Genomic DNA, 144179 nt, shown 5'->3' on the forward strand with positions numbered 1-144179 from the left:
TGCTTTACCTTTCACACACACTCATACCTCTGCTTCACCTGTAGGAGATGTGTTGATGAAGCTTGCATGTAAGTTCAGTGAGGAAGCTCTGTACTCACACATCTGGTCCCCTTGTGTTTGGTGGCTAATCTAAGATTTATATAATTTCCCCTTTCCCATGCTAGTGACTAGCCTCGAGGGCCGATGTCCTGCAGGTTTTAGATCTCACCTTGGATCAACACACCTGAATCACATGATTAGTTCGTTACCAGGCCTCTGGAGAACTTCAGGACATGTTGAGGAGCTAATTTAGCCATTTAAATCAGCTGTGTTGGTTCAAGGACACATCTAAAACCTGCAGGGACACCGGCCCTCAAGGCCTGGAGTTGCCCACCCCCTGGGCTAGTCCAATCATCTTTATGCCGGCTTTCTTCAGTTAACCTAAATTGCTCTCTGATGCATCCATCAGAATATGAATATGTGTGAATGTTAGTAAGTACTTAAAAATCACTTAAAGCACTTAACTGATTGGATCAGTTAAGTGCTTTAAGTTCTCTGGGAGAATAGAAAAGCACTATAAAAGAATCAGTCCATTTAGTTGGTGCTCCCTTCCTTGGCCTAAGAAAAAGCATGGGATTAGTATGAATTATATTTATCTGGCAGTTTCCAATTTGGTTAAAAGCCTTCAGGTATCAGGCTGTTCTCCTTTGTCACCACTTCCCAGTTAATGAGGCGAGCCTGAACCATCCCTTAGATAGGCTGTCATTGATTTGGGCTTTCTCATGCCCTGAGCATTTTTTTTTACTTCACTTACTTCTTCTCACTTTCCATGCATTTACACACTACTACTGCATATCACTCCTGATCTTCATTCATCTTTCTCTGTATTCGTCTCACTTTTCTCCCATTTGTTGTTCCTGCACAGCAAATTCAAAAGTGTTAAATGTTTTGGTGTTAATAGTCTTCTTGCAAAAGTAGAGTTAATTTTACTCTAAGCAGAGTCACATTCTTTTAATGTAACTCTGAGGTGTAAAGTGATAGTAGTTAAAATCAAGTGTTAAAAATGAGTGTTTCTCTGTCAAATCTGGAGGTGTTACAATGGAAACATTAACTCTTGACCTCTTAACTCTGAACTCCTAGAGGGGCTATGACACCAACAGAGTAAATTCACAGACTCCGCCCCCAGCACCATAGGCTCCAATCGAAGCTGAAGTGAAGCCGTTTCAGAACATTTTGCTCTACATATTTGAGTTGTTTGCCATGCTTGGTAAGTCATTTTTTTCAAAGATTGTTTCAATTATTATTATTAGCTTTTACTTCTGTGGCTCTTTGGAGTTGAGACAAAGCTGTGTGAAAGGCATTAGCCATGCTGCTCGGCGATAGCATAATATTCTGTTTTAGCTAGCTGAAAGGTATTGTTTGCAGCCTTGAAAAAAAGCTTGCATGTGAATTTTCAGTCAAACTTTTGGTCAAATACACCTAAAACAATGTCTAGAATGTGAAATGTTGGTATAATGGTTCTACTTGAAGCCTGAAAATGATCTCCTATAAAACAAAACGAGCAAACAGCAGTAGCAGGCGTACTGACTGGATTCGACGTTAGCATAGATCCCTCCAGAGTTTTGTGCACACGGTTTAGGTAAAAATTAAAAAGGTTGAGGTTTTACATTTAGTTCAGTATTACCTGTTGCCTGTGTTCTTGTCTTTTGGGAAAATACTTTACACAAGTAATGGCTCAAAGAGGATTCCTTTTTTTTTTCTGTGCTGCAATTGTTTACTGGATTATTTGTGCCATTAATTAGTGTCAACTAAGTTGTTTTCAATCTCCACATAGGATATGCTTGTGAAGATGGAATATGGGGGAGAGCAGAAGTGCGTTGAAGTTCCACAAAGGGATGAATAAAGGACATGCATATTGTATTGAAGAAATAAGAGATGAGAATGCTGTTATTTGCATTTACCAGCTCACCTATGTCAGACCTTTTGATAAACAAAATTCTAATGAAAGTGAGAACATGTACACTGTTACATCTTTCAGAAAATGTTTTGAAATTGTGCTGCACAGTTCAGAATAAATGTTTTTCAAAAACCATTGCATCTTTTTAGTAAATGTTTATTTCCAAAAGAAATTTCTAGAAGTTCAGAACAGTAAAATTCCCGCTTTTTAGAATGAATTAGAAGATAACTCTTACGCAGTTAAACTAAAATACTCTTTGAGAGTTAATATATAAACTCTTAACACCAAGTGTTAAATTATCAACTCCAGACAGATTTGGTGTTTAACACTAAATCAGAGTTAACGTACCAACTCTCCAACAAGAGTTAAATTAACACTCTCTGGTGTGGACCCATATAGACACTTTAATAGTGTTGAAATCAAATCCGACAGTGTTAATTTGGACGTGCTGGATTTGCTGTGTGGTCTCTCCACTTTTGTCTCTTCTTTTTTCTCACCCTTTAACCATTCAAGGCAGATGTCTGCCCTTCCTTTAGCTTCTTTCTGTTGGAGATGTCTTGCTGTTCATAGTATAGTGCTTTGTCTTAAGAACTTTAAAAAAGAAGGGGACGTCTGCCGGAGCTCACAGTGAGCATTCACTGTGAGTAACAGGGTAAAGATGGCGCCAATGTGTATGGCTTGCCGTCTGTTCCTCCACGTTTCTGTTTTAATGTTTTTATTTTGTTATGATGTCGACTCCCTGCTGGTCTATGATCGCCAAGTTTTACTTGATCTCCAACTATCTCCCAATACGCCGGTGTGTAGACTGGGAAATGCACACAAAATACTGCCTCCACTCCTGTCGTTGCTTCCTACTCACCTGCTCCGTGTACCTGTGCCGTCTCCGCGGAAGCGGGGCCGCCGTCGCGGCAAAAGGAGTGGGAGATTGGTGAAACTGAAGGCCTGTCTGGCGTTTGGTTGTGCTGTGCCTGGCGTTGCCTGTCGCGCCCCTTTTCCCTGGCATCTTCGTAGGCCATCCTATGCGTGTCTGGTGCCGCTCGCTGGCTCTGGGCTGTTCCCGCCCGGCCGCTCCCTGCCTCCCTGTCCACGGCGGCGCGGAGTGAGTATGCAAAACCTGCGTTACGTTGCGCGAGCTTCAAAGTCTAGTGACTATTCAACTCCGGCCAAATTTGGCCTGGTAAACGCCAGATCGGTATCAAATAAGACTTTTATCCTTAAGGAATATTTTTTGTCACACTACTTGGACTTTCTCTGCTTAACTGAGACGTGGATAACTGCTGGTGATTCCAGCGCCTTTGCAGAACTTTTGCCTTCGGACTGCTGCTATTTTAATGTCCCACGCAGATCTGGTCGAGGTGGAGGAGTAGCTACTATCTTCAGAGATTGCTACAAGTGCAAGCAGGTTTCATTGGAATTTTATTTTTCCAGTTTTGAACTGTTACTGTTTGAAATAGCCTGTTCTCCCCCTGTACTGTGCACAATGATATACAGGGCCCCAAAATACAGTAAAGACTTTATAAAGGAATTTGCTGCATTTCTAACTGAAGTCACGATAAAATATGACTCCTTTCTTATTGTTGGGGATTTTAATATTCATGTGTGCTGTCCAGATAAGCCCATGGTTAAAGACTTTTTGAATCTTACTGATTCTTTTAATTTAGTTCGATGTGTGTCTGCACCCACGCAACAGTGTGGCCACACTCTCGATCTGGTTTTAGCCCACTTATTGCCTGTTTTTAATCTGAAAGTCTCCAATCCTGTTTTCTCTGATCATATGCCGGTTCTGTTTGACATCTCTTTATCTAGAAATGAATTCAGAGGGCTTGTCCCTGCAAAGACATCTCGTTTGTTAAATTCTTCCACGGCAGCACGGTTCTCCACCTACTATAATCAGTTCTCCATTCCTGAGACACTCCAATACGTAGAGGAACTCAGTTTTTGGTTTCATACCACTTGTCAGACTGTCTTGGATATTGTTGCCCCTCTAAAAATTAAGCATCCTAAGACAAAGCTTGAACCCTGGTTGAACGATGAAACCCGTGCTGCGAGGCGTGAATGTCGTAGGGCTGAGCGGAGATGGAAAAAAGATAACTTACAGGTCTCTTTACAAAGTTTAAGAGAGTGCTGGGCCTTATATCAGCTTACAATAAAAGAAGCAAAGCAGAAACACTTTGCAAACATTATTATGGTGAATTATCAGAAACCACACATATTGTTTAAGTCAATTGAGACTATTTTAAGCCCTCCCTCTGCTCTTAGTTTTGAGCCTTCACTTGAAATGTGTGAAAGGTTTCTGCACTTCTTTATAAACAAGGTAGCCTCGGCTAGGGCGCAGATTATTTTGCCCACATTTGACCCCTCTGATCTTCCAATTTGCTCAGCTGTCTTTCAACAGTTTGAGTCGGTTACTCTTGCTCAGCTACAGGAGGTGGTGGATCATTTAAAGCCTTTAGGCTCACCATATGATCCTATCCCTCCCCTTTTTCTGAAAGAAGTTTTTTCTACCATATGTCCAACTATTTTAACCATTTTAAATAGCAGCCTTACTTCAGGTGTGGTTCCAAAGAATTTCAAAGATGCAATTGTGCAACCACTTCTTAAGAAACCTGGGCTAGATACAAACGCTGTTGAGAACTTTAGACCAATATCTAAGCTGCCCTTTTTATCTAAAGTCTTGGAAAAAATTGTACATGACCAATTGATCTCATACTTGAATGCACAAGATGTTCAGGAAATTTTTCAATCTGGTTTTAAAGCAATGCATAGCACTGAATCAGCACTTTTAAGAATTTTTAATGATATATTTTTATCATGTGATTCTGGTGAAAGTGTCATTCTTATTTTACTCGATTTAACTGCTGCATTTGACACTGTAAACCATGAAATTTTAATCTCACGTTTGGAGCAGTGTGTCGGTATAACAGGTGTGGCTCTGAAATGGTTCAGGTCTTACTTAACAAACCGAACCTTTTCAGTTCGCTTAGGAAACTGTGAGTCCTCCTGTGCTCCGTTGTCTCATGGAGTACCACAGGGTTCCATTCTGGGCCCTATCCTGTTTTCACTTTATTTACTTCCATTGGGCTCAATTTTTAGAAAACACAGACTCTCGTTTCACTGTTATGCAGATGACTGCCAGATTTATGTTCCTCTTAAAAAGAAAGATGGGTCGTCTGTAAATCGTTTACAAACATGTCTGGAGGACGTCAAGTCGTGGTTGGCGCTAAACTTTCTTTGTTTTAATGATTCTAAAACTGAAGTAATGGTGTTCAGACTTGCCTCCACTGCTGTTCCGTGTGTTGATTTGCAATCCCTGAAATCATTCTGTAAACCAGAGATTGTTAATCTGGGTTTTAAAATGGATCCTGAGCTTAAGCTTGAAAGCCAGATCGGGTTGGTTGTAAGGTCTAGTTTCTTTCATCTGAGGCAACTGGCCAAAATTAAGCACTTTCTTACGAGACAGCAATTTGAAACAGTAATCCACGCTTTTGTAACCGTTCGGCTGGATTACTGTAATTCTCTTTATTTTGGGGTGAGTCGATCTTCTGTTTTTCGACTGCAGTTAGTCCAGAATGCTACTGCACACCTTTTAACTGGCACTCATAGATACGAGCATATCACCCCAGTTTTATATTCACTTCATTGGCTGTCCGTGCATTTTAGGATCCATTTTAAGCTGCTTTTATTTGTTTTTAAATGTTTGTCCAATGCTGCCCCTGTGTACCTCTCTGAGCTTCTTCATCCATACATACCTTCCCGGTCCCTCGGGTCGGCAGACCAGCTCCTCCTGAGCGTGCCCAGGACTAATCGTAAGCTCAGAGGGGATCGGGCGTTTGCTTTGGCAGCACCAAAATTGTGGAATGAGTTGCCTTTACATGTTAGACAGGCACCTTCCTTATCTGTTTTTAAATCACGTCTTAAAACCTCCACCCTCCTTTTTGAACATGGACGTTATTTGGAGTTGTGGTTGCTCGTTTTCCTTTTGTTTGCTTTGTTCATTTGTCTCTTTTAATTCTATTTTTTTTTTTATACTTTTTCAACATGTTCAAAATAAAGATTCAATCAATCAATCAATCAAAACATATTTATTTACCTTGGCTTTTAGCACAGCAGGACTTGTTGATGTCTCTTAATACGTTTATTATTAATTATATTATTTTTAATTTTAATATATTTTATATGTAATTTAAACTGTTTCCTCTCTGTTTTATATTTGTAGCACTTTGGTCAACATTGTTGGATGTAAAGTGCATTATAAATAAAGATGCTATGCTATGCTATGCCTTGTGGATGAGAGGTGAAACGTCATTACAAACTTAAAGTCCAGCTCTTAAGATTGTTATGACCTTTATAATTGAGAACCTGAACAGATCTAATGCTACATATTTAAATTTGTATTGCACCAAGCATGCCTGTTTACATGCACTAGGCTATTTGCATCAAGGTGCAAGAGTTTTCTGTTATATTAGGGGTTTATTTAAAATCAATCTAAAGGTAAAACATCAAAGAAATTAAAATTAAAACTTGGTGAACAAAGGCAGAACAGAATCTCAGCAGTGACAGGATTTAGGACAGGACCCTCCGGAGTCTGGACACTGGTGGTGGTGAACATGAAGACTGAACCTTGAATATAGCTCTGGCTGAGTTGGAGATGGGGAGGAGGTGGGATGCATAAAGAAGAGTCTTTGTGATGGCATGCCACACATGGTAAGCTCCACACCTCACCACCTGTTGATTCACTTTAGTTTAATTTACAGTCACTACTTTAAAATATTCTATTTATTGTTCAATATCGTTTCTTTATTAAATGTATTCATTTTTCCATCACACCTTCCAATGTTTATATGGCGTGCACACATATTAACCTTGCAAGGTCAAAGTTCTGTTTTATATTAATACATCTTTCTTTGTTTGAGTTACCTGGGGGTAGTGATGGGACGTTCTGTATCGAGGCTTCGAAGCTTGTGTCGAGTAATGGAGGGGGCGTTTCCGCGAAGCGCGTATCGAGGCTTGCTTCATTTATGGGAGGAGCTGAAAATGATGACGTCCAAAGCCTCGCTGCCCGGCTGTACCACGTGACTGGTTCATGAAGTGGTTCGAACTTTGCCGCGAGATATGACAGCGATATAAACCCCTCAGACTTCATTCAAAAATGTGGGTGTTTGATGGAGAGTTGCGGTTAGTGAGAGTTTGGAGACCGTTTGGAGGTTTATGAGAGTGAGGAAAGTCAGGAGAGAATGGAGCCAGCTAAGAAGAGGAGGATGTCCTCCCCTGTGTGGGAACATTTTGATCTTATTCCTCCCAACAAGGTATGTAAATTTCTACAGAAGATGTATTTTCATGATACTGATGGTGCAATACAATTTATGTTGAGCTGTCTTGACTTTTGTACAAGGTGAAGTGTTTGCTATGTGCCAGGGAGCTGGGATATAACAGCAACACCTCATCCATGCTTAGGCACTACAGAGCTTTGCATGAGAATAAGGGGGACACCGATCGTGGAGCAAGACCAGGTGAGCCATCAAATGCAATGATAATATAGGATGCAGTAATGTTACTAAATGATATAACAATATTATACAGCTGTTATAAGTTACGTGTGTGATATTTATATTTGTGCTTTATCTTTATTGTCTTTCCTCAGGAGAACAATCTCAAATAGATGAAGACCTGGTCAGCATGGTGATTGAGGACTCCCAGCCATTTAGCATTGTGGAGGACAAAGGATTCAAAAGATTTGTTAAATCATTAAATCCTAGCTATGTTCTCCCCACTAAAAAGGACGTAAAAGCAGTGAAAATTTAGTTTTTACAGAATAAAATGTGAACAGGCAGGACTGAGGCTCAAAGCCTCAGTGTGTAGCTGTCCATACCTCAACGTTACAAAAGCACAACTACTGTCCACACCCCAACCACACCTCACCTCACAGTAAATGATCATTTCCATTTCAAGCATTTCCAAATAATCATTTCCCATACTGCCACTATAAATATACACAGTATACTGCCATCAATACAATATAGATGTTTTACACACTCCTTTTGTTGTTGACATTTACAGGCTGTGTGCAAAATGCCACACTCTTCAAATTCATGCCAGCTATTATTTTTACGTCCAGTAGGTGTCCTGCTAGAGCAAATGAAGCTTCATGAAGCTTCGCGTTGGGGTGAACCAATTGGATGAAAAGCTTCAGTGCTTCATGGGGCTTCATCTGCCCATCACTACCTGGGGGTTGGTGTCTCCTCCTGTCTGGCAAAAGGTGTGGCAAAGGGCTGGGAGACCTGAAGTACTACTGACAGCCTAATTGGATTGCACCACATGCTTCATTGCCTGGGGGGTGTTTCATGTTTGTTTAAATGTTTTGGATTAGTTGGTTATATGGCAGCCATCTTGTTTTCCCCCGTGTGTGTCATTTGGTTTAGCTAAACCAGTATTTAAGTCCCCCTGTGTGTCATTTCAGGAGGTCAGTTTACCATATGTTTGTTTGAGGTTTTGTTAATTATTATCTTGAGTTTAGTCTATTGAGTTGACCTCTTTTATTGGTCTGCCTGTTTAAGTTTGGCTTTGTTAAATATATTTTCATATTTTTGGGTCAATAAAACCCTTTTTTTGAATTAAAACCACCTGTGTCCTTTATGCTTTACTGCTTGGTCCCTGACAGTCTTAAAGGAAGAATGATGGAAAGCACAGATTTAAACCATGCAAAGTGAAGGCTAATTGGTTCAAAGAAGGCAGGCGAGAAGATGATTGGACTACAGTAATGATGTCAGTATTGAGAATGAGAATGTGGGAAAGCAGTGGTCATGAAAAGAACAGAAAAGGAGAACTGTCTAGTGAGTGGAGCTTCTGGACCAGAACATAGGAGGAGCTCTGCTTCTTAAAGACTACTTTGTGCTTCTGTTCAGCTCACTACAGCAATCTGTGAGGCTCATCTACCCGTCTGCTCCTACTCCCACCTGTGACCACAGACACTGACAACTTCAACATCTTCTGGGAACACACACAATTATTTTAAGATAAAAGTGTAAATCAACTGATTTTATTTTGAAATTCGGAGTTTCTTGAAGCTGTTTCCACAGTTTAAACTGGCATCATGCAGTTTTTCTTCTCACCAGCAGAGGGCCACAAATCGCCATCAATGAAGTTCAAGGAGATGTTAGCGACATCAGAGCTGTGCTGAACATTTGGGGGGGTCAAGATCTCTAAATAAATAAACAAATATAAATAAATCTGGGTAAATTCCCAGATGCTTAAGCATGCAACTATTTTGTTGCTAATGCCTGAAATGAGTAAAGAAAGTCAAAAGCCTATTTATGCAAGATAATTCATAATTTTATTGTGGGGGCTATATTGGTTGGGTCTGATTATTGGGGGGTACGTATTGTTCTTATCAATATGGAAGTTCATGTCTCTTTAATTGGATCAGTTTTCAAAAGCAGCTGTGTTTGATAGAAACATGAGAAATGCTTAATGTCTTTAATATTTTATACATTGAGTACTGTTGGAGTATGGAGCATGGAGCATCCAAACAGCCTGTCTGTTCTCAGAATTTGACAACAAATTAAAGAAAAAACCATTCAAATGTGCTCTTAATATGAAAATCTGTTCCCATTGAGAGCTTCTTTCCTGTCCTGCTTAAGTGAAACAGTAAGAGCATGTGGTGAGGTTGGAAAAATCGGTGTGGAAAAATGACAGTCTCAGATGTGTTTACACTGTGAGGTCTGAGCTCAACACTTCCTGTTTGTTAAACCCGATTTAAATACATTCGGCTCAGTTATCAATAGGAACATTTATAGAATCAGTCACCTGTCAACGCTGCTTCCTGGAGTCCCTTTCTTTCATTTTTCCATGGTTTCCCTCAGTAACCAGACTCTCCCTGCCTCCCCAAACCCCAACTGAGGTCGGACTTTAAAGTCGTCATGAGACAGCTAAAGGTTTAGTCCATGAGCACTGTCACCATGGAAACGTCACTTCTGAACACACATAAAGCTGACTGATCGTTCATCAGCTTTTGTTTTCTAGCGTCTCTTCCGGCGGTGCATGTTTGATTCCTCCACAATAAAAGCCCCCTCCCTGTCACACTGCGGCGTGTCGTGATGCGTTCACTGTTAGGGAACGGCCCACCTGCGGCTCACCTGCCAGCCCGTCTCGTGTGTACATCAGGGTCCGGGAGTTAGCAGCGCCTTCTCCTCCTCGGGAGCTCCGATAAGATGGCGGATTAACGAGCTGACGTTTATTTCACCGACGCTGCTGTGACGGTTAGTCCCTGCGGAGGGGTGCGGGATCAGATGCGGGATATTTACGGTTTTCCGGCTGAGGTTTTCCGGTGGTGACGCCGGCAGACGGCTAACTTCAGCTCTCTGCTGCGGCATCTCGGCCGAAGCCGCTCCGCACGTCCTCTGACCGCAAAACCGCAGGGGCAGGATCCCGGTTTTGACACAAACCCGGGTTTATCAGGGGTTTTATTGGTTCCAACTGTCAGGTTAGTGCACCGAGGACTAAAGGGGCCCTTTGTGGATAATTCGGGCGCAGGTACACCTCTGAGTGATGCGAACTGCGGGACTCTGATCCCGGAGAGTCTAACTGCAGAATCACATTACAATCGCCTTTTTTCTTTGAAGATAGCCCGGTTTATTTTGGATAATCTCATTCTAAACTTGAAGTGGGTAGGTTCAGGACTGACGGGGGCCTTTGTGGATAATTTGGCTCCAGGTAAAATCCTCCTGGGCTATGGAGACATGAGATACGGGCCGGACCAGGAACCCGACCGGAGAGAAGCGGAGCCTGCAGCGGAGCCTAGCATCAAGAAAACCAGTTTTTAGTCTCCATCCGGCTTATTCAGGATTTTTTATTTTTATTTTGAGCCGCATGTCCCGGACCACGGGGGGTCTCTGAGGATCATCCGGAACCATGGGGACTCAGGGACCGGGCCGGAAGAGGATCCCAAACCGGGAGAAACTGACCGGAGAAGACGATGCACTGAACCAGATCGCCCGGGAGGTGAGGATGTTTATTAATAGACCCGCTGGTGTCGATTTGATCGATCAGGGGGAGAAATTGACATCAGAGAAACGTTTCTGTGAATCACAGCTGGTCCCAGCTGTTTAGGGCCCAGGGCCGCACACTGCTTAGGGGCCCCTCTGGACCCCGGCCAAGACTTTATTTCACAGCAGAAGATCAGAAGCATTAAATTATTACAGTAAAATATCAATATATCTGAGTAACGTCTAAAAAATTAACATTTTAAAATGTGTTTACATAAAAATAATAGGAACAAATCATGAAATTTTTACTCAATTTGAAAGTGAAATGATAAAATTACAGTATAATTTGTGTTCCAATAGTTTGATACTTCAGAGTATTGTACAGTTTTACTTTCAGTATGTCACAGATCTGTAGATCTTTGGTTCCTCATATTTTCCATCTGACTGTGACATCAGTGGATGGTGTATGGAGTCTAAATCGAGATTAAATCAGGAGATCTGCTGCAGGTCACGTTTGGTGTCACATCTGAGCGGTTTGTAGTAAAGACCTGATGATTGTGATGATGATGATAATTGGGAGGAAAAAATGTGAGAACAAAAGTGTGTCGCCCTGGGTGCTCAAGCTGGAAACTCAGACTGATGTTGCAGATTGACTGCTTTCTAACTCTGAGCCCTGACTATAATCTGTTTTTAGTAAACTGTCTGTTTCAGGTGATAGAACTTGGTATCAGACACTTTTAGTACTTGACCTGGGTTTATAGTGACCAGAGGTGATCTGGAAATAACAGACTGCATATCACCAATTGGCTGCACAGTAACGTCACTTGATGAGTTACGAGAGCACCTCCTTAACAAAAATCAAAACTGCCATTTTTGAAACAAAGGACTTCACTGGAAGTTATTTGATGTAACAACTCCACACACGTTAGGTACTACTCGACTATAATGGAGCAACGCCTATGGTATAGTTCAGGGGTATCAAATGTAAGGCCTGGGGACCAGAATTGGCCCAGCAAGGACTCTAATCTGGCCAGTTTGATGGATTTGGAAGATGTGAAGGACAAAATGTTGGATCGGTAACTGTATTTTTTTTTTTTTTTTTTTTTTTTTTTGTGCTGTCAGAGTTAATCTTGTTAAAATGACGTTGGACGGCGGTAACACATTAACTAGCTAACCGCGCTAACGTGTTGATAATGTGCAGCCCCACATATAGGGTGATCCACGATAACTCACTAACGGAGATTTGCCGCGTTAACGTTAACGTCATTTTCACGAGATTAACACTGACAGCACTAGGTTTTTTTTTTTATGATAAATTTGAAGTGTGGCAGCTTCAGCTGTAATTGAAAAGCTACATAGTCTCGTCCATGTGCATTAGTTTGTTTCGTTATGTTAGTAATTCTGTTAATATTCCCTGTGTATGTACTGCCAACTTTAAAACGCAGTGCAGGGTGTGTAGTTACAAATGTAACACATTTTTGGTTTTAGAAAAGAGAAGATGAATGGAAATGAAGACAACTAAAAACTGTGTGCCACTGATCACCATCATGATTGGTGATCTCACTAGTCTGTTGCAGCACTTGGGTCCCATCACATTACAGGAAAACAGCATCTCTGCATATCTGCAGTACAAACCAGTTTAACTATGAGGGCAAGAACTCGTAAGTCATGATGCAGGCGAGATGCTGATTTGCTCTCGTTGCCCGGTTCTGGTCAGAAGCTTTCGTGGATGTGGAGTAAACATCCTTTCATCCAACCCAACACTTATCAGATTCAATGAAAACTCCCAGCATGTGTCACACCTCACTGTGGAGCTTGTTTTTGTTGTTGTTGCGGTTGCTCGGTGATGTTGCTGTTGCTCGGTTGTGGTTCTTCTCTCAGCGGGTGGTGGCGCTAGCTGTGGAGCCTCACCCTGAAACTGGTTTGGCCACATTCAGTGAGCCTGAAGCACGTACACACACACACAGCCTTTAAGCTGTGTGGGTGTGTGTGTTTCTAATCAGCAGTGTGGACACTGTTAAATCAGGCTTTTTTTTTTCACTGGAGTCTGGTGTGACACAAATACCAACGTTTTCCCTCCCACTGACCTACTGGGAGAACAAACACACACTCTGTACGTGTGTGTATATGTGCAACCTCTCTTAATCCCCTGCTGAAGCACAAACATTAATCTGCATTTCAGCAGTCACAACATGACGAGCCCACTCATCTTCATCACCAGCAGACTCATCATCACTGCAGTGTAAAGACAAGGACTCTTGTACATGTTTAAATATACCATCAAATTCATGTTTGATAAAGTAAAATGTTTTTAAAACCAGTAAAAGTATAATATTCAGGAGTTTATAAGTACAAAATAAACTGGTGGTACTTTTTATTATTTAAACACTAAACTAGTATTTTTATCATTTAAAAAAAAAAAAAAGATTAATTCAAATTGTGAAAAATCTTTCCAAAAAATTAGGTACTTTTATGCTTACAATAATGAATGTATAATATAATAAAGTAATTGCATTAAAATATAAATATTTTGTAGGCTGTAGCCGCGTTTGTAGGCTGATTACGTTACAGTGACACGTCAAAGGCTGTCCAAACTCGAAGACTTCTCCAAATGCATCCGACAAATGCATCCTTAATTTCCCCAGATTTGAAGGCTGGGTTGGGCGTAGGGCTGCCATGATTAGTCGACTAGTCACGATTATGTCGACTATCAAAATCATCGACTAATTTAGTCTTCGACGCATCATTTGAAGCTTTGTAAGATCCCAAAAGACACAGGAATAAGTAAGTAGCAGGATTTAAGAGTGTAATAACGGACTGAAACAGAAGATGGCAGCACTGCGTGTATAAGGATGCCAGCTGCCGCTAAACCCCAAAGAAGAAGAAGCAGTGTCGGGTATCGTAGCTGTGTCCAAATTCAAGAATCGCATCCTCCTGTTCCCGCATTTTTAGGCCGATTACGTTACAGCGACACGACGAAGACTGTCCAAATTTGAAGACTCCGACAAATGCAGCCGACAAATGTGTCCTTCATTTCCCCAGATTTGAAGGATGGGTTGCTTCGTGGCCCAACCTATCCCAGAATTCATAGCGCAGCTCTGCTCAGTTTCCAACAATGGCGGCAGCTAGTTAGTTTTAATATTACTCTAAAATGTTATTGTTTGGCTTTTTTCAGTATTTTATTTGTTCCTAAGTAAATCGGTTTGGCTGAGATTAAAGTTATAGTTGTTACACAACTGAATAAACATCAAGCAGACAACTGATTATCAGAAGTGTGAGAAGCTCCAGAACATACTCCAGTGTCCTGTTATATTTTAGATAGCAAAGAGCAGACGGCTGGGTTTACTAAACTCCACCAAGACAATCTGCAAATTTCATTAAAAGTTTAATAAACTATCATCTTATCTTTATTTTTGGTTAGCACATACCTTAAACACTTCAAGCTGTAAGCTAATGATAGTTATATAAGAGCAGATGCATGCTGGTGCAATAAGCTGTATGTTTTACGTCCAATGGATGCATGATCTGATTAGTCGACTAATCGCAAAAATAATCGGTGACTAGTCGACTATCAAAATAATCGTTTGTGGCAGGCCTAGAGTTGAGTGTTCTCAGGTATCTCTCAGGTGTGTGCTGACAGTTAGATGGAGGGAGTGTCTCAGGTATGAAGAGAGGTGGATGGACCACATTCCTTCTGCAGTGACAGAACACACAGCTTAAATGTTGACAGGTGTTTGCACACTCGGGTGTACTGTCCTTTTAAGTGGTGTCCTGGAAACAGCAGCTTTTCTTCTCTGGTAATTTAAAGTCATTTCTGATGTTGTCACAAGTCCGGACACCTTTTCTTTTTAGACATGCCTGAGCTGAGGCATGTGTTATCAGGTGATTTGTGGCAGCCAATCACATGACACCTATAGATTGATTCAGTAATTAAGACGATGTCTCCTGTGGAGTAATTGATCAGCTGGTGTCTGACTGTGATCACCTGTACTTTATAATAACGCTGTTGTTGTGCTGATAAATCTTTTTGAATGAACCTGAGAGACACACTGATGCCCCCTGCTGGACTCACCTGAGACTCACCTGAAGAATCAGACCTCAAACATTTACATCAGTTTCACATAAATATATTTACTGTTTAACATTTTCACAGTATTTTAGGTTATTTTTGCAAGTAAGATGTTGTTTTTAATTTTATTTTTTTCAGATAAAATATTTTTAGGTTACAAACTTTTTTTTAAACTTGTATTTACATAATTATTTAATGCTTAAAATAAAAATGAAAGATTGTAAATAAGAAGTGTTTAAAAAAAAAGAACAGAAAATGTTTCAAAATAAGCAACAAACTGTTTATTAAAATGTAATTTTCAGGACATTTTTATTTTATTTTTATTTGTTTTGGTGTGAATTTTTTTTTTTTTTTTTTTTTTTTAAATTTTAAGCTTTAATGTCATTACTTTTTAGCAGCTTTAGTTTTACATTTAGAATTTAATTTAATAAAAGCAGGAAGTGGTTCAGGTTTATGGTCTCTAACAGTGACTGATGACATCACTGAGTGTATTGATTAAAGCTGAGAGGAATTTGATCGAGTTATTGATCAATGACGAACAGACAGCTGAATGAGGCTTTTATTTATTTATTTTATTTTAACTTACATTCTTATTAAAGTTACATAACATTCATGTTTTATTATCAATCACAGTTTTGGGTTTTGTTTTGTTTTTTTTTTTGGTGTTTATTATAATTTTTTTTTATTGCTGACTCATAGCATTTGAAACCTGTGACCCGGTAATTGGTTATTGATCACAAAATTTTGGCTGATGTATTGCTCTCCATGTGTGTTCAGGCGGAGGCACGGCTGGCAGCTAAGCGGGCCGCGAGAGCCGAGGCCCGAGAAATCCGCATGAAGGAGCTGGAGCGACAGAAAGAGGTTAGCAGGCTTTTATTTTTTAAGAAACAATGATTATAATTGTGGTGATCAATTACTGATCAGAAAGAGAAGAGCTCACAATTTCACATGGAAACAGTTTATTTTACAAGCTTGTGAAAACAGTTTGATGGAAGGAGGAAAAACTGACTTCTTCAGGTATGTTTTAAAACCACGTAAATAAGAACAGTTAAAAAAAAAAAATTGAAAATGTAAAAAGCAGGTCATCTTCTCTTTGTTGATTCATTCATTCTAATGACCTTTGACCTCAGTAAACACTGTTCCTGTTCTCAAGTCTTATCTTATAAAATTTCAGGCTGTGCAGCAGGGCTGCATGCCGTAAAAAAAAACTCAGTTTACTAAAGAGTAAGAATAAACAAAGACAGGAAGTCATCAAATTGTGTTTATGTGAGGTCAAAGGCCAGTCTGACTGAGCCTTTAGTCACCGCTCGGTCTGAAGTGTGGAGGTAACCCGGCCTTGTCCTGCTGTGGTGAGTCTCAGAACAACTTTATTAACAATAAATTATTACAGTGTGTCTGTTTACTGATTGTTTGTTTTCATCAGCTCTTCTGATTTTGCTTCTTATACCAAAGATATAAAAAATAAGAAAGGGCTTTGAATGACGGGTCATTGATCAGTGAGTGACTGATGAATGAGATTCAGAAAAGAGCTGAGCGTCATCAGCCTCTGACAAAGTAAAAAAAACTGCTTTTGCTGTGAAAGTCGGACAAGAAGTTAAATAGTTACATTTCTATAAATGTGTAGTTACTTTGAAATTGTTGGAGACACAGACTCTGGGTTTAAAGTCTCAGCCGTTATCCCCCACTGAGCTGCAGTCTGTTTGTGTCCTCTGTCTTCATTATCCTGGACGCCCCTTTGACCTTTGACCTCTGGCTTCTCTGACCTGTTTTTTCTCTCCTCTCGTTCTTCCTTTAGCTGTTTCACAGTCATAAGGTATGAATAAGTCCTCCATTCAGCCTTAACTCATTCTTTCTTTTAGTTTTATCTTTTTGGGGGAACCAGCTGGGTAGGGCTTTGCACTAACTCCACCCAGCTGGTGTCCCCAGAAGGACAAAGCAAACAGATTTCATATTTTGTCTTTGAATAGTTGAAACTTTGTCCTTTCCCCCATTTGATCTTCTCCTCTTCCACCTCTTCGTCCTCCTCTACAGAAGTATTACGGTGTGGATAATAAGTGGGGTCACATTGAGCAGTGGATGGTAGGACTCTGTGCGAGTGTCAGGCTGACACATGAAAGCTCCAGTGGAGATAAAGGGCCGTTTCATCATATTACCTGTGCAACAGCTCATAGTCAATCATATGACTCTAAAACAAGACTTGAGTTATAATAAAACACGGTCTAATAAAAAATACCTGTCGTGTAAGTACATAATAATTACATTTAGATAACAGTGTAGCATATTACATGAGCTGTATATGCAAAATGCAATCAATGCAATGCATCATTAGAAATGAAACAACATATTAAATGTGTATCCACAAATAAAACAGAAATTAATTTAAATAGGCGTTGTATTAGAAGTCATTAAAAAATAGAAAGTAAAAAGTATCCGATTTTAGAGTTTTATAATTATAATCAATATTTTAAACAATGTAACAGAACCTGTTTTCTGTGTAACATAAAATAAACCAGCCCTTTGAAGCCTCCCATGTGACTCTGGGCTGTACACCTTAACATGAGTTACATTTAAGAGTGTCACAGTTTGAAATAAAATACTAATAATGTAATTTGTTTGATATAAATATAAAAGAAAGGAAAAATAAAATTGTATTGAAAATGCCGTAATTTTATATTAAATGTTGAGTTCATATTACAGGACAGAGATCATGACAATAATTCATCAAATATTGAATTTAATTTTGTTAACACAGTGTGATTCAGCAAAAAGTTGAATAAAAGTTTAAACTTTAATGCGATTTAATGGAACGTGATGTAAGTAAAAGCAACACTAAGGTGTCTTTTATATCACGTAACACAGCATATTAAAATGTAATGAATATAAAAAAGAATAAAACAGTATTACCTTAATGTAAGCTACATGTACATGAGCACAGTTTAACGTTATGTTAAAAGTCAAATAAAACTGAGCCTGAATCCAGATGTTTGAGTGAAACCAGCTGATTTTTTTTGTCTCAATCCTAAAGCCTGACCCCATTTACCCAGCTCTTTTTTTTTTTTTTTTTTTTTAAGTGCGTAACAGCAGGAGTTTTCATGTGTCAGCAGGATGCCACTGTCTGTTGTTGTTGTTGTTGTCTGTTCTGCACGTGCTCAGACAGGCTCAGATTAATGGCCTGTTTAATCCTGTCTGATAGATTATCAGTTATCATCCTCCCAGTAACCGTTCCTGCTCGCACGTCTCTGCAGCTGCTGCTGTTTCACACCTGCGTCTGATTTCTGTTTAATTCTAATTAATATTAACTTTTATATTTGTGTCAATTTGCATTTATTTTTAAATTAATAGAGCATTACTTTTAACTGCTTTTTGTGTATCTTCATTTTTTATTCTTGTATTTATACTTTTACACTGTGTTCGACTTATCCCCTAAGCAGACCTCTTTTATTACTTTTATTTTCTTTCTTTTTTTAAAATAAGAACTACAAAATTTTTGTAGTATTTTGACAGGCTATGGTCTGTCATTTCTCCCCCCATGCTTCTTGTCTGCATGCAGCAGCCTTCATGTGTTTGTGCTTTATTAGACCATGCCAATGATGCAATAACCTGCTGTTTAACGTGTTCAGAGGACACCTGCCGCCTTCTTCTTTGGTTTCAATCTTTTAACCTGCTTTCTACTTCGTGGCCTTTCAGGAGGATAGTGAGCGGTATTCTCGCCACTCTCGGAGGCACGCGTCGGTCTGTATCTCTTTCCTGTTTTTCTGTTTCTTTATTTCTTTAACAAATTAAAAATCATGTGTGTTACCTGTCCACGCTGACTATCACACCTCCAGTTACGACTTGTGTGGAAAGGTGTATTTGGGACACTATGACATCATTGTAGGCATGGTTAGTTTCCACTAACTCACCAGGAGGTCTGAGTGTTTGGTCCCCTAAAATCTAAACACAAAGCAACATCCTAAGGCTGGATCAACTTCTAAAGAACATTAGATCATCCAATAAGCTCTGGATAGTTTACACTCAGGTCTAACTCAGGTCTAGTAAAGCTTTTTTTTTAAGTTTTTATTTATATAGCACCAAACCACAGCAGCAGTCACCTCACGACGCTTTATGCTGTAAGGTAAAGCCTGTGCAATGACAGAATCAATGACGTGAAGAACTGTGCTGTCTGTTGATGCTCTGCTTGTTTAATTGCAGATCTCTGACGATGAGGAGAGGATGTCAGTTGGGAGTCGAGGCAGCCTCAGGGTGAGTTCACATCTCAGCATTTTAACCACAGAAGAAGAGTTTACTACATAAAAACCTAGTTTTTATGGACACTGCTCAGGTTCTGCTAATGGACTGCGGCTCGTTAAGCTGCTGTATGAAGCATTTTGGTGGTAAATGACAGAGGTTGAACGTGAAGACTAGATATGAGCAGCTCGTTCAGAGCTGCAGAGCTTCATGCTGATTACTGCAGGTTATGTACAGACGGGGACGCTGCTGCGGCAGCTGTAAGCAGGAAAGAGACAGGAGGCCGATTAATAATCAATAACATCAAGAGGTTGAGTCACATCATGAGCTTGCTCATTGTGAGGTCACTTCTTGTGAAAATAAAGAGTCTGGTCGTCTCTACCTGTCTGCAGCCTTCAGCGTTTTTCTATGATGCTCCTCGCTGCCACGGCTATAGGGTCTGACTCTCTGACATCACTTCCTGTGGTTGTGTGTAGCTCAGTAGAAGATCAAACTGAGTAGCAGTGAAGTTAGAGCAATGATCAAACTCATTATTGACCCACATGCTGATTTCATCCTGATTAATCAAAACATTTAAGTTCCATTGATCATTAATGAGTTTGATCAGTTTTCTAAAGATTTATTTTTACATCTTGATAAAGTGATAAACAACTGATGACACCAACTCTTTTCTTTCTTCTTTCCTTCCCTCTCTACCTCCTTCCTGTGTCACCTTCACATTTAATTTTTGATCCTCTTTTTCTCTCATCTCCTTTCTTCCTTCCTTCCTTCAATCCTAATTTTTCTCCCTCCGTCCTTTTTTTCTCCTTTCTCTTATTTCCCTTTCACCTGCATTCATTCCTTTTCACCCTTCCTCTTTTCCTACATCCTCTGTACCCTCCTCCTCCTATGTCCAGCCTTCGGACTACAGCGGGTTTCTGGGTTCGGGTTCTCGGGCCTCTTCCAGGGCCAGTTCAGCTCGGGCAAGCCCAGTGGTGAGCTCTCATCTCTGGATGTCTCAGTCTGACTCTGTGGCCCCCCCTGCTGGCTGCTCGCAGCCTCACTCATTGAAGTTTACAGTAAAACTCAATCAGTCATATCAATAATCAGTGTTTCTGTGTTCAGGTGGAAGAGAGGACAGACAGAGAGTTCCCAGATAAAGTGAGCCCACTCTTGATTTTATTTTATCTTTTTAAAAACATCATATGTTTTTTAAACTTGTGTAAAATTTATGTTTAATATTTATTTTTTAAAAACTAAAATACTGTAATTTTACCAAGTAAATACATTTTTTGTTATTGATTTATTTTAAATGATCTGATATAAATTTGGTAATCATTTTTGTGTCAGGGCTCTAGGACGGCCTCGACGCTCTCAGCAGCCACTCTGGCCTCGCTGGGTGGAGCCTCATCTCGCAGAGGAAGCTGTGACACGTCATTCTCCGTAGAAACCGAAGCGTCCATTAGAGAGATGAAGGTCACGTTTAAAAAAACCATGAGACAGTTTCTTTAGTGTTTGAAACAAATTGAATTCAAGATTTAAATAAATGTGTCTCAAGCACTCACCAGTTTTAGTGCTCATGTTGAATAATAAATTAATGAATAATAAATAATAAATAAATAAATGTACAAAGTTTGTTTCAAGGGCTTTACTGTGATAAATATGAAAAAAATAAAAACCTATTTTGTGACTGTAGGACTCTCTGGCGGAGACTGAGGAGAAGTACCGTAAAGCGATGGTTTCTAACGCTCAACTGCACAACGAGAAGTCGACTCTGATGTATCAGGTGGAGACGCTGAGGGAGGAGCTCAACGAAATGGAGGAGCTGCTGTGGGAGACGCGGCGCCGCTGCGACGATGCACACAAGGTCACATATTTGTATACATTTATATTTGCAACCATATTTGATATGAATAGAGTCAAAGAAAAAGAAAGTCCACGTATCATCATTATATATCATCACTGTGTCTCATTTATTTGACAAAAACTGAACCCAAATATAGAACCACAAGTGTCTCAGTCGGACTGAGGTCTGGACGTTTGTGGCACCTAACGTTTCTAACGGAGATTTGCTGCCGTGCTTTGGATCATCATGCTGTTACCCAGTTTCAGCTGTGACACTAACGGCCTCAGATTTAACTCGAAAACTTTCAGTTCACTTTCTTGTCAAAAGAAGGGAAAGTTGTTCAGTGCAGCAGCTTATATGATTTTGATTACAGCAGTGAAAAACATAAACATGCAATAAATACAAAAAAAAAATTATTACAAAAAAAAAATTAAATATACCTAAAATTTCATCTGTGAAGGTTCTCAGTCATCCAGGTCATTGTAGTTATGGATCTTCGAAAGAAAAACGTCTGGGCTTCTTTAAGTTTCTTGAAGACGTTTTTTTTTTTTTTTTTTTTTTTTTTCTTTGAGAGCTTTAACCTTAAATGTAAAGGCTGAAATTCTGCTTACAGGCTGTGATATATTCAGCTTTCTGAAGCACCAACACCTCTGAGATTACAGCGTTCTCAGAGTATCCTACTTCCTTGTTTCATAGCGTTCTGTAACCCAGGACTGTTCTGCAACCCAGGACTGTTCTGCACATTTCACAACATGTGATCAGTAAAAAAGATTCAATAAAAAAACATTATCTTTTCTCTGAGACTTGCACGGTGTGATCTCGGGGTGAGTTTGCTGGGACGTCCTCTCCTGCCTTGAATGTTTTCCACTTGTGAATAATCTTTCTCACCGTAGAATGATGGACCTCAGATTGTTTGAAATGACCTCATAACCTTTCCCAGATTGACAGGAAGCAGCAGTTGCTTCTCTAATATCATTGATTATGTCTTCCTTACCTTCATGTTAACACACCTGAAACTTCAGAACTGCTCAAAATGCACCTTGGTGTTACCGACCCTCATAGTTCCTTTGGAAGCAGTGAGGCTGGAGTTTGTTCTTCATGAACAGTTAAATAATGTGAAATAAAGACACGGCATAATATTAGATGTGTATTACGTTTGGTACATAAAGCCTAAGCAATTTAAAGAGGGTCTTCTTTTTTTTTTACCATGTCTGTAATTATCTTAACTGCAGATTTGAGGATCTTTTTCTTTTCTCGTCTACTGTTGTTGTTTATCAGTGTGTGTTTGTGTGTGTTTTCAGGAGTGGGAGCGTGAGCGTCATGCTCACAGCTTACTGCAGTTTCACTTCAAAGACATGAAAGAAACTCTGAGAAAGACTGAGGAGCTGCTCACGGTTGGTTAACATGCACACTATGTTACTTTTAATTACAGCGAAGACATGTAGCAGAAACAGTTGAGCACACGAAGTCCAAAAAGCTCAAACTAAAGCAAAAAACAGAGATAAATATGACACCAAACGAACAAATCGCTGTTTGTAATTCATTTGACATCTTTGTAACAGTATATAAGGAAACTATCTGATAACTTTGTACACCAGTGAATTCATACACTGCATAAAATAAATATATATATATATATATATATATATATATATATATATATATATATATATATATATATATATATATATATAATTTTTTTTTTTTTTTTTTTTTTTTTTTTTTTTATTTTAGGGGTGCAACGATACACAAAATTCACGGTTCGGTTCGGTTCGATACTTTGGTGTCACGGTTCGATATTTTTTCGATACAAAAAAATGTTCATGCCTTTTTAATTTGTCATTTATTAAAATCATAAATATATATTTTAACTCAAAAGTACAGTTTTTAAATTTAACCCTAACCCTTGTGCGTGTTTTTTATTTTGACAGCGAATGCGCACCTGCGGACCACTTATGTGCAGCCCTGGTTATTTAGCTCGTCATATTGCAGCCACAGAAATTATTTTGTCCATGAAACCATAAAGCTGCACTTTCTTTTTGCCTTATAGTCTGATTTGTCATAACTTCTCCGTTTTGTGGTAAGCTTTTCTTTGGCTGTCACTTCTTCACCCTGACCTGTCTTATTTGGCTCAGCAGAACTAAAATATATATCTGTCTGTGAAGGTTCTCAGTCATCCAGGTCATCGTAGTCAAATATAAATCCTGCTGCTTTTACACGCGCACTCACATAAGCTCAGCGATTCTCTGCGCGATCAACCTCTCACATGTTTAAGCTGCGGGAGATTTCACTTGTCATGTTTGCATAGTAAGCTAACAATTAATAAGACGATGTCAGAGGAATTGGTGCGCAAATTATCATCACTCACAGATCAGTGCTGTCGCTCTCTATACACAGTTCGCGCGATTGCAAAGTGAAAGCAAAAAAACAAGCGCAAATTCAAACGCGATTTCAATATGTCACATATTGACAGTGGCTCACCGATGCCAATGACATAATTACCCAGCTACATTTCCGAAAGAATGCAAAAGCATTGACATATATTTTTCCTTCCTACAATAGCCCAACGGGCAGGGCAGAGATAGATTTTGGTACCCCGACTGAAAAAAATTGCTAGCCCCAGGACGTTGGGCTAGCGATATTGCGAGCCCTGTATCTGATTGAGGAATCACTCATCTTTGGAAAAGAGTTTATTACAGAGAAATGTCTCTTTCCAAAATAAAAGCTATACTATCCGCTTCTTCTGGGCTATATTCTCAGCAGCATATTAAACAGCTGTCTAAATGACTCGGCTAAAGTTAGTAGCATGCTTGTTGTTTTTGTCTTTGCACTAGGATGATGTCGGCGTAAATGTGCAGTCATATTCGTTGTGTTCCCACTAGTGCTTTCAGGTTAATCTCGTTGAAATGACCTTAACGCCACAACACGGCAAATCTCCGTTAACGAGCTACCGCCGATCGCCCGTGCATGGGGCTAGACGGCCAACACGTTAACGAGCTAACTGCGCTAACACACTAGTTCCCACCCATGTAATTGAGCATTGCATGGCACATCCAACATACTGTTTTACTTTAGTCCATGACTCGCTTACCTTCAGGGTCATACGTCACATGAAAACCAAAATAATTCCAAACGCCAGATCTGAATGAGGGTGGGGGAGGTCCATGTTGTAAGGAGAGCTTAACTTCTGCCTCGCTAGCTTGCCCTGCGCTCTTCCTTCTGACGATGCTGTCTGTGTTGAGCGCTCAGTGAATCTGCGTTCGACTACTCCGCCTAGGCTGCACTGTCGACCGTAGGTGGAGTAGTCGAACGCAGATTCACTGAGCGCTCAACACAGACAGCATCGTCAGAAGGAAAGTTGATAAAATAAATTACAAATTTTGTATTGTTCGATACATATGCGTACCGAACCGAAAGCACTGTATCGAACGGTTCAATATCGATACGAATATCGTTGCACCCCTAATCTATCTATCTATCTATCTCTCTATCTCTCTCTCTATCTCTCTATCTCTCTATCTCTCTCTCTATCTCTCTCTCTCTATCTCTCTCTCTCTCTCTCTCTCTCTCTCTCGTGTGTATATGTGTATATATATATACATACGCACATACGCCTGCTCATTAGAAAACTCGTATGACGGTTTGTGTTGACGGTTGACTGGGCCGTCTAGGTGCTTGTCTGGGCTGTGTGGCCGTCCTATTCCTCCTCTTTTTCTTTCTTTCCTTCCGCCTTCTTCTGCTCTTTACTCATTTTTACTGCTTTCTGCTGCCCTCGTCTGGGTCTATGGTGAACAGGAAGTGGCTGACCTGCGTTTGAAGAGCAGCAGTTACTGTCAGGAAGTTTCTGACCTGCAGGAGGCGCTGCAGTGGAAAGACAAAAAAATCGGGGTATGGTTTCATTCAGTGCTTTACGATTTTCAAACTTAAGTCTGAAGCTTCACTTCTTCTTTCTTAGGGTTTTACTTTTCTTTCCTTCACTAACTCTTTTCTTTCTTCCTTACTTGCTTACTTCTTTCCTCTCCTCCCCGCTCGTTGTCGCTCAGGCGTTGGAACGGCACAGAGAAATCTCGGACATTGTTTGCATTGAGCGTGACCGGCTCAGAGACGAGGTGGTTCGACTGCGAGATTTACTAAAGGTATCAAACTCTGAAGAGCAGCAGGAAGAGCTCAGAGTTGAGAATACATCTGATTTCATCAGTTTAGCATTTTAAAACTGAGCATTAGTTCCATAAACTAACATATAAAAACCTTCTTTTAAAAAAACAATCTGAAAAACCTTTGAGTTTCATTTCACCTAAAATCTCATGCATTGCACTTACAAAAGATTAATTGTTAAATTTTGTTCTTATTGTAATGAACCTTGTGTCAATTAAAAAAAAAATAAAAAATTAGGTATCTAAATCTGTTAAAGACTTGTTAATCTGATAAACCTTTATAAATTTGCCCTTTTTTGTCAAGTTACAGCTTTATTATACAAATTAACTTTTTAGATCCCTCATGTTTTATATTTTTATTACTGTTATTTCTCTGTTCTGTGGTAAATAAATGGGACATATAGAGTTCCAATGAACTAATGAAACTTTTAATTTTCAGTGGGGGTTTTTTTCTGCAAAATTGCTTCTTTACTCCTTTAAAACTAATTTTTAATTGATAAAATTGTTTAATGTTTCAATTTTTTTTTTTATCTAAATAAATGCAAATGAATACATATATTTACATGAAAGTGAAAAGCTTTGATGCCATGGTCCATTTTAGCATAAATTATATTGTTAAAATGAAACCTATTCTATCATACTTTTATAACTAACATTTCAACTTTATTGATATTAAGGTCAAATTATTTAATTTTATATAAAGTTTATAACTTTCTTAACATTTCAATTTGTGCCTCTAAATGTGAAAGTTTATTTTGAAACATGTTTTGCTAAATTACAGATTATTCTCTGCACTTTAACCACTTAAATTTATACTTGCAAAAAAGTTTCTTTTAGGGTTTTTTGTTTGTTTGTTTGTTTGTTTGCTTTTCTTGGAGGGAAAGTCGGCGCTCATTCCTTTTGAAACTGTGTCAGTATCTACACTCTTTTCTACATTTATCAGAATCTTTAAACTAACTTTTTGAAAAATTTAACTAATTTAGAATTTATTCTCTAAAACTTTCATTATTTTCTTTATTAAAATTACGGTATTCCTTTTAAAGCATTTAAAAAAGGGGTTTATGTTATTAGAATATTTATTTTAGTTTGCTGTGTTTTTAAATTTTATAGCAAGTTTCTAAATCTTACGCAAATACATCGTGACATCTGTTAACTGTCACAGGACAGTTAATGTGAAGCTGTTTAAGATTTTTAAAATTGAACTGTAGGCTTTCTGACTAAATACAAGAACCAACGTTCACACACAGAGGGCGACTGGTATTGATTATGTTGTTGACTGATTACTGATTTTATGAATTTCTGCTGGACAGAAAAACGGGGTAACCATCTCTCCTGACATTACCACCAATGGGGATGCGGAACTCGGTGGGAACGAGGACGATATAAGTGCAGAATCTGCCTCTCGACTGGCTCAGGAGTCTCCTCAAGGTGGCAGAGAGAACATGCTTGGTAAGACCCAAATAAACCTTTCATAAGAATATATAAGTGTTTGGGTGGGGGGTGGGGGTTTGTTTATTTTTTTTTTGACTTTTTTATTCCTTTAATTATTTATACATTTATTATAAATATTAATTATTTTATTGTTTTTAATCTTTTATCTTTTTTGACGTATGTCCAACTTATATTTTATGATTATGTAAGTGTACATGTAGAAGAATAGGTGCTAACTTTACAGTAGTTAATGTGAATGCAAATAAAGCATTAACTTATCAACATCATATTATAGTTTTAATACCACAACATTTATGTTTAATGTTAACATTTTGAAATTATAATTGTCAGAATTGCTACAATGTTTTAAAAGGTGTAATTCAGTGTGTTCAGTTTTTTAAAATCAAGAGTACATATTTTTATTTAGGATATTAGATTGTAAATTACAATTCTGACTTTAAAAAAATTGTTATATTTTAAGTCATTATTATTAGTTACACAAGTTTGTAGCAGGAATATGACATATGGAATTTTGAGATATGTTAGCATAAAACTGGAGTAGTTTATTTTCACTTGGCATTGGTAATTTTATTTTTGTAATGTTTCATCTCCTTTTACTTTACTGAACCATTTTCTTTTTTTGTTTGTTTTTGTTTCCCTTTTTTTAATATCGCATGATGTGCATGTCTGAATGAGTCTCTAACAAACACATGCTTGCGTAATCTTTCTTTAATTTTGATAAAAATCTCAAATGATTTCAATCGCTTCAGCATCGTATCTGGATTTTTAAAATCAGCTCTTCGAGTTCGTGCTACAGAAGATTAATTCAAGAATTGACGTTTAATCCCTCTGATCGCCTTCTTCCTTCATCACCACAAGCCAGTTAATTCTCTTCTAGACAGTTAATTTATGTTTTACTTCTCTAAGAGTCAGCTGTGTTTGGTCCTCCAATGTTTCTTCCTGGTCTTTCAGGAAAAACTAAAGAGTGGGAGACAAAAGAAGGCAACAGACCACCTGAGAACAACAAGAAAAACTACCTCTGGAAAGTTCTTAAACGGTCAAAGTCATTGAATGACATTTCCACCATCAGCAAAAGCAAGTTGATCAAACAGCCTATAGAAAGACAAAACACAGCTGACAAACATCTAGGAGGAAACGAGGCTGCAAGAACCAAGCAACCAAGACCCAAGAGAATCAAGAAAATCCAGAGCAGGCAACATGGACGTCTTCTACATAGAAAGAAAGGAGCCAAACTACGTATGAATAAAGAAAGGCCAGGGGCTGCTTGTAAGATATATGAACCAAAAATGGCAACCAAACCTAAAAATAAATTTGGGCTGGTTTCAACGGCACCAGCAAACCAGGATCCAACAGAAGAGACACACTCCTTTAGTGAACAGATCAGCAAAACTCAGGAAAATTCAGAAAAATGCCCTGAGGTTGTTTCACCTGTTCTCAAATCAAAACTTTTTCATCATCCTACTGAACATGTCATTCAGGATAGCAAAGTGGTACTGCTTAGTGTATCAAGTCACAATTGTGATGTTTCTGGTAGTGTGGAAAAGGTTCAGGTGGACAAAGACACATTTCATGAAACAGCTCAATCACCCGAAGAACTTAAAGACCAGAGGATTCATGAACCAGCTAGACATAGTTCCTCCAAATGTGCAGAACGTAACATTCAAACATCAACATCATTTGCCCCACTGGACATCTGTGCTGGTTTGGAAAAGATGACTCAAAATATCCACCAAGGATTTGCTGGAAATCAAGTTTTTGTAGTTGAAATCTCGCAAATCTTCTCAGAAATCCTGGGATCTCTTCAAAAGTGGACTTCAGATGTGGAAAATATATTAAAGAACAAGCCTAGTCAGCATAACAAAGAGCAAACTGGCCACATGATGGATCCTACACTTAATAAACATGTGGAAAAATGTCTGACCAGACCTTTAGGCCTACTGAGAGACCATTCAGCTTCAAGGATGTTGGAAGTAGCCTCCACAAGTAAACTGTATGCAGATAATCTGGATCGTCCTATGAATGCTGACCAAAAGGCACAAAGGATCATGTCTAAAACCCATGAAATGGAAGTGGTAGAATTGTTTGGAGGAAATCCTGCTGATATAGATGAAACAACTGTAACAAGTTGCTCAGAGCCTTTTGTTTTTATCGACTCCTACTTCACTAAACCTGAAGAGGCCACAGCAAAGGTGTCTGGGTCAAATCTGGGTTCGTCAACAAGTTCAAAGAGATTCAAGAGTCAAAGCTGTCATGTAGTAGCTGCCAAAAATTCAAAGGAGTTGGTCGGAGAAACTGACAGTTGTGAGGAGATCAACGAGGATGGCCAGCAGATGGAAATGGAGGCTCTTGCTGAAGTTGGAAGCATGAAATGCCACAGAAGACAGAGAGAGTCATGTTCAGACTGCAGGAAAAATAAAAAATCTGAGTGCAGCATTTCCTAAAATCACAAGAATGAAGGAAATAATGATTTGGTAGTCACGGTGTTGGAGCTTTAGATTCTAAATTATTAGACTTTGAAATATCAATGAAGCATCAGTACTGTTATCAGTACTTAAGTATTTGAACTGATCAAATAAATAAAGTGAATATTTAAACCATTCACCTATAAATATGTTCTTTACTGACATGTTTTAATAAGCTGACTGCTTGGAAATTGTTTTCTTGACAGTTAATTGCAACACTGTACAAGGGTAAGCAGCTGTAAACTTTAACTGCCATGAATTTGGCATCAAAACAATTACATGAAATCAATAGTTTATTTCTGTTTAAATGGGTTGATGGTATTTTTTAAAAAAAAATTTTTCAGATTAATAAAATGCACTTGTTTGAAAAGAATATTTGTCTGTATTTTACATTTGAAATTTTCTATCATGAATAAATGTAAAGTTTTATTAAGTAATTTTTGGCTTGAGGAAGCAGAAAGGCTTCAAATTGGTGCCCAGTACACTTAAAGAACTTAAAGAACTGATAACTTCAGAGTCAGAGTTTTAGATTAGCTTTTCAAGGATCTACATCGGGTCCTTTTATATTTTCTATCATGTTTCAGCTGCTCAGACACAACACATGCAAAGTGTGTTTGAAAAACCACAACTAGTCAAAGGACTTTACTTAATGGAGCTTTTAACTTCCATTTACAGGATTTATTATTATTCTCACATAATGCGTCACTCATAATGTTCTCGGGAAGGATTGGCACAGATCTTTTCCAACACAATTAAAGGGGCACTCTGCTCACAATCAATAAAGCTATAATGAAAGGCAGATGTGCCGAATCAGTGTTTGATGTTTAATTCAAGGTTAAACCATAAGAGAATTCAGGCTAGAATAATATGACTGTTTCCTGGACTAATTTTTTTCTGCTGTTTCAGAGTTTCGGCTGAAAAAACTTTTTGAAGAAAGAGAGAGTTTACAGGATCAGGTGAGTTGCCTGTATTATAAAGTTGGAAAGCACCTCCACTGCAGATTTGTTTAATCCGATGTTAGCCAAGTATATGAAATGTGCTTCTGAATGTGTGAACAGGTGAGGCTACTGCAGTCTCAGCTGGATCAGAGACAGAAGATCATCACAGAAGGAGTTCAGAATACAGAAAACGATGGTCTGGAGAACGGGATGGACTCTCATCTGCTAGAACTGCAGAGTGAGTCTTCATCATTTTCATCCTTTTTAATCTTTCATCCTGTTTAATCTTCCTCATCTACCCCTTGCCATTCTTCAGTTTCATGTTTTCTGTTTAGTTTTGTCGTTGTTGTAGTATTCACAAAATGTACATTGGATTTGTGAAATTTCTGTGGATTCGTTGTCAGTAAAATTACATAATAATTAAAATGATCATTAAGTTTCTTTGTTCGTTTGATTTTCTTTTTCTGTAGGAGATGCCAACAGACAAATCAGTGACCTTAAATTCAAATTAGTGAAATCTGAACAGGAAGTCACCACGCTTGAACAAAATGTAAGTACTGACATGCTTAAGTGTTTCCTTCCCAAATGGGTTCAATCTCAGAAATATTCAAACAAGATAAATCTTTGGAGCACCTTTATCATAGGTGCACTGCATGGACAGAAGTGTTTGACCACACCAACTGTAAATCCCTGTTTATCTAGGTCTCTCAGTTCCACTGAAGGAAAATGTTCATGCTTCGGCTTACTGTCACATTTTGGAAAATTCTCTACTTCCAGCTTTGCGTGAACCGTTTTGGGGAAGGTCCTTTTCTCTTGTGCCACTGTGCACAAAGTGAGGTACATAAAAGCTAGAATGAATGAGTTTGCTGTGGAAGAAATTAACCGCCCTGCACACAGCCCTAATATCTGCTCCATCACATACCTTTGATATGAAGTAAAATGGAGACTGCAAATGTCAAAACATCATTGTCTGACCATAAGCCTTCCCAGAAGAGCAGGAGCTGTTATAGCTGCGATGAGGGGATCAGTCAATATGTGTGGGATGTCATAAAAGCTCCTGTAGGTCTTTCTTGTAGCTTGGCCAGGAAACACAACAAAACTTTCAATCTGTTTAGTTGTACTCACTCCCTCCCTAAAAGTCCACTTTCATCTGACTTCATCAAGAAGTTTGAAACTTTATCTGCCTTAAATAAGACGGTTCATGTTGCTGTTGATGTCCTCAGGTAATCCGTCTGGAGGGTCAGGTGAGTCGCTATAAAGGGGCGTCGGAGAATGCAGAGAAGATCGAAGATGAGCTAAAGGTAGAGAAACGAAAGCTGCAGAGAGAGGTGAGAGCACCACCTTCTGTCTGGGAGTTGACTTTCCTTGCTTTGTGTTTTCTGGTTTCTTGGGCATGTATTCTGTCTTCACTGTTTTCTATGTGAGCACTAAGGAACATTTATTGTTTCTATGTCTCTCGCAGCTCCGCTCAGCTCTGGATCGGATTGATGAGCTGGAGGTCAGTAACAGCCACCTCTCCAAGCGCCTGGAGAAGATGAAGGCCAACCGTAATGCCCTGCTAGCCCAGCAGTGATTGCTCTTCCCATCTTCATCTCCAGAGACAATCAGACCTGAACAGAATGTCTTTGCGAGTGCTTGATTTTACTCTAAATAAGCACCAGATATGTGGTGTTTGCTGAGGCAGTGAAAACAAACCAAAACCCGAATCTGAGAAAATGAAATGTGATCTTTAATGTAGCTCTGTGAACACATGCCATCCATAGTCATGGCAGGATTTACCACATCGGACTTCAGACTGTAGCATTGTCCATCCATCAAGCCTCAGAGGACAAAAAAACAGAGCAGATCGAGCCAGGAGACACAAAAACCTCCACTGCATTAAAGCAATGTATTCTAGTTCAACATCCACGTATTTTAGTTCCAGAGGTTAGAGCAAAGATCATCATGTTGGCTCAACACTCCTTACGCCCCAGCAGAAGCTAAGAAATTCTGGTTCCACTCAGTATGTCTTTACTGGAGCCATTTGTAGAAGCTTCATAGTACATCCATGGTTATCTTGCTTAAACAATCCCATATCGAGCATTATCTGTGGACATGGAAGTCCATATCCAGGCCATCTTGTAGAAGCTTTACAGTCTTTCATCAAATAGTTTACACATGATAGGTGATGAAAAAGGAGTGATCACTTTTCAATGCTTGTGGACAGTTTAGTCAGTGACTGGAAGTGATTTATTTAGTCACCAGCCTCACTGTGCTTTTATCAATCCCTAAAGGCTGAGCAATGCTACCTGTACTCAGTATTTTATTGTTTTTCCTTTTCTTTTTAGGAAAGCCTCAACCTTAAGCAGCCTCAAATGGATATACATGAATAGTTGTGGCTTTTGAAAAATGTTCTTGTTCATGTTAGTGAGGTCTGTTGGAACAAAACCAAACCAAATATATTTATGCGGCATGACTGCAGCACATCTTCTCACAATATATAGGTTGCCTTGAACAAAATATGTTTCAGTAGTCCATATATTATAGGGTAAAGTTTTCATGAGCATTTTTAAACAGGAGCTGAAGCAGGAAAGTGCCTATGAAATCGCCCCAAATTCAGTGTTTTATCATCATATCCAACCTCTCCCCTGATTTTGTATTTATTTAGCTATTATCCAATATCTAAAGGTCACATTACAGAATGTGCAGACTTAAAAACAAAACTAAGCAAACAGAATGTGACCATTTATCTGTGTTTTTACCCTCTGACACTCCTAATGCACATTAAAAACCATCAGAGCTGCAGTCGTGGTGTCCCAGTGTGGGTAAACATCGACCACCTGGCCCTCCAGGTGTGTTAAAACAAACTCTGCATCTGCCTCATCAGCATCCATCTGTGTGCAGTGTGGCACTACCTCTTCTCCAATACTTGGGGGCGCAGTTTCCCTCAGAGACTGGACAGGAACCTAACCCAGATAGCAGTGCCCAGCCCCACCCAGTATATTTTATTGATGGAACCAGGCAACAGAAGGAGGTGTGGCCACAGTGGAGGAGGTCATCTTGTGTCTCTGTGTTGGATTTTGGGACTTTTCTTGGCACATGGGATGTTAAATCACCAGCTTGTAAATGTAATGAATGAATGAATGAAGAGTTTGAATTGCTGTTTTGATCCAGTGAGAGGGATTTTCTACGGCAGCACCTATGTTTGTCTCTCTGGGTGTTGAAGGATGTTTGGATCAAACTCTTCAAGTGTTAATCTGATAATCAATAATCTCTGATGTTTTTGTGAATGTACGGGTCGCTGCCTGCTGAGCAGAAATCATCAATACAAGCTGATCCTGATCATTCAGTGTGCAATATTTTATCTCATGTTTGGGGAAACTTTCATCTATTTTATTGTATCGGCTGTCCTATTGATTAGGATGCGGGGTGTCAATATATCAGTCAGTGGGGTTTTATTGATTTTATTGATCAGTGTGATGGAGTATTCAATTAAACTCATGCAATATCTCATTGTGTTTGTGGTTTCTGTGAATGAACAAGCCTTCTCAGTTAAAATCCACCATCCACTTGCCTGTAGTACTAAACTGGATTGGCTTGAGGGACGTGACCTTCTGCTGTTTGTCATCTCACTGTAAGGTGACTCATAACACTAATGGACAGGCTGCTGACTGGACTTCTTTGCCGGCGCAGGTGGCCTCCGGACCGGTTTTGTCGACGCCGCTGCCCTCCCCACGGCTGGCCTCCGGACCTGTTCCGTCTCTGTTGTCTGCCTCCGGGTCGGCCACCTGAACTATCTCAGTGGACTCTGTTTTGGGTATGCTTCGATAAAATTCAGTTAAAATGACAAACAGTCTAATTGGAACAGTTGCATGTTATGGACTTGCGCATCAGAAGCACATGAGCAATCATGTTTACATTCTTATTTCTAAAGCTGCGTCCACGAAAAGTGATTTGGTCATTGCACATCACTTTGCTGCTGACAACTGGTTACTTGCAGACATGACAGGTGACTCTCTAAAATATTTACCAGAGCCATTGAATGGAGAGTCGCACCATGTAAATGGACTTGTTCTTATATAGCGCTTTTCTACTCTGTTTGAGCACTCAAAGCGCTTTATACAACTAATTCATTCACACCAGCACCTCTTCTAAGCTCTTAAGTGCTTAGTATCTAACATTCATACACATTCACACTCCGATGATTAGTATCTTGCCCAAGGATACTTGGCATGCAGACTGGAGCAGCCTGGGATACACTGAAAAAAATAATCAGTGGGATAAACATAAAAAAAATTATTGTAATCGGTTGCACGCAATTAAGTTATGTTTTGTCAACCTTATTTTTTTCATGTTATAACTGCACACAAATTTTTTGTAACATGAACATGATTTTTTCATGTTTGTATCCTTTTCATTCATGTCAAATATTTATAGACGCTACTTGTTTATCAGACATTAACTGGTTATGTAAAATGTAAAGAGTTCTTTTATGTTAATTGTATTTGACTACCATGTGTTAGATTGACAAGATCATTTTATGCTACACACACACACACAGATTATGTACTGTATATTTTGCTTTCAATCAAACCAACAAGCAAAACATTTTTTAACAATGACCTGTATTTTTCAAAACAGTATACAATTGGAAGTTGTAACAGCAGTTCAGATTATACATGAGTCATCTGAATGCATCTCTTCCAAAATGTACCAAACACAAACAACTGCTGGATCCTGAATTCAACATTCTAGGGCCTATGAAAATGTTAACGCTGAATTTTCTAGGAATACTGGCCCAAAGGTAAAAGGTGAGAATTCCTCAGGTATTTTTTTTTTTTAAATGTAAGAGCCTTAAGGCAATATGGCAACAGGAATGCAAATATTAAAATGTGACGAAAATAACATTTTCAAACACAAAACCAAGAGCCCTAAAATATGATTTGTTTTGGCTTCCTTCTATAAATGGTAAATGGCCTGTATTTGTATAGCGCTTTTCTAGTCCCTAAGGACCCCAAAGCACTTTACACAACCTGTCATCCACCCATTCACACACACATTCACACACTGGTGATGGCAAGCTACAATGTAGCCACAGCCACCCTGGGGCGCACTGACAGAGGCGAGGCTGCCGGACACTGGCGCCACCGGGCCCTCTGACCACCACCAGTAGGCAACGGGTGAAGTGTCTTGCCCAAGGACACAACGACCAAGACTGTCCAAGCCGGGGCTCGAACCAGCAACCTTCCGATTACAAGGCGAACTCCCAACTCTTGAGCCACGATCGCCCCCCTGATGTAAAACATCACAATAACTTATACTAACAAACAAAACAAAACAGTGATTGGACATCACAACATAACCAAAATTACTGTAACCATGTCCAATGAACTTAAAAATTGTATGCCTTCTAAACAGCTGCTTCAATTATTTCAGGCTTTTGACCTGAGAGCAGTTACCAGCTTCAAAATGACTTTGGTGACGGCAATGATGCAACGATCATTTTACAATTGAATGGGACTGAGTTGGCAATTACATGCAATGTCAGTGGCAATACACCTTGATTGAAAATTTTTGTGCAGAAGCAGAAAGTGTGGCACACTCAGCCTCAATGTGATGAGAAGGCAAGGCAAGGCAAGGCAGATTTATTTGTATAGCACAATTCAACAACAAGGTGATTCAAAGTGCTTTACAGAGACATTAGAAACAAAAACAAATAAAAAGCATGATTTAAAATTGATTAAAACAAGCAAACAAACAAACTAACTAAACACACACATTTCACACCTGTTCGCGCGATCTGAACCCTTATCGTAAGGGGAGCTACCAGTCCTTCTGTGGACGAGCTACTTTCTATTTTAAATTCCCTGAATTTAAAGTACTCTCTAGACCCAGTCTAGACCCAGTTGGGGAGCTACCCAGAGCTCTAATCCCACACCTGTTCGCGCGATCTGAACCCTTATCGTAAGGGGAGCTACCAGTCCTTCTGTGGACGAGCTACTTTCTATTTTAAATTCCCTGAATTTAAAATACTCTCTAGACCCAGTCTAGACCCAGCTGGGGTCTAGAGAAATACAAACAAACCAAAAAAAAAAAACCAAGAAAAAACACTAGAGTACAAACTATTCCTCAAAAGAGTATGGATTGAAAAATGAACATTGAATGCTATAGTAATGATGGCCCCAAAGTTAAAAGTGAAAGTTGCTCCTACCAGTAAAAACCTATAAAATTGTGAGAAAAATCAGTTTCACTATATACTGTAATTTTGCCAGTGTTGGCAAAAAAGAATCAATGGAACATATTCAGAGAGGTAGACATATAGTTTCCATGTCATAACTGTTCACTCGTACAGTCTGTTCTTAAGAACCAGGGCCTTCTTTGAAAGGCTGTTCCCTTCGAGCTCCATAACCAGTTTCTGGAATACCTCGAAGGTATACATCAGTTCTGGTGGGTAGGTCAGGTTCAAAGTGTACATTAATCCAAATAGCATAGCAGCTGCTAGGGCACAGTTATCTAAATCCTGCAAGACTCTCTGGCCTTCAAGGACTATCCCAATGTCCTCAGGGCTGTCACTGGCATCTCTTGACTTTATGATGTAGATTCCCATGGTTGTTTCCTCAATAGATTGTTGGATAACTCCTTCATCTGTGGCCTGGAAAATACACATTCCCAAAATTAAATTCAACAGAACACTGGTCATTGCAAAGAAGCAGAATACTGTCAGAGAATGAAGAGGTGTTCAACTATGAACACCTCTTCATTCTCTGAAGAGGTGTTCAGAGAACACCTCTTCATTCTCTGAAGAGGTGTTCAGAGAACACCTCTTCATTCTCTGAAGAGGTGTTCAGAGAACACGTGGTCCTAATGCATGTAGAAGGGAAAAAAAAGAAAAACACCTAAACATAATATCTTCTCTAACCCATATAGACAATTCTCTGTATCTCTTTCTCCCTTGGCTAAGGTGACGTTCAACCCATTTATTAGTAGATAACTACATTTTGCCATAGTTTAGAAAGGACGCTGAATAAAGCAGTATTTTTACAAAGTGACTGACACAAAACAAGCTTGTCGATTTAGTCTGGTTTTTGGTTATTATGTTAATTTTGTCAAAAGCAATAACTGTAGAGATACTAGCATCTGAACTGTACTAAACTATGATCCAAAACAAAGACATTAGCTGGATCCAAGTATTTCATAATTTTTTTTTTTTATAAACACTTCCAGGCCATACAGTATTTTGTCTAATAAATAAGGTGGTCCCAATATTTATTAAATATCCATCCATCATCCATCCATTCGCTTGGGCTTATCTTTTTCAGGGTCGCGGGGGGTGCTGGAGCCAATCCCAGCTGTCATAGGGCGAGAGGCGGGGTACACCCTGGACAGGTCGCCAGTCTGTCGCAGGGCTAACACACAAGGACAGACAACCATTCATACTCACATTCACACCTAGTGGCAATTTGGATTATCCAATTAACCTATCCCCACAAACTACATGTCTTTGGATGGTGGGAGGACATATTTATTAAATATGTCCATTAAAAAGTGAAATTGTGGCATGTCAGCATGTAGATAAAACAAGATGTCATAGCTAAATATAGTCTAATCATTTTCAGATATGTCTATTCATTTTAGAATTAAAAAAGACATACAAACTAGGGGCCACCAGTGGTATCCCACAGTCACCAGCAGATACACCTGTGGCACAATTTTGAAAATCTTAGATCATTTTCAAAATCCGAGAGGTCAAGGTCACTGAGATTCAAAATCTTTTTAGTAGCTGCACCAATGGGATGAATTTGACAGTCCTACATGACTTTGTTGTTCAGTTGTCCATGCGTCATTGTGGCAATAAAAGCCTTTTTCAGCCAAGGGGTAAGAGATTTTAGATTTTTAAGTTTTGGGAGGGGGGGGTTTAGTTCATGAAGCAACCACATTTATTTTCAATAAAATGACCTTCTATAATAACACTTACCACATGTTCTGTCATTAAATTGCTGGGGTCTTCGTTGAGGTACACGCAGAGCCCCTTGATAATACATTCACGCACAAGATCAACATCATCCTGGCAAAGGGTGACAAGCAGCATTTTGTTAAAATTATTATTTTCTCTAAACTGTAGACACAAATTAAAATTCTTTCTTACCTGGGCCATGGGTTCCAGAATATTCTGCAGTCTTCTTCCTATCTGTCCTCCTCGCTTTTTGAACACCTTTATAAATTTGTCAGATAGCACATCTATCTGCGAGAGAAATCGGGACTGCAGTGGCATGGTAGTAATTAGAGCTGGGCGATAGAACGATAACGATATGTATCGCGATATAACTTTTACTCGATAGAGAAATTAAGCTATCGCGATAGACCTCGCCGCTCTTGTCCTCTTAAAAAAAAAAAAAAAAAAAAAAAAAAAAAAAGGTCAGCCAATCCAAATTAAGTAGCGCAGAGCCAAACCAATCACAGCCGCAGCGTCACGTCGCGTGACTTGTTAAGTACAGCACAAGTGCCAAGCCGCACGTGTGTTTGTTTGGGAAGCAGCCAGCGGGTAATGGAGCCAGCGCATAATGGAGGAAATGAGTGTGCCGACTAGAAAAATCAACCGAGCGTGACCGAAGAGAAAACAGATGATGGTTCCAATGCCGGAGAGATTGTCGAACGGAAGAGCCATAGAAGTTCCGTAGTGTGAAGGTATTTCGGCTATTTCAAGTCTGACAAAAAACAGAGTAGCGTGCACTGTAAATTGTACCGAAAGCAAGTCTGGAAATACAATAAACTGGTGCATGCGTCACACTGTGCGCCACGTTATTGTTTCGGTGAAATGAATTTCTACAATACTGTTACTGTTAATTCTATTCTCTGCAGTGTTTAAATGCTTACATATACACACAGTTACTGTCCCTCCACACATACGCTTCTATGCCCCAGCTTTGTTTACTTTTTCCCACCGAGGCTTCTAGACTTCTGATTGGCCAACATTTCTGCACGGTTAGGAATCTAGCGCCACCTGCTGCTTTGGCATGTTCATAGCAGCGTTTTCCTTCATTTCTGCCTTTATGTGTGGACGGGATTATTTTTTTAAAACAAAAACGGAAAATCTCCGTTTTCAAAAATACCCGTGTACGTGTGGACGTAGCCTCAGTCTCTGACTGGAAGCGCTAATTCGTCATTCGGCTTTTGTCAGACTAAAGTAACCGTTAAAACTGTTTGAAAAGCTAAGCTATACAACAAGGAGAGATTGAGAATTTCCTTTTAGTTCTCAGTTTATTTGATATTGACAAAAGTTAGTCAGTTTTGTCTGTTCTTCTGTAAAACAAATTAAGATTTATTTTTAGAATTAATATTTTGTTTCTAAGTGGAATTGACAATTTAGTCTGTTTCGTTTGTTCTATTTTGAAACTTAAACGCTTTAGCGGCTGCCTTTTGTGTAGTTTGCAATATTTGCCTTTATTTATCTGAAAAAGTCTCATGTTCCTCAAGTACATTTACCCTGTTGAACTTATTATGGGAAATAAATATTTAAATACAAACAAGCTGCTGATTATTTCACATTTTACTTGTGAGCAACGGCACATTTAAATCTTACAAATATAGTTATTTGGCTTATATCGTGATAGATATCGTTATCGCCTGAAATGAAAAAAACATATCGTGATATGAAAAAATCTCATATCGCCCAGCTCTAGTGGTAATGCACTTAAACTCTGCATTTATCTAAAAAGAGAAGTTGACACATAAAAATAACAGTCACAAACTCAAATGTAACAAGCTCACATTTACAAAAAGTTATATTTTTTCTCATATTACTAATTTTCAGCTATGCATCCCACTCACTTTTGTGGTGAAATGGACTGATTTTTATTTCGACAGACTTCCAGAGGAAAAAAGTTACACAACTGCTCGAGTTAGAAGTGGCTTATAACCACTGATTGTATATAAAAAGAGAATGATGTCACCACTTGTTAATTTCTATTTTGAAGTCTTAAGCTGTGCGTTTCCACAGTTGCCCTTCCAGCTTTCTTTTTAAATAGCACGTCATTAGCACAGTGTAGATCTGCCTATGGAACCAAGAGACACTGTACCCTCATTAGTTAATCAAAAATCGTTAGCCAATGAGCATACACTAGTCCACTGTCCTTTTCCATATTAATGGGTACAATGAACACCCTGTCATAATGAATATGAAACTAGCAACTTAGACCACAAACACTCAGGAACCATAAACCATGTTTACTGAGGTCAAAGATAAAGTCAGTAGACCTAGAAACCATTTCTATCTTTTATATACAGTGTATGCTTCAGGTGCTACAATCAATAACAAAAAATCTTTACAGTTCAAAATGATTTCTGACAGTTTCCACAAACCTGGCAGACAACGTAAATGTTGTCAATGTTCTATTACAGGATACCATTAAAACACAATGATCTTCACAAAAGAATTCACAAATTACATACCTCGCTCACTTCAAAGAGTGCTGGCCATCTTGCCTGGAAGTCGCTGATCATGGGTGTGTCACAAACTACTTCATGTCTCCTATATGCAAATGTTTTCTCCATTTTCATTCTCACCACCTCCCGGTTGTTTGTCTTCTTCACATCTAAAAGAAGCTCCACTCTCACAGTCTCAAGGCTATCTTCAGATTCTCCAACCGGATAGGGGGGACAATAGTTTACTTCAGACCGCCGTGGTCTTTTAATGGCAAAAGCAGCACTTGATTTGCCCCCTGGTTTCTGTGTCACAGAGTTCACAACCACCTCAGGGCATCCTAACTTTCTTAAATGAGTGATAAGCACCAAATGTCTGTAAAGAAAAAGTCAATATATTTCAAATAATTATATTGTCACAATGACCCAGAAAATACAATAAACTTACAATTTCTCTGGCACTAATGACTACTGCAGGCCCTTCATACCTGTCTTTTTTGTAAAACATTTTTACTAACACCAGTTAACTAAAAGCACACAAGTTTGTTGGAAAAGATGTTAACACGCATAATACTATCCTGCAGCTTAAGCTAGCATTATCGTCAGTTAATTTGAGGAATAATTCTTATTTTCCATTATGTTGCTCAACAGCAGTATATACGAAAAACTACCTCGGTAAAAATTCACACATCTGATAGATTTTATCTTCATTTAGTTTTAAGTTTAATTTACCTCGACAAAGTAGAGCTCTGCGCCAAACGTACACCTCCCACGAAGAGAAGAAATGGCGGACACCACGGTCAATCTTCCCTCGCAGAACACACCCTATAGGGGCGGGGTTTCAACAGAAAACATAACTATTTTCGATTATTAAGTGTGCCTATGCGAAGGCACACTTATTACTATTGCTCGGATTTATTAAGTGTGCCTATGCGAAGGCACACTTATTACTATTGCTCGGATTTATTATTATTATTATTCTTTTTCCGCCTGAAATTTTGGACCGTAACTCATCCCACAGTTTTGACACAAGCTTCATATATGTTATATCATTTTGTGCGGCTGGATCAGGAATGAGTTGCTATGCCTTTTGGTGTTTATTACTTCTATAGTTTTTTAAATATGAATATTTTAATGCAAGTTTTTGCCCATTGGAATGAATGGGAACGAACGAAAGTGAAACTTAACTTACTTTGTGGTGTGTTTGCTCACTCACTTAATTTGTGGTGTGTTGGCTCACTCTAGTGGTATGTCCCCGTATTTGGATTACCATAATGACGACAATATCAACGGCGCGCACAGCGTCGGTGCTTTCAGGAACCATTGGAATTCTTAAGGTTGCACGAAGCATTGAATAGTTACGGTAACGGCAAGGGTGTATGCTTGGTGGAAAACTGCATATCCCACAATTCAAAGCACGCCTCTACCAGTCAAACAATGGCGGCTGCCACTTGGTTTAATATATTCCTCTTATTTGTGTTTCTAGGTCACAAAGTAAACTTTTAAGATATTTTCAGGTGAGAATGTGGGTGTGTAAACGTCAAATATCTGCTCGTTTTGTCAAAACATCCCATATTGGCAACAGATTTTTCACGATGTTGCGCCGCTTCACTCAAAAGCACCCAGGCTTGGCTTTCAGTGAGGCGTCTCTAACTCCTTTCATCCCCGATAGCTCCGCAAACAGTCTTTGTCTTAGCTGGACTTATTTTTCGTTTATATGGGCCGATGATGCTGGTCGATGAGGAAAAACTAACTGAGTTGTTTGGTGGTGGCTAACGCGGAGCTAGCTAGCCACCGGTATGTGTCTCTTTCCCCTCATATGTGGGGAAAGAAACATGCGAGGCGGCCGCCGATCGACCGGTTTTCAGGTGAGAATGTAGGTGTGTAAACGTCAAATATCTGCTCGTTTTGTCAAAACATCCCATATTAGCAACAGATTTCTCACGATGTTGCTGCTAGCCGGCTAGCTAGTTCGGCCGGCCGGCTAGCCGGCTAGCTAGCGCCGCTTCGCTCAAAAGCACCCAGGCTTGGCTTTCAGTGAGGCGTCTCTAACTCCTTTCACCCCCGATCGCTCCGCAAACAGTCTTTGTATTAGCTGGACTTATTTTTCGTTTATATGGGCCGATGATGCTGGTCGATGTGGAAAAAATAACTGAGTTGTTCATATACCGGTGGCTAGCTAGCTCCGCGTTAGCCACCGGTATATGTCTCTTCCCCTCGTATGCGGGGAAAGAAACACCGATCGACCGGTGGTGGCTAACGCGGAGCTCAATCGTGGATAAGGGAAACCCAATGCAGGAGAAGCAGGCGGCTGGTGAACTGAATTTCAGGTAAGACGTTATTAACTGCACTCTATTTGGGTCAGATATAAACCGAGTTTAGGTGTAGTTTATTTTCGTTGTGCTGACAGTTACAATAACTGTACTGCGTGCTAGCTAGCACCACGGAGTTTCTATACAGCTGTGCGCGCTAAGTTACTGATGTTGAACTTTATGACAGCCTCCCCTATTTTCAGGCGATAATGTAGGGGTGTAAACTTCAAATATCTGCTCGTTTTATCAAGAAGTCCCATATTTTATCAAGAAGTCCCATATCTCTCACGATGTTACTGCTAGCGCCGCATGGCAGCTAGTCGGCTAGCTGGCTAGGGCGGCTTGGCTGACACCCAGGCCGGGCTGACTGATACCCAGGCCGGCTCACGCTCTCGTTTCACCGCCGCATGGCAGCTAGCCGGCTAGCTGGCTAGCGCGGCTTGGCTGCCACCCAGGTCGGGCTGGCTGACACCCAGGCTGGGCTGGCTGACACCCAGGCCCGCTCACGCTCTCGTGTCACCCCTAGTCTTTCGTGATGACTCTTGGTTGACTGCTGGACTTATTTTTCATTTATATGGGCTGGTGATTCGGTATGAGTGTCCGGTGAACTGAATGTCAGGTAAGACGTTATGTATATTTAAGGTAGTGACTGGAATAAGTCACAAGGTGTCGCTGTTGAGCTGCATATATGTTGTAAATTTTAGCAATTTTGACCATTTGTCCTCTGCAGGACACCGTAGTTCAGATTTCTCGTTCGCGTGGGCGCCATCTTGGTTCAGTGTTTACTGTGATGTGCAAAGGTAAGCACTGTCAGTGGCGAACTGCATTGGTTTTGTTTAAAAATAAGTGTTCCACTGTGTAAAATAGCGGTTTGTCATTTAAGCCGAGCAAATATTTTGTTTATTGAGAGGTTCATGTATTGTCTGATGAGAGTATGAGACAAAGATATACTTTTCTTTCTTACTCTCATATAAAATATTTAGCTTTTATTAAATAGTTATCTGAATCTTACAACCAAAGTTTGTATAATAATACACAAGATTGGCTGTAGACCATTGTTAATCATTCAGAACACTGTGTAAAAATAACAAAAAACAAAAAGTGAATGAAAAGTGCATAAATATTTATTTTACGTGTTTGATGTGTGTGGCAGGGCGTGGTCTGCAGTGCCGCTGCAGGGGAGGTGGACCCACCTCAGCGGCATCTGCAATCACGCCTCTCAGGTGTAAAGTCTGTGCTCTCTCTGCTTTTTTTTTTTTTTTTTTTTTTTTTGTGTGTATGTGTCGGGCTATGAGATGAAAAGCTGCAGCCGGCTGTGTGGGTACAGCAACTATGTGTGAAAAGTGGTCCATAACGTAATGCTTCAAAGTGTGTTCATGCAAACATTGTCGGGTCTGCTTATGAACCTCTGCGCACAGCGTCTACAAATTGGGGCTGTACGAAGTCACCTCATCTTTACACAAAACTGTAAGCTGTCATCTGTGAGGCGCGAGCGGTGTTTGGTTTTACCATAGTTCATGGTGGAGAATGGCTGCTCCGGTGAGTTTTGCTCTCTGTAGCCGTTTGAATGGCAAACTATACTGATTAGCGGCGGCATAGGCACACTTAAAATTTCTTCAGAAATTTTCGCTTTCTAGTTATTATTATTAAGTGTGCCTATGCGAAGGCACACTTATTACTATTGCTCGGATTTATTATTATTATTATTCTTTTTCCGCCTGAAATTTTGGACCTTAACTCGCCCCACAGTTTTGAGACAAGGTTCACATATGATATATCATTGTGTGCGGCTGGAGCTGGAATGAGTTGCTATGACTTTTGGTGTTTATTACTTCTATAGTTTTTTAAATATGAATATTTTAATGCAAGTTTTTGCCCATTCAAATGAATGGGAACGAACGAAAGTGAAACTTTACTTACTTTGTGGTGTGTTTGCTCACTCACTTAATTTGTGGTGTGTTGGCTCACTCTAGTGGTATGTCCCCGTATTTGGATTACCATAATGACAACAATACGAACGGCGCGCACAGCGTTGGTGCTTTCAGGAACCATTGGAATTCTTAAGGTTGCACGAAGCATTGAATAGTTACGGTAACGGCAATGGTGTACGCTTGGTGGAAAACTGCATATCCCACAATTCAAAGCACGCCTCTACCAGTCAAACAATGGCGGCTGCCACTTGGTTTAATATATTCCTCTTATTTGTGTTTCTAGGTCACAAAGTAAACTTTTAAGATATTTTCAGGTGAGAATGTAGGTGTGTAAACGTCAAATATCTGCTTGTTTTGTCAAAACATCCCATATTAGCAACAGATTTCTCACGATGTTGCTGCTAGCCGGCTAGCTAGCTCGGCTAGCTAGCGCCGCTTCGCTCAAAAGCACCCAGGCTTGGCTTTCAGTGAGGCGTCTCTAACTCCTTTCACCCCCGATCGCTCCGCAAACAGTCTTTGTCTTAGCTGGACTTATTTTTCGTTTATATGGGCCGATGATGCTGGTCGATGTGGAAAAAATAACTGAGTTGTTCATATACCGGTGGCTAGCTAGCTCCGCGTTAGCCACCGGTATATGTCTCTTCCCCTCGTATGCGGGGAAAGAAACACCGTTCGACCGGTGGTGGCTAACGCGGAGCTCAATCGTGGATAAGGGAAACCCAATGCAGGAGAAGCAGGCGGCTGGTGAACTGAATTTCAGGTAAGACGTTATTAACTGCACTCTATTTGGGTCAGATATAAACCGAGTTTAGGTGTAGTTTATTTTCGTTGTGCTGACAGTTACAATAACTGTACTGCGTGCTAGCTAGCACGACGGAGTTTCTATACAGCTGTGCGCGCTAAGTTATTGATGTTGAACTTTATGACAGCCTCCCCTATTTTCAGGCGAGAATGTAGGGGTGTAAACTTCAAATATCTGCTCGTTTTATCAAGAAGTCCCATATTTTATCAAGAAGTCCCATATCTCTCACGATGTTACTGCTAGCGCCGCATGGCAGCTAGCTGGCTAGGGCGGCTTGGCTGACACCTAGGCCGGGCTGACTGATACCCAGGCCGGCTCACGCTCACGTTTCACCGCCGCATGGCAGCTAGCCGGCTAGCTGGCTAGCGCGGCTTGGCTGCCACCCAGGTCGGGCTGGCTGACACCCAGGCTGGGCTGGCTGACACCCAGGCCCGCTCACGCTGTCGTGTAAAAATAACAAAAAACAAAAAGTGAATGAAAAGTGCATAAATATTTATTTTACGTGTTTGATGTGTGTGGCAGGGCGTGGTCTGCAGTGCCGCTGCAGGGGAGGTGGACCCACCTCAGCGGCATCTGCAATCACGCCTCTCGGGTGTAAAGTCTGTGCTCTCTCTGCTTTTTTTTTTTTTTTTTGTGTATGTGTCGGGCTGTGAGATGAAAAGCTACAGCCGGCTGTGTGGGTACAGCAACTATGTGTGAAAAGTGGTCCATAACGTAATGCTTCAAAGTGTGTTCATGCAAACATTGTCGGGTCTGCTTATGAACTTCTGCGCACAGCGTCTACAAATTGGGGCTGTACGAAGTCACCTCATCTTTACACAAAACTGTAAGCTGTCATCTGTGAGGCGCGAGCGGTGTTTGGTTTTACCATAGTTCATGGTGGAGAATGGCTGCTCTGAGTTTTGCTCTCTGTAGCCGTTTGAATGGCAAACTATATTGATTAGCGGCGGCATAGGCACACTTAAAATTTCTTCAGAAATTTTCGCTTTCTAGTTATTATTATTCTTTTTCCGCCTGAAATTTTGGACCGTAACTCATCCCACAGTTTTGACACAAGCTTCATATATGTTATATCATTTTGTGCGGCTGGATCAGGAATGAGTTGCTATGCCTTTTGGTGTTTATTACTTCTATAGTTTTTTAAATATGAATATTTTAATGCAAGTTTTTGCCCATTGGAATGAATGGGAACGAACGAAAGTGAAACTTAACTTACTTTGTGGTGTGTTTGCTCACTCACTTAATTTGTGGTGTGTTGGCTCACTCTAGTGGTATGTCCCCGTATTTGGATTACCATAATGACGACAATATCAACGGCGCGCACAGCGTCGGTGCTTTCAGGAACCATTGGAATTCTTAAGGTTGCACGAAGCATTGAATAGTTACGGTAACGGCAAGGGTGTATGCTTGGTGGAAAACTGCATATCCCACAATTCAAAGCACGCCTCTACCAGTCAAACAATGGCGGCTGCCACTTGGTTTAATATATTCCTCTTATTTGTGTTTCTAGGTCACAAAGTAAACTTTTAAGATATTTTCAGGTGAGAATGTGGGTGTGTAAACGTCAAATATCTGCTCGTTTTGTCAAAACATCCCATATTGGCAACAGATTTTTCACGATGTTGCGCCGCTTCACTCAAAAGCACCCAGGCTTGGCTTTCAGTGAGGCGTCTCTAACTCCTTTCATCCCCGATAGCTCCGCAAACAGTCTTTGTCTTAGCTGGACTTATTTTTCGTTTATATGGGCCGATGATGCTGGTCGATGAGGAAAAACTAACTGAGTTGTTTGGTGGTGGCTAACGCGGAGCTAGCTAGCCACCGGTATGTGTCTCTTTCCCCTCATATGTGGGGAAAGAAACATGCGAGGCGGCCGCCGATCGACCGGTTTTCAGGTGAGAATGTAGGTGTGTAAACGTCAAATATCTGCTCGTTTTGTCAAAACATCCCATATTAGCAACAGATTTCTCACGATGTTGCTGCTAGCCGGCTAGCTAGTTCGGCCGGCCGGCTAGCCGGCTAGCTAGCTCGGCTAGCTAGCGCCGCTTCGCTCAAAAGCACCCAGGCTTGGCTTTCAGTGAGGCGTCTCTAACTCCTTTCACCCCCGATCGCTCCGCAAACAGTCTTTGTATTAGCTGGACTTATTTTTCGTTTATATGGGCCGATGATGCTGGTCGATGTGGAAAAAATAACTGAGTTGTTCATATACCGGTGGCTAGCTAGCTCCGCGTTAGCCACCGGTATATGTCTCTTCCCCTCGTATGCGGGGAAAGAAACACCGATCGACCGGTGGTGGCTAACGCGGAGCTCAATCGTGGATAAGGGAAACCCAATGCAGGAGAAGCAGGCGGCTGGTGAACTGAATTTCAGGTAAGACGTTATTAACTGCACTCTATTTGGGTCAGATATAAACCGAGTTTAGGTGTAGTTTATTTTCGTTGTGCTGACAGTTACAATAACTGTACTGCGTGCTAGCTAGCACGACGGAGTTTCTATACAGCTGTGCGCGCTAAGTTACTGATTTTGAACTTTATGACAGCCTCCCCTATTTTCAGGCGAGAATATAGGGGTGTAAACTTCAAATATCTGCTCGTTTTATCAAGAAGTCCCATATTTTATCAAGAAGTCCCATATCTCTCACGATGTTACTGCTAGCGCCGCATGGCAGCTAGCTGGCTAGGGCGGCTTGGCTGACACCTAGGCCGGGCTGACTGATACCCAGGCCGGCTCACGCTCTCGTTTCACCGCCGCATGGCGGCTAGCTGGCTAGCGCGGCTTGGCTGACACCCAGGCTGGGCTGGCTGACACCCAGGCTGGGCTGGCTGACACCCAGGCCCGCTCACGCTGTCGTGTCACCCCTAGTCTTTCGTGATGACTCTTGGTTGGCTGCTGGACTTATTTTTCATTTATATGGGCTGGTGATTCAGTATGAGTGTCCGGTGAACTGAATGTCAGGTAAGACGTTATGTATATGTAAGGTAGTGACTGGAATAAGTCACAAGGTGTCGCTGTTGAGCTGCATATATGTTGTAAATTTTAGCAATTTTGACCATTTGTCCTCTGCAGGACACCGTAGTTCAGATTTCTCGTTCGCGTGGGCGCCATCTTGGTTCAGTGTTTACTGTGATGTGCAAAGGTAAGCACTGTCAGTGGCGAACTGCATTGGTTTTGTTTAAAAATAAGTGTTCCACTGTGTAAAATAGCGGTTTGTCATTTAAGCTGAGCAAATATTTTGTTTATTGAGAGGTTCATGTATTGTCTGATGAGAGTATGAGACAAAGATATACTTTTCTTTCTTACTCTCATATAAAATATTTATCTTTTATTAAATAGTTATCTGAATCTTACAACCAAAGTTTGTATAATAATACACAAGATTGGCTGTAGACCATTGTTAATCATTCAGAACACTGTGTAAAAATAACAAAAAACAAAAAGTGAATGAAAAGTGCATAAATATTTATTTTACGTGTTTGATGTGTGTGGCAGGGCGTGGTCTGCAGTGCCGCTGCAGGGGAGGTGGACCCACCTCAGCGGCATCTGCAATCACGCCTCTCAGGTGTAAAGTCTGTGCTCTCTCTGCTTTTGTTTTTTTTTTTTTTTTTTTTTTTTGTGTATGTGTCGGGCTATGAGATGAAAAGCTACAGCCGGCTGTGTGGGTACAGCAACTATGTGTGAAAAGTGGTCCATAACGTAATGCTTCAAAGTGTGTTCATGCAAACATTGTCGGGTCTGCTTATGAACCTCTGCGCACAGCGTCTACAAATTGGGGCTGTACGAAGTCACCTCATCTTTACACAAAACTGTAAGCTGTCATCTGTGAGGCGCGAGCGGTGTTTGGTTTTACCATAGTTCATGGTGGAGAATGGCTGCTCCGGTGAGTTTTGCTCTCTGTAGCCGTTTGAATGGCAAACTATACTGATTAGCGGCGGCATAGGCACACTTAAAATTTCTTCAGAAATTTTCGCTTTCTAGTTTTAATTGACTTATTTTAAAAGACTGAACAGTCTTTTAAAAACAAGTGAAAAGTGTGAGACTGAATTATGTTTAGATCAAAAATATAAATGATTCATGTCGAATATGTGAAGCGCATATTTGCAAATTTAACAACCTCACAATAGCATGAAGTTTACTTTAGCTTGAAGCTAGAGGTTGCCATTTTATTTAATTTTATTTTCTGGGCTTACAAACAGGACACGCAACATTTAGATAACTGTTACACTGAATCTTAAGTCTGTATTGAGTGTTCTCGCTGCTGGCTGCAGAAGCTACATCATCCTATCAGCATGTTAATAGCGGCTGTGGCTATGTGCTGGTAATGTCACCGCTGACAGACTATCAACAGAGCAGCCATATTAATAATAATAAAAACAGATTTTAGAAGAATAAATTGAACTAAAGCTACAGAAAAGCAAACATCCCATAAATATGACCTTACATGAGCACAAATTTACTTTATTTTGTGGCAGAAGACAGTCGTATCCCTGCCCTATTAGCTTGTTTAATGGTTAAGCCACTGCATTTAACACCACTTAGTACAGACACTGATGCAACTTTGTAATACTCAGTAAATTTAGGCTGAAAAAAAAAATAAACAATCTTATTTCCCATTATATTTGATTATTACTAATTTATTTATCACATAATTTCGTTTAACATTAGCTAACTGGAGCCTTACGTTGGCCTTTCATGGTTTTTGATAAACTACAGAGCCCCTCTGATGACATGGTCCAAAAAATAAATAAATTGTGGCCACAAAATGCTACTTCGAGGGCACGAAATAGGTATAACGTGCCCACGAAATACTTATTTGTGGCCACGAAATACTATTTCGAGGGCACGAATTGGGTATAACGTGGCAACGAATTACGCATTTATGGCCACGAAATAGATAACGTGCGCACATCTTATTGATAGAATTCCTGGACAGCTGCGTAGAGACACAAGCATAAAAGTAGGCTAAACCTATACACCATGGACAGAGACAGTCTGATTGAGTTTTATTTTAGGCTGGGAATGAGCTACAAATGCATTTTGAAAAGCCTGGCAATGCAAGGAACCATCATTATGGAGAGACATTTAAACCGGATATTGAGAGCCAAGTCGCTTTACAGACGTAAGTACGACCTGGACGCCAGGATAGATTTTATTGTGAACCAACTGCAAGGGCCTGGGAAGGATCACGGTTATCGGTGGATGTTTACAAAGTGCAAACAACACGGCATTGCGATCAGGAAAAAAGACGTCAGGATCCTCATCTCTTTACTGGACCCAGTAGGTTCCCAGGTTCGCCAGACCAGACGTCTCAGAAGGAGGCAATATTTTGCTCAGGGACCTAACTTTGTGTGGCACATAGACTCTTATGACAAACTAAAGCCATATGGGATATGTATTAATGGATGCATCGACGGTTTCTCACGCAACATCATTTGGCTGCGGGCCGCTCACACTAACAGTGACCCAAAGGTTATCGGAGTGTCACGATTTGAGGAGGCAGACCGTGCGGTGGTGTGTGTGGTGGACCCAGGTGCGAACACACGAGAGTAGACTGGAGTAACCTTAACTGAAAGCGAGCCTTTATTGTGGCTGGTGACAAGGAGTGCAGACAAAGCAGAAACGCAGTGACAAACTAAACTATGACTAAACTGGGAAAGTAAAACTAGGAAAAACTATGAAGACTCAGGAAACCATAACTATGAATACTAAGACTGGCTGTGACAACATGGAGGGTGGGACCACAGACAACGCGACACAGACTACATGAAACACAGAGACTAAATACACGTGAGGGATGATCAGGGGAAGTGGCCACACATGGGAACACAGCTGACACACATGAACTTGACGACAGGACAGGAGGAGTGAAACTGAATACACTGACAGTAAATACAGGCTTTCAAAGTAAAACAGGAAACATGGAGATTAGACATGACACATGAACCGGGGAGACGTAGTACAGGGGAGATGATATAACTGACAGCATGAACTTGACAATACAAGACACACAGACATAAACACACGAAGGGCAAGGGAGACTTAATACAAGGGTAATATATACAACTGGCTGGACTACCTAGTGAAACTAAACAAACAATAAACGATAATCATCAAAAATAGGTTAAACACAAAACACTGGGTCGCACGACCCAGGACCATGACATCGGAGGTTACTTTGTGGAAGCAGTGGAGAGTCGTGGGGGTTTCCCCAGGCTCGTACAAACTGACATGGGCACTGAGAACGTGTTGGTCAGAGACCTCCAGCGTTATTTATGGAGAAATGACGGGGATGATAGAGCAGGAGACAGAAGCTACGTCACAGGAGCAAGTACCGCAAACCAGAGAATTGAGAGCTGGTGGGGAGTGATGAGAAAAGAAGGAGTCGAGTCATGGATCACGCTTCTAGGAGAACTGAAGGACGAAGGATTCTTCTTTGGGGATTTCATTGACAAAGCTCTGTCACAGTTCTGCTTCATGCCAATCATTCAGGTAAATGGCCCATATTATGATAACCAGTGGTGGTAATTAATTACATTAAATTACGCTGTTTTAGCAGTAAGGGTAACAAAATAATCTTTTACATAGTTAAAACGACGTTACCTTTACCGAACGGTAAATGCAATGTATTCCTAACGTTGTTGAAGTAGGTCAACTGCGCTCTGTATGTGCGTAATGGCGGCTGAAGCATCGGCCCAGCCAAAGTTTTTAAATCAGGGAACATTTTGCCAATTGAACTGATCAGAAGCCAGCACGACTTAAATGTTGTTTTTTTCTGATCGGAGGACATTATCCTTGTCTGCGCTCATTCTGCATCAGCAGTTATGCTGCAGCTACCGATCTGTCACTGCCAGTCTGTCAAAAGCAGTCAGGCTTCACGCATCAGTAACTCTTCAGCGCTCTATCATTGGTACGTTCAGGTCTGAGATGATATTGGATCCCCTCATGGGATTGAAAAATATTGATTTTGACACCTGTATTATGCGCATAAAGTTGAAAAGCTTTGCACATCCGCACCAAGATTAGTATTAGTATTAGTATAAAGCCCAGATCCCACAACTCAGTGGTTTGCCTGGTGTGGTTCTTTCTTTTCTTTTTTTGCCATCACTCCCTCTTCCTTTGGTTTTCATTAAACTGCATCCAAACATTGCTGCTTTTCAATTCATTTAAGGATGCACCACACTTATTTTCGACCATTTTAAAAATGCCTTGTATTACAGCTCTGACCTAATTCTTGTTTCTTCATCAGGAGGTATTGAATGACATCCGGAGTGTTTGGAATGCTCACCGTATAAGGCCCTCAAAGAATAACAACGTGCCCTGTGGGATACCTGATGTCATGTACATGGCCCCTCACCTTTGGGGTGCAGAAGACTGTCTTGTTCCACTAACAGAAGATTTGACCTTGTGTAAAAATAGCTGCACTTTTATTAGTTCAGTCCCATGTGATGTGCAAGTGTTTGATTTGTGCACAATAATAATGGAGAAATCAAGCTTGGAATTCCCATCTACCATGTCCCAGGCCCTTGATTTATATTTTCATCTCAGGGATACAGTTCGTTCACAGTTATTTGAGGCTACTTAAATGGACACAAACATACAAATGTAGTACATTTTGTACTTCAGTACGTATTCCTACAGCTTAATGTACTTATTATTAAGTAATTATTTTTCTCCAGTGTGTAGTTATCTTGTCTTTGTATCAAAATTATCAGAAAAGACTGTATAACATAATTTTCATTTTATCCATGTCAGTAAATTAACTCATCATGAAGTGTTGCTTGCTCTTGGTAGCTACAAAGCGTGGAGTATTAAACTAAAATATGATACAGGTTAGAAAAAAAAAATCCTTTTGGGATTGAGTTAAACTTACCACACTGTTAAAGCATCAAAAGTTGTTCATAATAGTTTTTGGTAGCAAAAATGTGTTCATTTCTAACAAAAACAAGAGCACCTTGGATAAGGCAAGGCAAGGCAAGGCAAATTTATTTGTATAGCACAATTCAACAACAAGGTGATTCAAAGTGCTTTACAGAGACATTAGAAACAAAAACAAATAAAAAGCATGATTTAAAATTGATTAAAACAAGCAAACAAACAAACTAACTAAACACACACATTTCACTCCTGTTCGCGCGATCTGAACCCTTATCGTAAGGGGAGCTACCAGTCCTTCTGTGGACGAGCTACTTTCTATTTTAAATTCCCTGAATTTAAAATACTCTCTAGACCCAGTCTAGACCCAGTTGGGGAGCTACCCAGAGCTCTAATCCCACACCTGTTCGCGAGGATAACAACCACATAGACTGGCAATATATCTAATGTTGTGATCAATTAGACAAGAAGACCAAGTAGGCTAAAGTGTAGAATCATAGTTGTGTCACCAATGCTCCAAATGTTTCTTGAGCCTATAATTTTGTTATAGTGGAATAGATTAAAGCAATCCCATGTTTGATAAAGAACGGCTTCTTTTCTTAAAAATCACAGCACGTGTATGACATTATAGAGTGAGTAGTTAAATAACTTTCAGCGGTGTCATTAGACATGTTCATGTTTAAAGATGTATAGAATGTAACAGAGAGGACAATGTTTTGTACAAATGAGAATGGTTTACTGGTGTCTTTCAAAGTACACCATACTCAAAAACAGGTTGTATTTTGCATATAATAACAGGATAAAATAACAGTTATTTCTAAAATGTTATACAAACCTCTTTACAATGTAACCAATCTCTGTAATTGACAACTTTTCTTCTAAACCCATTAGGAACATAAAGGTTCACATTCTTGTTTCTATTAAGATTTCTGCAAACATCTGAAATACTTTAATATAGAACATGCTTAATCAGTTGGAATATGGCATTTGTAATGGTGTTGTACTTATGTTTGTATATACAGTAGACAGCACTCAGCAATCTTCCAGTTTGTAGAACTGTTACTGTATGCTATATTGGAAATATTTGTTACTCTTCCTGTAGTAAAAAAGTATTAGAATGTTAAAATTAGTAATTTATTTTGGCACTAGCCAAAAACACAGTAACAATGTGTGCAGCAGGAACAGATGCTCTTCTATGTTTAGTGTACGGATTCCTACCAGGTGAAGCACTGAAAATGTTATTTAAATATGTATATGTATTTTCAACTGGTGTTGTTTTGTGGTCTCATTCCCCAAGCAATTTGTTGCCTTATTTTGTCCCCAACACTCACTGCTGCTTCTGCAAAGTCAGAGTGCTAAATGCTGTCTACTACAGGTAACTCCACTTCAAAAAACCTGAACATTCCCTTTAGCTTACTATTTTAATTGGGGGGAGAAACTAAGAAAGCACTTACTGACCAGATGAAAAAAAAGGCTGCACATGAAAAAGGCACAATGGCCTACACTGTTAAGAGAACTTAACCACCCAGTCTATTGAACATTCACATTCATTCCTTCATGTTACTGTTAACTACACCCGTGTTTCTATGAACTGTTAGGGTGGAAAACCTAAAACGTGTAGGGCAGAGTGCCTTGAGGACCAAGGTTGGGTAACACTGACCTACACTACATCCATCACCCACATAGAGCTTGCGAGAATGCTGTTAAATTCACTGCGAAAGTCTGGATAGCTGTGATAACCAAGGGGCAGCTTTAGTACACATCCACATGTGTGGGATTGTGGTCTGCGGAGGAAATCTGTAGTTTCTATGAACTCAATTAGTATGGCTTTATCCAACAGATTGGATCCTGTACATAACTGCAGGAAAAGCTGAATATAATTGAAATCAATTTCTCCAATGTACCTTTTCAGGTAACGAGAAACTGTTGACTGGGCAGCTGTCATCTCCTCTGGAAAGATTAGAAGCTCCTTCACTGTTTTTACAGTTGTTGTTTTTTCTGCAATGAAATGATGCAGTCCTTCTGGTGGGAGTAAACCAGCTACAGAACCCACAACGGGACGCCAGCACTTGATAACAAACATTGGGGCCTGAATAAGTACTTTGTGTCCTATCTGTGCCAAAACAGGGAGCAGTGTGTCCTTGGTAGGAACCTGCTTGCACTCATATGCATCAAGTACTTCCAGCAATTCATCTGTATCCACTGAATTGAAGTCATCCAAAGCCTTCAGGAGAACAGATCACTCTTCTTGTGAGACATACAAAAGAAAGGACTCTTTTAAACTACTGGTTGTCGAGCCATACAATATCTCCTCCAGAAAGGGTATTGCAAGCTTCACTGGGAAGTAACCAGCTTGTTTCCACCCTACAACAAACACTCTAGCTATAGCCTGCCATTCTTCACACTGAAAGTCATGGCGGATGAATGGGACTTTCACCTCAACTCCCAATGTGCAGCTGTCATAGAAATCCATCCAAAATTCTGTCAGGCAGTCCCGCAAAACACCACTTCCTTCCCCCTGTTCAAGCTCTCCATTTGGTAGCAACATTTTGATATTGACCTCAGATGAAATAATGTTTGAGTCCTTAAAGGCACTGATCAAATCAGTAAGACAATGACCTCTTCTAACAGTTAGCATTACGGGACAAGATCGTGATTCAGGGGGTGCTTGGTCAGGAATATTGGCTCTCCTGTCAGCCCCGGTGAGAGAGACAATGTGTGATGAGGTGGATCAGACTCTTTTTCTGTAAACAGTGTTTCAGGGTTTAGTTCAACCACACTAATATCCACCCTGTTATCCCCACTAATAATAACAACTGCATCAGAATCTTCACTTTCACCTACATTTGGCAGACCATCCCATGGTAATGTGTCATTCAGTTCCAAATATCCACTTATGGAAGCTCCATCATTAATTACAAAGTGGTTTGATGGTTCTGAATTTATGTTTTCCACCAACAGATCATCAGCGGCCTGATTAGGTTCATTGTCAGTGAGATCTACCAGAGGGCTGGGTTATTGCGTGATCGGCCTCTATGTCTTGAGGCTGCTGTTGTGTTTTCTTTCTGGTACACAGATAAAGTCGCAGAATTTTGACCTTACTTTGCTTATACAACTCATCAACTGTACTGGAAGCATCCACATGCATCTGTGAGCTCTCGATATGAGTTGAATAGTGTGAAAGACTTTTTTTTTTTTTTTGAGGTGCCATTGGGGAAAAACAGATTTTCAGCCATAAGTTTGATATTTGACACTGTTTCATTTTTATCTACAGATAAATGCCTTGTTCCACCACCACTTACAGACTTCACCTGTTTGAACCCACCCTTCTCCTCATCAAAATCCATCCAGCCAACCTCAGTTCGTCGCACTGTTCGTTTTGCATTTGTATTTTCTGCCCACTGAGACAATTTCTTTTTAGGAGGCATTCCCTCAGCTCCTGTCAGTCTTTGTCGTAGCCTTGAGAGTATAGATTCTTTCCTGGATGGTGACGTCCGTGACAGTGTTGCTTGTCTGCAGAAGGCCACAGTGGAGACTCTATCATCAACTTTGGGGATGTACTTTGCCAGGTCACTGTCTGTCATTAAGGGAATGACAGTTTCATCAATCTGAAAAATATAAATAACAAATTAATAAAATTGTCAATATTAAAAAAAACAATGAATACATACAGCTGCATATTTTAGAGTTGTTTTTTGCTATCTACTTTTGATAACAGATACTTTTGGTAATGTGGTACACATTTGTCCAACATAAGATGAACAAAAATTACTTTTTAAATTACTCTTTAAACATATCATGTCATTAATTAATGTCATTGATTAACCAACATATGAAATTCAATAATTTTTTTTAGAATGTGCATAGTTCAATTTTTTTTCAATTCAATTTTATTTATATAGCGCCAAATCACAACAAAAGTCGCCTCAAGGCGCTTCATAGATACAGAGAAAAACCCAACAATCATATGACCCCCTATGAGCAAGCACTTTGGCAACAGTAGGAAGGAAAAACTCCCTTTTAACAGGAAGAAACCTCCGGCAGAACCAGGCTCAGGGAGGGGCGGCCATCTGCTGCGACCGGTTGGGGTGAGAGAAGGAAGACAGGATAAAAGACATGCTGTGGAAGAGAGACAGAGGTTAATAACAGATATGATTCAATGCAGAGAGGTCTATTAATACACTGAACAAAAATATAAACGCAACACTTTTGTTTTTGCTCCCATTTTTCATGAGCTGAACTTAAAGATCTGAAACATTTTCTACAAACACAAAGGACCCATTACTATCAAATACCGTTCACAAATCTGTCTAAATCTGTGTTAGTGAGAACTTCAGGTTTGCCGAGATAATCCGTCCCACCTCACAGGTGTGGCATGTCGAGGTGCTGATTAGACAGCATGAACATTGCACAGGTGTGCCTTAGACTGCCCACAATAAAAGGCCACTCTGAAATATGCAGTTTGATCACACAGCACAATGCTACAGATGCCGCAGCTTTTGAGGGAGCATGCAATTGGCATGCTGACTGCAGGAATGTCTACCAGAACAGCTGTTGTGAAATGAATGTTCATTTCTCTGCCATAAGCCATCTTCAAAGGCGTTTAAGAGAATTTGGCTGTACATCCAACCAGCCTCACAATTGCAGACCACATGTAACCACACCAGCCCAGGACCTCCACATCCAGCATGTTCACCTCCAGGATGGTCGACCAGGTGGAGGCCAGCCACCCAGACAGCTGCAGCAACAATCGGTTTGCATAAAAGAATTTTTGCAAAAACTGTCAGAAACCGAGTCAGGGAAGCTCATCTGCATGCTTGTGGTCCTCATCGGGGTCTAGACCTGACTGCAGTTCATCACTTTAACCAACTTGAGGGGACAAATGCTCACATTCAATGGCATCTGGCACGTTGGAGAGGTGTTCTGTTGACAGATGTTTTTACTGTTCAGGGCAGATGGCAGACAGCTTGTGTTGCATCATGTGGATGAGCAGTTTGCTGACGTCAATGTTGTGGACTGAGTGGCCCATGGTGGCAGTGGGGTTATGGACAATGAACACGAGTGCATTTTATTGTTGAGATCCTGAGGACCATGGTTGTGCCATTTATTCATGACCATAACCTCCTGTTACAGCATGATAATGCACGGCCTCATATTGCAAGGATCTGTACACAATTCCTTGGAAGCTGAAAACATCCCAGTTCTTGCATGGCCAGCATACTCACCAGACATGTCACCCATTGAGCATGTTTGGGACGCTTGGCTCGGCGTATATGACAGCGTGTTCCACTTCCTGCCAATATTCAGCAACTTTGCACAAGTATTGAAGAGGAGTGGACCAACATTCCACTGCCCACAATCAACAACCTGATCAACTCTATGTCCATTGCACACCATTTGCCTCACCTTCTGAGGCAAATGGTGGCCACACCAGATACTGACTGGTTTTGCGGCATCTGTAGCATTGTGCTGTGTGATCAAACTGCATATTTCAGAGTGGCCTTTTATTGTGGGCAGTCTAAGGCACACCTGTGCAATGTTCATGCTGTCTAATCAGCACCTCGACATGCCACACCTGTGAGGTGGGACGGATTATAAGATAAGATAAGATAAGATAGAACTTTATTAATCCCTCGGGTGGGTTCCTCTGGGAAATTCGACTTCCAAAAAAAGCACAGCAACGACCAAAGTTACAGTTACAGAACTGTTATATATATATATATATATACACACACACACACACACACACACACACATATATAAATACAGAGACAAATATAAATAAAATATACAAAGGGGATAAATAGAATAAATAGGAATAAAAAATAAAAATACAAGTGAATTGCACATTTCAAGTATTGAGTCTATTGCACTGTTGACTATTTACAAAAAGTATTGCACAAGGTATTGTACAGTGAGGTGCAGAGGCACTACAGCTTAGTTGTTCCCCCCTCCTTTGTCCTCCTGTTTCCCCTCCCTCTCCCCTCCAGAGAGGAGTTAAACAGTCTGATGGCGTGTGGGACAAAGGAGTTTTTAAGTCTGTTAGTTCTTGTCTTGGGGAGAAGCAACCTGTCACTGAACAGACTCTTCTGGTTGTTTATGGCCGTGTGCAGAGGATGCCCAGCATTGTCCATAATGTCCATCAGTTTCTTTAATGTCCTTTTCTCTGCCACTGTCACCAGAGTGTCCAGCTTCATGCCGACCACAGAGCCAGCCTTCCTGATCAGTTTCTCCAGCCTGCATCTCTCGGCAAACCTGAAGTTCTCACTAACACAGATTTAGACAGATTTGTGAACAGTATTTGATAGTAATGGGTCCTTTGTGTTTGTAGAAAATGTTTCAGATCTTTAAGTTCAGCTCATGAAAAATGGGAGCAAAAACAAAAGTGTTGCGTTTATATTTTTGTTCAGTGTACATAGTGAGTGAGAAAGGTGACTGGAAAGGAAAAACTCAATGCATCATGGGAATCCCCCGGCAGCCTATGTCTATTGCAGCATAACTAAGGGAGGATTCAGGGTCACCTGGTCCAGCCCTAACTATATGCTTTAGCAAAAAAGAAAGTTTTAAGCCTAATCTTAAAAGTAGAGATAGTGTCTGTCTCCCAAATCCAAACTGGAAGCTGGTTCCACAGAAGAGGGGCCTGAAAACTGAAGGCTCTCCCTCCCATTCTACTTTTAAATACTCTAGGAACAACAAGTAGGCCTGCAGAGCGAGAGCGAAGTGCTCTAATAGGGTGATATGGTACTACAAGGTCATTAAGACAAGATGGGGCCTGATTATTTAAGACCTTGTATGTGAGGAGCAAGATTTTGAATTCAACTCTGGATTTAACAGGAAGCCAATGAAGGGAAGCCAAAACAGGAGAAATATGCTCTCTCTTTCTAGTCCCTGTCAGTACTCTTGCTGCAGCATTTTGGATTAGCTGAAGGCTTTTCAGGGAGTTTTTTGGACATACAGTAGTCCAGCCTGGAAGTAATAAATGCATGAACTAGTTTTTCAGCGTCACTCTGAGACAGGATATTTCTAATTTTAGAGATGTTGCGCAAATGGAAGAACGAAGTCTTACATATTTGTTTAATATGTGCGTTGAAGGACATATCCTGGTCAAAAATGACTCCAACGTTCCTCACAGCGTTACTGGAGGCCAAGGTAATGCCATCCAGAGTAAGAATCTGGTTAGAGACCATATTTCTAAGATTTTCAGGGCCGAGTACAACAACCTCAGTTTGATCTGAATTAAGAAGCAGAAAGTTAGCGGCCATCCAGGTCTTTATGTCTTTAAGACATTCCTGCAGTTTAACTAATTGGTGTGTGTTATCTGGCTTCATGGACAGATAGAGCTGGGTGTCATCTAGGGCTGGGTATCGTCACTGATTTCTAGAATCGATTCAATTCCGATTCACAAAGTCCCGAATCGATTCGATCCACGATTCGATTTAATTTGATTTAAATCTGGGAAATTTTGACAGTCAGAAATATTATAATTCAGATCAGTACATTTACATATTTTTGTATCAATAAAAAGGAAGCTGACACACGCAAGACTTTATCACAGGTGTGAGCGTCACAGCAGATGCCTTTGTGTCAAAGTAGCTGAAGATAAAGCACAGAAAAACATGAAGGTGATTTTCCTGGCCTGGGATTTTATAAAAATATTCTGCAGTACATCAAAAACGAAAGAAAACCATTAATCGACATATGAACATTACCTCTGAAGTTACAGCGGTTTTATTAGAGACACGGTTAAGTGTTTTGCATTTTGAATAATTTTAAAAAGTTTAAATTTGTTCAGTATTAAACAGCAGAAATGAGGTTTTCTTTTCGGAAAATGTAAAAGGGAAAAAAACAGCGGCTGACAGCACTGTAAACAACAGTAGACTGGTGCGTAACAAGCAAGCGAATAATGAAGAAAGGGAAATTGTTCTTGAAGTACAGAGAGAGAGAGAGAGGGAGGGAGGGAGAGAGAGAGAGAGAGAGAGCTGTGCATCGCGGTGGAAGCAAAACAGTAAAAGAGTGAATTCATGACGATGTTTATGTGAAGCGTTTGGATCTTCTTTTGCTGCTGGTTCGGTCAATATTGTTTGGAGAGAGATCAAACTAACAGCTTTAGAATCGGCTCATAAAGGGCGTGAACACAAAGCGCGATTCAAAGAATCAGCGCGCTGTCGGCTTTCAGCCCCGACCGTGAGAAAGGCGACATCTAACTGATTCTGATCCGCGGGTCCGCGCTGTGTGTTTAAGTCTATGTGCAGAATCCGTGTACCTGCTCTCATTTACTGTCTTAACTGTTTGGTGGTTCTTGAAATTTTGTGAGATGTCACCAGAGATTCTGGCATTTCGGGCAAAATAAATTTATATTAAAAAAATTGATTCAGGATTTTAATGAATCGAGTTTACGTTATCCAAGCCAGAATCGATTTTAATCGATGAATCGATTATAAAAACCCACCCCTAGTGTCATCTGCATAGCAGTGAAAATGTATGCTATGTCTTCTAATGATGCTGCCTAAGGGAAGCATGTATAATGTAAACAGAATTGGTCCTAGCACTGAACCCTGTGGAACTCCATAATTAACCTCAGTGTGTGAAGAGGACTCTCCATTTACATGCACAAATTGGAGTCTATTAGATAGATATGATACAAACCACTGCAGCACAGTACCTGTAATACCTACAGCATGTTCTAATCGCTCTAATAGGATATTATGGTCGACAGTATCAAATGCTGCACTAAGGTCTAGCAGGACAAGCACAGAGATGAGTCCACTGTCAGAGGCCATAAGAAGATCATTTGTAACCTTCACTAAAGCTGTTTCTGTGCTGTGCTGAGCTCTGAAACCTGACTGAAACTCTTCAAATAAACCATTCCTCTGCAGATGATCTGTTAGCTGTTTGACAACTACTCTTTCAAGGATTTTTGATATGAAAGGAAGGTTGGAGATTGGCCTATAATTAGCTAAGACTGCTGGGTCTAGAGATGGCTTTTTGAGTAAAGGTTTAACTACAGCTAGCTTGAAGGCCTGTGGTACATAGCCGATCATTAGAGATAGGTTGATCATACTTAAGATCGAAGAATTAATTAATGGCAGGACTTCTTTGAGCAGTTTTGTAGGAATGGGGTCTAAAAGACACGTTGATGGTTTGGAGGAAGTAATTATTGAAGTTAACTCAGAAAGATCAATTAGAGAAAAAGAGTCTAACTTAACATCAATGGTACTAAGAGTAGCTGCAGATAATATTACATCTGTGGGATGATAACTAGTAATTTTTTCTCTAATGATAAAAATTTTATTTGTGAAGAAGTTCATGAAGTCATTACTAGTTAACGTTAAAGGGATTGTTGGCTCAAAAGAGCTCTGACTTTTTGTCAGCCTGGCTACAGTGCTGAAGAGAAACCTGGGGTTGTTCTTATTTACTTCAATCAGTGATGAATAGTAAGATGTTCTGGCTTTGCGGAGGGCTTTCTTATAAAGCAGCAAACTATTTCTCCAGGCTAAATGATGATCCTCTAGATTTGTGACACGCCATTTCCTCTCCAGATTACGAGTCATCTGCTTTAGGGTACGTGTTTGAGAATTATACCACGGAGTCAGGTACTTCTGATTAGAGACCTTAGTTTTCACTGGAGCTACAGTATCCAGAGTCGTACGTAGTGAGGAGGTGAAATTATTAACAAGATAATCGACCTCTGTTGGGGTAGCGTTCAGATAGCTGCTCTGCTCTGTGTTGGTACAGGGCATTGAAGATGATAACAGTGGGTGGATTATATTCTTAAACTTAGTTACAGTGCTTTCAGAAAGACATCTACTTTGATAAAGTCTACTCTCCACCGCTGTGTAATCAATTATTGTAAATGTAAATGTTATCAGGAAATGATCAGATAGGAGAGGGTTTTCAGGAAACACTGTTAAATGTTCAGTTTCTATGCCATATGTTAAAACAAGATCTAGAGTGTGATTAAAGTGGTGGGTGGGTTCTTTTACATTTTGAGAGAAACCAATTGAGTCTAATAACAGATTAAATGCCATGTTGAGGCTGTCATTTTTAGCATCTACATGGATGTTAAAATCACCCACAATAATTATTTTATCTGAGCTCAGAACTAAATTAGATATAAAGTCTGAGAAATCAGACAGAAACTCTGTGTAAGGCCCAGGTGGACGATAGATGATAACAAGTAAGACTGGTTTCTGAGTTTCACAGCTGGGGTGGACAATGTTAAGCATCAGGCTTTCAAATGAATTAAAAGTCTGTCTTGGTCTTTCATTAATTATTAGGCTGGTGTGAAAAATTGCTGCCACACCGCCCCCTCGGCCTGTGCTTCGAGATTTCTGGTAGTTAGAATGACTCGGGGGTGTTGATTCATTTAAACTAACATAATCATCCTGCTGCATCGTTTCTGGGACACCACTCAGACAGCCAGCAATTTAAGGAGAACATGTGGCTAAACATGTCACTCCTGGTCTGATTGGGGAGGGGACCAGAGAAAACTACAGAGTCCGACATTCTTTTGGCAAAGTTGCACACCGATTCAATATTGATTTTAGTGACCTCCGATTGGCGTAACCGGGTGTCATTACTGCCGACGTGAATTATGATTTTACTGAATTTACGTTTACCCTTAGCCAGCAGTTTTAAATTTCCTTCATTGTCGCCTGCTCTGGCTCCTGGAAGACAATTGACTATGGTTGCCGGTGTCTCTAGCTTCACATGTCTGAGAACAGAATCACCAATTAACAGAGTTTGACCCCCGGCGGGTGTGTCGCCGAGTGGGGAAAAACAGTTAGACACATGAACGGGTTGGTGGTGTACCTGGGGCTTCTGTTTAGGACTATGCTTCCTCCTCACCGTCACCCAGCCGCCCTCTTTCCCCAGCTGCTTGGGATCTGCCGGGGAACAGCTAGCGGGGCCTACGCTATCTTCTACTGCACCAGCTACAGGGGCCTGGCTAGCTATGGGTGAATGAAGGGTGCGAAGCCGAGTCTCCAATTCAGTAATCCTGGCCTCCAGCGCTGCAAATATGCTACATTTGTTACAGATATCATTATTGCTAAAGGAGGCCGAGGAGTAACTAAACATCTGACACAATGAGCAAGAAAGTGCAGGAGGGACAGGTGAAGTAGCCATGGTGCTAACGAGTCGGCTACGAGCTAGGCTAAGCTAGCGAAACAGTACAGAGACAGTGAGTGAATACTTTGGCTATAAATTAGGTAGTGAGTACAGAGAAAGTGTGCTTCGGATGAAGCACGTGAAGATTATACTATGAAAAAGAATGTATTTAAAAGTTGTTAATTAAATTGCTAAGCAAATAAGCTACTCAGAAACACCACTGTGTTTGAGCAGGAACAGGAAGTGATACTCTACCGCAGAGCGAGCGAACAACAAGTGACAGCGCCACCAAGAGTCAGTTGTTAGCCAGATAGTAAATTGTGGATTGCGGCTCTCCGTTCAAAAACAAACACGCAGACACACGCACGCACACACCAACAGCTTCAGTGGCTTACATTCTCATCTTCAAGTTTCTTGATCACATCTTCTTCAACTTTACGCTCTGTTAAAAATTCTCGCAGCCGAGTATCCATAGCTGACCTCTAAACCACATGAAAATGAAATTAGTATTTTTACATTCAGTTATAAATTTTATGTAGCAGATTTTTACATGATAGCCTACCTATAAAATCACTTTATATATGGCAAATCAGAATTTGATAATGATTGTTTTATTACTTAGATATTATCTATGGTAATGAGGAATGGAGCGATTGTCTACTTGGAGTTTAAGTAGTTCAGTATGAGCAATGACAACCTGCATCAATACAAAATCATTCCGATCACTGTATGCTTTATTAGTTCCCTTGGCAATGTGATACCCGCAGTGAGCTACTGTAACGGCAAGACTTCATCCGGTGATGCGTTGAAAGCTACGGCTCATTTAGCATGCATTACCTTAACAAGTGTGACTCACATGATGCTACTTTCAAAGGAGATGTTCAGCGAAAAAAAGAGGCAATTTTAAGATGCTTTCTATCTAAAACTGTTATTATTGTCCAGACCAGATTAGTTGCACCAGCTAGTATGGTGATGTGGCCAGGGTAAAAGAGAGACAACTTCGTGACACAAAGAACTAAGGTTTTATGTTGAACATACCTTGTTTATTAGTAGCCTTCAGCCTTGCTCTACTTTGAAAGTGTGCTGCGGGGCTGCCGCACGTCCTACAGTTAAAAATGTAGGATTCTTTCACTCCTCTTTCAAACCATCTGTCCTCTCTGTCCAAAATGTGAACATTGGCATCCTCGAAAGAGTGTCCTTTATCATTAAGATGCAGATGGACAGCTGAGTCTTGTCCTGTGGAGGTGGCTCTTCTATGTTGTGCCATGCGCTTGTGAAGTGTCTGTTTGGTCTCTCCAATGTAGAGGTCTGGGCATTCCTCGCTGCACTGTACTGGCTGCACTGGCTTCTTTAAGAGGAGTGAAAGGAGCCATCTATGTCCACTGTGAGCGACCATCTTTGAACAGAGGCGGTGGTTTACGACACCAACTCTCTGCCATCTATAATCCAGTTTTGAGATCCCTTCCCAGACGCCTTAACGCCCACTCACATCCTGGGCCATCTGATCTCAGGAATTCGCATGATAAGGTGGGGCCAGGTTTCATAATGAACTCACCCGAAACTCTGGCTGATTGGGACCCACACCCAGTTTCACACCTTGGCTCAGGCGATTAGAGGATCATCAGGGGGTCCTTTTGTCCATCTGTGGGGGGATACTCCCACTAGGTTTATATCTGGGACTCTCCACCATTTGATCTTAGAACTGAAGAAGCTTCTCGGATGAGAGGTGAAACGTCTTCAAGTAACTTAAAGAAGTCCAGACGCTTTTCTTTCCAATCTCCTTTGACTACGATGACCTGGATGACTGAGAACCTTCACAGACAACCAGCCTATTGCATTTTTTTCAGTGTAGAACCACCGACCTTCTGGTTAGTGGCTGACCTGCTCTGCCACCTGAGCTACAGCCACCCCATTCACGCCAATGGACATTTCTTTTTCTTTCTTTTTTTTTTTATAGAGATGGGGGATGACATAGCCTGGCAATACTTCCAGGAAGTTAGCAGCAGACTCTAGCCATGAAGGTATAGCAGCACAAAAGTATGAGATGCACTTTTAAATGGAAAGTTTTTAAAGAACTATATGTTATCAACACAGAGAAATCAGAATGAGATTCTGATTCTCTAAATAGATTATAGAGTTATTCACCCATCAGTAGAATTTTGACATGCTAAAAGAAAACATAATCTTAACCAGGAACAACAATATAAATTACTTTATATTTCTTATTTCATGTAACATTATGAAATCAGAAGAAAATATATGTTTTACTGGACTGAGTGAAATATTATGAACATTATGAAGTTGTCTGCTCTGCGTAAACGTATTTATCCAGTGATATATATGACCTGCTGTGTTATAGGATGTAGGATTATAACGGCACAAAAATTAAAGATAAAGCTTCTACTTATGTAAAACATGGCTATAAATAAATATTCAAGCATAGCTGATAAGTTTCATTAACAGTTTTGAGTCTTTGTGCCATGCTGACAGTTAACATCTGTGTTACATCACAGCTCAGCTGATGGCAGAGGACTCAAAGTGAGACTAAAAACATAGGGTCAATTTAAAATTAGACACCATCTTTGAATATATAATCACCCAAGATTAAATGGGGAACTATACTAAATACTTTTTATGCTTTATTTAGCTGTGTTAACAAAACTAATCCTGTTTCTTTATTACACACACTGATAGGAACCAATGACAGACTTTATATAACATCAATTAATTGATTTAAGAAGGCTAATAAAAACATAAAAATCAGTTTAATGTCTCAATACATTTACCTGTCTAGTTTAAGATGACTTTTGGTCTGAATTATTGTCATATTATTGTTTGACAACTTAAGGAAGAAGAATTGACAACACTGTTCCTTGAATATTTTACTTATATTTACACAAAAGATTATGCTACATGCACTGAGGTAAAAACTATTGCAGATCAATACATTTATTAACTAGTAATGACTAAAAAACACAGCTCTGTCTCCCTATGCTCACATATTCCAGATGTCCTTGATGTCTACATAAACCACATGACTATCCCGCTTTCTGGTGTTTACTACTCTAAACACAGCGTTTTAATCTGCCATTGAATTCATGTTTGAATTTAATTATAACCCCACTGTACTGCTGAGTTCAGCCACTTTCAGTAATCTGAAAGACAGAGTGTTTTCCTTCGTAAGGACCACATTATATTATTATTGTATTACTCTCTTTTAGTTTTAACATAATTTTATCTGTAATTTTTTTTTAAAAATGTGGACCATTTATTTATTTGCAGATGGTGGCCTGTGTATTTCTTTCATAGCGGAGGATTTGTGGGCTGAGAGTGTTAATCTGAGGCCTGTGCATCCTATTAATAAACAACCACCGGATTTGTTTCCAGCTCAGACTGTTTCTGGCATAGAGACAGTCTGAGCCTGCACAAACCACCTGTTCAGACTCATCTGAACATTTTATAGCAGCTGGAGAGTTTTCATAGAGGGATAAGTCTAATTGTCCTATAAAGTTCAATTGTTTAAAGGATTTTGGAGACGTTCAACTTATAGATGCGTGCTTGTTTAAATGTCCACCAAATAACCTGCCGGATTCAGCTCGAGGAGCCCACAAACAATGGAACTGGTTCACTATTACTCAAACTTTTAATTGTTGTTGTTTCAACACTATAAGGTTAATCTTGTGGTTTTACTTGGAGCATGATTATGGACACACTGTGACCAAGTTGGAGTCCACTTCCATGGCAAAATGGATCCAAAACAGATAAGGATCACAGAAAACAAATTTTTAAAAAACCCCAAAACTGACATCCTGTAGTTCATCTTCTCACCAGCAGAGGGTGATAAAACATCTGAAGACTTGGTGATATCAGAACTGTACATATTGATCTGATCAGTATGGAAGTTAATGCTTCTTTGACTGGATCAGTTTTTAAAGGAGCTATTTTTATAGTACAACAGAAACATGAGAGATGCTGAATGTCTTTAATGATTTATACACTGAGTAATGGTGGATGTCCACTTATTCAGTCATGGAGCATCCAAACAGCCTGTCTGTTCTCAGGATTTGACAACAAATTAAAGCAAAAAACATTAAAATGTGCTCTTAATATGAAAATCTGCTTCTGTTGAGAGCTTCCTTCCTGTCCTGCTTCCATCACAGTTTCCAAAAATGAGTGGAACAGTAAAAGCAGTAAAAGGTTGGAAAAATCACATTAAGAGAAATCAAACATTTGGATTCATTTTAAAAAGCTCAGACTTGTTGAAAATACAGAGGAGCTGGTTGTGAACTGAGCTTCAAAGAAACACAACATACTGGTTGTGGTGGAGGTGTGGTTCCTGGCTCAACTGCAGGGGAGGAGTGGTGCAGTGAGCTGAACAGGGCGGTGCCGCGGAGGCAGGTGAGAACACAGCGTGTGGCATTTGGACTGATGACGGTCTTTTCCCTTCTTAGTGAGGCAGGAGACGAGAGAAGAGAGATAAAAAAAAAAAAGCTGGCCAGAGTGTGTGGTAAATAAACTTGATATGTGTGAGCACAACCATTGTGTGTGGGGAGTCCATTCAACACTGTGATACTCACTGTGAAGCTTTAAGGGGAAAAAATACAGGGAAAAAAACACGTGGATCCTGGAATAATCGTAGCTTCCATCGTTAAAAGACTGAAGAAGAAGTTTGCAAGGAATCATTTAGAACAGTTTAAAACATCAACTGATTGAACCCATGAATCTGAAAATGTGTTCCTGAGTGAGAGAGACAGACATGTACAGACTGAACTATCTGTTCAACAGTCAGAGTGTTTCTCTAACAGGAGGACACTCTTTACATTCAACTCAGCACAAAGACACTGAGGAACCACGGTAGTAGGAAAATCCCAACAAATCATCCATGAGCCCTGCGCCAAACCCAGGATAAAGAGTTTCAGTGAATGTGGTGTTGAAGGTGTGGAGGTGGATCAGAGTGTCAGAGGAGACTCTGTAAAAGGACAGAGTGCCAGCAGGACAGTCCACATACACTGCTACTCTGTTAGAGGGGGAGGAAGAGGAGGAGGAGGAAGAGGAGGAGATGGCTGGTATTTGGCTTTTATTGTGCCAGAAAGAAAGAGGACCATCATCTGTGCACTTCAGACTCCAGGACTGATCATTCCATCCAAACACACAATCATTAACCTTTCCTTTCTTTCTGATTCCTCTGTAACTCACTGATATCCAAACCTTTCCACTCCACTCAACCTCCCAGTAACAGCGACCAGTCAGACCATCTCTACAAAGCAGCTGAGGACACCGGTCAATAAATCTGTCCATATGATTAGGATATGATTGAACCTTTTCCAACACATATGTCACCTTCCTGTTGTCGTCAGACAGTCTGAGGTTTTTATTTACTGTGTTTGTGTCAACTGTGAGTTGACAGGAATCTGATGGAGAGAACAAACACAATCCAGCTGCAGTTATTGATCCATCATCTGTTTATTGATTGACACTTTGATGATGACTCCTGACATCAGAGATGTGAATCAGTGATGTGACAGTTTGAAGATGGTTGAATGTGTGCTGCTTTGTTTTCATGAATGACATTAAAAGCACACTTACACTTCCTCAGACCTGGTGTCAACCATCGGACTCCAGCAGGCTCCACCCTGAAAGAAGGAGGGGAGTCAGACCAGCACAGTCTCTTTCAGCATGCACACATGGAGATTACATGTTATCATGTTATCGCTATGGCTGAAACTGCTGATCATTTGGACTGATCCTGGCTCTGTCAATTTTTTGAATCAGTTGTTGGATTGGTTGTCACAGCAATACATTTATATACAGTGGGGCAAAAAAGTATTTAGTCAGCCACCGATTGTGCAAGTTCCTCCACTTAAAATGATGACAGAGGTCAGTAATTTGCACCAGAGGTACACTTCAACTGTGAGAGACAGAATGTGAAAAAAAATCCATGAATTCACATGGTAGGATTTGTAAAGAATTTATTCCTAAATCAGGGTGGAAAATAAGTATTTGGTCAATAACAAAAATACAACTCAATACTTTGTAACATAACCTTTGTTGGCAATAACAGAGGTCAAACGTTTACTATAGGTCTTTACCAGGTTTGCACACACAGTAGCTGGTATTTTGGCCCATTCCTCCATGCAGATCTTCTCGAGAGCAGTGATGTTTTGGGGCTGTCGCCGAGCAACACGGACTTTCAACTCCCGCCACAGATTTTCTATGGGGTTGAGGTCTGGAGACTGGCTAGGCCACTCCAGGACTTTCAAATGCTTCTTACGGAGCCACTCCTTTGTTGCCCGGGCGGTGTGTTTTGGATCATTGTCATGTTGGAAGACCCAGCCTCGTTTCATCTTCAAAGTTCTCACTGATGGAAGGAGGTTTTGGCTCAAAATCTCACGATACATGGCCCCATTCATTCTGTCCTTAACACGGATCAGTCGTCCTGTCCCCTTGGCAGAAAAACAGCCCCATAGCATGATGTTTCCACCCCCATGCTTCACAGTAGGTATGGTGTTCTTGGGATGCAACTCAGTATTCTTCGTCTTCCAAACACGACGAGTTGAGTTTATACCAAAAAGTTCTACTTTGGTTTCATCTGACCACATGACATTCTCCCAATCCTCTGCTGTATCATCCATGTGCTCTCTGGCAAACTTCAGACGGGCCTGGACATGCACTGGCTTCAGCAGCGGAACACGTCTGGCACTGCGGGATTTGATTCCCTGCCGTTGTAGTGTGTTACTGATGGTGACCTTTGTTACTTTGGTCCCCGCTCTCTGCAGGTCATTCACCAGGTCCCCCCGTGTGGTTCTGGAATCTTTGCTCACTGTTCTCATGATCATTTTGACCCCACGGGATGAGATCTTGCGTGGAGCCCCAGATCGTGGGAGATTATCAGTGGTCTTGTATGTCTTCCATTTTCTGATGATTGCTCCCACAGTTGATTTTTTCACACCAAGCTCCTTGCCTATTGTAGATTCACTCTTCCCAGTCTGGTGCAGGTCTACAATACTTTTCCTGGTGTCCTTCAAAAGCTCTTTGGTCTTGGCCATGGCGGAGTTTGGAGTCTGACTGTTTGAGGCTGTGGACAGGTGTCTTTTATACAGATGATGAGTTCAAACAGGTGCCATTCATACAGGTAACGAGTGGGGGACAGAAAAGCGTCTTACAGAAGACGTTACAGGTCTGTGAGAGCCAGAGATTTTCCATGTTTGAGGTGACCAAATACTTATTTTCCACCCTAATTTACGAATAAATTCTTTACAAATCCTACCATGTGAATTCATGGATATTTTTTTTTCACATTCTGTCTCTCACAGTTGAAGTGTACCTCTGGTGCAAATTACTGAACTCTGTCATCATTTTAAGTGGGGGAACTTGCACAATCGGTGGCTGACTAAATACTTTTTTGCCCCACTGTAGTGAAATCATGGCTCCACCATTTTACTAATTGGTGTATTGATAATAAGAAGAGTGCTTCAAGTGAAGAGAATATCAATGATTCTCTTCATGAGCCCTTGTTTTATATTAGGAGAAGTTTTCTTTGGGAGAGAGAGTGGTTTCTTTCTGATATATATTCTATGAAATTATTGTAAAACAGCTGTCTGACATCATTTTAAAAAACTTCTAAATTCTACCGTAAACCCATCAATTTCTGCTGTTTTCACTTTAGACACAGAGAGCTGTGTCATTGTTCATCTCAGAGTCACACAAACAGTCAAGAAACAAAGTGTTTTCAGCTCTTCCTCCTCTATCAGGCATTCTTTACATACCTGAGAGTGCCCAGTCTCCATTGTGGATGCTTCAGTCCAGCTGAAAGCATCTTCATTCCTGAGTCTCCTGGATGATTGTAGCTCAGATCCAACTCCTTCAAATGAGAGGGGTTAGAGCTCAGAGCTGAAGCCAGAGAAGTACAGCCTTCCTCTGTGATCAAACAGCCTGACAGCCTGTGAACACACAAAACAGCAATCAATCTATGAACTGCTCCCTGAATGTTTTATTTTTAAATATTGAGATACAATGTCATCCATAAGCCACAAACCACAAGAGATGAAAACAGCAGCCTAAAATTGATTTATAAAGCAAAATCCTACAATATTAACCCTCCTGCCATCCTTTAAAAAACTCACACCCATCACCCTAGGGACCATTCTCAGCCACACCATAAAAAGACCATATATCCATATTTTATTCCACTTTAAATTAGCCAACCTTGTAAAACTACTTCTCCCTGAAATATTCATGTAAAGTTTTAATTATATTTTCGTTGTTTTAACCCTTCAAATCCCAGTGTTATTACATGAGCGCCCTGTGTTATAAGCCCCAAAAACCAAAAACCGAAACTAAATATTTCCACAAAAAAACAGTTGAAGTAATATGTGATTGTCATTATAAGTAGGCCTTTAGATGGACCAAAGATTGGCACCAACATACATTTTGACCTGCCATTATTTTTTTTGCATTTTTTTTGCAATTTAAAAATTAAAACTTCAAGGCCCTGAGTCTTCATTGACATCCAAGAAAAGAAGAAAAAATAAAATCATATGATGATAATTTGGGGTTGAAAAATAGCATTTATAATGGAAGTCAATGGGCAGAAAATGGTCCCCAGGGTGATGGGTGTGGGGATTTCTGCTGCTCAGCCATTTTAGGCTGATTTAAGGAATTCACACTGGAATATTAACATTGACAGGTAAAAACTATCCTGTGGCAAGTTTGGTTATATTCCACTGAACACAGTGGAAATGGCAGCCATTTAACACATAGCAGTGGCACAAAAAGGTCCCAAGAAGGCAGGAAGGTTAAGCATTGAATTTAACAACATTTACTTAGTCCCCTGTGAGCAGCACTTGATGACAGTGAAGAACACCCTTTAGGACGTGACTTTCAACAGAACCAGACTGAGGGACGGGCAGCTATCTGCTTTGACCAGTTGTAGAGTAATTAGAAAGGAGAAAAGAAAGAAAAAAGTCTTGAGAGATCAAAAATAACAAACAGGACAAAACACAAGCTACAGGAGAGGACAAAGTTATTTCTAGTTTAGTATCAACAATTTCAAGATTCACAGTGTTACTGTAATGTTGATTTAATGTCATCCAAAGGAAGTATCTGGTGAGACGCCATGTTTCTAAGATTTTCATCGCTGAGGACAATAATCTCTGTTATATATGCTATATTTAGAACCAGCACATTAGAGGTCATCAAGGTGTTTATGTCCTTAAGACATCCCTGCAGTTTAATTAACTGGTGTGTGGCATTTGGCTCAGTGGATATAAAAAGTTGGGTATCATCCCCAAAGCAATGAAAATGTATGCTATAAATTAAAACGAACTGGCTCCAGTATGCAACCCTGTGGAACGACATACTTTCACAGGGTTCAAACCATTTCTGTTAATACCAATGATGTATTCTATGTGTCTGTAGTAAAATGTAATGATCAAGGGCACTTAATGCTGCACTTTGGTATAGCAAGACAAACACAGTAAAGGGGCGATCGTGGCTCAAGAGTTGGGAGTTCGCCTTGTAATCGGAAGGTTGCCGGTTTGAGCCCCGGCTTGGACAGTCTCTGTCGTTGTGTCCTTGGGCAAGACACTTCACCCATTGCCTACTGGTGGTGGTCAGAGGGCCCGGTGGCGCCAGTGTCCGGCAGCCTCGCCTCTGTCAGTGCGCCCCAGGGTGGCTACAATGTAGCTTGCCATCACCAGTGTGTGAATGTGTGCGTGAATGGGTGGATGACTGGATATGTAAAGCGCTTTGGGGTCCTTAGGGACTAGTAAAGCGCTATATAAATACAGGCCATTTACCATTTACCATTATTATCTGAGGCCATAAGAAGATGTCATGTGCTGTGGGAGTGTCTGGTCAGGTGTGGTCCAGGTTCCTGTTGTCCGTCCCCTGGGGTGGAGTTGGCAAGCTCATCACCTGCTTCCAATTTCCAGGGCTCCACCTAGAGGGTTTTTAAGCTAGCACTGCCTGCCACTCCTCGCCAGTTCGTCCTGGTAAACTCCCCGTCGTACTCATCAGCAGCGCTGGTTCTGTTTCGATCCCGTTCTCCAGTCTGCCTAGAACCCTAGGACCACACACTCACCTTCTCCTCAGCCTGCCCTCCAGCCCGTACTTTAACTTCCCTGGACACCTTGGAACCTGGACCAGCTTCCCCACACTCTCAACCATCCCTGGGACGCTCCCACGGCAACCCCTTCCCCGCCTAATAGCCGGTGTTTTCAAGTAAGCACAAGACTCTCCACTAGTACCACTCACTTCTGCCCTTTAATTGAATCCCATTCAGTAAAACCCTTCTCCTGTGTTTGCAGAAGTTCCCGCCCGTGTTCTCCTTGTGTTCAACATCCGTTTCTCCGCCCTCGGGCCTCCCTCAGTTCCTGCGAATGATTTCTGTTAGACCCAGTCTTGTTTAAGTTCCTTTTCCTTTCAAGAAATTGTACATAGTTCGAGCAATTGAGTCTGCTCTTGAGTCCACTGCATCCTTATTTGTGACAGAACGAACTGGCCAATAATGGACTCAGCGGACCCAATTCGCGCCGTCATAAATAACAGGGCGCGGTGTTAGGACGGCATGAACAGACATTGACGTCCCTAGTGGACCAGTGTAACACTATTAGTGAAAAGCAAGAGGAAATACTCACCAGGCTTTCAGAAATCAGTCAGCCGAATCCGCCCGTTCCCCCCCAGTCAGCCGGGACTGTCGCCTGCACCCACTATGATAGAATCAGTTTATCGGGGCATTTCCTCCCCTCCACCTGAGCCTTTCCACGGAGAGTTGGGTCAGTGTGGGGGCTTCCTTTTTCAGTGTTTGTTGTTCTTCAGTCGCATGCCACACGCTTTCCCAAATGATGCTGCCAAGATTTCCCATTTTGTAGGGTTGCTAAGGGGTAAGGCGCTCGCGTGGGCTGAGGCGTTTTTGTCTTCTCACCCGATTGCCTCAAGCTCCTATGAGGAATTCCTCGAGGAATTTAAGGCTACATTCGCTCACCCGATTTCTGAGGGTACTGCAGCTAAGAGGCTGTTGGGACTCTGTCAGGGGAAACGCAGTGTTGCGGAATATTCGATTGAGTTCCGCACCGCCGCTGTAGAAACGGGGTTGGCCAGACGCCGCGCTGCGGGGTATTTTTCTAGTGTCCCTTAGCGAACAGATGAAAGATCAGCTAGCTGTACACGACAAGCCGGCCACGTTCAAAGCACTCGCCTCTCTCGCTCTCAGGATTGATAATCGACTGAGGGAAAGAGACGCTGAGAGACGTTCCAAGCCCTCTCCGTCTCTGTTTCGGCCCGCGACCATTTCAACGTTACCCCCGCCACTTCTGGTAACAACATCCGCCCGTCCTCGCGCTCCTTCCCCAGAGCCTATGCAGATCGGCCGCTCACGGCTCACTCCTGAGGAGCAGGAACGGCGTTTCCGAGCCGCAGAGTGTTTTCTACTGCGGAGGAAGCGGCCATCGCATCGCATCTGCCTGGTCCGGCCAAAAGGCGTGGCCCGCCGGTAAGTCCGGGGTTAAGGGTGGGCAGTGTTTTCAAAGGAGATAATGTCACGGCTGGGGGCAGTCGTGTGGTGTATTTAAAAAAGGATCCAAAATGCAGGTACTGGCTGGGGTGCGAGTGAGTGTTTATTTACAGCGGTGAGAAGGTGACAAAACAGGAAGAGCAGAGCGGGGAGTAAAGAAACCTAAACTGGGAAAACTAACGAACAAAACTTAAACCAGACACTCATGGGAGGAGGAGCAAAATGCACAAAGAGAGATGGCAGAGAGACGCAGAACGAGTACCGGGTAACATAGAATAATGCAGACTGACATGGAATTAAACAGACGACGCAACAGAGAGCACAGGAAAACACAGGGCTTAAATACACGGGGAGTAATCAGGGAATGGGCCACAGAAGGGAGACACAGCTGGGCACAATTAGGCTAACGAGACAGGGGAGAGGTAAAACTGAACACACTGACATGAGACATGAACTTTCAGAATAAAACAGGAAACTAACAGACACAGAGAACCAGACAGGACACTGAACTTGACAGGCAGACTCATGAGCAGACACAATAACACCATGGACAGACAGAGAGAACACAGGCAGGCATGAAACAAAAACACTAACACATAGCAAACCTAAACAAAAGACAAAACAGAATAACCGAGAACAAAGAATAATATAAAGAAACACAAAACACCGAGTCCTCAGACTCAGGACCATGACAGATAAACCCCGTTTTTTGCTGTCAGTTTCTTTGATAGCTAGTACTAAGGCTCATTCTTTTCATGCTCTCGTGGACTCTGGGTCAGAGCAAAATTTAATAGACACTGAGGTGGCTAAATCTTTGAACTTGCCCATCACTCTGCTCGAGCCTCCAATTCCAGCCTCTGCTGGCAGGCAATCATCAGGAAAATATAACCCTCTTTACCACTTCTTCCCTTGACGTGCCAGTAATCCTCGGTTTTCCGTGGATGCAGAAGCATAATCCACACATCGACTGGACAGGGAAAAGAGTACCAAGTTGGAGTTTGTTTTGACTTGCCAACTTGCCCTCGGAGGCTTCTAATTCTCCTCCATTGGTTGTTTCCACTCCTGACCTTACCGCTGTCCCTCCTGAATATCATGATCTACCAGAGGTGTTTAGTAAAGACAGAGCTCAGTCGCTGCACCCTCATCGACCTTATGATTGCGCCATTGACCTCCTTCCTGGTGCTCCTTTGCCCTCCAACCGCCTTTATAACCTGTCCTGTCCTGAGAGGGGGGCTATGGAGAAGTACATCCGGGAATCGCTAGCAGCCGGTCTCATTCGTCCTTCCTCCTCGCCAGTGGCCGCGGGTTTCTTTTTCGTTTCTAAGAAAGATAAGTCGCTCCAGCCGTGCATAGATTACAGAGGACTTAATGCGATCACAATAAAGAACAAATACCCCCTGCCTTTGATCAATTCAGCTTTCGAACCCCTTCATGGTGCTACTATCTTCTCCAAACTGGACTTGAGAAATGCATAACACCTCATCCGCATAAGGGAGGGAGACGAATGGAAGACTGCTTTCAACACTCCCCTGGGGCATTTTGAATATCTGGTAATGCCATTTGGCCTCTCTAAAGCCCCTGCAGTCTTTCAAGCACTTGTGAATGACGTGCTCAGAGATTTCCTGAATGTTTTTGTTTACCTGGATGACATTTTGATTTTTTTCAAAGTCTCTCGAAGAACATCAGGTCCATGTCCGAAGCGTACTGCAGCGACTATTGGAGAACCGTCTCTATGTAAAGGCCAAGAAATGCGAATTCCACACCTCGTCTGTCTCATTTCTGGGCTACCTACTGGCGGGAGGGCAGGTGAAGACGGACCCTGTAAAGATCAAGGCAGTGGTGGAGTGGCCCATCCTTGATTCACGCAGACAGCTACAACAGTTCCTTAGTTTCGCAAATTTTTACAGGCGCTATGTCAGAAACTACAGCCAGGTAGCTGCACCTCTCACTCGCCTCACTTCCTCAAAGATTCCCTTCATTTGGTCCCCCGAGACTCACTCAGCCTTCACCACGCTCAAACAGCTCTTCACATCAGCTCCCATTCTAATCCATCCTGACACAAGTAAGTAGTTCATAGTGGAGGTTGACGCTTCAAATGTGGGGTGGGGGCTGTGCTGTCACAAAGGTCTGGTCCACATGGTAAGCTCCAGCCCTGTGCCTATTTTTCTCGATGCCTTTCTCCTGCCGAACAGAATTATGACGTGGGGGATAGAGAGCTTCTAGCCATTAAATTATCTTTAGAGGAGTGGCGCCACTGGCTGGAGGGAACTAAACATCCGTTTATAATTTGGACAGATCACAAGAATCTAACTTATCTCAAATACGCAAAAAGACTGAACTCTCGCCAGGCTCGGTGGTCTCTCGTCTTTACCCGATTTAACTTTGACATTTCCTATCGCCCAGGTTCCAGGAATCTCAAACCTGATGCTCTGTCCCGCCAGTACTCCTCGGACTCAGAACCCCGGGGCCCTGAGCTCATTCTCCCTTCCACCTGCAGAATTGGCTCCCTCGCCTGGGATGTGGAGGAGGCCATACGCCAGGGTCTACGAGGTGAACCCGATCCAGGAATTGGCCCACCCGGTCGGCGTTTTGTTCCTCCTGCCGCCCGGTCAGCTGTGATCCACTGGATCCACACAGCAAGGTTCACTTGCCACCCGGGAGTGAGTAGAACTACAGCACTATTGAAGAGGTATTTCTGGTGGCATTCCATGGACAAGGATGTAAAGGATTATGTGGCAGCCTGTTCCGTTTGTGCCCGTAGTAAGACCTCCAATCGGCACCCGTCTAGCTTACTCGAACCACTGAGTACCCCACATAGTCCCTGGTCTTATATTGCATTGGATTTTGTTGCCGGCCTCCCAGCTTCCTCAGGGAAGACGGTGATCCTGTCCATAGTCGATCGGTTCTCCAAAGCGGCCCATTTCATAGCCCTAGAAAAGTTATCAACAGCTACTGAGACCACCCAGATTCTTACAGACCATGTGTTCCGACTTCATGGCATACCCTCGGAAATTGTTTCTGACAGGGGGCCCCAGTTTATCTCCCAAGTGTGGAGAACCTTTTGTTCGGCCCTAGGTGCCAAGGTTACCTTGGGTGGAATACGCCCATAATTCTCTCACATCCTCGGCGACAGGTTTGTCACCCTTTGAAGCCTCACTAGGTTATCAGCCACCGTTGTTCCCAGAGAATGAGACAGAACTGGCCGTTCCTTCTGTCCAGCACCACCTTCGACGCTGCCGGCCGGTGTGGCAGAAGGTTCGACAGGCTGACTGTCGACCGTCAACGGGACTATGCGGATCGCCACCGCTCTGTTGCCCCAGCTTATCAACCTGGACAAAGGGTTTGGCTCTGTGCTAAGGACATTCCCTTAAGGTCGCTTTCTCGGAAATTGGCACCCCGTTACATTGGCCCCTACAAGATTGCTGCTGTCATCAGTCCCTCGGCAGTCCGACTCAGGCTTCCGGCTTCCTGGCGCATCCACCCGATGTTTCATGTCTCTCAGGTCAAACCGGTCCGTAGCAGTCCTCTGTGCCCACCGTCCGTTCCCCCGCCCCCCGCCCAGCTCATTGACGGTCACCCGGCCTACTCGGTCAGGAGGATCGTTGACGTGCGCCGCCGCGGTCGTGGTGCCCAATACCTGGTGGACTGGGAGGGTTACGGCCCTGAAGAGCATTCTTGGGTTCCCCGGTCACTCATCCTGGACCCGTCCCTGATTTCTGACTTTCACACCTCCCTTCGCAGGGCCCAGTCCGGATGGTCGCCGGGAGGCAACCCTTGAGGAGGGGATACTGTCATATGCAGTGGGAGTGTCTGGTCAGGTGTGGTCCAGGTTCCTGTTGTCCGTCCCCTGGGGTGGAGTTGGCCAGCTCATCACCTGCTTCCAATTTCTGGGGCTCCATCTAGAGGGTTTTTAAGCCAGCACTGCCTGCCACTCCTCGCCAGTTCGTCCTGCTACCACCCGTGGTAAACTTGGCCTCCTCTGTGCTCGGACTCTGTGTGCCTGGATCGTGGGTTAATGTGTTCTCCGTCTCCTGTGTTCTCCAGATTCATCACCCGTCGTACTCATCAGCAGCGCTGGTTCTGTTTCGATCCCGTTCTCCAGTCTGCCTAGAACCCTAGGACCACACACTCACCTTCTCCTCAGCCTGCCCTCCAGCCCGTACTTTAACTTCCCTGGACCAGCTTCCCCACACTCTCAACCATCCCTGGGACGCTCCCACGGCAACCCCTTCCCCGCCTAATAGCCGGTGTTTTCAAGTAAGCACAAGACTCTCCACTAGTACCACTCACTTCTGCCCTTTAATTGAATCCCATTCAGTAAAACCCTTCTCCTGTGTTTGCAGAAGTTCCCGCCCGTGTTCTCCTTGTGTTCAACATCCGTTTCTCCGCCCTCGGGCCTCCCTCAGTTCCTGCGAATGATTTCTGTTAGACCCAGTCTTGTTTAAGTTCCTTTTCCTTTCAATAAATTGTACATAGTTCGAGCAATTGAGTCTGCTCTTGAGTCCACTGCATCCTTGTTTGTGACAGAAGATCAATAGTAACCTTCAATAGTGTTGTTTCTGTGCTATTATGAACTATAAATCCACACCCATCTTACAGCATCTCTTATAGTCATAGAAAACAAGTTGTGGTTTGTTGCAAATATTGCAAATTATCTAACTTAATTATAACAAAATAATTGTTTACAACTGGGAATAGGTGTCATTTGAATTTTTATAATATTGAAATTCTAAGAAATGGATTCTGTAAGGTGAAATTGATTAATATTTTTCCAGCTATACCAAAGTCATTAATTCTCTATTACACACACAATCAAGAAGTTGCACAAAGGTTGTTCATATTCTTAAATGGCCCTATTTGTTGTTATTTAATCCAATAATTTTACAAGTGTAATTGTATTGTTTAGTGGCGTGTAGAATGTGGAAAAGGCAGACACTAAACCAGACATTCACAGTAGTGAAGTGCCAGTGAGTAGTGAGGCCATTTTCTAGGGCTCTGGTGGTGTTTGTTACGAAATAAATATATTCTTAGTGCTTATTTTCTGATTGTATTGTTTTATGTATTTTAATAATAGAGGCCTTTATAGACCAAGGCCAGATGTGAGAAAGAACTAGGTCAGAGGCTGACAGGTCACCTAGCAACAGAGGCTTTTGTAAGGGGAAGTTAAGAAACAGGAAGTTTAGTGCAGAGCTGCAGAGGCATATTAATAAAGTACAGGAAACCAGACAGAAAAAGCGGAACTAAGTAACACACACACACACACATTAGTCAGACCAGAAGGAGTTGTTTTGATCGAAACTGTGTGTCTGTGTGTGACGTATAGCAGAACTATATGTGTATTTTAGCTTGCAATGTTTTCAGAACCGTGGGTGCGTGCCGGGACAGGAAAAGAAAAAAAAAACTCAAGTTTCCTGTCTGACTGCATGAGTGAAGCTAGGTATAGGACAATTAAATAAAGTCTATGACTAAGTGCAGTAGTGCAGATCTGGAGAAGAAATTTAGTTATTTATTTATAATTTAGTAATGATACATTGTTATAAAGTGTTTAGAAAGTGCTTAATGGGCAATAGTACTGTTGTGCTCTTAACAAGATTTTCTGTGTATTTAGCAGGAGAAACTATGTCAGTTGACCTCAGACTTGTCCAGGACACTGAAGCACCTGAGGGCAACCACCAATAAAATACAATGTGGGGAAAATGAACAGAGGAAGTGATTTTTAAGTCTGATTTCAGACCATGTAAGTATTAGTTAAGGAGTAGGGTAAAACTTTTATGGCCCGGAAAGTTCTAGTTCCCACAACTTATTGTTAGATTAGTAAACAAAATTTTTCTGTGATTAAGATTTTTGGGGTTTTTGTTTTAGTGATGGGTTAATTCTGTCAGTTAGGTTAGGGTTGTTTTCTTAGTTCAATAGAGGGAGTTTTAAACATGGACATGTCTAGGAGGGGCCCATTATTTTTGTCACAGTGCACTTAGAGAAAACCTGTCAGGTGTCACCCTTATGGTGATGTTTTGTGCTTTGAGTTAATAATCAGCTCTCTTTTTCTAATTCTTTGTTGTAAGCAGGCCTGGTGGATCGAATTAACAGCGCTGTAAAACATTTCTGTGAGAGCAAATATAAGGTGAGCTTTTCCAGATTACAATGGGCTGAGGAAAAGGCTACCTGTGGGAACCGTGTGAGTTCCTGTCTAAAAGGATTGCAGCGAGTCAATCCAGTCCAAAATCATAAACAATGGTTTTTTCTTTTAAAAATGATGACATGACTTTGCGGGTGATGGAGACTGGAATGGGTTGCGCGTAAGTCTCCACTATCCGCAATATCTCGTGTGAATGCGTGTGCATGAATGTGTGTGACTGGACTGTGACTGGACTGATGATGTGGACTAAAGTGTTGACTGACTTGACAATGAGACAAAGACTGGACCAAGGTTAGGATGAATAAATGTTGACAAACAATTCACCATGCCGGTAAGAGAAAGGTGGATGCTTTGCTTTGCTTTGTTTTGCTTTTGGCAGAAGCAGGAGAATAGAGACTGGAGGTTCACATGAGAGTGTGGAGCTGCAGACTTAACCTTTCGGCTGCTAATTTTGGGTTGGTGATGTTTGCTTTAAGAAAATTTTGTTTTATTGGCTGGGTTTAGATAAGGGTAACACATTATATTGTTGGGAAAATGCCAAATGCTAAAGGGAAGAACATTTTTGATATCATTGATGTTACCATTAACCATAACAGGCCACTGTAGAAATCAATTAAATTTTATAGAGGAAAATAGTCAGGACCAAAGCAATATTTAGGAATTATATAGGGGAATGGTAGACTTGTCACATTCAAAGTACAGTGATAGAATAACAAACACTGGTCCAAGTGGAAGGGCGTGTGATACGAGGTGGTACTGGAGGAAAACGAGCAAAGTAAAGAAAGCAAACCTATTTTGGTTAGCTTTGATAAAGTCAAGTTAAGAAGCACCATGACACTCAGAAGATCAACGTGAAAGTAAAACATACACAAATTTTGTATGAAGCGCATGACTGATAACTGTTCTGTTTTAAGTTCCATCCATCCATCTTCAACCGCTTATCCGAGGCCGGGTCGCGGGGGCAGCAGCCTAAGCAAAGAGGCCCAGACCTCCCTCTCCCCAGCCACCTCCTCCAGCTTATCCGGGGGAATACCAAGGCGTTCCCAGGCCAGCCGAGAGATATAATCTCTCCAGCGTGTCCTGGGTCTTCCCCGGGGCCTCCTCCCGGTGGGACATGCCTGGAACACCTCACCCAGGAGGCGCCCAGGGGGCATCCTTGTCAGATGCCCGAACCACCTCAGCTGACTCCTTTCGATGTGGAGCAGCAGCGGCTCTACTCTGAGCCCCTCCCGGATGGCCGAACTTCTCACCCTATCTCTAAGGGAGAGGCCAGCCACCCTTCGGAGGAAGCTCATTTCCGCCGCTTGTATCCGCGATCTCGTTCTTTCGGTCACTACCCACAGCTCGTGGCCATAGGTGAGGGTAGGGACGTAGATCGACCGGTAAATTGAGAGCTTCGCTTTTACACTCAGCTCCCTCTTCACCACGACGGACCGGTGCAGCGTCCGCATTACAGCAGCTGCAGCCCCAATCCGTCTGTCAATCTCCGGCTCCCTTCTCCCATCACTTGGGCGATCGTGGCTCAAGAGTTGGGAGTTCGCCTTGTAATCGGAAGGTTGCCGGTTCGAGCCCCGGCTTGGACAGTCTCGGTCGTTGTGTCCTTGGGCAAGACACTTCACCCGTTGCCTACTGGTGGTGGTCAGAGGGCCCGGTGGCGCCAGTGTCCGGCAGCCTCGCCTCTGTCAGTGCGCCCCAGGGTGGCTGTGACTACAATGTAGCTTGCCATCACCAGTGTGTGAATGTGTGTGTGAATGGGTGGATGACTGGATATGTAAAGCGCTTTGGGGTCCTTAGGGACTAGTAAAGCGCTATATAAATACAGGCCATTTACCATTTACCATCACTCGCGAACAAGACCCCGAGATACTTGAACTCCTCCACTTGGGGCAGGAACTCATCCCCGACCCGGAGAGGGCACTCCACCCTTTTCCGGCTGAGAACCATGGCCTCAGATTTGGAGGTGCTGATCCTCATTCCCGCTGCTTCACACTCGGCTGCGAACCGCTCCAGTGCGAGCTGGAGGCCCTCACCTGATGAAGCCAACAGAACCACATCATCCGCAAAAATCAGAGATGAGATTCTGAGGCCACCAAAGCGAAAGCCCTCCGCCACTTGGCTGCGCCTAGAAATCCTGTCCATAAAAATTATGAACAGAACCGGAGACAAAGGGCAGCCCTGGCGGAGCCCATCACCCACCGAGAACGAGTCCGACTTATTGCCGGCAATGCGAACCAAGCTCCTGCAACGGTTGTATAGGGATCGAATGGCCCGTAGCAATGGGCCAGACACCCCATACTCCCGCAGCACCTCCCACAGGACACCTCGAGGGACACGGTCGAATGCCTTCTCCAAGTCCACAAAACACATGTAGACTGGTTGGGCAAACTCCCATGCGCCCTCAAGTACCCTCGAGAGGATAAAGAGCTGGTCCAGTGTTCCGCGACCAGGACGAAAACCGCATTGTTCCTCCTGTATCCGAGGTTCGACTAGCGGACGAACTCTCCTTTCCAGCACCCTGGCATAGACTTTCCCAGGGAGGCTGAGGAGTGTGATCCCCCTGTAGTTGGAACACACCCTCCGGTCCCCTTTCTTAAAGATGGGGACCACCACCCCGGTCTGCCAGTCCACAGGTACTGCCCCCGATCTCCACGCAACATTGCAAAGGCGTGTCAACCAGGACAGCCCTACAACGTCCAGAGCCTTCAGGAACTCGGGGCGGACCTCGTCAACACCAGGGGCTCTGCCACCAAGGAGTTGTTTAACTGCCTCAGTGACCTCGCCCCCGGAAATTGGCGGGTCATTCCCCTCATCCCCAGACTCTGCTTCCTCCTCGGAAGACGTGTCAGTGGGATTAAGGAGGTCCTCGAAGTATTCCTTCCACCGCCTGACAATTTTCTCAGTCGACGTCAACAGCGCTCCACCAGCACTATACACAGTGCAGGTAGAGCACCGCTTTCCCCTCCTGAGACGTCTGACGGTTTGCCAGAACCTCTTCGAGGCAGTCCGAAAGTCTTTTTCCATGGCCTCTCCGAACTCCTCCCACACCCGAGTTTTTGCTTCAGCCACTGCCCGAGCCGCATTCCGCTTGGCCTGTCGATACCTGTCAGCTGCCTCCGGAGTCCCACAGGCTAACCAAGCCAGATAGGACTCCTTCTTCAGCCTGGTGGCTCCCTTCACCTCTGGTGTCTGTTTTAAGTGGGGGTTTTTTTGGGTTTTTTTGTTAAAAAACAAAACTGTTTTAAGTTTTGTTTTTTATAGCACAGATTGGATCATAATGAGGGAAGGACAGCGGGAAAAACTGAGTTTCAAATGTGAACTTAATGTTAACACACAGGTTTTGTTTCTAGGTAGTTCGGAGGATGCAGGCTCTGGATGGAACCAGGAGTTCAAAAGATTTAACTGATTTTATTCCTTAAAAACAGGTTTGCAGGCCCGGAGCAAATATAGTCGAAAGGGTGTTTGATAATTTAGGTACGGTAAAACCTATGCATAAGTAATTGCCTTTATGCTTAAGCTTAACTGATTGAAAATGTCTGATAGAATAAGCAGTTATAATCATTTTCTTACACATACTGCAAAATGTGCTCATAAAGACCTAAGCACTCAGTCTTTTGAGGGTCATAAGCTTCATCTGGCGGGACTGTCCAGGTGATACATGGTGAGAGGTGACAGAAGTAAAACTAAAAGGTTAATGCATAACATGCTTACAAACACAGACATCACATAGATTTATTTCTAGGGTAGAGGTGAAACATATTTTTCTTGCTTTGTGCTTGCATAGCAACAGTTGATGCAGGAGGTGTTAAAGATAAGCATGAAATGAATAAGTCAACAGGAAACATCTGGAGGGTGAGACGGGTGAAATAATAGCTTGCAATGTTTTCAGAACTGTGGGTGTGTGCTCGTGTCTGCAGTTCTCCGTTTCTGGAAATGTACAATAAAGATTATTTTTTGAGCTTTGACCACACTGAGTCCAGTCTTTCTCTGTCGCCAAAAGAATTCAGAAAAGAACCGGATTTGATATGTTCATCTTGATCTTCCTTGCACAAAGAAAAGTTCCTAGTCCTGGTGGAATTAGGCTTCTCTTTGGTTAATCAAAAAAAAAAGAAAAAGCCGTCACTTGATTGGAAATGTCTGAGTGAGAGAAATGATAGGGAATAGAAGGAAAAGACCATATTTCACCCATATTGTCTCCCTGTGAAATCCATAAGTGATTTTAAAATCCTTCTCTTTACACATAACACTGCCCACTTCTCCCTTTGACAGCAGACTTATTTTCTAGAGTTTCTGAAAGTAGAAGAGGAGGCAGACCCTCTCTCAGTTTTGCTGTAATAGGGTTAGGATCCTAGGAGTTTTTCATGATGTACTAATCCTCTTCTTTACTCAATCCATTTTACGCTCTGTGAACAGCTCTATAGCATTTAATTATTAGTAAGCATTTAAAATATGATTTTCTCTTGCCAAGTGTGTCTTTGTCCGCACTCTCTCTGCTCTCTTTTTCTTTCCCCCTTTCATATGTGAAATGATCATCAGTTGAAAAGTCTGAATCCTGACCTGAGAGTTTCCATAGTACAATCTGGACTCTCCAGTCCAGCAGATAGAAGCTTCAGTCCTGAATCCTGCAGGTCATTGTTACTTAGGTCCAGTTGTCTCAGTCTAGAGAACTGGGAACTGCGTAATAAGGACAGCACTTCACAGGTTCTCTCAGACAGATTACATACATTCAGTCTGAAAAATGATGAAGAAGAACATAATAGCACTGGTGTTAAAGCGTATTCAAGGTACGACAAGAAAACAATAGATTTGGCAATATTTCAGGACCAACTGGAATCTTCATTGCCTTATGTTAAAATAAACAAAAATGTGGCAGTTTTCTGTGATTTTAAAATAATACTAAAACTGCAAAGTCATGAGAGAAGATAATAATATTGGCAATTTTGGTCTGTTGATGAAAAACAAAATGTCTCTTGATGTGACCTGAGAGTTTCCAGCATACAGTGTGGACTCTTTAGTCCAGTGGACAGAAGCTTCACTCCGGAATCCTGCAGGTCATTGTTACTCAAGTCCAACTCTCTCAGGCTAGAGGACTGTGAGTTGAAAACTGAGGAGAGAGCTTCACAGCTTTTCTCTGTGAGGTTACAGCCTCTCAATCTGAAAAAATATACAAAAGAAGGCTTTAATTAAAGTGTGTCTATGGTGGCCAAAATAGTTATTAGATTTAGCAATATTTATTCTGTTTTGTTTTGTCAGTGGGGTTAGGTTAATTGGTAATTCTACATTGTGAATGTGAGTGTGAATGGGTGTTTGTCTAAATAATTTAAATAATTTCCCCCAGGGATCAATAAAGTATTCTGATTCTGATTCTGATTCTGATTCTATATGTGTTTGCCCTGTGACAGACTGGTGACCAATATAGGGTGTATTCTGCCTCTTGCCCTATGGTAGCTGGGATAGGCTCCAGCACCCCCTGACAAGTATATTCAGAAGAGAATGAATGGATGGATGGATGGATGGATGGATGGATGGATATTTTGTTTTAGGACTAAGTGAAATCCTTATTGTCTCTTGGCCTTATGTCAAATAAGTTAGAAATTTTAATTGTGAAATTTATCCTGACCTAGACTGAAATGCTAAAAATATAAAGATGCAAAAATATGTAAGTTAAACTTAATTACTAGGGGTGCAACGATACACAAAATTCACGGTTCGGTTCGGTTCGATACTTTGGTGTCACGGTTCGATATTTTTTCGATACAAAAAAAATGTTCATGCCTTTTTAATTTGTCATTTATTAAAATTATAAATATATATTTTAACTCAAAAGTACAGTTTTTAAATTTAATCCTAACCCTTGTGCGTGTTTTTTATTTTGACAGTGAATGCGCACCTGCGGACCACTTATGTGCACCCCTGGTTATTTAGCTCGTCATATTGCAGCCACAGAAATTCTTTTGTCCATGAAACCATAAAGCTGCACTTTCTTTTTGCCTTATAGTCTGATTTGTCATAACTTCTCCGTTTTGTGGAAAGCTTTTCTTTGGCTGTCACTTCTTCACCCTGACCTGTCTTATTTGGCTCAGCAGAACTAAAATATATATCCTGCTGCTTTTACACACGCACTCACATAAGCTCAGCGATTCTCTGCGCGATCAACCTCTCACATGTTTAAGCTTGCTGCGGGAGATTTCACTTGTCATGTTTGCATAGTAAGCTAACGATTGATAAGACGATGTCAGAGGAATTGGTGCACAAATTATCATCACTCACAGATCAGTGCTGTCGCTCTCTATACACAGTTCGCACGATTGCAAAGTGAAAGCAAATTCAAACGCGATTTCAATATGTCACATATTGACAGTGGCTCACCGATGCCAATGACATAATTACCCAGCTACATTTCTGAAAGAATGCAAAAGCATTGACATATATTTTTCCTTCCTACAATAGCCGGACGGGCAGGGCAGAGATAGATTTTGGTAGCCCGACTGGAAAAATCGCTAGCCCCAGGACGTCGGGCTAGCGATTTTGCGAGCCCTGTATCTGATTGAGGAATCACTCATCTTTGGAAAAGAGAGTTTATTATAGAGAAATGTCTCTTTCCAAAATAAAAGCTATACTATCCGCTTCTTCTGGGCTATATTCTCAGCAGCACATTAAACATATAAGGAGAATCATGTGCTAACAGCTGTCTAAATGACTCGGCTAAAGTTAGTAGCATGCTTGCTTGTTTTTGTCTGCTTCCACTTGTCTTTGCACTAGGATGATGTCGGCGTAAATGTGCAGTCATATTCGTTGTGTTCCCACTAGTGCTTTCAGGTTAATCTCGTTGAAATGACCTTAACGCCACAACACGGCAAATCTCCGCTACTGCCAATGGGGCTAGACGGCCAACACGTTAACGAGCTAACTGCGCTAACACACTAGTTCCCACCCATGTAATTGAGCATTGCATGGCACATCTAACATACTGTTTTACTTTAGTCCATGACTCGCTTACCTTCAGGGTCATACGTCACATGAAAACCAAAATAATTCCAAACGCCAGATCTGAATGAGGGTGGGGGAGGTCCATGTTGCAAGGAGAGCTTAACTTCTGTCTCGCTAGCTTGCTCTTCCTTCTGACGATGCTGTCTGTGTTGAGCGCTCAGTGGATCTGCGCTCGACAGTGCAGCCTAGGCGGAGTAGTCGAACGCAGATTCACTGAGCGCTCAACACAGACAGCATCGTCAGAAGGAAAGTTGATAAAATAAATTACAAATTTTGTATTGTTCGATGCATATGCGTACCGAACCGAAAGCACTGTATCGAACGGTTCAATATCGATACGAATATCATTGCACCCCTATTAATTACCTATGTTTAATAATGTATTTTTTTTCCCGTAAAAACAAATCACCTGAGCTAACCTGATAGTTTCTAGTCTACAGTGTGGACTCTCCATTCCAACAGACAGAAGCTCTACACCAGAATCCCTTAGGTTATTGTTACTCATGTCCAACTCTGTCAAACTAGAGGACTGGGATCTGAGAACTGAGGACAGAGCTTCACAGCCTTTCTCTGACAGGTTACAGGCACTCAGTCTAAAAAAAGAAGAGAAAGAAAATGTGATTAGATAAATTCAAATGATGAATACAGATGAGCCAAACAGCACAATTCGCCAGTTAATTAAATGCTATCCTGGGACAAATCTTAAATAATTTGAATTTGTTTAGGGAAAACTAAATTCTTTCTTTGTATCTAAATGGAAACCACTGAGTGAAAGATACATTTATTGATATTAGTTCAGCACCAAATGGCAAAGGCATACAGCCCTGTCATGGGTGTTTAAAGGACTGAAGCCATGTTTTTTTTTTTTTTTTTTTTGGGGGGGGGGGGATTTATTTAGTAGGTGCTTGTTGTTCACATTCTAATTGTTTTTGAGAGACTAAAGAGGGATAGAATTTCTCATCTGAGAACCACAATGATTAAGTTTCTCAACACATAGTCATATTAGTATACATCTGTTTGACAAAGTAAAGATACAAAGATCACCAGGCAATGTAACCACACAAGCAATGTAAACACTGTGATTCAGTTTTCAGCTTGTTTGTTTTTGTCTTCATTTTCCTGCTATTTAAGGAAATGAATATAAAAAAAGTTGAGATTACATCTTTTTGTTGGATTTTTTAATGTTGCTGATATCACAGTTAGGCATGCGTAGACGCAACCTCAAAGTGTGTGGACAAACCAGTGGCTACAACTTGAGGAAGAACATTTTGGAGAATTGAGCAGAGACCCCTATGTTAGTAGGATCTTCATGTGCTCACGTTTAGTGTGTTGGAAGTAGGTTGTTGTGTCCAAATTTGTTGAGCTCCTTAAATGTTTTTCTTTTTTCTTCAAAGGTTATCCAGGATTTAGTATATGTTTGTCAGAGTAAAAATTTTAGTGTCCACAATATTAAAAAGCTTATCAGCTGTACTAAAATTAATAAAAGTAATTTGGTAATATGGTACGATATGGACTTGTGATGAAAGAAATCACTGAATCAACCATATTTTGTAACGAAATGGATGAGCACAAATATACTTACAGAGCTTTGTTGGATGCTTTGACCACTGGAAGCAGCTTCAGAAGAGCCTCCTCTGAAGCAGAGTATTTCTTCATGTCAAACATGTCCAGATCTTTTTCTGATGACAGTAAGATGAAGGCCAGAGCTGACCACTGTGCAGGAGACAGTTTGTCTGTGGAGAGATGCCCTGATTTCAAGGACTGTTGGATCTCCTCCACTAGAGAACAATCCTTCAGTTCATTCAGACAGTGGAAAAGATTGATGCTTTTCTCTGCAGACAGATTCTTTCTAATTTTCTTCTTGATGTACTGGACTGTTACCTGATTGTTTGACCACTTACTTCCTGCTTCTGTCAACAGACCTCGTAGAAGATTCTGATTGGTCTGCAGTGAAAGACCCAGGAGGAAGCGGAGGAACAAGTCCAGGTGTCCATTTGGACTCTGTAAGGCCTTCTCCACAGCACTCTGGTGGATATACTGGAGTTTTGGTTTGTTAAATAATTTAGACAACATGGTTGTTGTTGGTTGTTCCTCTTCCAGCAGATTGACTCCAGAGTTGATGAAGGTCAGATGGACATGAAGAGCAGCCAGAAACTCCTGAACACTCAGATGGATGAAGCAGTACACCTTGTACTGGTACAGTCCTCTCTCCTCTTTAAAGATCTGTGTGAACACTCCTGAGTACACTGAGGCTGCTCTGATATTGATGCCACACTCTGTCAGGTCTGATTCATAGAAGATCAGGTTTCCTTTCTGCAGCTGATGAAAAGCCAGTTTTCCCAGTGACTCAATCATCGTCCTGCTCTCTGGACTCCAGTGTGGATCTGTCTCAGCTCCTCCATCATACTTGACCTTCTTCACTTTGGCCTGAACCACCAGGAAGTGGATGTACATCTCAGTCAGGGTTGTGGGTAGCTCTCCTCCCTCTCTGGTTTTCAGCACATCCTCCAGAACTGTAGCAGTGATCCAGCAGAAGACTGGGATGTGGCACATGATGTGTAGGCTTCGTGATGTCTTGATGTGGGAAATGATCCTCCTGGCTTGCCCCTCATCACTGAATCTCTTCCTGAAGTACTCCTCCTTCTGTGGATCAGTAAACCCTCTGACATCTGTCACCAAATCAACACAATGTGGAGGGATCTGATTGGCTGCTGCAGGTCGTGTGGTTATCCAGAGGCGAGCAGAGGGAAGCAGGTACCCCCTGATGAGGTTTGTCAGCAGCACATTCACTGAGGTGGACTTTCTAGGGTCAGTTAGGATTGTAGTTTTGTGGAAGTCCAGAGGAATTCGAGACTCATCTAGACCATCAAAGATGAACACAACCTGGAAGTCTTCAAAGCTGCAGATTCCTGCTTCTTTGGTTTCAGTAAAGAAGTGATGAACAAGTTCCACCAAGCTGAACTTTTCCTCTTTCAGCACATTCAGCTCTCTGAAAGTGAATGGAAATATGAACTGGATATCCTGGTTTTCTTTTTCTTCAGCCCAGTCCAGAGTGAACTTCTGTGTTAAGACTGTTTTCCCAATGCCAGCCACTCCTTTTGTCAGCACTGTTCTTACTGTTTGATTACTTGCAGTTGAGGCTTTAAAGATGTCTTCTTGTCTGATTATTGTTTCTGGTCTGTCTGATTTCCTGGATACTGTTTCAATCTGTCTAACCTCATGCTCATCACTGAGCTCTGGAGTCCCTCCCTCTGTGATGAAAAGCTCTGTGTAGATCTGATTCAGAAGGGTTGGGTTTCCTGCTTTAGCAATCCCCTCAAACACACACTGGAACTTCTTCTTCAGGTTCGATTTAAGTTCACATTCACAAAGTGGAGAAAGCACTTCTGAAAAAACACAAGTAATAAATTAAAGTAACGAGTTGTGCATAACTATCCAAAAATTCCAATTGCCTGAAGACTAAGTATAAATGTTCTATTTATCCAGAGGTTGAAATTTTAAGAGAAATCCCCTTACGGTTCCATAGACGCTCAGCCAGATCCTCCTGCTTCATTCTCTTCAGGAACTGCACTGCAATCTTCAGAATAGCCCCTCTCCCACTCCTCATCTGCTCTTCTTCATCTTTACTGTCCATGGTCCCACCTCCCTGCTGTTTTTCTGAACATTCTGAGTTGTCTGGACTCAAAAGTCTCTGGATTTTCTTCAGCTCCATCTTCACAAAAGTGATGATGTTGTCCTCCAGCCGCTGTAACAGAATACTATACAAATGACCCAATCAGACCCAATCATGGAGCCAAAAAGCAGAGCTATGTTGAACATTTAAGATAATCCAGAAATCTACAAAGAGCAATGATATCTGTTACCAGCATAGCTGTAAAAGTAGTTGTTATATATGTACAGACCATAAATATATTTTCCAGACATGTTTGATGCTGCTGGGCAGACTGACCACTGGGAACCTCTGAGCTCTCCCAGTCCACTCTGTGGAGAAATCATGAAAAATTAGTTCAGGCACTGAATAAAGGTCCAGGAAATTATACTTTGACAAAGACAGTTATCGAGAGGACTCCTGTAATTGTAAAAGTTTACTACTCTTGCTGATCCGACTAAGAAGCAACAGCTCAGTTTAATGTTTTTCTTTGAGTTTAAGTTCTTGCCGTGTTCTGATAAGCTTTCATGCTCAGCAAACTTCAAGTTTGAAACGTTAAACTGTATATCAGATTCTGGAAATATCAGTCAATCTTGGTTTTAATCTTGTTCAATCTTGTTTAAATCCTTACTCCAAGAAGTCCAAGAAGTTGAGTCTTTTCCTTGAATTTAAAGAACCATTTACTGTGCCATCCATTTTCATGGACACAAAAATGAATTCTTTTCCACTGGATTTTTTATATGTGGCTTTCTCTGGATAAACAAAGGGCAGAGGACTGGACTGCACGCTGTCATAGAGATCAAGATCCCCAGCTTAACTTTATCCAAAAAAGGAATAAAATGACTTAACATGCAGTCTTTTTATGGGTAAGTGCTAATAGTTAGTGATACTTAATTCTAGTCAGAATATAATCGAATAAAGGTCTAATCAATATGATGAATAAGAAAAAAAATAGCCCAACCATTGAAATGATTCCAATACCTGACTTTTAACTGAGATTTTGTGTGGAGTGGTATGTTTAGTACTAATTCCCCTCCCATGCTGACGGTGGATCAAGGAGACCAGTGCATATGCTGCAGGCCCGGATGTATTGTCTACATTGGCTGTCCCTTACCCTTTACCCACCCCTGTTGCTTGTCATGTGTTTCTTTGGTGTATTAAGAGTTTTTTCATGTGCTATGTGCAGAGGTGTTTTTTTTTTCTGTTCTCAAACTGATCTCCCTATTGGAGCTCAGTTTGGAGGGAGTTATTTTTTTCTCCTTATCTGTCCTCATGTGGTGTATTTTCCATTGTTATACCTCTCTGACCTGTCTTGCCCATGTGATGTTTTTGTGTAATGTATGTATGGTCGGAGGGTAAGATGGCGCCGCCATTGCGTGCAGTAGGTGAGCAGCCTTAACATGAAATTAACCCTTGTGGGACTAATAAAGGTATATCTTATCTCATCTCTTATCTTAATGCTGATATTGGTCTCAGAGAGTCTCTTTGTGTAAGGGGTGATAGGAATGAGAGGAAGGAATAAGTGAGACACTAAGAAGGCTGAAGAATCTCAGAGAATCTCTTATTTTACAATGTATGATTTAAAAAACAAGTCATTGAGAGAAAAAAGTATTCCTATATAACTGAAATAAAAAGGGATAATGTTGAAATCATAAAGAGTCGTGATATGCATGAGTGACTGAGCTAATGAGAAATTATGCTGAAGTACCCTCAGCATGTTGGGGCTTTCTCTGTATTCCTGTAGGGTTTTTTACCTCACAATATGAAGCAGCAGAGTAAATAAAAATGAATTTAAATTATTATTATTATAATAACTAGTGAAAACAGTCGACAGTACATTAGTGAGATTGAAAAAGACTTCTGTAGAGACTATGGCATTGTTAATGTCAAATGAAGTCTACACAACCCCCAAGGAAATGTTCTTGCAAAGCATGCTGTTCAGATTGACAAACTCCCTCTGATAAAAAGAGGATCCACTGCTAGAACTGATATGCTACAGAGCAACAGCTATAATACCTACTGGTAATAACCCGGCTGGACTATTCATGGGACTTAAAATCTATCTACTCTCCCATCACACAAAGGGAACCTGATTCCAAAACGGCCAGATTAAACTCTAATCAGATGCAGAAATTATGATACAAAACTGGAAGCATTTTATTTCAACAGGAGACATGGAGTGAAACACCTGCCTCCACTTCACTTCTCAGCAAGAAATGAGACATAACAACAGAGTTCTTGTCAGAAACACTTCAGGATAGGTGATGGACATAACAAAACACTTCAAAGAAATAGAATAATCTGTAAACCTGGTGTGAGATCTTTATGTTACAGTCATTACTATAAGAAGTTACTGTTTTTTAAAACAGAAAAGTTTAACTAATTAAGGTTACACATTAATATCAGAATGCTACTGTTTAGTAAATGATAACTCAGGTTTGTATAAGTAACTCAGAGTGAAGTCAGTTTAAAGGGAGTTGTCAAGGTGGCACATAAAAGAGTTAGAGTTAATCATGCATGTGACTAATATGTGCATGGAGCTAATAAAGTGAGATAGTGAGTACAAAAAACTATATTATTCTCTTTTCCTTTTTTCTGTTTTTTGTAACAACTTCACAGGTCCTTTTTGCTTGTATGTTTGAAGTCTGGATGTACATCCTTATCTAGAACTATTGTACAAATACTAGAGATGGCACGATACCACTTTTTTATGTCCGATACCGATACCGATATCATAAATTTGGATATCTGCCGATACCGATATGAATCCGATATAGTGTGTTTTAATCAACAAAACTGTTTTTTTTTTAAATATCTTGCCGCATTTTGTATAAGTTCATACTCAAGTTTAAAACAACAACTACACTAAAGCTATTCTGTTATACCTGTATGCAAAAAAAAATATTTCATAGTTCAGCAATACTGATCAATCTAATAAACTTAAACCTACACCATCCTCCCTATTCTGGTATTTTAAAGAGTACTTAGCATAAATATTAAGCAACCTAACTAATAGGGTTCCAACTCCCAGCAACAACAAAAATAAATAAATAAAAAATAGGGAACCACCCCTCACGCTCCACCTCATGATGCTTAATCGACGTAATCAACCTTAATTTGATGCAGTGTGAAAAAAATGCACAGAAATCAATTATTTTTCAAGAAATATTAAATAGATTCAACATCTTTCTTCAACAAAATTGCAGACTGCACAGATGGTACCTTCCCAAAGGAAAAAGTACTATAGCTTACTAGGGTATATATATATTAGACTTAATAGTTACTATATACAGTAATGGACTTCTATTCATTTTGCATCAAATTAAAACTTTGGGTGTCAGATAATTATTTATTAAAAGCTAGACATTTTAAATGAGAATAAGAAAGAAAAGTATGTATTTGTGCCCCCTTTTCCCTGTTAATGCCCTATCGGCCCCCCTGGCTAAACTTTGCTAGATCCGCCCCTGCACAGTTACCAGCGTCAGCTACGTAGAAAAAGATCCTGGTGTAGAAAGTAAATAAATTCTAACAACAGCTTATCAAGCTTAAACGAGCTGCTGTTGTTCAGCCGCTGGTTTCCTATTTCTGGTGCAAAGTGGGCCAAAAACAAACCAGAGACACGGACTCGCGACAGAAAAGCCGATCAGCTGATCGTTAAGCAGTTTCATGATTGAAGTAGCAGCAAGAGGAGGCAGTCGCTCCATATATCGCTTGTTAAGCTTAACGCAGGAATGCTTTACAAACATTCAGAGATGGACTTACACACTTGCTTTACTTCTCTCGGGGATAACTTTGTCGGAGATGAAATGCCGGGTTGCTAGCGAAGCTCCAAATGCTATCCAGACCACCGACAGGTCCCGCATGCCACAGCCGCTCTATCACGTGATGCATACTGCTCCGACGTGCTAACGTTCTGAGGTGAGTTACGGCGTGTTGCAAGTTTTGTGAGGTGCTTTCGTGATATTTAATGGATCGGATTACATTTTTTATTTTTCTCCAATATCCGATCCAGTAATTTAGGTCAGTATCGGACCGATACCGATACGTAATATCGGATCGGTCCATCTCTAACAAATACAGTAGTTCTTTTTCAGATACAGTAGCAATTTGTATGAAAACTAGATTTCAGTGAATACTACTTGATAATTTGGGGTAAAATCAATAAGGATATCTTACATTATACAGTATACAACACAACATAAATGATAGAAGAAAAAATTTTGATAAACATTATTCTATGTTTGCTGAAGTGGAATTCTGACAGTTTCATCACATTTACATCTAATGTGATCATTCGCAAAGGATTCTGGGAAGTAGCTAGCCGGTCGTCACGGCAAAGCTACGAGAGCGTCTCTCAGCATGGGCCCGAAAAAAGTTCTGTCAGCCGAGGAAGGAGACGATATTAAGAAGTCGCTGGAGTTTATGACAGAGGAGATTTCTACTGTCAAACTGCAGCAGAAAGCCATCCTGGACCTGGTCGAGGAAGTTAAGGCTCTCCGCATCCAGAACGCCGAGAAGGATCGGCGGCTGGCGTACCTGGAGAACAGAGTGGCGGATTTGGAGCAGTACACCCGGATGAACGATGTTATCATCACGGGGCTTCGCATCAAACCCCGGTCATACGCCCGGGCGGTCGCCACTGACAATGTAGGAGGGCCAGGAGAGGAAGATGTCAACTCCACGGAGCATCAAGTGGTTACCTTTCTACGGTCCAAAGGTGTGGAAGTGGATTATAACAACATTGAGGCTTGCCACCCTCTACCCCGAAAAAATGACAGTAACAAACCAGCCATCATTGTGAGATTTGCAAACAGAAAACAGAAAACAGCACTGTTAAAACAAGGAAGGAAACTGAAAGGATCCGATGTCTTCATGAACGAACATCTGATAAAAAGAAATGCGGACATTGCCAGGAAAGCACGTTACTTGAAGAAACAGGGAAAAATTCAAAATACATGGACCACCAACTGCAAAGTATTCATTAAACTCAATGGAACACCGGAACAAGCCAAAGTGTTGGTCATCAGAAATATGGAAGAGCTGGACAAATACTGAGGTCAACTTACTCTGGAGGTATGAATACACATGTGATGTGACACACAACACAACACATGGCACAGTCCAAAAGAACTTCATCTGCATCCGGCAACAATATCAACATGACTCATTGGAATTCTCTTTATGATAATCTGGAACTGAGAACATTTCGATACACAGACCATAATGTTCTAGACTTAGAAAAGGATATAGACCCGGAAAATAATTTCTTCTACAACATCAGCTGTAACTGCTGCTACTTCACTGATGAACAGTTTAAGCACACCATCAACACGGAAAATAAATTATCAATAATCCATTTTAATAGCAGAAGTCTGTATGCCAACTTCAACAATATAAAGGAATATCTAAATGAGTTGACAAATCCATTTGGAATTATTGCCATTTCTGAAACATGGATCAATGCGGAGAAAGGAATGGACTTTGGACTGGAGGGATATGAAGTGAATTTTGTAAATAGAAGGAACAAGAGTGGAGGGGGAGTAGCTGTGTATGTGGATAAAAACCTAAACTACAAGGTGGTAGAAAGTATGACAACTGTAATTGATAATTTACTAGAATGTATAACAATTGAAATTTATAAGGAAAAAGAAAAAAATGTAATAATTAGCTGTATATATAGAACACCTGGCTCTAGTATTCAAGTATTTAATGACTTCATAGAGGAAATATTCTCTAAAACAAATCAAAAAGTTATGTTTATCTGTGGTGATTTTAATATTGACCTGTTGAATCCAAAAAAGCATAAAATGACCGACGAATTCCTAAACACTATGTACAGTTTGAGTTTACATCCTAAAATAACCAGGCCTAGCAGAATTACACCACATTGTGCCACCTTACTTGACAATATTTTCACTAACAATATGGAAAACAACATTGTGAGCGGAATATTAATTAATGACATCAGTGATCACCTACCAGTTTTTGCAGTTTATGACACTAATTATAAGAAAAATCTGCATGAAGAACAACTGAGATACAGACGTGTAAGGACGGAAGAAACTATGACTGCATTTAAGAACGATCTATTAAATCAGGACTGGGACAAGGTGTACAAAGAAGCTGATATTGATATTGCATATGGCATATTTTTAAGAATATTCATGGAGTTGTACGATAAAAACTGTCCAACAATAAAATACAACAGAAAGCACAAATATTCAGATAGACCATGGCTCACTAAGGGTTTACAAAATGCATGTAAAAAGAAAAATACACTCTATAGGGAATACCTAAAACAAAGAACAAAAGAAGCTGAAAATAAATATAAAAAATACAAAAATAAGTTGACCAATATTATACGTGTATGTAGAAAGGAGTATTATAGTAAAATATTGAACAACAATAAACATAATATGAAAGGAATATGGGATGTTTTAAACGGTATCATTAAAAATAATTCTGGACAACAAAGTTATCCACAATACTTTATCGATAATGGCAATCTTATGGAAAACACTGCTGATAAGGTCAACAGCTTTAATCATTATTTTGTAAATATTGGACCAAAACTGGCAGAACAAATTCCTGAGTCACTGCCATCAGTAGAATGTAGTGAAAACCTGATTGATAGGAACCCTAACTCAATGTTCCTCACATCAGTGGAGGAAAAAGAAATAATTGACATTGTACACATGTGTAAATATAAAACATCCACTGATTGTAATGATATTGACATGAAAATCGTCAAGAAGGTGATTGAAGGAATTGTAGGACCTCTAACATATATTTGCAACTTATCATTTCAGACGGGAAAAGTGCCAAACAAAATGAAAATAGCTAAAGTTGTGCCGCTGTATAAAACCGGGGATAGACGCCACTTCACAAATTACAGGCCTGTTTCTTTACTACCACAATTCTCCAAAATCCTAGAAAACCTGTTTAATAAACGATTAGACAAATTCTTAGATAAATATAAATTACTCTCTGACAGTCAATATGGATTCAGATCAAAAAGATCAACATCTCTGGCATTAATCGAATCAATTGAGGAGATTACGAATGCTATAGATCAGAAACAGTATGCAGCTGGAGTATTTCTGGATCTCAAGAAAGCATTCGACACAATCAATCATGACATATTAATTAATAAACTGGAACGGTATGGGATTAGGGGGGTTGTACTGCAATGGGTGAAAAATTATTTAAGTGACCGGAAACAATTTGTGAAGCTGGGTGTCCATTCCTCATCATGCTTGGACATTGCTTGTGGTGTTCCACAAGGCTCTGTACTGGGTCCAAAATTATTTATTATTTATATAAATGATATTTGTAAGGCATCTGATATATTAAAATTAGTATTATTTGCAGATGACACAAATATTTTTTGTTCTGGGGGGAATCTAAAGGAGCTGCTGGATACAATTACTTCAGAAATGTGCAAAATTAAAAAATGGTTTAACAGGAACAAACTATCGCTAAATCTAAGTAAAACTAAAATTATCTTATTTGGGAATTCCCTTAGAAATGCACAAGTGCAGATTCATGTAGATGGTGTGGAAATTGAAAGAGTACTTGAACATAAGTTTCTTGGTGTGATTATAGATGATAAATTAAACTGGAAGTCTCATATAAATCATATACATAACAAAATTTCAAGAAGTGTCTCAATCTTGAGTAAAGTAAAACACATTCTGGACCACAAATCACTCCACATTCTCTATTGTTCCCTGATTGCACCGTATTTGAATTACTGTGCAGAGGTTTGGGGCAATACTTACAAATGTTCGCTATCATCAATCTTTATATTACAAAAAAGGGCCATAAGGATAATCCATAAAACTGGTTACAGAGATCATACAAATCCACTATTCTTAAAATCAAAAATTCTAAAATTCACAGATCTGGTTCATTTTCTCACACCACAAATTATATATAAAGCAATAAATAACCTGCTTCCTGACAATATTCTAAAAATGTTTTCTAAAAGGGAACGGGGATACAATTTGAGGGGGGAATTAAATTTAAAACATCCTCGTATCCGTACAACATTAAAAAGTTTTTGCATCTCTGTGTGTGGAGTGAAGCTGTGGAACAGACTAAGTAAAGATATGAAGCAATGTCCAAGCATGGCGCAGTTTAAAAAGCGGTTTAAGGATATGGTTTTTACAGGGTACAGGGAAAAGGTAGAGATTTGATAGGGTGTTCTTGTCTAATATTTTCATGTGTGTGCGCATGCACGGGTTTGTTGGTATGGGTATATATGTATGTGTATATGTATGTATGTATATATGTATATGTATGTATGTGTATATATATATATGTGTATATGTATATATGTATATGTATATATATGTATATATATATATGTGTATGTGTGTGTATGTATGTGTGTGTATATATATATATATATATATATATATATATAAAATTGTAGGTTGTGTATCCTTCAGGTGTTAATAGGGTTATTGAAAATGTGTATATGTGCGTATGTGTGTATATACGTAGGTATGGATAGATAGAAACATATATGTGTATATATAAAAAAAAAAAAAAAAAAAAAAAAAAATTACACATAACATATAATGTAATTACAAGGAGGTATTTCTGTAGTCTATTGATACTAGATAGTGGAAAAGGGGTGGGATTAAATAAGCTTATGCTTCTTCCTGCTCCTTTTTGAACATGGACGTTATTTGGAGTTGTGGTTGCTCGTTTTCCTTTTGTTTGCTTTGTTCATTTGTCTCTTTTAATTCTATTTTTTTTTTTTATACTTTTTCAACATGTTCAAAATAAAGATTCAATCAATCAATCAATCAATCAATCAGTTATCAAATGCTTTTAAGAGACAATTTATATAGTATTAGAGAGAATGATGTGTTTGGACTGCAATTTGTATACGATAACATTAACAGGAGTTTACGTGTACATGTTGGACATGGTTATTAAAATAAAAGAATTCCTTGCTCACTGACTTCCATTGAGATGTAGTTTAGAGACCAGAACACAACATCACACAGTTTATTCAAATCAGAAAACCAAACTGGAGTTAATTAAAGAGTTCATGTAGCTAACAGATCACCTTTCTGCAGCAGATGGTTGATGTCCTTTAAAGTGAATGAGGCGCTCTTCAGACCAGTCACTCTTTAAAGACACACAGCTGGGTTCAGCTCCAGGTTCAGCAGGTCTCTCATTGATCCTGTTAAACAGAGAAGAAAAATGTACTTTTCTTTTGCTGCTATATAAGCTGATGAAGACTTAGAACACCTTCATCATCCAAAAGAAAAAAATGATTTGCAGGCTGAGCATGAGGAGAAGGGAACTCCAAACTAGTGTTGGCAGTGTAACAATAGGACAACAGGTGACAGACAAATAGTCATTTACATCAGCGGTCCCCAACCTTTTTTGTGCCACGGACCAGTTTATGCCCGACAATTTTTTCACGGATCGGGTTTTAAGGTGTCGTGGATAAATACAACAAAATAAAACTAGTACCGGTACCGAAAAAAAGAAGATTTATTCATAACACACGTGAAAAGACCCAGGAAAACAGAGTTAACGATAAAAACAATAACAAAATAACGCTGAAAACCGATAAAAACCTTGAAAACCATACACTTCACACCTGAGCCTCAACTCTCGTGGCCCGGTACCAAACGACTCACAAACCGGTACCGGTCCGAGGCCCGGGGGTTGGGGACCGCTGATTTACAGTATGCAGAACAATTGATAGTCTTACTATGAGCAGTTTGAGTTACAATAAGTACAATAAGTAATTGCAACAATATGGGGACTAAATTAGCATGTCCATACATATTTTTGTTTATTAGAGCCCTAACTTCAGTTCAGGAAATGAGAGTTGATGTGAGGAGGAAGAGGATGGCAATTTATCCAAATGAAAGTTGCACCGTCTTTGTCTTTCACATTTCTGCTTCTTTGGTGAATGGGATACCTCCTCAGATGATAAAATATAGGCGTGATCCATCATATCTTGGGTCTGAAGATGCAGACACAAGTTAAAATTTGTCTCCATGGCATACGAATGCCTTTAAATTCTCTTAAATTCTCTCTGTCTATTAAATAACAACAAAAAATGACTGTCTGGACCTTTAAATGTACATGTTGAACATGTTTTATGGAATTAAGGAATTAATCACTCATTAACTTTCATTGAAATGCAATTTAGAGACCAAAACAACATCGAGACGTTCATTTAAATCAGGAAACCAAACTGACAGGTATCAAAGAGTTCATGTTAGTGACACCTCTCTTCAGCAGATGGTTGGTGTTCTCTAAAGTGAATGAGGCGCTCTTCAGACCAGTCACTCTTTAAAGACACACAGCTGGGTTCAGCTCCAGATTCAGGTCTCTCATAGATCCTGTTAAACAGAAAAGAAAATAATCTTTTTTAAATTTTCTGTTACAGAAACTGATGAAGACTTAGAATACCTTCATGATCTGAAAAACTAATTTGTATGTTGAGCATGAGCAGAAGGAAACTCCAAACTAGCGTTGGCAGTGTAACAGTGTCACCCACAGTAAACACCACCATTTGCACAATTGCAGAACTACTGATGGTCTTGCTATAAGCAGCACAATTTCAAAGTTATAGTTTTTATAATTAATGGCAACTGATTTCTGTTTTTTTACATCTCAAAATCATACGCGTGCATGATCCTAAGTATGGTGGCAGCTGTTGGGCAAACAACTCTGGCTGCCATTCATCTGTATGTAGGCTGTCAGGCTGCTGTTAATCTCATCCACATATATTTACTCAGATACGACTCAGTGAGTCAGTGAAGGTCACTTCTGTCGAGTGACAGTGATGCTGGAGTGAATTAAGGATATTCTTAAGATTCCTATTAGTAAATGCTGCTGTTTTTGCTGCTGTTAGCCAGCATTAGTGGAACTTTCTTTAAAGTGGATATTACTGTTGCTGTTAAATGTAGCACCATGGTCTTGGAGGAACACCGTCTTGTTTCACTGTATACGGTGCCACTCTTTAAGGTTCAAATGACAATAAAGCCACTTGACTTAACTTGAGTTGACAAATATTGTTGAATTTAGGCTCTTATTGAATAAACTGTCAAATGATGTGAGAATGTAAACTGCTTAGCAGAGGAAAAGTGGGACCTTTAGGACACTGAAGCCTAACATTAGCTGGCATAACATTAGATTATAGCTAACTTTTTTTGTTTGTTTCCCAGCCTGTTGTCTGCTATACAGAAATGGAAGGGTTGCATGAGTAATATGGTGACATTACGTTATTTTAACAATATCAGAAAAAAATGATCATGTTAGTGCTGTTTCTTGTGTGTTAGAGCCTGACATATGTTCAGGAATTTTATTTAGATGTCACTAACATCTTACTAAAATGTTTTACTTTTCCTTTTCACCTTAGTTCTCATCTCCTGAACTGACATCAGGGCTCTAACACGCCTTCATGTTTTCATTGCTAATTCTAATTACTTCTAAGTTTATGAGAATACATTACTTTTTTCAGAAGAACTAATAACACACAAATCAATATACATTTTTAAGTACAATATTCTGTTTTTATATTAAGGGGAAAAGACTAACTAGACATTTGAAGCACATGTTATACGTGTACATATTGGACACGTTTTATAGAATAAAGGAATTCCTCGTTCAGTGACTTCCTTTGAGCTATCAAAGAGTTCATGTTACTAACAGCTCACCTCTCTGCAGCAGACCGCTGGTTTCCTTTAAAATGAATGAGGCGCTCTTCAGACTGGTCACTCCTTAAGGACACACAACTGGGTTCAGGTCCAGGTTGGTTCCTGTGAATAATGATGGATCAATGATGTGAGTGCTGAGCTGTGACATGGAGAAGAGTCATAGACAATTAGAGATGTCATCTCACCTCTGAGCTTCGGTCTGGCTCTCATGTTCCCCACACAGAGTGGTTTTAGAGAGAGGGACACCCTCCTCTCTGTCCTCACACTGATCCATGCTGCTGACTTCACATCCACGTCACCCAAGGTTGCAAAAGTACAGACTTTCTTTACTAAAAGTAGAAGTACAGATACCTGGGTTAAAAAAATACTCCTGTAAATGTTGAAGCACTGAGGCAGCTCCATCAAGGACAATTCTATTAAAAGATTTTTGTACAAAGGTAACTGAACCTTGTGCTGTGTCAATATGATAATAAGTTCATATTTGTACAAAAGAACCCATATATTAATCCAAATAAATCCAAATTACAAATCCAAGTGTAATGAATATACTTAGCTTGAATCTGTTATTCAGGACACCTGCAGTGAAAAAGGTTTAAAAAAAAACAAACAAACAAACAAAAAGAAACATTTTTTGTTGCCTACACTCTAGAGGTGACTGACTCCACACCAAAACAGTACAGTTTCTTCTAATGTGAGCTTCAGTAGGTTTTCTCAGTGCATATGATGTGATCAGCTAACCTGCTGCTTTTTGTAGATTTACGTAACTGAATTCACTCCACACTACAATATGTATGCTATCTTTATGCAATTAAGTGAATAAATCTAAGCATCATCAGCTTAAATACAAATTCATCTCTGCTACACTTGATGTAACCTAATTTTGACAATGAGGACCAAAGGCCACTATGCACCAGTCCAACACAGTGCTTTACTAAAAAAAACTCACCACATTAATGTGAGCTAACCTGTTTGCCCTGCACAAAACTAGGACTTTCATGCAACATCTGAATAACACAAGTTTGTATAGCTTTGTTTGTTTTGTAGGACATTTTCCAAAATGAAAATACATAATTCATCAAAACACATCATATACAAATCCATTATGTAATTAAAACGATGACATTACATTTAAGCATTAAATCTGCAGTTTATCAAGCAGCCCTTACCTTTAAATATAACCTTCTTTCTTCCTCTTCTGTCCTGTATTTTCTTACATCTTTCTCCATCTCTGAGTGAAGTTATCTTGCACTCTTTTCTCTTCCTGTGAAATACAGCAGCTAGACCTTTAACTAGCAACACACTGTGCAACAAACTGCACACAAACAGTTTTTGTGTTTGCTGATGTTTGTTCATCTGATAGAAAATTTGAATTTGAAATGAGCTGCCACTAAAGAAATTACTGTTCTTCCATCCAGTAACATTCAGGATTAATGTGAACATCTAACCAGAGATGCTACTGAACATTGGTTACGTCAGTTAGCTTCCAATTAGCATCTAGATTTATTGTTTTTCCATCAAGTATCAGTTAGAAGCTCCAGCAGCTAATGGTCCTATCATGAAAAACAAAGAAATCTATCAAACCCTTACAGCAGATATTTTCACAATGATACTTTAAAACAGAAATGATCATTAATTACCTGAATATTTAGGATTTGTTTAGAGCTACTCAATTATTCAGTTTATAATCAGCAGCTCTGCAATCAGTCATTTATATTTCCTTCATATGTTTAGCAGCCAGTAAGAGAAAGAATGGCACTCTGGTTCCAGGTTTCAAACACTACACATTAGGAAGAACTTCATTTGGAGAAAACCAAATGATAACACAAATAGATTTAATGATCCATGAAGGAAATATGAATTTAATTGCCTGACTACAATCAAACACGTTACAACTAACATTTATTTTATTTTGTTTTGAAAGGACTGAAGGTAAAACAGCAGCACACTGCTGTGTGTGACTTTAATGGAGAGTCAACAGTTTTCTTCCAGGAAATAAACACACACAGTTTGTTTTGTGACGAAATGAATCAAACATCAGCTGTTCATCAAACTGTTTGATTCCAGTCAATCAATAATTTATAATCATGTGGATTAGTCTTCAAATAAAAGAGTGATCCAAAGTCTGCCCTGAAATAACAGCTAAACAAACATTAAAGAGCAGAAACAAACAGTAAAGTTCCTAAAGACAAACTGTTAAAGGAGGAAACAAAGAAAACTTACAGTTTCTTCAAATAGAGACACGAACAAGAAGCTTCTGGACACTAAACACGAAGAGATAGGTGAGATGCTTCCTGGAAGGAGTTGTGACTCCACCTGAAGCTCAGGTTTGCATGTGTGTGCATGTATTGATTTTTAAATCTCTGCTCCTGTCTGAACTTGAGATTGTGTCATTTGCTGTCAGTTGCGCAATATCATAAATGTTTGTCAGGAATGTCCTCACAAGCCCAGACTTGTTACAATAATGAACACAATACATGGAGTTAGGAAAAATACAGCACAGATAGAAATAATACAATATAGTTGGGAGGAAACCAGAGTTAGCAATGTTGCCAAGAATATTTCTCTAGAGTTTGATCAAAGTGCTGATGAATTGGACTGATCCTGGATCTTTCAGTACATCACTGTAATGAATGAAATATGACTGATTCAAACTGTGATCAAACCTTCATTATCTTTATATTCCTCTTTGGTTTAGCTGGAAAGGACACCTTCCTGCCTTTGCTGCCAGTTGTTTTTCTCCTCTTGGTGTCAACTTGGTTACTGTACTCGACCTTTGACCTCTGAGTGAGTGCAGCGTTGTTTTCGTGTGTTTTAATTCCACATGACACCTGTTCATGGTCTGATTTGACAGCATATTTCTCCACATGCACACAGAGACATTTCTGTCTCTGTCACACAAACAGTGGACCATATATTTGTTTTTGAATATTTCATGTTGAAACTATTAAGGGACCAGTGTACTTCCTCTGCAAACACGCTTAGTGCACTGAATTGTTCTGCTGTCAGTGTTACACCCTGAAAAGGGGCTGAAAAGGGGATAAGTCAATGACGACGCTCAGACACGATGCTTCTTTCAGCAGCTTCATTGCGAATGTGTCATGATCCTGGGTCTTTTGACCCAGCGTTTTAAGTTTGAGTTTATTTTGTTCATTAGGTTATCTAAGTTCATTTGGTTATTAGACTCCTTGTGTTTTCTTCCCCTGTATTTAAGTTTCCCCTCAACCTTCGTGTTTCATGCTGCGTGTCATTTGTTATCAAGTTTGTATTATTATGCCTAAGTGTTTCTAGTTATTATTTTCCCCTCGTGTTTCCAACCATGTTAAATCTCCCCTGCTCTTCACGCGTTTCATGTCTGTGTCTTACGTTGTCAAGTTCGGGTTGTCATGTCTATGTCTCCTTATGTTTCCTGTTTTATTGTGAAGAGGTCTGGTGTTCTGTGTTCATCATGTTCAGTTTTACTCTCCCACTGTGACGTCATTATGTTCATGTGTGCCAGCTGTTTCCTCATGTGTCTCCACTTCCCCTAATCACCTCCTGTGTATTTAAGTCATCTGTTTTCAGTGTGTGATTGTCAGGTCGTCTGTTGTTCATGCCAGGTTCTCCATGCCATGTTTCTAGGTTTCATGTCCAGGTTTTTCCATGTTGTTTGTTTAGTTCTCCCAGTTTAGGTTAATGTTAATTTTATTTCTGTTTGCCTTGCCCGTTATTTGTACCTTTTCTGCCAGCCTCATTAAACGGCTCGCTTTTTGTTACTCAAGTTTTGATCCAAGTTCCTTGGTGTCTGCATTTTGGGTCCACTCTTCACAATACATACAGTCTGCTCTCGCCAGACTGTGACAGAATGATTCAGAAATATAAACATACATACAAAAGTATTAAACATCCTAACAACGATGTACAGTCTCTGTTAGTTGTAAGACAATATATCTCAAGACTGTTTTTTTCCTTTTCTATAAGTTACAGATTAAATTGAATGTAAGAATTTACAAAAACAGCTGATGAATCAATAAACAAACTTAGATTATTAAACTGAAATGTACAGAAAATAAACAAAATATTCGGCATTTGTCCCTTCACACAAAATAAACATGTTCTTCATCCAGATCAAATGCAAAATGCACACAATGTATGTTTCATACACAGTCTGGCACGATAATGCTTCATGCTAGCCACCAACAGAGCGCTTAGCTTAGCTTGCTGCTTATAGCTTATCCTAACATCACAGTTAACACAGGTCATCTAAGTATTCCTAGTATCCTCTTGGTACATTTGGAAACACGGTCAGTACAACTCAACATACATATTTGTAAAGTCCAACAGCAGAATTGCACAATTATTACCTGAAAAGGGGATAAGTCGATGACGACGCTCAGACACGATGCTTCTCTTTCAGCAGCTTCATTGCGAATGAGGCATCGTGGCCAGAGCTCCCCCTTCCGGCAACGGCAGGCATAACTAATCAATCATGATCACTAAATCACATGGATTATTCCCCAGGCTCGACAAGTGGATCAGATTGAATGTTACACAAGTTGTAGTCACATTAAGGATTGTTATCCGGTTGAACATAGTCATGAACTCTTTTAACTATTTTAGCCTGTGTTACATTACGTCTCTTAATGGGACTTCTTTTACCCTTGTTTATAGATTTACATATTTGAAATAAATTGAATAATATATTGGGTAACTTTTAACCACAACTTTTTACTCCATTATAAACTTCAACAAATAATCTATCACACACTCCCCCACAAAATTAGATGTCGTCCCGACATCACAACTCTTATGAACTAAAACTTAACAAAATGTCACAAAATCCAGTTGTTTTTAATCTTAGCTTCCTCTTTTGTACTGAGTCTTAGTCTGTTCTTTGTTCAGTATCCTTGCATGAATAGTGGCTAACAAATTTGGAATGAATTAGGCCACATGGTTATTGGTTGAATGTCTCTGTGTTGTATGGGTTGATACTGGTAGGGCATTTCGTTTGTACACACTGTACTGTAGCATGTTGGAGTACCCAGCTGATCATAGGTGAAAACCTTAGGGGCTCGTCTCTCCCTCCTTGGCAAACTATAGGTCCCTTCTCTGTTGCTTTCAGGCAAGCATGGGCGTGGAGATGCTACAGTGTCATCCATTACCTCTCCAACTACTTGTCCATCTTCCTCTTGATGGTCTTCTTCCTGTGGCCTGTTTTCGTCCTGTGTCTCAGGCTCCTCTGTGTACGGCATGAGCCTTTCTTCACCCAGTGGTCCATTACCACCGGCCTCTGGTTTCTCCTGGTCATCACCATGCTCTGTGACCCTCTCTGTACTGGGCACTTGAGTCTGTGTTACGGGCCCATAATAGTACCCCCATTCCTCCTCGTCATCTTCTACTTCCTGGTTCACCTGTTCTGCGTCTTTTTCCCTCACTCTTCTTTTCTTTTGCTTCGGTGATACTTCTGGTGGCCTTTCCAGGGGTAAGTAATCACATGGCAGCAGCAAGTTGCGGTGCATGATTCTTGACCTTCCCCTCCCTTGCTCTGGTTTCACCTCATACACGGGGAGGCCTTCTGCAACTTGACAGATGACAACATGGATGTTCTGTTCCCAGTGATTACGAAGCTTCCCCGTTCCTCCTCTAGGGGTTAGATTTCGGACAAGAACACGATCGCCAGGGTATAACACAGAGCTTCTCACTTTCCCATCATATTGTTTTTTTACTCCTGTCTGCTGACTTCTTTGCATTCTCCCATGCTATTTCATAGGCCTCTTGCATTTCTTGTGTCCATTTCTCCATGTAGGTTCGGTGGTCTATTTTCCCTGTCTCAGAGGTGAGACCAAACAGCAGATCAATAGGTAACCTTGGGGACCTTCCAAAGAGAAGGTAGAAAGGAGAAAACCCAGTTACCTCACTTCTTGTGCAGTTATAGGCGTAGATAAGCTTGTTCAAGGACTCTTTCCAACTTGTCTTCTGCCTATCAGTAAGTGTCCTCAACATTTGTAGTAACGTCCGGTTGAACCGCTCAACTTGTCCATTCCCTTGTGGGTGGTATGGTTTAGTTCGGGATCCCAATATGCCACAGTTCTTTTTCAGCTGGGAAAAGAGCTGGTTCTCAAATTCGCCACCTTGGTCATGGTGTATCCGTGCTGGCAGTCCAAACTTCAAGGCATAGTCATTAAAGATGCGATCAGCAACCGTTTTGCCAGACTTGGAGGTGGTGGCATAAGCCTGTGCAAAACGAGTAAAGTGGTCAACAATCACCAAAATATACTCGTAACCACCCTTACACTTGTCCAAGTGGAGAAAATCTATTGACACCAGTTCAAACGGCTGCGTGGTAACAATACTGGTGAGCGGTGCCCTCGCTTCTTTACATGGTATCTTTTGTTTCAGGCAAGTGCAGGTCTTTGTCACATAATGTTCAATGTCTCGTTGGCCAAAAGAATCTATCTCTGGATCAATGATGTTGTTCGATCAGTGCCCTGATGACCCATCTCATCATGCAATTCTCTCAGTACAGTTTCTTTGTACTTTTCAGGCAACACAAGCTGTCTCTTGGTTGTGGTTTTTCTGCAAAGAATACCATCTTCATCAATATGAAGTCTTTCCCATTCACGCAGGAGACACTTGCTTTGGGCACTTAGTGTATTAAGTTCATGCCTTGTTGGCTTTTCATTCCTCATTTTGCACTGCATTATTGGACCAATATTTCCATCATCTTGCTGTGCTTGTTTGATCTCTGTAACTGAAAATTGGTTGTGTGGTTCTTCACTCACTGATGTACACTGGAGACGGGTGAGTATGGGGCAGACCATTGGTGAGTTGAAATCTGGAGTCTCCACAACTTGGGTTATTGCTGCCACACAATCTGAACCCATTTCCTCTGTACACTGTTCCATCATTTCCTCTATCTCAACAGGCATTCTTGAAAGACTGTCAGCATCCACATTCTCTCTACCTGGGCGATATCGGATGGTGAAATGGAAGTCTGCAAGCTCTGCCACCCATCTACATCCAGTTGCATTTAGCTTGGCACTTGAAAGGACGTAGGTGAGGGGGTTATTGTCAGTGAACACAGTGAAAGTAGGCGCATAATAAAGATAATCTCTGAATTTCTCTGTGACGGCCCACTTCAGTGCGAGAAACTCCAGTTTTCCTGAGTGAAGATGATAGTTTCGTTCAGCTGCAGTCAGTGTCCGGGAGCCATAAGCAATCACACGGAGTTTATTATCTTGTTGTTGGTATAGAACTGCTCCGAGGCCTTGAGCTGAGGCATCGGTATGGAGGATGAATGGTTTAGAAAAATCTGGGAACCCGAGGACTGGTGGCTCAACTAGGCAGTCTATTAGTCGTTCCAATATGCGCTGATGTTCTTCAGTCCACACAATTGACTCTTTCTTGTGACTTGTTTTGTGTTTGTCTGGTTTTGGGATACATTGTTATCTTCCGTTGTGCCCTTCAACAAGCTATACAGTGGGCCTGCAATACGGGAGAAGTCCCGTATGTACTGCTTATAGTAACTTAACAAGCCCAAGACAGTTCGCAGCTCTCCCACATTGCTTGGTCTCCTGTCCTTCAAGGCTGTCACTGCATTGGTGTCAGCTGGATCAATTTTGCTACCCTCGGCTGAAACAATTCTCCCTAGATAGCGAACCTCGTGTTTGAATAATTCATATTTACTGGGTTTAAGCTTGATCCCATACTTCCTCAGTAGTTGAAGCACTTTTCTGACATGATTGACATGATCATCAAGTGAATGACTGTACACTAGAGTGTCATCAAGGTAGGGTACACAGATGTTGTCTCGCACCTCTTCCAGACACTCTTCCATGCAGCGTTGGAAGGCTGCAGGTGCATTCATCAGCCCGAATGGAATCCTTATCCATTCGTACAGGCCCCATGGTGTCACAAAAGCAGTTAAAGGTCGGCTGCCTTCATCCATAAAGCCCTGATGGTAGGCCTTGCCTTGGTCTAACAATGAAAACCATGAGTTGCCACCAAGACTGTCGAGAATGTCCTGCACTCGAGGGATTGGTTGTCTGTCTGGATGAGTCTTTTTGTTTAGTTCTCTGTAATCTATACAAAGACGTAAGCTGCCGTCCTTCTTTCTCACGCAGACAATTGGTGAGGCATAAGATGAGTTGGATTTCTTGACCCATCCTTGTGCAATAAGGTTGTGCAGATACTCTTTCATCTCTTTGTATAGCGGCTTTAGTACCGACAGGTAAGTGCGTGCTACAGGATCCATATCCTTCAATGATATCTTCAGTTTCAACTTGTCGATACATCCAATATCATCATCTGACTTGGAAAAGGAAGAGCATTCCTCACGGAGCATCTTTTGCACCACCCCCCTTTCAGATTCACTCAGGTGCGTAAGGTCAATTGGTGGGTCCCATGAGGTGTCAGGAATGTGCTCACTCTCTGCATCCACTTGATTCACCAATAATGGGGAGCACTGGTCAGATTTCTCTAAAACCGTCGCTGGGTACACAGCTTGAATTTGCTCTAAGGTGCCCACAACAGTTTTTCCTGACAGCTCAATGTCGTGATCAGTGGGATTTTGCACATCAAGAACAATATAGGGGGGGGACCTCCCTTCTGAGTTCTACTAGTGTCTCACAAAACTCCAGACCTTCATCCCACTGAGGGTTTATGTTGGGAGAAAACCCTGCAAAATAAACCCAGGAGGAATAAAGACACAATGAGACAAAGTTACTTTTTTATGCTTAACGTGTACACGGGTGAGCTGCTGAAAACAACCCACAACATGCACAGTGGCTTGGCATTCTTTATAGGCACAGATCACTGAGTCAGTGAGAACAGGATAAGAAAATAATAAACAGATAAAATAAACAACTCCATATATGGTGCTGGTCTCGTCAGCAGAGAGCTGGGAGAGATAAAACAATCTAAAACAATATGTCCCAGAAACAATATGTCTTTGCTGGGAAAGTCTAAAAAGACACTTCTAAACTAATCTAACCACAGACAAAGGGCATCTTTGTACATTTAAAAGAAGGTAAAGAAACATAGAATCATTTTTCCTCTAACATATTCCCTCCTGTTTTAACTTATTTTAAAAAAAATCATTTTTCCTCTAACAGTTTATGTCAGGCTCAAAGAGAAGTGTAGTGTCTTTCTTCAGCGGGCGGGTCTGCACCTTACAGTCAATCTGAACAGAAGTGTGTTTGGGTACAATGACTTTCTCTTTTGTTGTTCTCACAACAAAATCATGTGATTGTTTAGCAGTCACTAAATCAATAAAGGTTGTGACATTTTCTCTTTTAAGGCAAGGGAAAGCCCCTCTTAATGCCTCGTGCAGCTGCTCAGTTCTTTCAGCATCCATTTGCTCTATAGTACTAGTTTTCAGTATTTGCTCAATGACAGTAAAGCCTAGAATGGGCTGCGAAAGACTTCCGCCTTTCATCACTAACATGGGGACTACAAGTTCTTTAGGGTTTGCTCCCTCAGCAGCTAGACCAAAAGTGACTTCAATGAAACCCTTGTAAGGGATGTTTTGACCATTAGCAGCTGAGATTTTTAAATCGTCAGGTGCATCAAGTAACTCAGAAACATCTCTTAATTTCTCATGTGGTAAATACTTCTTTTTCCACTCTTCATCAACAATACACACTTGGGAGCCTGTATCCCATAAGGCTTGAGTTTGGTGGCCTTGTATATAACAGTCAACTATACACTGTTTCCCAACAAGAGCAACAAGATGGGACTGGCTGTCCACCCTTTTGGGGTGAATAACACTTGCCTTTCGGTGCATGTGCTGATTTACTTGAGGCTGAGAGTGTTTGTTGCATTGTTTTCTGTGTCTGGGCCAGTGCTCAGCGTGGCACATCTTAGAACAATAAGTGCTTTTCTTACAAGCTGCACACCTGAGTCTTTTGAGTTTTCCTAGAACACCACAGTAAGAGCAAAGCTGTTGGGACGTTACACTATTATTGGTTACTCCCTGTCCCGTGGGGGCAACCACTGTCCGTTTAAAGGTTGATCTTTGTCTGGTCTAGTTAGTTTCGCCCTGCAACCTGCAAGAAAGTGCTCACTGCTACCACATCGATAGCAATGGTTGCAGTACTCAGTCCCACTTTGCTGGCAGCCAAAGCATTTCCTTAGGCGTGCTCGGTTTACAGCAGGATATTGACGTTGTGGTGCAAAACTCTGTTGATACTGAGCTGTATCACCTCTCTGTCCAGGTCCCACAGGAGGCCAGTAGTTTTGTGGCAGATGCTCAAGATGAGAAAAGGGAACACATTCTGGTGCTGCAAGTGAGGCAGAATACTGTGTTTGTGCCGGACTAGGCTGTTGAATTATTTCTTTGATTTGTGCGACTTCAGCACCAAGATTTTTCAATAATGCCATGTCAGAACAGATTTCTTTAAGTTCATTTAGTAGGTCAGGCTGAGCTTTGCTGATGGATTCAGGTTTTAGGTTTTTCCCTTTTTTATCTGCAGGGGTGTCAGACTGAAGTGAATGCACAGTGGTTGGCCGCTGCTGGGAGAGTAACTTCTTTTTATTTTGTCTCTGCTTCATTTGCACAGGCAACATTGAGTTTCTCAAGGAGGAGCTCATCACTGGTTGTGGTTTCCTGTAGATAGGGCTGGAGGTCACTCTTAATGTTATCATTTTGCAGGCCTGTCAGAACTGTATGAAGGAACATGCTCTGTACAAGCACAGGGTCATATCTTAAGCCAGATTCAGCTTCTTGCGATGCAAACAGAATTTTCTGTCTTAAGTCTAGGGCACGGATTAAGAAAGTTTGTGGGGTTTCTTTAATGCTTTGGACCTCTGACGTGAGTTGTTTGTAAAGTTCTGTTGCACCTCGTTCTTGGTAGTGGGACCTTAGAATCCTCCTCAGGGTAGGCAATGTAAGGTTGGTTTTGCCCTCTAGGTAGCTACGCAATTGTAAGCCTGGTGCTATTGCCCTGATTACTGCATCAACTATTTCTATTTCAGGGACTCCTTTGCTGATGCCTTGTTCAATCTGATGACCTAGGCTGGAGAAAGTTAGTTTATCCTTTTGGCCGGGCTCACCAATCTGACCTGATATTTTGAATTCTCTGCCCCACGGTTGTGTCAGAAAAGGTGGAGGGGTTTGTTTAGCACTATTGTCCCCCACACTCATCGACAGTTTGGCTGTACTAGGTTGCTTCGCCTTGTTCTGTTGTGATAATGCAAGAGCCAACTGAAGCGTCTCTATTTCATTTATCAGTTGTTCTTCTTCTGAGGCCTCACCAACCTGTTCCTGCACCTCATCTGTCTGGTTAGTATCTGAGGTTTTGTGTCCCGATGTACCGTTCTGAGCAGCCTGTTGCAACTCAAAAATTTTGTCTTTCAAAAACAGTAGCTCAGACATTCCCTCATCTTCAAGCTCACCCAGCTCCTCTCTTTCTAAGTGCTGTATTATATAGGAAATGAGAGAGGAACGACTTTTACCCGATACCCTTTCAAGTTTTGAACCAGCAATATTTAGGAAATCACAAACTTTGATCAAAATGTCTCTTGTCACTGTATACAATGTACCAGCAACTTCTAACTTCAGGTCCTCTAGCTCTGAAGACTCCATTTCAGTCTGTGGCTTGTGGAAAAGATTAGTGTGATGTAAGACCTCTTTGCAGAAGAGTCAGTGCAGCTTCCCTGGCACCAGTAGTTAACCTCAGGTTGCATGCAGGTCCCTCTGCGTAACTGTCGAAACCAACACACTATATCTCCCACCGTGGTATTTGATGTGGGGGGGTTGAATGATGACTGGGGCGTCTATCTGGGACAGCGGGCCCTCATCACATTCATCCCAGCGGTGCCTCCAAAATGTTACACCCTGAAAAGGGGCTGAAAAGGGGATAAGTCAATGACGACGCTCAGACACGATGCTTCTCTTTCAGCAGCTTCATTGCGAATGATTCAGAAATATAAACATACATACAAAAGTATTAAACATCCTAACAACGATGTACAGTCTCTGTTAGTTGTAAGACAATATATCTCAAGACTGTTTTTTTTCCTTTTCTATAAGTTACAGATTAAATTGAATGTAAGAATTTACAAAAACAGCTGATGAATCAATAAACAAACTTAGATTATTAAACTGAAATGTACAGAAAATAAACAAAATATTCATATAAAAATACTAATAGGCATTTGTCCCTTCACACAAAATAAACATGTTCTTTGTCCAGATCAAATGCAAAATGCACACAATGTATGTTTCATACACAGTCTGGCACGATAATGCTTCATGCTAGCCACCAACAGAGCGCTTAGCTTAGCTTGCTGCTTATAGCTTATCCTAACATCACAGTTAACACAGGTCATCTAAGTATTCCTAGTATCCTCTTGGTACATTTTGGAAACACGGTCAGTACAACTCAACATACATATTTGTAAAGTCCAACAGCAGAATTGCACAATTATTACCTGAAAAGGGGATAAGTCAATGACGACGCTCAGACACGATGCTTCTCTTTCAGCAGCTTCATTGCGAATGAGGCATCGTGGCCAGAGCTCCCCCTTCCGGCAACGGCAGGCATAACTAATCAATCATGATCACTAAATCACATGGATTATTCCCCAGGCTCGACAAGTGGATCACAGATTGAATGTTACACAAGTTGTAGTCACATTAAGGATTATTATCCGGTTGAACATAGTCATGAACTTTTAACTATTTTAGCCTGTGTTACATTACGTCTCTTAATGGGACTTCTTTTACTCTTGTTTATAGATTTACATATTTGAAATAAATTGAATAATATATTGGGTAACTTTTAACCACAACTTTTTACTCCATTATAAACTTCAACAAATAATCAATCTATCACATCAGCTGACATCACTGAGAGCCACCTGTCAGTCTCCTTCTGTCCTCTGAAAGTCTGAAAATTCATTTGTCATTAAAATTACTTCCAGTTAATGTCACATTACTGACAACTCAATGAAGACAAATTGGGAAGTAGAAAATGATTCATGTTGCAATATTTATTCTATTCCATCAAATTAGAACAATAAATATTAAAGTGTGACTGCTGTTGGTTAGGATACAATGTTAAAAATAATCAAATGAAACACAGCAGCTTCTCTGACTGTGGTAATACGAACTTAAATATGTGAAAAAGGCAGGTAACACTGATCCTTGAATATTTTATTTATATATACAAAGATTTAACTACGTACATTTCACTATGGCATAAAAACAATTGTAGATCAATACATTTATTTATAAATTACATTTATCAGGTCCAACTCTCTCAGATGGGAGGGGTCGGAGCTCAGAGCTGAAACCAGGTAAGTACAGCCTTCCTCTGTGATCAGACAGCCTGACAGACTGCAGACACACAAAGCAATAATCCATTTGTTAAAAATAATTGTCTGTTTTTCAGATACAATTACATCTATTTACATCCATTCAATTTAATTGAAGTTTATTTATAAGTAACATTTCCCAGCAGACAACAACAGTCATCTCAAGTTTTTTTTTTTCGAGTGTAAGCTACCACCCAACAATATTAGAGAGAAAGCTCATGCTATTAGACAATCCACTGTGAACAGTGGTGATGGTGGGAAGAAGGAACTCCCTTTTACCAAAAGGGTAAAAGCAGCTCCAGGACTACCTACATCTACCATGACTGCAGGGTAGGGGGGCACAGAGAAGAGTTGAATACAGTGACAAAAGAACAAATCACAAACTAAGGAGAAAGTTAAGGACATGCAATAGTGAAACACAGTGACCCAGCTTTAACTATAAGCTTTATTAAAAAACACATTTTGAAGCTTGTCTTAAAGGTAGTCATCTTTTTTTTCCATTTTGAGAAGTCGACATTAAATAAATACATTAGAAAATTTTTAAATTCTGGATATCTCATTCCAAATGAAAAAAGTCACACAACATCAGTATAACCTCCAGAAGAAAATATTTAGATCAAGACATTTCTATGACAGCTTACCTTTAATTTTAGATTTAAATGTGGAGATCAGTTGTTCTTAACAATGCTTTGTGATAAGTAGGGATGGGTACCGGTGTCCGGTGCCATGATTTAATTTTGTACTTTTTCCAATTTTATAGTACATGCAAACAAAAATATGAAAAAAAGAACACAAAAGAAAAAAACTAAAAAAAAATAAAGGACACCTAATCTGTGGAAGAGGGGAAAAGGAAAAAAAACAAACAAAAAAACGAGGAGAGGTCCCTGCCTTATGGGGCTGAGTTACAGTGGGGCAAAAAAGTATTTAGTCAGCCACCGATTGTGCAAGTTCCCCCACTTAAAATGATGACAGAGGTCAGTAATTTGCACCAGAGGTACACTTCAACTGTGAGAGACAGAATTTGAAAAAAAAATCCATGAATTCACATGGTAGGATTTGTAAAGAATTTATTCGTAAATTAGGGTGGAAAATAAGTATTTGGTCACCTCAAACATGGAAAATCTCTGGCTCTCACAGACCTGTAACGTCTTCTGTAAGAAGCTTTTCTGTCCCCCACTCGTTACCTGTATGAATGGCACCTGTTTGAACTCATCATCTGTATAAAAGACACCTGTCCACAGCCTCAAACAGTCAGACTCCAAACTCCGCCATGGCCAAGACCAAAGATCTTTCGAAGGACACCAGGAAAAGTATTGTAGACCTGCACCAGACTGGGAAGAGTGAATCTACAATAGGCAAGCAGCTTGGTGTGAAAAAATCAACTGTGGGAGCAATCATCAGAAAATGGAAGACATACAAGACCACTGATAATCTCCCTTGATCTGGGGCTCCACGCAAGATCTCATCCCGTGGGGTCAAAATGATCATGAGAACGGTGAGCAAAGATCCCAGAACCACACGGGGGGACCTGGTGAATGACCTGCAGAGAGCTGGGACCAAAGTAACAAAGGTCACCATCAGTAACACACTACAACGGCAGGGAATCAAATCCCGCAGTGCCAGACATGTTCCGCTGCTGAAGCCAGTGCATGTCCAGGCCCGTCTGAAGTTTGCCAGAGAGCACATGGATGATACAGCAGAGGATTGGGAGAATGTCATGTGGTCAGATGAAACCAAAGTAGAACTTTTTGGTATAAACTCAACTCGTCGTGTTTGGAGGAAGAAGAATACTGAGTTGCATCCCAAGAACACCATACCTACTGTAAAGCATGGGGGTGGAAACATCATGCTATGGGGCTGTTTTTCTGCCAAGGGGACAGGACGACTGATCCGTGTTAAGGACAGAATAAATGGGGCCATGTATCGTGAGATTTTGAGCCAAAACCTCCTTCCATCAGTGAGAACTTTGAAGATGAAACGAGGCTGGGTCTTCCAATATGACAATGATCCAAAACACACCGCCCGGGCAACAAAGGAGTGGCTCCGTAAGAAGCATTTGAAAGTCCTGGAGTGGCCTAGCCAGTCTCCAGACCTCAACCCCATAGAAAATCTGTGGCGGGAGTTGAAAGTCCGTGTTGCTCGGCGACAGCCCCAAAACATCACTGCTCTCGAGAAGATCTGCATGGAGGAATGGGCCAAAATACCAGCTACTGTGTGTGCAAACCTGGTAAAGACCTATAGTAAACGTTTGACCTCTGTTATTGCCAACAAAGGTTATGTTACAAAGTATTGAGTTGTATTTTTGTTATTGACCAAATACTTATTTTCCACCCTGATTTACGAATAAATTCTTTACAAATCCTACCATGTGAATTCATGGATTTTTTTTTCACATTCTGTCTCTCACAGTTGAAGTGTACCTCTGGTGCAAATTACTGACCTCTGTCATCATTTTAAGTGGGGGAACTTGCACAATCGGTGGCTGACTAAATACTTTTTTGCCCCACTGTAGTCTTATAGGCTATCCATTTTGTCCACTGTTTTCGGTGTTTGTCAGATTTCAGTCTCAAAGTGTAGGTCATTTTCTCCATTATATATATGTCCTCGATTATATCAGTCCATTCTTCCAATTTTAAAGGGTCACTTTTCAGCCAGTTTTTTGTTATTACCTTTTTGCTTGACAACAACATAATTTTAAACAAGTAATGGTCCTTCTTTCTTACATTTTCCCATATTCCAAAATACATTACTCGCCCCTCACACAGCACGTCATACCCCAGCACTTTCGTCATTGTTACCGCAATGCTTTCCCAGTAAGGTTTGATATTTTTACACTTCCAAAACACATGAGAATGATTGGCGTCCCAGTCTCCACATAATCTCCAGCATTGTTGGGGTGTTTTCAGCTGCTTGCTTTTGATATAAGGAGTAATAAAGAACCTAATCACATTTTTCCAGCCATATTTTCTCCATCGTCTAGAGCTGGAGGAATTATGCTGTGTGAGACATACGGATCGCCAGACATCTAAGCTCGCTAAGGCTGTTGGGATTTTCTCTTTATTAACTTCATTAATTATATGCAATGTGCGTCGTATATTATCTTGTGTCTGTCGCCCCTTAATGAACCCTGTCTGGTCTTCATCCACCAGATCTGGGAGAAACAGCTCTAAGCGTCTTGTGATTATGGATGTAAATAATTTATAATCCACATTTAAAATAGAGATTGGACGATAAGAGTCACAGTTTTCCTTGTTTTTACCTTCTTTTGGTAAGACTGATATAATGGCCTCTTTCCAAGAGGGTGGAGTTTTAGCGTGTTTTAATGTCCAGTTAAAGGAATCTATCAAAATAGGAGCTAAAACCTCTTTAAAAGTCTTATACCACTCATTGGGATACCCATCACTCCCTGGACTTTTATTAGATTTCAATCTCCTTATTGCCTTATCCAGTTCTTCCTTAGTGATTGGTTTAGTTAAAAATTCATTTTGAGTTGTCCCAATAGAAGGAAGGTCTAACTGATCCAAGTACTCTTCAATTTCTTGTCTGTTTTTCTGGTTGGGTTGATTATACAATGTTTTATAATATTTTTGAAAGGCATTTTTTTATCTGTATTGGTTCATATAATAGTTCCTTGGTGTTTGGATCTCTAATCTTATTAACTGCATTACTTATTTGTATTGATTTTAACAGTTTAGCCAGTACTTTGGTTGCTTTGGAACCAGACTCATAAAATGTTTGTTTTGTGAATCTCAGTTTCTTTTCTATTTCCTCCATAGACAGATCGCTTAGTTGTTTTCTTACATCTTTAATGCTTTCAGCCAAGTCGGCACTCAAATCTGTATGCTGTTTTTTTTCTAAATCCCTTAATTGTTGTTCTAATTTGAATTGTGTGAGCTTTTTCATTTTTTTGATATGGGTAGTCCTTGATATCAGATACTCTCGGATTACTGCTTTAACAGTATCCCAAATTATTGTTGGATCCATCTGTTCATCTTTGTTGTCAGCAATACAGACTTGTAATTTTTTTTAATCTCTTGTACCACAGATTCATTGTTAAGAATACCAGTATTTAATTTCCACAATGATTTCTTATTCTGATTATATAAGTGAATAGTCAAGTGTATGGCGTTGTGATCTGACAGATCAGCTATACCGATATTACACTCTATGACTCTATGTTTATCGCTTCTATTTATCAAAAAGAAATCTATCCTTGAGTGTACCTTATGGGCTATTGAAAAATGTGTATAGTCCTTCTCCAGAGGGTGTAATTCTCTCCATACATCGCAAAGATCCACTTCCTTTATAAGTAAATTAAGAGCCTTGGATTTATTATTTTTGCGTCTTTTTAAGCTTGTAGTATCTTTAGTATGATTTAATACACAGTTCCAGTCACCCCCACATATCAAAGTCCCTTCACTAAAACTAATAATTTTTTCAGATAGTTTTTGATAGAATGTTGGGTTGCCCTCTGGAGGGGCATACACATTTATCAGAGATACCACATTATTATTAATCCTCCCTTTAACAGCAACATATCTACCATCCTTGTCACAGACTTCCTCTAGCATTTCAAAATTTACCATATTAGAAATTAAAGTGATAACTCCTCTTCGTCTGCTATTCTTACATGAGCTGTAAAAGGAATTTACATAGCCAAACTTTTTAAATTTTTCATGTTCTTCTTTTGACATATGAGTTTCTTGAATGAATATAATCTGCGCCTTGTGTCGTTTCAATTTAGATAACAACCTACTCCTTTTAACTGGATTCCCCAGACCGTTGATATTGATTGAGATAACGTTTATTTTACCTACACCACTCATGACTTGTACAATGTGCAGTAACCATCCCCTCAAATTTGAAAAAAGAAGAAAAAAACAATATTACTAAACATAAAACAAAAAATAATCAAAAACTTGCGACTCCCAATTAGTAGGAAAAAATAATCTCCCACCATGACCCCGTTGGTAGGTCTAGGGTAAAAACCTCCATAAAGGGAGGGCCCTATAAAAAGTTTGAAAACTGAAAATATTGTTCCCATCTTATAGTCCAACGTATTTACCTCCATCCAGTGTTGCCCCTCCCGTTCTTTGAATTGATGAGGCAACCCTGTGATATTCTGATCAGTGGCAGGGGAGAGATGTCCCCCGAACTAATCAACATTTCTCTGAAATTCCTCCAGCTTTTTTTTTAGCTCTCTGCCCCGGGGAAGTAATTTGCTCTCGACGGGAAATTGGGACCCGTTTCCACTCTCGACACCTTCTAATTAGCGCATCCTCCTCCTCAGATACCGCCGGGATCTGTACATCATATCCCCGCCTCTGCAACTCCAAAGCCGCATCTCGTGCATTGCTGTAGTTTCTGACTCCGTCCCGCCAATGGATCTGCATGCTCGTGTAGGGAGTTTGGAAGCGCACACCCGCGTCCTTTAATATCCGTTTAACTTCTCTGTATTGTTTGCACTTTTGGACAATATCTGATGCATAATCATGATCAAAATAAATCGTCTTGCTATTCACCTGGATTTGCTTCTTTTTCCAAGCTTCTCGGAGTATAAGTTCTTTCGTTGTGAATTCCTGGAAATTGATAAGAATCGGGCGTGGGAATTCTCCAGGGCGCGATTTCTGTAGATACGATGGGCCCGCTCAATCTTGAGTTCCAGCCCATTTGGTATAGGTATTTTGTGCTGTAGCAACTCCGAAACAAAGTCTTGGACGGATCTCCCCTCGGTGCCTTCCTCCACTCCAAACATGCGTATGTTATTTCTGCGGGATCTTGACTCTAGATCCACCAGCATGTTCTGAACAAATTTCTGTTTTCAAACTTTGGAGGAGCGCTTCAGTTAACTCTAGTGTCATGTCTTCTATATTTCCCACTCGGTCCTCAGCTTCCCCCACTCTCTCCGACAGAGTTTTTATGTCCTCCTTTATCTTATCGAGTTTGCCGCCCAGTTCCTGCTGTAGCGTGTTGATGCCTTCTCTCAGCCTTTCGTTATCTTGTTTCATTTCTAATTTCAATGATTCGATAGCTTTTAATAGCTCGCCAGCTGAGTCGCTAATTATACTGTTGGGGCTCGTGCAATCTTGTCCTGTTGCATTGTTAGCATTTGTTTTTGCGGCTTTGTCATGTCCCCTTGGCATTTTGGCCTCCTTTTGCCTTATTCCTCACCAACTACGTTCGCCTTACTCAATTGAGTTGTCTGTTAACGAGTTTTCTGTGTTTTCTATTCCTGATTGTAGGGAGCAGCCACCAAACGCATCCACTCATTCTGCCATGACACCCGGAAGTCGTCCCCACCCACCACTTTAATCAGACACAGTCATTTTCATTTTATGATGATATGTATATATATTTTCCCATCTTGTTTTAACATATGGCATAGAAACTGAACATTTAACAGTGTTTCCTGAAAACCCTCTCCTGTCTGATCATTTCCTGATAACATTTACATTTACACTCAACAAAAATATAAACGCAACACCTTTGTTACTGCTCCCATTCCCCATGGGATGGACGTAGAGACCTAAAATTCATTGCAGATACACAATATAACCATCCCTCCCAAACAGTGGTCACAAATCAGTCCAAATGTGTGGTAGTGGGCACATCTGCTATATTCAGATAATCCATCCCACCTCACAGGTGTGCCACATCAGGATGCTGATCTGACATCATGAGTAGTGCACAGGTGTACCTCAGACTGCCCACAACAAAAGGCCACCCTGGAATGTGCAGTTTTGTCTCACAGCAAAATGCCACAGATGCCACAAGCAATGAGGGAGCGTGCAATTGGCATGCTGACAGCAGGAATGTCAACCAGATCTGTCGCCCGTGCATTGAATGTTCATTTCTCAACCATAAGCCGTCTCCACAGGCGTTTCAGAGAATATGGCAGCACATCCAACCGGCCTCACAACCGCAGACCTCGTGTAACCACACCAGCCCAGGACCTCCACATCCAGCAGGTTCACCTCCAAGATCGTCTGAGACCAGCCACCCAGACAGCTGCTGGAACAATTGGTTTGCACAACCAAACAATTTCTGCACAAACTGTCAGAAACCGTCTCAGGGACGCTCAACTGCATGCCCGTCGTCCTCATCGGGGTCTTGACCTGACTCCAGCTCGTCGCCGTAACAGACTTGTGTGGGCAAATGCTCACATTCGATGGCGTCTGGCACGTTGGAGAGGTGTGCGCTTCACGGATGAATCATGGTTCACATTGTTCAGGGCAGATGGCAGCTGAGAATGTCCCAGTTCTTGCATGGCCAGCATGCTCACCGGACATGTCACCCATTGAGCATGTTTGGGATGTGCTTGACCGGCGTATACGACAGCGTGTACCAGTTCCCACGAATATCCAACAACCTCGCACAGCCATTGAAGTGGAGTGGACCAACATTCCACAGGCCACAATTGACAATCTGATAGACTCCATGCGACGATGTGTTGCACTGCATGAGGCAAATGGTGGTCACACCAGATACTGACCGGTTCTGGGTCCCCAGACCCCCAATAGCACAAAAAACTGCACATTCCAGGGTGGCCTTTTGTTGTGGGCAGTCTGAGGTACACCTGTGCACTACTCATGATGTCAGATCAGCATCCTGATGTGGCACACCTGTGAGGTGGGATGGATTATCTCAATATAGCAGATGTGCCCACTACCACACATTTGGACTGATTTGTGACCACTGTTTGGGAGGGATGGTTATATTGTGTATCTGGAATGAATTTTAGGTCTCTACGTCCATCCCATGGGGAATGGGAGCAGTAACAAAGGTGTTGCGTTTATATTTTTGTTGAGTGTACAATAGTTGATTACACAACAGTGGGGAATAGTTTCCATCACAGTAGATGTCTTTCTGAAAGTGCCTTAACTAAGTTTAAGGATATAATCCCCTCCATTGTTTTTGTCTTCGGTGCCCTGTACCAACACACTGTCATAGCAGAGCAGCTACCTGAACACTACTCCAACAGAGGTCGATTGTCTTGTTAATAATTTTACTCCTTCACCCCATACTCACATCAGAGCCTCAAATCAAAAGTATTTAACTTCCTTGTATAACTCTGAAATATGCACCTTAAAGTTAAGCTGGAGAGGAAATGGCACCTCACTCACAAAGAAGATCATCATTTAGCCTGGAAAAATAGTTTGCCGCTTTATAAAAATTAAAACAAAAACCTTCTCCATGAATCTAGAATATCTTGCTATTCATCACTGATTGAAGAAAATCAGAACAACCCTAGGTTTCTTTTCAGCATTGTTGCCAGGCTGACAAAAAGTCAGAGCTCTGTTGAGCCAACCATTCCTTTATTGTTAACTAGTAATGACTTCATGAACTTCTTTACGAATAAAATTTTAATCATTAGAGAAAAAATTACTCAAATTATGTCACAGATGTAACATTATCTACATCTACTTTCAGTACCATATTTACAAACTTTCTCTCCAATTGATCTTTCTGAGTTAACTTCAATAATTACCTTCTACCGAAATCTCCAATCTTCCTTTTATCTCACATAATCTTTCACACACAAAAGTTAATTATTGAGTCTCACAGGGTTCAGTGCTAGGACCAATTCTGTTTTTGTAGTTGAGATTTAATGTACTGAGTGAGTTGCAGGGAACTTTTTTTAAACTGTATTTTACTTATAATTTTTATTTCAATTTAATTTTTGTAATACTAAGGTGCCATGTGTTGCTGTTTTTTTCAGGGCATTAATCAGTGGGACACCACTAGTAAGCATGTTGCATGCGTGGGGGTTGGTGGGAGTTGCATGGACTCCACATTTGTACTCTCTATACTGAATCATAAGTTTTAATTTGGTGTATTTTGCTTCACTAACTATTAACTCTTAATTCCAAAATTCAAAAATGCTTTTTAATTCCTTTGAATGAGGAAACTAGTAATGTAAACTGCAATATTTATCAGTTATACCACCCCATTCATGTCTCTTTCACTTGTGCTAAATGGGGATAAAGAGAAGCCTGCTGCTGTGTATATCTACTTTTTTTGCTACTGCATTTTGTCATTTACATTTGTGTAAATGTTTGAGTCAGGTTATAGATGTTGTTTTATTTGTACAATGAGGTCACCATCTAAGGCTGCATATTAAATAGTATTTTTAGCCACATTGGGAAATCTTATTTTTCTTCCAGCTCAAAAGCCGCAACATAAATGTGGAGACTAACACCAGAATTTCATAGAGAAGAGGTTTTATTTTAAATTATATAATAAGCTAGCTAAAGTAGCTGATACCACTAAGGCAAATACTGGTGTGCCTTCCTGAAAGCCTGCCTTTATCCACACCTCACCAGGTATGGTCAGTTAGCAACAGCTGAACACTGTTGCACTGCCACTGCAAACAGGTTAGTGGCTGCAGAGGGGTGTAACATCCCCGCCCTCAAAAGGGTTCCTTTAGGACCCTTAAATGAATTAACAAGACCCTCTGGAATTGTTTTATTCCTGATCTTCCAAACCTGAAAGAACAGAAAAAACTAGGAGAAGCACAGTGTTCACATTCAACAAATAATATTCTAATAGACCAGTTAAAGTAAAAGGCAACCTTGCATACAAGTTTGAGCCAAAGCACATACTTGAGCATTTTACCATCAGATGTCTTACCACACAAAACTAAGTGCTCACATTACTTTCGTTGACATCTTCATTCTTAATTCCCCCTTGGGGATAAATAAAGTCTTTCTGATTCTGATTCTGATGAGGATCTCAAGTTGCCATACTGAACACACAAACAGTAACATGTGACCAACACAAGGTGCACAACAGCCACAAACTCAAAAGGATTACACAAACTGTTACAAACAAACTGAAAGGAGCAGTGGATATTCACAGTCAAGTGATCTGTTGTGTCCACCACACAAATGGCCGCATACAATTGGCCCTATACCACAACAAGTTACTTTAATCCACAAAATTAAGTAAAGCAAGCATACTAGTGACCAACCACAAATGGAGAGCTTGTCCACACAATGATCACATCAAGGACTGGCTCAGCAGCCCACAGTGTTATTGCCTTCACCTGGCCAACAACACTCACAAGTGATCCAACTAAAGTAGCCAGTCTCTACAACACTAAAGGTCACAGCATAAAACGATCACCTCCCCATTTGGCATCCATAAATACTGATATACTAGATGTACACACATGGTTTACAGACTCTACTCCCTTAGCTATAAAAAGACTATAACTAATGAATCTCCAAAACTTGATTCTGCTCATCTGGACGTAGCGTTTTGTGGGAGAAATGTTTCGTCACACATCCAAGTGACTTCGTCAGTCTCAGCTGACTGCAGGTTTCCCCAATCGTATAAACAGTACATTTGCATTGTCAAAGGAGCTTGCAAAGAAAAGCGTCTGGACTTCTTTAAGTTGCTTGAAGACGTTTCACCTCTCATCCGAGAAGCTTCTTCAGTTCTAAGGTCAAATGGTGGAAAGTCCCAGATATAAACCTAGTGGGAGTGACCCCCCACAGAGGGACAAAAGGACCCCCTGATGATCCTCTAATCGCCTGAGCCAAGGTGGGAAACTGGGCGTGGGTCCCAATCAGCCAGAGTTTCGGGTGTGTTCATTGTGAAACCTGGCCCCACCTTATCATGCGAATTCCTGAGGTCAGATGGCCCAGGATGTGAGTGGGCGTTAAGGCGTCTGGGAAGGGATCTCAAAACTGGATTATAGATGGCAGAGAGTTGGTGTCGTAAACCCCCGCCTCTGTTCAAAGATGGTCGCTCACAGTGGACATAGATGGCTTCTTCTATGTCCACTGTGAGCGACCATCTTTGACATAGATGGCTTCTTCTATGTCCACTGTGAGCGACCATCTTTGACATAGATGGCTTCTTCTATGTCCACTGTGAGCGACCATCTTTGAACAGAGGCGGGGGTTTACGACACCAACTCTCTGCCATCTATAATCCAGTTTTGAGATCCCTTCCCAGACGCCTTAACGCCCACTCACATCCTGGGCCATCTGACCTCAGGAATTCGCATGATAAGGTGGGGCCAGGTTTCACAATGAACACACCCGAAACTCTGGCTGATTGGGACCCACGCCCAGTTTCCCACCTTGGCTCAGGCGATTAGAGGATCATCAGGGGGTCCTTTTGTCCCTCTGTGGGGGGTCACTCCCACTAGGTTTATATCTGGGACTTTCCACCATTTGACCTTAGAACTGAAGAAGCTTCTCGGATGAGAGGTGAAACGTCTTCAAGCAACTTAAAGAAGTCCAGACGCTTTTCTTTGCAAGCTCCTTTGACTACGATGACCTGGATGACTGAGAACCTTCACAGACAGTACATTTGCATAATGACTGAAACCAGCCCACTGAAGGAACAATGGGCTGGGAGGTCAGTTCCTTAATCTTAATTATGCAAATTCTCATGACCATTAAGGTCCATGTATAGGTGTATGTATGTGTATATATATATATATATATATATATATATATATATATATATATATATATTAGGGCTGCCACAAACGATTATTTTGATAGTCGACTAGTCACCGATTATTTTTGCGATTAGTCGACTAATCAGATTATCATCCATTGGACGTAAAACTACAGCTTATTGCACCAGCAGCATCTGCTCTTATATAACTATCATTAGCTTACAGCTTTAAGTGTTTAAGGTCTGTGCTAACTAAAAATAAAGACAAGATGATAGTTTATTAAATTTTAATGAAATTTGCAGATTGTTTCGGTGAAGTTTAATAAACTCCTTGCTATCTAAAATATAACAGGACACCGGAGTATATTCTGGAGCATCTCACACTTCTGATAATCAGTTGTCTGCTTGACGTTTATTCAGCTGTGTAAAAACTATAACTTTAATCTCAGACAAACTGATTTACTCAGGAACAAATAAAATACTAAAAAAAAAAAAAGCCAAACAATAACATTTTAAGTTATCTAAGTGACTCATATATATTTAACCTGAGTAGCGAAAGATGGCGGTGGGTTTGAAAACGATTTGCAGGGAGTCCGGTGTTCTCACGGCGCTAGTGAGCCTAGCCCCCGGCTCGCTAACGAGCTAGTGGGTAACAGATGTCTCCGAAAACGTCGGAGCGCTTTTGAAAATATGTGGTGTCCTGATAAACTGAGCAGATATTTGAGGTTTACACAGCTACATTCTCGCCTGAAAATATGTTAAACGTTTATTTTGTGACCCAGAAAGAATAATAAGAGTAACATTAAAACTAACTAGCTGCCGCCATTGTTGGAAACTGCGCTGGTCCGCGCTATGAATTCTGGGACACAGCTGCTTCTTCTTCGTCTTCGGGGTTTAATGGTAGCTGGCATCCTTGTACATGCAATCCTGCCATCTTCTGTTTCAGTCCGTTATTACACTCTTAAATCCTGCCACTTATTCCTGCGTCTTTTGTGATCTTACAAAGCTTCAAACGACGCGTCGACTATTAAATCAGTCGTCGACGATTTTGATAGTCGACGTAATCGTGACTAGTCGACAAATCGTGGCAGCCCTAATATATATATATATATATATATATATATATATATATATATATATATATATATATATATATATATATATATATATGTATGTGTATATGCCATATATATATATATGGCATATATATATGGCATATATATATGGCATATATATATATATATATATATGCCATATATATATGCCATATATATATATATATATATATATATATGGCATATATATATGCCATATATATATATATGGCATATATATATGGCATATATATATGGCATATATATATATATATATATATGCCATATATATATGCCATATATATATATATATATATATATATATGGCATATATATATGGCATATATATATATATGGCATATATATATGGCATATATATATATATGTATGCCATATATATATGGCATATATATATATATGTATGCCATATATATATGGCATATATATATATATGTATGCCATATATATATATATATATATATGTATGCCATATATATATATATATATATATATATATATATATATATATATATATATATATGCCATATACAGTGGGGCAAAAAAGTATTTAGTCAGCCACCGATTGTGCAAGTTCCCCCACTTAAAATGATGACAGAGGTCAGTAATTTGCACCAGAGGTACACTTCAACTGTGAGAGACAGAATGTGAAAAAAAAATCCATGAATCCACATGGTAGGATTTGTAAATAATTTATTTGTAAATTAGGGTGGAAAATAAGTATTTGGTCACCTCAAACAAGGAAAATCTCTGGCTCTCACAGACCTGTAACGTCTTCTGTAAGAAGCTTTTCTGTCCCCCACTCGTTACCTGTATGAATGGCACCTGTTTGAACTCATCATCTGTATAAAAGACACCTGTCCACAGCCTCAAACAGTCACACTCCAAACTCCGCCATGGCCAAGACCAAAGAGCTTTCGAAGGACACCAGGAAAAGTATTGTAGACCTGCACCAGACTGGGAAGAGTGAATCTACAATAGGCAAGCAGCTTGGTGTGAAAAAATCAACTGTGGGAGCAATCATCAGAAAATGGAAGACATACAAGACCACTGATAATCTCCCTCGATCTGGGGCTCCACGCAAGATCTCATCCCGTGGGGTCAAAATGATCATGAGAACGGTGAGCAAAGATCCCAGAACCACATGGGGGGACTTGGTGAATGACCTGCAGAGAGCTGGGACCAAAGTAACAAAGGTCACCATCAGTAACACACTACAACGGCAGGGAATCAAATCCCGCAGTGCCAGACGTGTTCCGCTGCTGAAGCCAGTGCATGTCCAGGCCCGTCTGAAGTTTGCCAGAGAGCACATGGATGATACAGCAGAGGATTGGGAGAATGTCATGTGGTCAGATGAAACCAAAGTAGAACTTTTTGGTATAAACTCAACTCGTCGTGTTTGGAGGAAGAAGAATACTGAGTTGCATCCCAAGAACACCATACCTACTGTGAAGCATGGGGGTGGAAACATCATGCTATGGGGCTGTTTTTCTGCCAAGGGGACAGGACGACTGATCCGTGTTAAGGACAGAATGAATGGGGCCATGTATCGTGAGATTTTGAGCCAAAACCTCCTTCCATCAGTGAGAACTTTGAAGATGAAACGAGGCTGGGTCTTCCAACATGACAATGATCCAAAACACACCGCCCGGGCAACAAAGGAGTGGCTCCGTAAGAAGCATTTGAAAGTCCTGGAGTGGCCTAGCCAGTCTCCAGACCTCAACCCCATAGAAAATCTGTGGCGGGAGTTGAAAGTCAGTGTTGCTTGGCGACAGCCCCAAAGCATCACTGCTCTCGAGAAGATCTGCATGGAGGAATGGGCCAAAATACCAGCTACTGTGTGTGCAAACCTGGTAAAGACCTATAGTAAACGTTTGACCTCTGTTATTGCCAACAAAGGTTGTGTTACAAAGTATTGAGTTGTATTTTTGTTATTGACCAAATACTTATTTTCCACCCTGATTTATGAATAAATTCTTTACAAATCCTACCATGTGAATTCATGGATTTTTTTTTTCACATTCTGTCTCTCACAGTTGAAGTGTACCTCTGGTGCAAATTACTGACCTCTGTCATCATTTTAGGTGGGGGAACTTGCACAATCGGTGGCTGACTAAATACTTTTTTGCCCCACTGTATATATATGGCATATATATATATATGGCATATATATATATATATATATATATATATATATATATATATATATATATATATGGCATATATATATGCCATATATATATGCCATATATATATATATATATGCCATATATATATGCCATATATATGCCATATATATATATATGCCATATATATATGCCATATATATGCCATATATATATGCCATATATATATGCCATATATATGCCATATATATATATATATATGCCATATATATGCCATATATATATATATATATGCCATATATATATATATATATATATATATATATATATATATATATATATATATATATATATATGCCATATATATATATATATATATATATATATATATATATATGCCATATATATATATATATATATATATATATATATATATATGCCATATATATATATATATGCCATATATATATATATATATGCCATATATATATATATATGCCATATATATATGCCATATATATATGCCATATATATATATGCCATATATATATATATAACGGTATACACATACCATTTACTGCCTCGATATTCTAACTTAAATTCAGTCCCATCTACGACGTTTTCACAGCGTTGTTTTTTACAATGAGGGCCCCGGGTGCATATGCCTGTAGACGTACCTAGAGTGGCTGTGGCTTGGGCGACATCCTGGCTACTCGTCATGGTTGATACCGATGTCATCCTGCACTCCTTAGGTAGAGGTGTCTGTCTGTGTTCCTTAGGTCGAGCTGTTGATGTTCCAAATGGTGAAAGACTGCAGGTATATTACTACTAATGTGAAAACACATCTTAGGTGATCTTGATTCAGAGTTCTCAGAGACTCACAGAGATGTCTCTCTCTGTTAGTCCTGCAGTGTTAATATGAACACCCCGGAGCTGAGAGTGTTTTCAGCGGCTCTCTGGTCGAGCGCAGGCCACATTCAGTGTGTCAGTGAACGCCTCCTCCACAAACTGACATGAAACGATTTTTATATCATAACAAATGCGTGAGGTAAAATAAGAATCCAAGCAAATAATTGCATGTCACTTGTGCAACCAATGTCTGCTTTGCATGCTGCTGCTGCAGCTTAGAGCTCTCGCGTGTCTGCGCTAGGTGAGAAAACTTGCTCACACAAATAAACGTATTTAAGACTATCAGACTGCTGAACACTTCATACACACCTCACCATCACTTACCGGAACTTCAACATTATGCACTCCATACTGTACATAAATGCTACTTTTGCACATTTTGCACATTTCCAACTGCCACTCTGTATATTAAATTTTTATTTAATTTTCACACACATATTTAGTATACATATTCAGTAATGTGCATACACTCATATATATTTGTACATATATTTATTGTTATAATCTTCAGATTTACCTATTGTTATATTTTGCTTGCTCTTATGTTATTGTATTGTATTTTGCACACCTCTGTTGCTTGCGAAGCTTGCACACAAGAATTTCACTCACATGTGCTGTACCAGTGTACCTGCACATGCGATGTGACAATAAAAGTGATTTGATTTGAAAAGAGAGTGGCATCCTTTTTTTTTTTTTTTTGCCTGTCCCGTTTGGCTCTTTTGCCATCAGAATTATTGTCTAGAGGCAAAGAAAGATGCCCAACAGATTTACTTTACCAAATTGACCATCCCAGCCTTGCCGTAATAGTCCATTTGATTCACCGTTTATTGTTTATTTTATTTTCACTTGCTGAATACGGGACAGACTTGACTGGGGGAAAGAAGGGGAGAAAGAAAGAGGGAAAGAAACAGCTGAGAAGAGGGACGGGGGAGAAGGGCAAAAAACAAAAACCAACAGAATGGGCAGAAAAAAAAAAAGAGAAAAAAAAATGCATCTATCGATCACCTGGATCACCTGTTGAGAAAGAAAAAAGAAAACAAGCAGAAGAGAACAAGAGTAATAGAATAAACAACATCACAATGATATATGGGAATATGACAGTAAATACTAAATATTAAACATTATTGTGCAGCACATAAGATCAACAGAACACAGTGTGCTTTGAGGTAGGAGCCAAAAAGGGTGTAGTTTGTGGGTGTGATCACCCGTGTGTATGGAACGCCAGGACTGCCATAATGAATTAATTAAATACACCATTAAATAATTGACACATTTAATTAATTATTTATGTATTTCACTTTTTAATTAATTATTGACACATTTAATTAATTATTTATGTATTTCACATTTTAATTAATTATTGACACATGTAATTAATTAATTATTGACACATTTAATTAATTATTTATGTATTTCACATTTTAATTAATTATTGACACATTTAATTAATTATTGACACATTTAATTAATTATTTAATGATATATTTATTTATTTCATTTTGGCAGTCCTGGCGCCTGGCTCTCATCATGAAATAATTTTATCTGTCACCCATCAAACTCAGGGGGCGGGGTTAACGCTGCCCATGCAGCTTCTCTAACATTTGATTGGTTGCCGTGCAAAGTAAGTCAAAACAGGTCGATCCTAGATAATCGATTGCTTGTGTAGACTTGGGGCAGCCAGGTATCCCAGAATGCAGATCAAATCACAGGCAGCAATGGTGGTGGTGTAGTTTTTCTGTCACCAGCTACACTTTTAACAGTGTTTTAGCCGCGAATGTCGCGACGTATGTCTGGTCAGGTTGTCAACATAGAACATGTTTGCAAAAGTGCTCAGATGTTTTCAGAGATTTCACTAGCTCTGCTAACAATTAGCATGCAGAGTGCACCCAGGGGGTTACTACGTTAACCGGTTTGTTTACATATTCCACTCTCTGTGTTCCACATGTTGCATTCGCAGATTCTCATTTTCACCGAACGATCGTCTCTTTCCGCCTGGTCTTGTGTCTCTGTGCTTCTGTAACATAAAGAACGAGCTGACATTTTTCTCACGAAACCAGCGATCAGCTCAGCAGACCCTCAGTTTACCTGCATGCATCCTCCTCCTCATCTGTCAGCTGTTTAACACCTGCTGCTAATTCAAGAAACACGCCTACGTTACCTGGTGATAGTCACAGTTTAACTGGGCAGCCGGTACTCGATATAAAGCAATGTCAGCGCATTTTTCTGCACAAGATAAGTAAATATAGTGTTTTCCCCGAGCGCAGAGCTGCTGGAGCTTGTTTCCTTACAGAGCACTTTATAGGCGAACAGCTTCATCAGCGGCTGGGCCCTGTTTCAGGAAGCCGGTTTGGAAAACTCAGAGTGAAAAACGACACTCACGGTTGAGTAACCCCGAACTGTCCAACTCGGAATATTCCGTTTCAGAAAGGCTGATAACAATTAGTTCAGTCAACGCGGAGTTGCTTTAACCCCAAGTGAAGCGCGCGGACGAGGATACATAAAGCCCTGATAAGCGGAGCACAGATTAAGCGAGTCACCATGGAGACGGAGGGAAAGAAGGCGCGGTCAATGTATTTCACAGCGCTTGAGGCCGAAATTCTGATGGCAGCATATGCCGATAACATGCAAATTCCGCGGAAAAAAGTAACACAGCCACAGCTGCAAAAGAAAGGGAGCATGCATGGCAAAACATAGCCGACAGAGTCAATGCATGAGTGTTAATATAAACATTGATCGAGGGATTTCCACCCATTTAACACGTTATTTTATCATATGTTATTTTATGTTATTTTATACATTTTATTTTGTGATGTGATGTGAGCGCAGGTGCAACCCAACAGGCCCCAAACGTGCCTGGCAGCAAGTAAAAATGAAATATAAAAATATAGTCCAAACAGGTAAGGTGTAATTGTATTATGAGCCATAGTGCTTGGTCTGTTTGTCCCATGTAAATCAATTGCAGTTAGAGGCTACATTAATTTTCTTTCTGTAAGCACTTATTGAAATTATCTGAGCACATTACAAGTACATATTTGCTTACTCTGTATGCTCAAATGTGGCCCGTTATAGCCAACAAAAAAAAAGCGGAGGCCCGAAAAACAGGTGGGGGTCCTCCACCACCACCACTCACAGAGGCTGAGCAGTTGGCCCTCAGCCAAAACAGTGGGCGCCCTGTGGCCGAAGGCATCTCTGCGGGGACATCCTCTGAGTCAATAACCCCGCAAGACACAAGTGCCTACATAAGGGGTAAATTCAAAATAATACATGATGTGCATACATCCTTTCTTCACAGTCACCTTTGCAGTGCTACTCATTCATTTGATAAACTCTTTACCATAATGGATTATTTTGTAGTGAAGTTATTTTCCGACTGATTTTGCCTTCCCTCAGCCTTGGTTGTCTTTGAGAGCATAATGACAATGAAGTGTAAGGTGCTTGGTATGTTTGTTAATTGCCATTTGGTCCCTTGTAAGTTATAAGTGACCTGTATAAACCTCATATTCTATCAGTTGATGGTGGTGGCGTACTGCATCTGGTGCAGCCTCCTGTTGAGCCAGACCAACATGCAGTTGTGAGTAATACTCCACAGATTATATGAGTTTACAGTAGAACAGCAATGTTGTCTATTTCTTTACTACAGGAAAATAATGAAGAAACATTGACAGCTGTTACAGAGGAGGAAGCAACAGAGACACTTTATGAGGTTTACATCTTTTAATACTTTGTGTACAGGAAATACAGGCGACCAATAAAGCCAGTTGAACAAAAAATCTGTTTATTCTTCTTTCAACATGTTGAGGTGATGGGTCAAAGGAAATGATTGTGACATATGGTGTCTCTGACTGCTCTTCCATCTTGTATGTCCGTGGGAGGGTCAGGATGTTCATGGTTTGGATCACTGCTGATGTTTGGTTCAGAAGGACAGTGTTCTCCTCTAATTGTGGCAATGTTGTGAAGAATCACACATGCCACAATAATGTCACATGCCCTTTCTGGGGTGACCCTGAGTCTTTGCAGGCACTGGAACCGGGCCTTAAGCATTCCGATAGTCATTTCAATTCTGGCTCTTGTCCTGCAATTAGCCAGATTATATCGCTGCTGTGGGCCCGGTTCAGGGTCAGGGTAAGGGGTAAGCAAATAGGGTAAACATGGATACCCCCTATCACCAAGCAAGTAGCCAGTGAACTCTCCTAAGACAGAAGGATACACTTCAGTTCAAATGTCCCTGAAGCAATTGGTCTTTATATATTTTAAAGTATTTTCAACTCACCATGTCCAAATTTTGTGCTCAGTGTACATTCACGGAATATTTGTGAGTCATGGACAGAGCCTGGCCACTTGGCTTCCACATTTGTGATAATGTTGGCAGCATCACATATGATCTTCACAGTGCAGAGAACACAAATTAGCATCCATTACTATAATGAAATAATTTGTTAGTTTGACATGCTACAGGGAACTATGTACCTGTACATTAATGCTGTGGAAAGACTTCCTGTTCACATAGTCTCCTTCATTTACTGAAGGAGCAATGATTGGAATGTGAGTGCCATCTGTACAGCCAATCACGCCTGGGAACCCTGAAAATAAATGTGCAATTTAAGTAGTAGTCCAAGTATCACCACATCATACATTAAGTTTTGGTCATCCTGATACCTGCAATTTTGTGGCATCCCTCTTTGATAAATCTTGTGGGTCTGTGACCGGGGAACACCACAGACGAGTACAGGAGACGTTTCAGTGCAACTGTAACATTCCTGACTGCCCGACAGACGGTAGCCTTGGAAATGTGCTCAGCGTCACCAATATTATACAGAAAGCTCCCGTTTGCAAGAAACCGAAGTGCAATACAAATAATATGCAATGAACTGAGAGCATGTCCGCGATGTGTCACATGCGTAATATATGGCCTGAGGATGTTATCCAAATAACTTATAGATTGTGCTGAGAAACGGTAACGTTCGCACAGAAAATCATCAGGAAATGATAAAATGTCCAAACGCGCTCTGATCACTCTCTCCCGGCGGAGAGCTCTGCGGAGAATTTGGGCTTCACGATCTACTGGCTCTTCAAGGAAGTGGCACGCCATGTCCGACACTTCCTACTGTCAGGTTTCCGACAAAGGGGCGGAGACAGTCAGGGTTAGTTGTAGTAAACCTGCTAGGGGGCAGGTTAGCTTCACGGAGTGTGTCGTCATAGTGACTCACTCAGGCTGCAGCTGAACTCGCTTTGTGAAACCGAAAACCCAGAGTTTTCGTTAACTCAGGGTATACTTACTCAGTTTTTCCACTAAACCGGCTTCCTGAAACAGGGCCCTGATGTCCAATCACCGGCACACAGCTTTCAAACCTCAGCTGAGTTTTAGCTCTCAGTGGTTAACGCTGGACTTCATTCACTCAGGTTCTGTCTGTCGGGTCACGTTTACTTCGCTGTTTTATTTACAACTGAGCAAATCGGTTTGGCTGATACGGTGGCCCCTAGAGACAAAGCACGTACAAACTCCAAAACACATGCAAAATCCAAAACACATGCAAAATCCAAAACACATGCAAAATCCAAAACACATGCAAAATCCAAAACACATGCAAAATACAAAACACATGCAAAATCAAAAACACATGCAAAATACAAAACACATGCAAAATCAAAAACACATGCAAAATACAAAGCACACGCAAAATACAAAACACACGCAAAATACAAAACACACGCAAAATCAAAAACACACGCAAAATCCAAAGCACATGCAAAATACAAAACACATGCAAAATACAAAGCACATGCAAAATACAAAACACATGCAAAATACAAAACACATGCAAAATACAAAGCACAACGGAAGTGCTCCAGGACGCTAGGGGCAGTGTTGAGCTCGATTTGCAAAATAAACGGCAAGTTTGTTGCAAACACACGGAGATGGATACCAGCGGAAAACACCAGCAAGGATAGACCAACCACGCCTCATAATAAAGGTAATGTGCAAACTGTTGTTAGTTTGATTGTTGTTGTTTTTTTATTACTATGAACGCTTGGTTTATGCTTTGCTCATGGAGAACTGGTTTAAAAAAAATGGATAAAAGTATGAAAACGTCATGTTTTAGCGATTTCTGTCCTTTGCTAAACATAAAAAGTAGCCGTTTAGATACATATATAGAATGAAAGTTAAGATAAAATATGTAATCTTATTTTAATATTTTGCTCTGAGTAATTGATTGAAAAACATTCTCATGGTCAAACAAGTATTTGCAAGTGAGGTTATAAAAATCTAAGTGTAATGTTTTTGGTTCAGGAGTCTTAATGTAAGATGTGAAATACTTGTATTTTCTGTGGGTTGTAGTGAATCTTAATTTTGTAAAACATTTGATGGGGTCATTTTTACAGATGTACTGTCCCTTCTGTGGACACCTCTTGGCAGACAGTCCTGCCTTTTGTAGTCTATGTGGTAAAAACATCAAGTTTTTAAAGGACATCACCAGCACTGTGTCGAGAAATCCTGCCCTTGGTGAAGAGGCAGCAGCTCTTCCATCTACCAGTTCCAGCATCCTGACTGGCACAACTATACAGTCTACACAGGGTAAAAAACATATTTGTATTAAATAAATCTTCTTAACTGTCCCTTCCCTAAAATTGTAATTTTTTTTTCTGTTTATAGCTGGGAAATCATTAGTGGAGTCATTTATAAAATTTAGGGATGTGAAAGAAAGGGAAAGAAAGGCATTTTTTTCAAAGAAACACCAGGAACAGAAGGACCAGAAACCAATTAAGGTATGTCATAAACTTGAACGTGGAAGTTGACCACTTTTGTTGCTAATACAAAATCCAAATTACCTGTAGCACTGCCAAGGCATCGCTGTAAATTTCCATATGCATATGAAAGGAACTGTATATATTGCAAGGGTGGCCAACTATGTCCTCTACAGCTATGGACCCCCCCGTACTATCTCTGTTTAATTTACTTTGAGGCTGATTGCTGTTTATTACCTGCATATGGTGTGTTCAGCTAATCACAACCTTGGACATTAGTGTTGCTTGGGGAACGTTGAAGAAACTAGAAACGATCTAGTTGCCGCTCTTGGGGATTGTAGTTCACCACTGATACAGGGCTTACAATTGTTAACCTGATCAGAATTTCTTAATTGTCAGCCTTTGGTCAACATTCCTTCAATAATATATGCCCCCTGTTAAAACTATATTTAGTCGCTAATGTTGTCTTTTGAGTCACAGCACAGCTGGAGCACAACTACAGATCAGAAATAAAATGGAAGACAGGGAACACCATGTAGGAGCAAAGATGTAAAAACATGTTATTGTTAATCTCATTCCTAGATACAGATTGGCATCATGAGAAGGACCAGTGATGGTATAAGACCTGTTCGAGGAAAGTCACTTCCAGTTGATGTTCATTCTCACTGGTCAACTGAGCAAATCTTGTCTGCCAGCGTGAAAAAACATAAGGACTTTAACCAGGACATGGCCGATGGACCCTATGTACTGCTATACCCTGATGCAAGGGAAGTTAACACAATTCCTGGAACCAACACCCCTTTCAACATCCAAAAATACAAGGATGCCATAGGGAAGGCCTATCAAAGAATAACTCTCTACATTTGCAACCATGATGACTTCTTAAATACTGGTAAGTGATTCTGATAATGCAGTGACAATCATAAATTTTAGATATTAAAAATAATTCAAGATTTTTCAAAAAAATGTTGATCAGAGAGTGACATGATTTTGCCACAGATTTTAAATATATTTAATTTGTGCTTTATAGCCAAAGTGTTCTATATGTTTGCTAATTGTTAGATATAGCTTTCAATACATACATATATTTAAATTAGACTGTATGTTTTGAATCATTGAATATTTGCAGATTGCAACACAGAGTGTGAATCTGAAGAGGACAATGAAGTTCAAGTAAAAGCAGTAGAAAGCCCACTGTCGGACACTGTGGTTAGTCTTTTTTCTTTACCATTGTTTTGTGTGTGTGTGTGTGTGTGTGTGTCTGTGTTTGTATACACCAATATAATCAAGAAAAGTTTAAAGTTTTAAAAAGTGCTGTTAAGCTTATTTTACTACTTATCAGGTATGGGATTTTCCAGATAATCACAGCACCCCGGAAAGAGCACCTTCAAGAAATAGGTAAGTTTTGTATTGTGGAGGATACAGTGCGGCGACCGTGAATAGTGAGGAGCCAAAATACATTATTATGTATTATATTGTAAATTCTGAAATTATTTAAATTCTTTACAGGGGGTCAAACTTGCAAACTTCTTCTGAAGTAAGACTCTGAAAAATGTCATTAATAATTATCATACAGGCTACAAACATAAAATATATTAACTGTTCATATATTTTTGATATTTAGACTCAAGGTCCCTGCTACAGGTATGTTTTGGACACAGAAATTTGTGTATTGAGACACTAGACCAATAAAATCTTAGTTAACTTTAGATTTTAAGAAATGTTCTACTTTGCCCACTAAATGTTTTTTATTGCAGCACATACACAAGTGTTTATGCACCGATTGTAATTGATAGTGACTCAGACAAAGAAGTTCTCATCGAAAAGGATGAGAGTGAAACACAAAGGTAAGTATACATTTAAATGTGAGAATGTAAATATGCTAAAAGTGAGTATTAACATCCTCATTTTATGTGATATTAAATAATTTTTTTATGTTCTAGTACAAATGGCCTGACTGCTGCAGAAGTACTTGAAGAGCTGGCGTCTAAGACAATAAAAACATCTGTCAGCAGATTTAATATAAACAGAGCAAATGTTTCGGACCGAGCAGCTCGGGGCTTTAGACGTGTGTCTTACAACCCAACTGATGATATACTTGTGAAGTTCAGCGATGATGCAGGACAGCGTGAAGATGGAATGGATAATGGTGGTCCTAAATGTGAATTTTTGACATTATTAATGAAATGCCTTAGATCACGACGAATCTTTGATGGACCTGAGGACAGCAAATTTCTTACATTTGACAGCGCTGGTGAGAAAGTTATACCATCTGACTATAAAATTAAATTAATACATTCTGAAGTTAAGCTTGGATGATTAATTGCTTATTAAAATAAAAAGGCATATAATTTAAAGCATTATTTTAGCATAACTAACTAAATACATCCATTACCAGCTGCAAGAGAGGATGAATATTTCCTTGCTGGCAGAATGATTGCCACATCATTGGTACATGGTGGTCCAGGGCCTGCCTTCCTCTCCAAGACACTCTACCAGCATCTGATTGGGACAACAAAGTCTGATGTGGTGGAGGTCACAATTGAAGATGTAACTGATGAAGCTACAAAAGCTTTTCTGTTGGAAGTATGTTGATTTAAATATTCTATTTTAAAACTACAATTTCTTTTGTTATCACAAAGCTTGATGTGTTAATTGCACATTGGACTGTAACACTGTGCTCCAAAGTAGTTGTAATTTTAATCAGCATGCTAAGTGTACTGATGTTTGTTAATTATGAACAAAGATAAATGTTTGACTTTAAGTAGAGGAGTAGAAAACAATACCAGAATAACATGCTTTAAAATATAGACCAAACATTGAAGTGCACTAGTAATTATATTTAAAATAATTTTGATGTGAACGTCATGCACAACAACCTGTGATACTGCAATTTTCTTTTTTTTCTTATGTAAACACTAGATATCCAATGCTGCAACGCTGAAGGAACTCCATGGGTGCATTGAAATGCATTGCAGCTTATTGCAGACAGCTGGCTGCTATGGATTTCCGGACTCTTTAGATGGTAAAGGCAACATCATTAAGGACTACCTTAGGTGGTACATCATATACCGCAACCACTTCTCAATCCAAAGGTAACATATTTGTAAGTATTTGGACTGATACAAAATAATGGGGCAATGTAGCTACACTATTTTAATAATAGTTTTTTAACAAAATTGTTTTTAAACCGTAAGCAACACTATACTGAATTGATAACAGACCACAGCTACAGAAGTGGTCTGCCTATTCTTTTGACCAAATTTTTTTTTTAATAATTTGTATGTTTTTGCTTAATTTTACAGTTTTGCATCTTCCCTTTTTATTTATTGTTTCCATGGTTAATTATACTTGTGTTTGTTATACTAATGTTTGCAAAAAGGTTTTGAGTTATCATGCATGTGGTTTACTCAGTATAGAAAAAATCATGTGAAGCTGCAAGGACAGAGATCAAATTTCAAACTTTTAAACACTTATTCTATTAGAATTCTTGTTACTTATCAGTCCCTGCATAAAACGGACAAAGCTGCAAACACAAGTTCAGCTAGTGACCATGTTTAGGCAGGTACTTTAAAAAATGCAGTGCAAATTTGATGTTTGTAGGTGGTTTGATCTTTTACATTATTGGTTTTATTGAGAATAAACCGTACTGTACTGGCTGAAAATACATTTGCAACATTGTGGCTGAAGTAAGTTAAGCTCCAGTTTGCAACATTCCCTTGCTGATGAATAGAAATGCAGATGGTAAAATATAAATTCTGAAGGTGGCATGGTGGAGCAATGGATAAAACAGACTGGGATTCAGAAGGTAGCACGTTTGATGAGAGCACACACACCAGGTGTGTCCTTGAGAAAGACAGCCAGCACTAACTCACTGCTCACCCCAAGGGTGATGGGTTAAATGCTGAGATCTAATTTCCCCCTAGGATCAATAAAGTATGTAAAAATCATTGTGCTTTTGGAATAATTAAAATAAAACATTCAAAAAGTGTTTTTCATGTTTTTATTGTAGTGCTGATGACAATTTTCCCCTTATAGATTTAAGGATGGCCTCGCAACACTTGGTGTAATCCATGCCCTGCAGCAGCATCCTTTGTTGTTCCAACCCTTCATGTGCTCAAGACCAGAGCCACTG

General features: G+C 40.5%; 4 protein-coding genes across 11 annotated transcripts; 2 read left to right on the top strand and 2 right to left on the bottom strand.

Moving 5' to 3' along the window:
• Positions 1–6982: 6982 nt before the first annotated feature.
• Positions 6983–8320, top strand: LOC308393974 (uncharacterized protein). Its single transcript, XM_080878056.1, has 3 exons — positions 6983–7242; positions 7329–7446; positions 7578–8320. Exons 1-3 carry the CDS (start codon positions 7171–7173, stop codon positions 7736–7738), a joined length of 351 nt encoding a protein of 116 aa, XP_080734182.1. The 5' UTR covers positions 6983–7170; the 3' UTR covers positions 7739–8320.
• Positions 8321–9999: 1679 nt separating this feature from the next.
• Positions 10000–33536, top strand: lrrfip1b (leucine rich repeat (in FLII) interacting protein 1b). 8 transcript variants are annotated; one of them, XM_080877570.1, is made up of 18 exons: positions 10009–10933; positions 15764–15847; positions 16782–16799; positions 17018–17065; positions 18674–18718; positions 19178–19228; positions 20318–20353; positions 20543–20668; positions 20889–21059; positions 22340–22432; positions 24834–24926; positions 25082–25174; positions 26503–26641; positions 30013–30062; positions 30165–30282; positions 30515–30594; positions 31268–31372; positions 31507–33536. In XM_080877570.1, exons 1-18 carry the CDS (start codon positions 10844–10846, stop codon positions 31615–31617), a joined length of 1551 nt encoding a protein of 516 aa, XP_080733696.1. In that variant the 5' UTR covers positions 10009–10843; the 3' UTR covers positions 31618–33536. The 8 variants fall into 8 exon arrangements, with proteins under 8 accessions (XP_080733689.1, XP_080733690.1, XP_080733691.1 ...); XM_080877563.1 differs by lacking the exons at positions 30013–30062; positions 30165–30282; positions 30515–30594; positions 31268–31372; positions 31507–33536 and adding an exon at positions 27596–30006 and having other exon boundaries at positions 10000–10933; XM_080877564.1 differs by lacking the exons at positions 16782–16799; positions 17018–17065; positions 30013–30062; ... (2 more) ...; positions 31268–31372; positions 31507–33536 and adding an exon at positions 27596–30006 and having other exon boundaries at positions 10001–10933.
• Positions 33537–34620: 1084 nt separating this feature from the next.
• On the bottom strand, positions 34621–65342 carry LOC308393246 (uncharacterized protein). The gene is made up of 8 exons (XM_080876875.1): positions 64858–65342; positions 56679–56961; positions 41175–41267; positions 40473–40818; positions 38170–38265; positions 37999–38088; positions 36245–36675; positions 34621–35582 (listed from the first exon to the last, which is right to left on the bottom strand). The coding sequence occupies exons 4-7, from the start codon at positions 40578–40580 to the stop codon at positions 36364–36366; spliced, it is 606 nt and encodes a 201-aa protein (XP_080733001.1). The 5' UTR covers positions 40581–40818; positions 41175–41267; positions 56679–56961; positions 64858–65342; the 3' UTR covers positions 34621–35582; positions 36245–36363.
• Positions 65343–65588: 246 nt separating this feature from the next.
• LOC308394512 (uncharacterized protein) lies at positions 65589–108842 on the bottom strand. Its single transcript, XM_080878867.1, has 15 exons — positions 108786–108842; positions 105612–105706; positions 104631–104774; positions 104446–104547; positions 103012–103125; positions 101829–101945; positions 93000–93078; positions 92614–92842; positions 90680–92483; positions 89517–89690; positions 87088–87261; positions 86665–86838; positions 72229–72402; positions 70049–70095; positions 65589–69873 (listed from the first exon to the last, which is right to left on the bottom strand). Exons 3-15 carry the CDS (start codon positions 104717–104719, stop codon positions 69290–69292), a joined length of 3861 nt encoding a protein of 1286 aa, XP_080734993.1. The 5' UTR covers positions 104720–104774; positions 105612–105706; positions 108786–108842; the 3' UTR covers positions 65589–69289.
• Positions 108843–144179: the final 35337 nt, after the last annotated feature.

This window comes from Rhamphochromis sp. 'chilingali' (assembly GCF_963969265.1).
Source record: "Rhamphochromis sp. 'chilingali' genome assembly, chromosome: 3".
Taxonomy (NCBI): domain Eukaryota; kingdom Metazoa; phylum Chordata; class Actinopteri; order Cichliformes; family Cichlidae; genus Rhamphochromis; species Rhamphochromis sp. 'chilingali'.

Bases quoted from the DNA above. Each gene is read 5' to 3' on its own strand.
- LOC308393974 (XM_080878056.1), top strand. From the start codon at position 7,171: ATGGAGCCAGCTAAGAAGAGGAGGATGTCCTCCCCTGTGTGGGAACAT. The intron at 7,243-7,328 runs GTATGTAAATTT...CTTTTGTACAAG, and splicing joins ATCTTATTCCTCCCAACAAG to GTGAAGTGTTTGCTATGTGC. The intron at 7,447-7,577 runs GTGAGCCATCAA...GTCTTTCCTCAG, and splicing joins CGATCGTGGAGCAAGACCAG to GAGAACAATCTCAAATAGAT.
- lrrfip1b (XM_080877563.1), top strand. From the start codon at position 10,844: ATGGGGACTCAGGGACCGGGCCGGAAGAGGATCCCAAACCGGGAGAAA. The intron at 24,927-25,081 runs GTATGGTTTCAT...GTTGTCGCTCAG, and splicing joins GGAAAGACAAAAAAATCGGG to GCGTTGGAACGGCACAGAGA. The intron at 25,175-26,502 runs GTATCAAACTCT...TCTGCTGGACAG, and splicing joins GACTGCGAGATTTACTAAAG to AAAAACGGGGTAACCATCTC.
- LOC308393246 (XM_080876875.1), bottom strand. From the start codon at position 40,580: ATGAAAATGGAGAAAACATTTGCATATAGGAGACATGAAGTAGTTTGT. The intron at 38,266-40,472 runs GTATGTAATTTG...TTTCTCTCGCAG, and splicing joins CACTCTTTGAAGTGAGCGAG to ATAGATGTGCTATCTGACAA. The intron at 36,676-37,998 runs GTAAGTGTTATT...TGTATTTTCCAG, and splicing joins ATTTAATGACAGAACATGTG to GCCACAGATGAAGGAGTTAT.
- LOC308394512 (XM_080878867.1), bottom strand. From the start codon at position 104,719: ATGGATCAGTGTGAGGACAGAGAGGAGGGTGTCCCTCTCTCTAAAACC. The intron at 93,079-101,828 runs GTGATCTGTTAG...ATTTCTCCACAG, and splicing joins CAACCATCTGCTGCAGAAAG to AGTGGACTGGGAGAGCTCAG. The intron at 92,843-92,999 runs GTCTGTACATAT...ATTCTGTTACAG, and splicing joins GTCTGGAAAATATATTTATG to CGGCTGGAGGACAACATCAT.